The sequence below is a fragment of the Oncorhynchus keta genome, chromosome 18 (genome assembly GCF_023373465.1).
Source record: "Oncorhynchus keta strain PuntledgeMale-10-30-2019 chromosome 18, Oket_V2, whole genome shotgun sequence".
Taxonomy (NCBI): domain Eukaryota; kingdom Metazoa; phylum Chordata; class Actinopteri; order Salmoniformes; family Salmonidae; genus Oncorhynchus; species Oncorhynchus keta.
Window position 1 is genome coordinate 45,146,971 of NC_068438.1, and position 143,238 is coordinate 45,290,208.

Sequence of the window (143,238 nt, forward strand, 5' to 3'; positions counted from 1 at the left end):
GCAGTTGGCCCCGAACAAGATGGCGTCTAGGCCTCAACGGTTTTTTAGTTATGGACATTTCTCTGGGATTGAAGGTCCAAAATGAAAATAGAGAAATTATTTTTCCACTTCACGTCAAAGTCAAGGAGCCTCCGTAGTCAATAAAAAAAGAACCAGCCATTTATCTATCGTCATTTAAGAGAAATCGTACAATGACAGATTGGTGATGTTCAAAGATAGTTTTTTTTTCAACAGTTACAGATCCAGTTGCAGGGTGTTCATACAAATCTTTTTAAAGTGTGCTGCGGAGCTCTGCGAGATTTCTATGATTTTGTATGATTTTCTGAAATAACACACACTCACTAAACCCTCCGTAAATAACTCAGTTCTTAACGTAAAGACTTAAAACTCAGGATTCTGTAAAGGCATACCCCAATCAGGATTTGAGTTTATTTATAGCTTCCTGTGCCAACCGGAAGTGCCTTAAACGGTGTCACAGTGGCAGTTTCCAAGGATTAAAAAGGTCAGATCTTTTCAAAACTGCATATGTGTGATTAGGCAACCCCCATAAACTGTAAGTCAGTCATTTCTCCCAACAGATGTCAAAGAAAAGCTCTCTCTCACACACACAAACACAGACACACACACACAGCAAGGATGGAGTGACAAAGTGCGGTGCTTAAAGAAACACAGAGCCTGCAATGGCATTTCCATATTCTCTAGGCCGTGCCGAGTTCAACGAGATGCCCCGCTTGACCGTAGCTCGCTCGGTCTAAGCATAGCAACCATTAGTAAAGTAGGCCCAAAATGAAGCCTGCCCCACAACGTCATTTGCTTTTGGGTGACAGTGAGAGAACCGTTAGGGTGAGAAGCACAATTCGACCTCAGGTGCGTTCCTAAGGTCCTCCCGATCTGTGCAAGCCTAACCTTGACCGTGTAGCATTAACCCTTAACAGTAAAGCCTTACAATTACATTTCTCCCCATAGACCAACAACCTGGAAGTGGAACCTGTATGAAGTCCATCAGGCCACTAAACCTGTGTATTCTATTCCTGGAGTTTGCCCTAAAAGTGTATATCAGTTTGCCTGCAGTTTGAGACATAGTGCATTCAACCATGTGTAAATCAGTCAGTTCTTAACATAAGGACTTAAAACTCAGGATTCTGCAAAAGCATACCCCAAGGAGGATATGTGTTGACTTATAGCTTCCTGTGCCAACCGGAAGTGCCATAATTGGTGTCTCAGGGGCTGTTTCGAGGGGTTAAAAAAGTCAGATCTTTCCAAAACATCATATATGTGATTAGGCAACCCCCATGAACTGTAATTCAGTCATTTGTCCCATAAAATATCAAAGGAAAACTAAATCACACAAACACACAGCTTGGAAGTAGGGACCCATTGGGGTGCGTAGAGACATACACTGCCTGCATTACATCCATTTAGCTGCCTTTTATCCAAAGCACTTACAGTCATTACATTTACATTTAAGTCCCTGGCGTTATTTACCAACTGAGCCACAGAAGTCGCTCTTATCCAGAGCGACTTACAAATTGGTACAAATTGGTGCATTCACCTTATGACATCCAGTGGAACAGCCACTTTACAATAGTGCATCTAAATATTTTAAGGGGGGGGGGGTGAGAAGGATTACTTTATCCTATCCTAGGTATTCCTTAAAGAGGTGGGGTTTCAGGTGTCTCCGGAAGGTGGTGATTGACTCCGCTGTCCTGGCGTCGTGAGGGCGTTTGTTCCATTAGTTAACCTTCTTGGAACTTTTAAAGAACCGTCAGACCTAGAGTCCCGAAACTTTGGAATCCTGTTCCAGACCTCAGGTCGATAGTGCGTGGTGAGTTACGTGGCTCTAGAAGTTTCTCGGACCGAGAAACAGCCTAGTACATTTGCAATGACTTCAATTCACTTTTGCATCACGAAAATGACAACATTTAGAAATGTCCCAGAGTCATAAGACTAGGTGCATTGCGACCTGCTCGGCCCATAGAGACGGAACCCAACGTTTCTGTCCGATAGCTAATTCAAGGACGCCATAGCAAGTCATGGAAAAAAGTGGATTTTCAGCACCAATTAGGGTTTTGCTCGGACACCAAATGACCTATCGAGCCGAAACTTGGGATTCGGGGTCGCCTCAGCTAGGCCTACACATAACATAAGAAATGGACCCGCAGCTAGAACGTAACTATGTGTTTTATGTTTTTTTTATGGTTTGAACCGAAGGCGTTGTGAATTTTGGGCCAGCTCTGAAGTATGTGATAGTTGGCTACTAAACGAGTTGGAAAAAGTGGGTTTGGTGTCCGTTTGTATCAGTTTGGTGTCAGAATGATATCTAATTGACTGATGGACGTGACTTGCTGGTGACTCTTGTCCATTTGCAATATGTTTAAACAGTGAGGTACCATCACCAAAGTGCCATTCTGAAATCAACCCTAACGAGCGATTGAGATGAACCAGAATCACTGCCCAGCCATCCCGAGTTCATCGGGCCAGTCAATTTCGCATTCCTGCAGGATTTTTATAGCATGACAAATTCGTGATGGTAAATGCCCACAGTGACTTAACAAAAGTGAGAAAACATAAACAAATGGACATAATGAAATCAACACAACGAGCGATGGAGAAGACCCACTATCAATGCCCGGCCATCCTGTGTTCATCAGGTAAGTCAATTTTGCAATTCTGCATGATTTTTCAGCATGACAAATTCGTGATGGTAAATGCCCATTGAAACATATTGCAAATGCACGTGCACTTGCAATATGATTCTACAGTGAAAAAACATCACCAAATGGACATGATGAAATCCACACAACGAGTGATGGAAAGGAACAACTATCACTGCCCGGCCATCCCGAGTTCAGCTGGCCAGTAAATTTTGCATTTCTGCAGGATTTTTGAGCATGTCAAATTTCTTATGGCATTTGTCCCCTAAAAAAGTGACTTTTGACTTTGACTTTTGACTTCCTATGAAATCATATTGCAAATGGACAAATCATATTCCTTATGCACAAGTAAAAAAAAAATTATGATAATACAATTTTACAAAAGCATTGTACAAAAGTACAAATCTGTCGTTCTGCCCCTGAACAGGCAGTTAACCCACTGTCATTGAAAATAAGAATGTGTTCTTAACTGACTTGCCTGGTTAAATAAAGGTAAAATAAAAAAAATATAAAAAATAATTGACATAAAATCGAAACAATTTCGAAAAACGGTCCAGAAAGCACTTTTTTACGAGGGTGCTAAGTTTTTTTTTTTAAAGTTCACATTATCGACTTTTGACTTCATATGAAATCATATTGCAAATGGACAAACATATGCCTTATGCACAAGTAAAAAAAAAAATTAAAAAAAATTATGATAATAAAATACGACTAAAGTATGTTGATACAGTTCTTATATGTGTGTAATTAACACAAAATTCGAAAGAATTTCGAAAAACGGTCCAGAAAGCACTTTTTTAAGGGTGTGTGAAGTTTTTTTATTTTAATTTTGACATTTTTGACTTTTGACTTTTGACTTCCTATGAAATCATATTGCAAATGGACAAAACATATTCCTTATGCGCATGTAAAAAAAACAAAAAAACGCTGATAATAAAATTGGACAAAATTATATTCATACAGTTCTTACACATGTGTAATTGACAAAAGAAATCGAAAGAATTTCGAAAAACGGTCCAGAAAGCACTTTTTTAAGGGGTGATCAGTTTTTGACAAAAAAATAATTTTTGCAAAATGTTGCTTATGGATGTTGACTTGGGTTACATTTCCAATATGAAACACCAAGGTGGAGCGCACTCGCCACCTGTTGGATTTTTAAAGTGTTACAACTGGCATTTGCCATATGGCATTTGCAATCAACTTTGCATGAATCAACGCCGAATTGGGTGGTATTGGACATCGTGTATATGGTTTGTCCAATGCCAATGACTTCCCATTCATTTTTGTCCATTTCGGGGGGGGGATATTCCCTTACATAATTAGGGAAGTCAACAATCCAATTCATTAAGAAGTCAATAGTAATAATCCGTGAGTCATTTAGGCAAACAATGACGTTTCTCATTTCACCCTTTCCATTTTCTTCATGTGTACATGTAATCAATTTCATTACATATTAACCATATTGACTGCATAATTGTCCTATGAGGATCCGTAGGGCCGTGATCATTGACCATTCACATTACACAATATGTTTGAAGCGTGCACTCCAAGTCGCGCTCCACAGTAATAACTATAAACAATAACTGATGGAAATGCAGAGCGCCAAATTCAAATAAAACGTGTTAAAACTCAAACTTTCATTAAATCACACATGCAGGGTACTCAATTAAAGCTACACTCGTTGTGAATCCAGACAACATGTCAGATTTTAAAAATGCTTTTCGGCGAAAGCATGAGAAGCTATTATCTGATAGCATGCACCCCCCCTGAACCACCTGAACGAGTTGTAAACAAAAGAATTAGTGTAGCCGGCGCTACACAAAACGCTGAAATAAAATATAAATCATGCATTACCTTTGACGAGCTTCTTTGTTGGCACTCCAATATGTCCCATAAATATCACAATTGGTCCTTTTTTTCAATTAATTCCGTCCATGTATACCCAGAATTTCCATTTATAAAGCAGGTTTGATCCGGAAAAAAACAGCTTTCCAAAACACAACATCACTACAAAACATTTCAAAAGTTGCCTATAAACTTTGCCAAAATATTTCAAACTACTTTTGTAATAGAACTTTAGGTATTTTTAAACGTTAATAATCGATCAAATTGTAGACGGGGCAATCTGTATTCGATAGAGAAAGTAAACAAAACATGCACCATTTTCTCTCTTGCGTAACTATCAACAGTGTAACGTTGTTCCAGGATGTGCCTCTTCTTCGTTTCACCAATGATTAACTTCAACCTCATTCCAAAGACTGGAATCCCAGTTCGACAATAAATGACTGATTTGTTCCATAAAGTTCCATAAAGGCAATCATTTAGCCACTTGTTGCTAGCTTGTTCAGCCCAGCATTCAAACCTTAAAAAGCACAAGCAATTCCTCCAGACAAAAACTCAAAAAGTTCCATTACAGGTCGTAGAAACAAGTCAAATGATGTATGCAATCCATATTTAGGATGTTTTAAACATTAATCAGCAATAAGGTTCCAACCTGAGAATTTCATTGTCTGATGAAACGCATTGGAACAGAAGAACACTCTCTCGTGCCCTCGCGCAATGAGACCGAGGCTTTCTGCCAGACCACCCACTCAAAGAGCTATTATGAGCCCCTCCTTTATAGTAGAATCATACAACCAGAATCTAAAGACGATGACATCTTGTGGAAGCCCTAGGAAGTGCATGCACATCCATATCTAAGCTGAACTTCAAATGGCACTGTTTTGAAAATCGAGTTCTCACTTCCTATTTGGATTTCTTATCAGGTTTTTGTCTACCATATGAGTTCTGTTATACTCACAGACATAATTCAAACAGTTTTAGAAACCTCTGAGTGTTTTCTATCCACCAGTAATAATAATATGCATATATTCCCATCTGGGAAAGAGTAGGAGGCAGTTTACTCTGGGCAGGCCTTTCATCCAATAGTGAAAATGTTGCCCCCTAACCCCAACAGGTTTTAATGAAGAGAAAGCAGCGAGATCAGACGATGGTAATTTCCTCCTTTTATGGAGTTGAGAGCTGTCGGACATTTCCACCTGACCTAATTAAAGCGCCCCTGGCCCAGCTGAGTAAGTGGCAATGAATTAAAGGATTATTCCACCAACTCCATGAGCCTTTTCTACACAGGTAGTCATAGACGTAACCCCTTCCTGCTGCCTGGGGTTCGGCTGGGCTACCGTATCCTGGACAGCTGTAATCAGCATCCCTGAAGCCTGCGAGGGGCACTGTCCCTGGTGTCAGGGGGGAACATCAGATGTGAAACTACAGAGATTTCTAACCTCAAATGTGATTTTAACCACTAACCTCAACCTCATCTTTACCTAAAATTAAAATCTAATGAAATGTATTTGCCAAATAGCCATTAATATTGTGAAGACTCTACACGAAATTAATATCAAATATTGTAGTTCATGTACTTGGTATCATGTGGTTCTGATTAAACATCCATGTTATGGGTATTCTGTCCTCTCCAGCACGGCCATCTAGTGACTGCCCTGTTTCTCTGGTCATTGGTGATGTATCGTCCACTCAGACCATCATCCTGGCCAGGACCCTGGGGCCTCTCTCTGTGCCTGTGGTCAGTCTCTCTCCACACAACCAGAAAGTGCAATGGCTAGAACAATTGCCATAATACTTTAATTCATCATATTTCAGATAGTCTAGAATTTAATGAGATATTTTTTTAGGGTATTTGGTATTTCATAAAAACATATTGATGTGATTGTGTCCTTAGTCTCTCTCTCAACAACCAGGTTATATACTGAGTGGACAAAACTTTAGGAACACCTGCTCTTCTATGACATAGACTGACCCAGTGAATCCAAGTGAAAGCTAAGATCCCTTATTGATGTTACTAGTTAAATCCACTTCAATCAGTGTAGATGAAGGGGAGGAGACAAGTTAAAGGATTTCAAATATGTTTTTTAAGCCTTGAGAAAATTGAGACATGGATTGTGTATATTGGCCATTCAGAGGGTGAATGTGCAAGACAGAAGATTGTCAACGTGGTATGGTAGTAGGTGCCAGGCACACAGGTTTGTGTCAAGAACTGCAATGCCGTGTGTACCAAGAATGATTCACCACATCCAGCCAACTTGAAACAACTGTGGGAAGCATTGGAGTCAACATGGACCAGCATCCCTATGGAAAGCTTTCAACACCTTGTAGAGTCCATGCCCCAACGAATTGAGGCTGTTTTGAGGGCAAATGGAAGGGCAACTCAAGGTGTTCTTAATGTTTTGTACACTCAGCTAGAAAGATTGCGATAATGCTTTTATTACTTATAATTCATCTGGTCTGGTATTTAGTGAGAAATGATTGATTCAATGGCGTTGTCCTCAGATCAGTTACCAGGCCAGCTGTGGCTGTCTCAGTGACAGACAGGAGTTCCCTAACTTCTTCAGGACCATCCCCAGTGATGTCTCCCAGGCCCTCACCATGGCCCAGCTCACCTGGCTCTTTGGATGGACCTGGGTCGGGGATATTGCTGTAGACAATGACTACGGTCGTCTGTTTCCTTATTTTTGTTTCCGACTTTATAAATTCTTGTTCAGTTTTTTTTAAAATAATGTTTTTAACCTTTATTTAACCAGGCAAGTCAGTTAAGAACATATTCATATTTTCAATGACGGCCTGGGAACAGTGGGTTAACTGCCTGTTCAGGGGCAGAACGACAGATGTCAGCTCGGGGGTTTGAACTCGCAACCTTCCGGTTACTAGTCCAACGCTCTAACCACTAGGCTACGCTGCCGCCCCAGTTCACAGAAAAAGAAATGCAGAATTGAATTTACATCATGAAACAATTGTATAGAAAACTGTATTCTGTTTATTTACATTATATCTAATACTGGATACTTAAAAAAATATATTTTCATCAACTTAGTATCAGTATTGATATTGGGACGGGGGTGTGCCTGGCTCTCTTTGAGACCCTCAACCCGGGCGAACCTGGTGAGGGATGTGAAGCGAGCAGCAGACACGGTCCAGGCCTCGACAGCGCGGGTGATCCTGGTCTTCCTCTGGTACACTGACATGGGGGTGTTACTCCTGGAGCTGGGGCGGAGAAACGTGACGGACAGGCAGTTTCTGGCCAGTGAGGCATGGAGCACCAGCGGACAGCTCCTGAGAAACCCCGCCCTCTTTAACGTCGCTCAGGGCGTCGTGGGTGTGGCTATCCGCAGTGCACCTATTCCTGGCTTTGAGGCCCACCTTCGAAGTCTCAACCCCTCTCGTCGTCCCGGAGATGTCCTGTTGAAGGAACTCTGGGAAACGGTGTTTGGGTGTAGCCCTGAAGCAGCACATGGACACGGCACGTCTCTCTCCCCTTTCTCCAACCCCCTCTGTGTCACTACCACACACCCCTCCTCCCACCTCCAGTTCCCCTCATCCACGCCTGGCATCCTGCAGTGGGGCAGAGACTCTGGAGGGGATACAGAGCCCCTTCACAGACACCTCCCAGCTGAGAATAACCTATAATGTGTACCTGGCTGTGTATGCTGCAGCCCACGCCCTCCACAGCCTGCTGTCCTGCCCCCAGAGACACAGCCCTACCTGGGGCAGCAGCTTCACCTGCTCCCTTCCTTACAACATCAGCCCAGCGGAGGTACTCTCATCTATTGCCCGTGTTAATTAGACATGATTTGCAAACACAAATAAATCAGGGGGGGAATTGGTCATGCCAATGTAATCCTTTTTTGTTATTTAATATCAATTAATATTCATGTCCACTTAACAGTCACTATGGGGATATGTTTTGAGTTATTACATCATATTAACAGTGTAATGGTCATGTTTGTGTCTCCACTCCTCCAAGCTGTTGCAGCACCTGAACCAGGTTAACTTCACCACTCCACTTGGGGAGCCGTTCTACTTCCGGGGCGCGGACGTCCCTGCTGTGTACGACCTTGTGAACTGGCAGACCACGCCCCAGGGGTTGCTCAAACTAGTCACAATTGGCCGTGTAGACGGGTCCAATCTCCTTAAAATCAAATCAAATTTTATTTGTCACATACACATGGTTAGCAGATGTTAAATGCAAGTGTAGCGAAATGCTTGTGCTTCTAGTTCCGACAATGCAGTGATAACCAACAAGTAATCTAACTAACAATTCCAAAACTACTGTCTTATACACAGTGTAAGGGGATAAGGAATATGTACATAAGGATATATGAATGAGTGATGGTACAGAGCAGCATACAGTAGATGGTATCGAGTACAGTATATACATATGAGATGAGTGTGTAGACAAAGTAAACAAAGTGGCATAGTTAAAGTGGCTAGTGATACATGTGTTACATAAGGATGCAGTCGATGATGTAGAGTACAGTATATACATATGCATATGAGATGAATAATGTAGGGTAAGTAACATTATATAAGGTAGCATTGTTTAAAGTGGCTAGTGATATATTTACATAATTCCCATCAATTCCCATTATTAAAATGGCTGGAGTTGGGTCAGTGTCAATGACAGTGTGTTGGCAGCAGCCACTCACTGTTAGTGGTGGCTGTTTAACAGTCTGATGGCCTTGAGATAGAAGCTGTTTTTCAGTCTCTCGGTCCCAGCTTTGATGCACCTGTACTGACCTCGCCTTCTGGATGATAGCGGGGTGAACAGGCAGTGGTTCGGGTGGTTGATGTCCTTGATGATCTTTATGGCCTTCCTGTAACAACGGGTGGTGTAGGTGTCCTGGAGGGCAGGTAGTTTGCCCCGGTGATGCGTTGTGCAGTCCTCACTACCCTCTGGAGAGCCTTACGGTTGAGGGCGGAGCAGTTGCCGTACCAGGCGGTGATACAGCCCGCCAGGATGCTCTCGATTGTGCATCTGTAGAAGTTTGTGAGTGCTTTTGGTGACAAGCCGAATTTCTTCAGCCTCCTGAGGTTGAATAGGCGCTGCTGCGCCTTCTTCACGACGCTGTCAGTGTGAGTGGACCAATTCAGTTTGTCTGTGATGTGTATGCCGAGGAACTTAAAACTAGCTACCCTCTCCACTACTGTTCCATCGATGTGGATAGGGGTGTTCCCTCTGCTGTTTCCTGAAGTCCACAATCATCTCCTTAGTTTTGTTGACGTTGAGTGTGAGGTTATTTTCCTGACACCACACTCCGAGGGCCCTCACCTCCTCCCTGTAGGCCGTCTCGTCGTTGTTGGTAATCAAGCCTACCACTGTTGTGTCGTCCGCAAACTTGATGATTGAGTTGGAGGCGTGCGTGGCCACGCAGTCGTGGGTGAACAGGGAGTACAGGAGAGGGCTCAGAACGCACCCTTGTGGGGCCCCGTGTTGAGGATCAGCGGGAGGAGATGTTGTTGCCTACCCTCACCACCTGGGGGCGGCCCGTCAGGAAGTCCAGTACCCAGTTGCACAGGGCGGGGTCGAAACCCAGGGTCTCGAGCTTGATGACGAGCTTGGAGGGTACTATGGTGTTGAATGCCGAGCTGTAGTCGATGAACAGCATTCTCACATAGGTATTCCTCTTGTCCAGGTGGGTTAGGGCAGTGTGCAGTGTGGTTGAGATTGCATCGTCTGTGGACCTATTTGGGCGGTAAGCAAATTGGAGTGGGTCTAGGGTGTCAGGTAGGGTGGTGATATGGTCCTTGACTAGTCTCTCAAAGCACTTCATGATGACGGAAGTGAGTGCTACGGGGCGGTAGTCGTTTAGCTCAGTTACCTTAGCTTTCTTGGGAACAGGAACAATGGTGGCCCTCTTGAAGCATGTGGGAACAGCAGACTGGTATAGGGATTGATTGAATATGTCCGTAAACACACCGGCCAGCTGGTCTGCGCATGCTCTGAGGGCGCGGCTGGGGATGCCGTCTGGGCCTGCAGCCTTGCGAGGGTTAACACGTTTAAATGTCTTACTCACCTCGGCTGCAGTGAAGGAGAGACCGCATGTTTCCGTTGCAGGCCGTGTCAGTGGCACTGTATTGTCCTCAAAGCGGGCAAAAAAGTTATTTAGTCTGCCTGGGAGCAAGACATCCTGGTCCGTGACTGGGCTGGATTTCATCTTGTAGTCCGTGATTGACTGTAGACCCTGCCACATGCCTCTTGTGTCTGAGCCGTTGAATTGAGATTCCACTTTGTCTCTGTACTGACGCTTAGCTTGTTTAATAGCCTTGCGGAGGGAATAGCTGCACTGTTTGTATTCAGTCATGTTGCCAGACACCTTGCCCTGATTAAAAGCAGTGGTTCGCGCTTTCAGTTTCACTCGAATGCTGCCATCAATCCACGGTTTCTGGTTAGGGAATGTTTTTATCGTTGCTATGGGAACGACATCTTCGACGCACGTTCTAATGAACTCGCACACCGAATCAGCGTATTCGTCAATATTCCCATCTGACGCAATACGAAACATGTCCCAGTCCACGTGATGGAAGCAGTCTTGGAGTGTAGAGTCAGCTTGGTCTGACCAGCGTTGGACAGACCTCAGCGTGGGAGCCTCTTGTTTTAATTTCTGCCTGTAGGCAGGGATCAGCAAAATGGAGTCGTGGTCAGCTTTTCCGAAAGGGGGCGGGGCAGGGCCTTATATGCGTCGCGGAAGTTAGAGTAACAATGATCCAAGGTTTTACCACCCCTGGTTGCGCAATCGATATGCTGATAAAATTTAGGGAGTCTTGTTTTCAGATTGGCTTTGTTAAAATCCCCAGCTACAATGAATGCAGCCTCCGGATAAATGTTTTCCAGTTTGCAAAGAGTTAAATAAAGTTCGTTCAGAGCCATCGATGTGTCTGCTTGGGGGGGGATATATACGGCTGTGATTATAATCGAAGAGAATTCTCAACCAATCAGCCATCCAGTGGAACACAGGATCTAATACGGTAAGAAAGACCATTTTTATAACATGAAGTGAATGGTTTTGTTCAAATGAAATTATTTACATGGCATGTACCTGTGTCAGTGTGCAGTGACAGCTGTCCCCCAGGCACCCGTGTTGCCAGGAGGAAGGGGGAGCCTGTCTGCTGCTTCGACTGCATCTCCTGTTCTGAGGGAGAGGTCAGCAACACCACAGGTCAGTGAACTGAATATCATCAGTCTTCTCACATCACTGAGGTGGGTGGTTATTCCCACAGTCTGTTGTGTGTTAATGCTTTCTTAAAACTTATTAGACTGAATAATTAATGATGCTTTTCTCCCAGGCTCTTTGTAATGTGACCGGTGTCCTCTGGAGTTCTGGTCCAACAGCCATCGGACCACCTGCGTCCCTCGTCAGCTCGAGTTCCTCTCCTCTCCTTCAATGACGTGATGGGCGTCACCCTGACCACTGTTGCCGTGACCACTGTTGCAGATGATGAGGTGTTTTGGACCCGTTCAGCAGAGAGGGAGTGTCTTCCTCTTTATCAGTGTTCAGGTGAGTGCTTTAACATTAAAATAACTTCAAAGTCACCTAACTGAATTAATCAGTCATTTATAAGATATTTAAATTGTGTTTGTAAATGCAGGTGATCATCTGTGCCGTGTGGCTGTTCATAAGCCCTCCCCTGCCTTACCGTGATCGAGGCCTCAAGGGGTCAAAGGTCATCCTGGAGTGTGAAGTGGGCTCTGTGGTTGCCTTCTCTCCTGAGACCAGAGAGAAACACCAAGAAACACATGATGTCGAAATAGGAACCACCAAGAAACACATGATGTCCAATTAGAAACCAGCAAGAAACACATGATGTCCAATTACATTTACATTTACATTTAAGTCATTTAGCAGACGCTCTTATCCAGAGCGACTTACAAATTGAATTAGAAACAACCAAGAAATACATGATGTCCAATTAGAAAACACCAAGAACAATATGATGTCCAAATATAGTCTTCATTGTGTTTAGTTTATCACACCATCTCACTGTTGTTTTGTATGGTAAAACCTTAAAGAATGACATGATACATTGTATAATACTTACCAGCAAGTTACATATTTAACAGACAATACCTAAAAAGTTGATGGACACAAATGAACAGGACTTTTCTACCCTGCTGGTAGTGTATGTTTCTAATGATTCAACAGTGACTCATGGTTGAGTCAACAGTGAATCAATAGTGAGTCAATAGTGAATCAACACTGAGTAAGTCTTCCTCTGAATCACAGTATGACTCTTCTTTTCAATAGACTTTAATGATATCCATTTCTCCCCTGAATGTCAGTTCTGAAAACAAATCAGTTCAATTAGATACGGTTTATGAAAAATGTTGTTTTATCCTTTCACATTTTACGAGGTATGTAATTCTCTATTCCAATATGACACAGTTTCCTCATTTTTTTATAAAATATATAGCTTCATTTCAACTGTTCAATAAAAACACATTCTGCAACTCCTTTCAGGTCAAACTCTTTTATTAAATGAAAATGTGCATTAATGATTAATTAATTCATTGGTGAATAAGTGTGGCAGCAGAAGCTTTTCGATGCAGAAACCCACTCATCGGGGATAACCTATCCCATAGAAGATTAAAGCCACGCACACAGACAAATTAAATACATTCAAAGCCTACATAACAGGCCAAGGTAATAATATTTAGTCACAGAACATCATAATTATAATCAATAACATGCTACTACACATCACTAGAGAGCTAACAAAACAATAAATCTCTTTGATTTCATTTATTGCCATCAAACTACAAACAGAAGTAGAAACAAAAAGGAGCTACATCAAACTATTTGAGACCATCAAACTCTGTTACTATACATGTCTCCTTTCCTTTCTTTGCATGACAGATTGTGAAGCAAATCCCTAGCAGGCATAGTATCTCCACCTAGTGTTCATATTTCAGATCAGCACAGAGAACATGAAGAAGACGAGGAGAGAAAATCCACTGTAAACTGCTGTTATGGTATTGAGCCTATGGGAGAATCTCAATTACATTTCCGTGATTCCTTGTGTCCTCTCTCCTCGGTCTCCTTTTCAAAACCCAATGAACGAGAAGGTTAGATATCCCGCCCCTCCTGACCTTCTAATCTAATAGGTTTTGAGATGAAAGCGAGGAGAGAGGACGTGAGAAATCAAGGAAATATAACGAAGATTCTCCCTATGTCTTGGTTGAGGACCGGCCCATCAGAGCCTTCTTGGTGTTCCTCTCTGGCCTCAGCAGGATGATGTAACACTTTGGGCCGAACAGCGCCACCAGGATGCCAAAGCTGGAAGCTAAGATGGCAAATATCTCCACAGCATCTGCATACTTCCCAGGAGAGCTGATGTAGGCAGGGACGAAGGATATCCAGACAGCACAGAAGATCAGCATGCTGAAGGTGATGAACTTGGCCTCGTTGAAGTTGTCTGGAAGATTCCTAGCCAGGAAAGCCAAGAGGAAGCTAAGGAACGCCAGCAGGCCGATGTATCCTAACAACGCTCCGAACCCTGCTACCGACCCCACCACACACTCATATACAATCTTATCATTATGGTAGCGCATGTTTTTGTGTGGAGTTGGAGAGGCTGAAACCAGCCAGGCTGTGCAGATAGCAGCCTGGAATGAGGTGAGAACCAGGACTGTTCCTCTCTGCTGCCCAGCACCAAACCACTTCAGGCTGGCATTGCCCCCAGGCTTAGAGGTCCTGAACACAGCCAGCACCACCAGAGTCTTCACCAGTATACAGGAGACACAGAGAACAAAGCTGATACCAAATGCTGCATGCCTCAGCTGACACGTCCACAGCCGTGGCCGGCCAATGAACAGCAGCGAGCACAGGAAGCAGAGTTTGAGTGACAGAAGAAGCAGGAAGCTGAGCTCAGAGTTGTTGGCCTTGACAACAGGTGTGTTCCGGTAGTGGGTGAAGATTCCGAGGACCACTACACAGATGAGGGCTCCTAACAACGAGGCGGTCATCAAGGAGATGCCCAGGGATTCCTGGTAGGAGAGGAACTCAACCCCCTTAGGGATGCAGAGGTCACGCTCCGGGCTGGACCAGAAGTCCTCTGGACATTTCAAGCACTCGGCCGAGTCTGACAGAAAGACAGACAAAGTAAATGTGGGCAACCTTTTCTACAGCCCCAAACCACCCTCAAATACTTTAAATGGTATTAATTTCACTGACCTGTTGTGTTGCTGACCTCTCCCTCAGCACAGGAGATGCAGTCGAAGCAGCAGACAGGCTCCCCCTTCTTCCTGGCTACACGGGTGCCTGGGGGACAGCTCTCACTGCATACTGATCGTGGAGGCTATAAGGACGAAGGACGAGGGGTCATTTAACCTTTATTTAAATAGGCAAGTCAGTCAAAGAACAAATTCTTGTTTACAATGTCGTTCTAGGAGGGAGAATGTAAGACATTTATACGCCCATATTTATACTCCCATATTTACACACCCATATTTAATGCTTCTTTGCCCTCCACTGATAATGAGTTAACACTGTTTCTGTTGCAGTAGTGAAATATGCTCTGTAGCTATATAACTTTACGAATAACCTTTCTTGACTCAAAATTCCAGAAAATTCTGTCCTCGTCCAGTGTGAGCTCTTGTCCTGTGGGGGCTGATTCGTCCATCACACCCACAGTCTCCACCTCTATGCTCCCGTCCTGGAGCCACACCCAGTTCAGGATGTCATAGATGGCCAGGGCGTCCCCGTTGTCATCGAAAGAAACGCGATCGCCAAACCCTGTGGTGAAGTTAACCCTCTCCAGGTAATGGACCAGCTGGTCAGAGGAGGGGGATGGAGGGAACAGAGGGAGGAGAGGAATGAGGAGGAGATTATGTAGACAAAAGACAGTATGAAGTCAGGGGGCTTGACTTAGAAAATAGTGTTTGTGTGCTTGAGTATGAATATATCCCACCTGCCAGTGCTCCAGTCTCTGTAGGCTGGCACAGCGGTTCCCACTGAAAGGTCCTCTCCCTGGCACACACTGCAGTAGGTCATGCAGGGCATGGGCCAGGGCGTACACTGCCTTATACACGTTATACTCCGGCCTGAGCTCAGATAAATCCCCACAGTTGGTCTCCACATCCCTCAGGTCCTCCTGACCTGTACATACATCACCCCCAGCCTCCACCCAACCTGCTGGGGGCTCCAACCTGCACCCAAACACAGCCTCCCAGAACTGTCTCACCTTATCAGAACAGAGAAGGAATGTTTTAGAGGAACACTAGTTTTTTTCTTCTGTATTGTAGAATTTATAGGCAAAGTAGCCCTTTAAATGTTTTAAACATAATGTATGAAGTAATTAAATGGTTGGAGTTAAAAGACAACTACTTCACCATGTTGTTTCCAGGGTTATTGTCAGGATGGTCGTCGGGGCGGATGCTAAGCAGGAAGTCCCTGAGGCCGGGAATCTCTCCATGACGGATGGCGATACCCAGGGTACCCCCCAGGTAGGGCATGAGACGGGGGGTGTGAAACACAGAGGAAGTGCTCCAGGCTTCACTGGCGATCCACTGGAGACCCTTCACATTCTGCACCACCACCTTGTAAGACCAGCTTTATATTTAATAATCTTGGCATCAAGAACAACACAGTGGTAATATGCTGTAACACTTTTATACACTGTTGTTTGTGAGAGTAACATCCTACAGCTGTTATGGCTGTTATGGCTGTAATAATGTCTGTAGAATGCATTTGATGATAAAACATACTTACTAAAACTGTGATATGTGGTTGTCCCCCCCTAGATATCTTAGGATGGATGCACTAACTGTCCAGGGACACCGATATGTAAAATACATGCAAACATCACTGACTGTCAGTGTCTTTGGATAAAATAATCTCCTTAATGGTATTACTAATATTATTATTATGAAGTGTAAATCTCTCTGGATTAGAGCCTCTGAAGCTAAAATGTGGATGTATTGTAAGAGTTATTTTAGATCAACTGTCAAGATAAAATAATCTCTGAACCTCATCCACCAGAGGGAGCAGGTAGGCCTCGTTGGAGAACACCACCACCACACGAGCAGAGGAGCTCTTGATCTCTCCCACGATCCTCTGCAGCTCAGTGGGGCGGTTGTCTTTGGGCAGGACCTGGGAATAGGCCACACAGCCCCCTGACTCGGCCAGGCTTGAGTGGAAGGACCGGGCAGCATGAACTCCGTAGTCATCATCACTGAACAGCAGCCCTACCCAGGTCCAACCCAAGCGACGTAGGATCTGGATCATGGCTCGCACCTGAGATCACATCAACAGAGATTAGACATTACTGGTGTTATTACAGAGACTGGAGAGTATAGAGAGATCAGCATAAATTACATACATTATTTTTGTCACCTTTTATTGAACCTTATCTAAGATGTTTTATTTTTTTTTTTACTTCTAATTTAACTGTAATGCCGTTACACAGTATAAAGTGTATAGTGAGTATACATGGGAGCTGACGGTTCACTGTGTAATCATGTCATTGTAGCCTTCTTAGAGACAGACCTGGAAGGCGTCACTGGGGATGGTTCTGAAGAAGGATGGGTATTTTCCCCGGTCGCTCAGACAGGAACACGTGGCGTAATGACTCACCTGAGGGAGAGAAATATACAATGATTAATTTGTTATTCTTCAATGAATTAATATAATCTAAAGGTTTCATACCTAGATACATTTAAGACCTAAACATGCTGTTTCTCACTCAAAGTGGGGTTTTGGAATAAAAGAAGGACATTTCCAATAATGATGCCATCTTTCTATTCTTTCTGATTTACCATGGGAACCCGGAACAGCCCTAGGACACTGGAGATGGCGATGGAGTTTGTGGACCCTGGGTCTCCCACAATCCCGAGCACCGGGGGTGACCCAGAACAATTCTCATCCAATAAGAACTCTTTCTCTTTCCCACTGGCCAATGACATGGCAGCACGGAGCGATACGCCCAACTTCTGGCAGTCGTCATAGAGCTGGTATCCGAGCTTGATGTTTGGCAGAAGGTCAGGGTTTCTGTTGATTTCATCTACTGCAAACGCCATAGTCTGGGCCTGCTGGAAACCACAACTGGTAAAACTGAAAAGGAATATTCAATCAATTTGTAAATGTTTTAAATCGCTCTAGAGGTGTTGAACCCTGTGCACCTCTTAAGGAGTGTGTGAGAGTGTGTGTTGGAGTGTGGAGGAGTGTGTGTTGTCAAGGGGTTGAGAGGAGAAAACAAGTTACTTCTGTCAAGGATAGATAATAAAATAGCTTTATCTTAAAGGTAAATTTGCTTAGAAAACAGGAATAATGATAGAAAACAATTTAATACACAAAATTTATTCAGAGATATTTTGAAACCGCAATGTACTCTTCACCAATGTAACAAGAACCCAGTAGGTCTCCGGCACCAGGGTTGGTTAACACTGATCATAGTGAGGCTTCATATAGTAGGCATGTCTATCTGTCCTTTTTAGGAGAGGTGCAGACACACATCCAGTCCAGTCCAGTCCAGTAGATGAATACTCACCCCTCACAGTAGAGCTGCTGGGGTTCTGATGTGAAAGATAGCTCAGGGAACACAGTGAAGTAGTGGACCTCAAACAGACCTCCCAGAATCACATCACCCTTCTGGTACATCCCATTCAGACTGAACTGCTCCCGCAGACGACAGGACGAGGAAGTGGACGAGGCAGAGGAGTAGTTCAATAGAAGGCTCAGAGATGAGGAGTTCAGTATCATGACTATAGATAGGTAAAGGTTAATATATTGCCTGACCCTCATAGCTGTACTCTGTCTCTCCCCCTCTCTCTCTTTCTTACTCTCTTTACCTCTCTTTTATAGTGTCATTGGAGGTTGACACTATATGGCAGGGAGAGAAATGGCAGGGGGTGGCAGGGGGAGGGAGTTGGGTGAGGTGGCGGGGGAATGCGGGGTGGAGGGATTGCAGGGGTAGGGGAGGCAGGGGGAGGGTTGTTGGGGGGGGTCAGAGTCGCAGGTAGGAGATGAGACGTGGGAGTGTCAGAGAAAGACAATATATGAACTGTTGCCACACAAAAAGGGAAACCAGTGAAGAACAAATACCATTCTAAATACATATTCATGTTTATTTATTGTCCCTTTTGTACTTTAACTATTAGCACATCGTTACAACACCGTATATAGACATATTATGTATGAAATGTCTCTGTTCCTTTGAAAAGTTTGTGAGTTTAATGTCAGATTTTTTTTCTCACTTTTGTTTATAATCAATTTAATTTGCATTGGCAGTGTGGCCATATTATTCCCATGCCAGTAAAACCCTTTGAATTTAATTGAAAGATTTATTACACACCAAGTTGTTCCACCATGAGTCCTGAAGGGGAGCTGTTTTTCTCCCTCTTTCCTCTCCCTCTCCCTCTCCCTCTCCCTCTCTCTCTCTCTCTCTCTCTCTCTCTCTCTCTCTCTCTCTCTCTCTCTCTCTCTCCCTCTCCCTCTCCCTCTCCCTCTCTCCATCTTTCTCTCTCTCTAACTCCCTTTCTCTCCCTCCCTCTCCCTCTCCCTCTCTCTCCCTCTCTCCCCCTCTCTCCGTCCTTCACAGATGTACCAGTTTATTGCTTGGTGTCTGTTAAGGGTTCTCTAGCTCCAAGCTAATAATGAGGCTGTGATGAATTGAGAGACACACAAACACAAATCAAACTAAAATCTAATTTGATTGGTTGCATACAGATATTTTGTCACAGGATTTTTTGGCCTGGGGGGTCTTAACTTGGCTCATCGCGGGCCGGTTGATTGTAGGCTGACTTAGGACATCAGTTGAATGGTGTTTCATCCCGCACATTGGTGCAGCTGGCTTAAGCGGGAGAGTGAATATGCATTTCCTTGCTTCAGGCAGATAGATTTGGGTATGTCCTTTTAGGTGAAAATTGAAAAAAAGAGTACGATTCTTAAGAGGGTAAGATTCTTACCCTCTACAAGATGGGTGCCCCTAAACCGGGACTGTTGTTGCTAACGTGCGCTAATGTAACTTGAATGACGTTGTATATAACAGCCAACTTTCCGGGACATAGACATGTCTTATATGGGCAGAAAGCTTAAAATCTTGTTAATCTAACAGTAGTGTACAATTTACAGTAGCTATTACAGTGAGAAAATACCATGCCTAGAGATTTGGGAGTTAACGGGGAGTACGTCTCAAGGTCTAATCTCTGTCGGCTGGGTAGTGAGACACTATGTGCGTAGGATACCTTCTGTTAGTGTGAATGTGCGTAGGATACCTTCTGCTAGTGTGAATGTGTGTGCGTAGCAGGACATTGTGTGCTAATGTTAGTGTGAATATGTGTGCGTATGGTTGTATAACATGAATTGTTTTGTATTCTTGACTTTACAATGTTCCCGTGAATAAACCTTATTCACTATTTTAGCCTCTAGTTTGATTGAATTGGTTTATGAACATTGAGAACATAATTCTCTTAACAGAAGGGTATGACCGTTTACACCCCACAGCATCACAGTTTGCACCCAGAGGGGAGAACATCACAGTTTACACACCTCAGGGGAGAACATCACAGTTTACGCCCATAGGGAACAACATCACAGTTTACACCCCACACGGAAGAACATCACAGGGTTATACCTAATACAAACCAGATCTAACAGCTTTCATTGACACACTAAAGGGTTATGGAGGCAGGCCAACAGCAAACAAACACACACACAAGCCAAACCAACAATCTCTACAGGATGGGTGCCCCTAATCCTGGACTGTTGTTGCTAATGTGTGCTAATGTAACTAGAATGACATTGTATATAACAGACAACTTTCCAGGACAAAGACATATCTGACATGGGCAGAAAGCTTAAATTCGTGTTAATCTAACAGTAGTGTACAATTTACAGTAGCTATTACAGTGAGAAAATACCATGTTATTGTTTGAGGAGAGTGCACAACAACAAAACACTTTTATCATAGAAACTGGTTTGATACATTCACCTCTGAAGGTAAATAATGTACTTACATTCAGTAATCTTGCTCTGACTTGTCATCCTGAGGGTCCCAGAGATAAAATGTAGCATCATTTTGTTTGATAAAAATCTATTTTTATGTTCAAATGTAGGAACTGGGTTCTACAGTTTGACCCTACTTCTGTCTCTGGCTCCACACCCACCCCGCCCGGCCATCTAGATTTGTGAAAGTTAGTGTATAAGCTAATTATCCGTCATGTATGACATTTCTGGGAGTGTGTAAACTAAAAAATATATATTACCATAGCATTTTTGTATGTTATCTATAGTTAAGTACTTGAACAAATATCAATTGACCAATTCGGCAGATTTTGGCAAACACCTGGCAGATTTACTACAACATATTGTGCAGTAATGTAATTCTTCACTGGATTTGTCTGAAACTTTGTACACACACTGGTGCCATCTGGTGGCCAACATCTAAATGACACCTAGACTCCTATCTGAAAGTATGGCCTTTCTCTTGCATTTCAAAGATGCATGTTTTTCATTGTAATCTATTTTACCAGATCTAATGTGTTATATTCTCTGACATTAATTTCACATTTCCACAAACTTCAAAGTGTTTCCTTACAAATAGTAACACAAATATTAATATGCATATTTAAGAAGTGTGGTTTGGCATGTCATATTTTGGAAGTGTGTGTGTATGTGTCAGTGTGTGTATGTGTGAGTGTGTGTGTTTGTGTGAGTGTGTGTGTGTGTGTTGTTGGCCTGCCTCCATATCCCTTTAGTGTGTCAATGAAAGGTGTTTGATCTGGTCTGTATTATGTATTTCCCAGTGATGCTTTTCCCTGTGGGGTGTAAACTGTGATAATCTTCCCTGTGGGTGTAAACTGTGATGCTGTGGGGTGCAAACTGTGATGCCATTCTCTGTGGATTGTAAACTGTGATACTGTGGGGTGTAAACTGTGATGCTGTGGGGTGTAAACTGTGATTATGTGGGATGTAATCTGTGATGTTGTAGGGTGTATACTGTGACACTGTGGGGTTTAAACTGTGAGACTGTGGGGTGTAAGCTGTGATGCCCTTCCCTGTGGGTTGTAAACTGTGATGCTGTGGGGTGTACCTGTGATGCTGTGGGGTGTAAACCATGATTCTGTGGGGTGTAAACGGTGACACTGTGGAGTGTAAACTGTCACTTTTATGGACACTCCCATTTACTTCCCATGCTGTTGTCACTGTGCGTTTGTTTCTGTGCATGTGTTTCCATCCTCTTTCCCCATTCTACTCTAAGCCTCTTCCCCCATTCTACTCTCTGCCTTTTTGCCCATTCTACTCTAAGCCTCTTCCCCCATTCTACTCTATGCCTCTTCCCCCATTCTACTCTATGCCTCTTTCCCCATTCTACTCTATGCCTCTTCCCCCATTCTACTCTGCATTTTTCCCCATTCTACTCTATGCCTCTTTCCCCATTCTACCTCTCTGCCTCTTTCTTTCCCATTCTACTCTCTGCATCTTTCCCCATTCTACTCTATGCCTCTTCCCCATTCTATTCTGCATCTTTCCCCATTCTACTCTATGCCTCTCCCATTATACTATGCTCTTCCCCATTCTATTCTACTCTATGCCTCTTCCCCCATTCTACTCTTTTCCCCATTCTACTCTATGCCTCTTCCCCCATTCTATTCTCTTTCCCCATTCTACTCTGCATCTTTCCCCATTCTACTCTATGCCTATTCCCCATTCTACTCTCTGCATCTTTCCCCATTCTACTCTATGCCTCTTCCCCCATTCTACTCTATGCCTCTTTCTTTCCCCATTCTACTCTATGCCTCTTCCCCATTCTACTCTCTGCATCTTTCCCCATTCTACTCTACTCTCTGCCTCTTTCCCCATTCTACTCTATGCCTTTCCCCATTCTACTCTATGCCTCTTTCCCCACTCTATGCCTCTTCCCCCATTCTCTTTCCCCATTCCCCATTCTACTCTATGCCTCTTTCCCCATTCTACTCTATGCCTCTTTCCCCATTCTACTCTATGCCTCTTTCCCCATTCTACTCTCTGCATCTTTCCCCATTCTACTCTCTGCATCTTTCCCCATTCTACTCTATGCCTCTTTCCCCATTCTACTCTATGCCTCTTCCCCCATTCTACTCTCTGCATCTTTCCCCATTCTACTCTATGCCTCTTCCCCCATTCTACTCTCTGCATCTTTCCCCATTCTACTCTATGCCTCTTTCCCCATTCTACTCTATGCCTCTTTCCCCATTCTACTCTATGCCTCTTTCCCCATTCTACTCTATGCCTCTTCTACCCCTCTTCCCCTACTCATTCTACTCTATGCCTCTTTCCCCATTCCTCTTTCCCCATTCTCTGCATCTTTCCCCATTCTACTCTATGCCTCTTTCCCCATTCTTCCCCTTTCATTCTACTCTCTGCATCTTTCCCCATTCTACTCTATGCCTCTTTCCCCATTCTACTCTATGCCTCTTTCCCCATTCTACTCTATGCCTCTTCCCCCATCTTTCCCCATTCTACTCTATGCCTCTTTCCCCATTCTACTCTCCTCTTTCCCCATTCTACTCTATGCCTCTTTCCCCATTCTACTCTATGCCTCTTTCCCCATTCTACTCTATGCCTCTTCCCCATTCTTTCCCCATTCTACTATGCCTCTTTCCCCATTCCCCCTCTTTCCCCATTCTACTCTATGCCTCTTTCCCCATTCTACTCTATGCATCTTTCCCCATTCTACTCTATGCCTCTTCCCCCATTCTACTCTCTGCATCTTTCCCCATTCTACTCTCTGCATCTTTCCCCATTCTACTCTATGCCTCTTCCCCATTCTACTCTCTGCATCTTTCCCCATTCTACTCTATGCCTCTTTCCCCATTCTACTCTATGCCTCTTTCCCCATTCTACTCTATGCCTCTTCCCCCATTCTACTCTATGCCTCTTCCCCCATTCTACTCTATGCCTCTTTCCCCATTCTACTCTATGCCTCTTTCCCCATTCTACTCTATGCCTCTTTCCCCATTCTACTCTATGCATCTTTCCCCATTCTACTCTCTGCATCTTTCCCCATTCTACTCTATGCCTCTTCCCCCATTCTACTCTCTGCCTCTTTCCCCATTCTACTCTATGCCTCTTTCCCCATTCTACTCTATGCCTCTTTCCCCATTCTACTCTATGCCTCTTTCCCCATTCTACTCTATGCCTCTTCCCCCATTCTACTCTATGCCTCTTTCCCCATTCTACTCTATGCCTCTTTCCCCATTCTTCTCTCTATATCTTTCCCCATTCTACTCTCTGCATCTTTCCCCATTCTACTCTATGCCTCTTCCCCCATTCTACTCTATGCCTCTTTCCCCATTCTACTCTCTGCATCTTTCCCCATTCTACTCTATGCCTCTTCCCCCATTCTACTCTATGCCTCTTTCCCCATTCTATTCTATGCCTCTTTCCACCAAAGTAGCTAATTGGACATAAATAACTGACATTTTCGAACAAATCAAGCATTTATTGTGGACCTGGGATTCCTAGGACTGCATTCTGATGAAGTTCACCAAAGGTAAGCAAACATTTATCATGTATTTTCTGCTTTCTGTTGACTTCAACATGGAGGCTAATTTGGCTACTGTTCTGAGCTCCGTCTCAGATTATTGCATGGGTTGCTTTTTCCGTAAACTTTAAAAAAGATCTGACAAAGCGTTTGCATTAAGGAGAGGTATATTTATAATTCCATGTGTATAACTTGTATTATCATCTACATTTATGAAGAGTATTTCTGTTGAAATGATGTGGCTATGCAAAATCACTTGATGTTTTTGGAACTAGTGAATCTAATACACCAATGTAAACTCACTTTTTTGATATAAATATGAACTTTATCAAACAAAACATGCATGTATTGTGTAACATGAAGTCCTATGAGTGTCATCTGATGAAGATAATTCAAGGTTAGTGATTCATTTTCTCTCTATTTCTGCTTTTTGTGAATGCTATATTTCGCTGGAAAATGTCTGTGCTTATTGTGGTTTGGTGGAGACCTAACATAATTGTTTGTAATGCTTTTGCTGAAAAGCATATTTGAAATAGGACACTTTGGTGGGATTAACAATTAATTAAAAAATTCTATAAGACTCATGTATGTTTTAGGAATTGTAATTATGAGATTTCTGTGGTTTGAATTTGGCGCCCTCTATTTTCACTGGTAGTTGTCATATCGATCCCGTTAGCGGGATTGGAGCCATAACAAGTTAACTCAAAAAGCGTTGAGGCCTTGATGCCATCTTGTTTCTGGGATAAAAGCCCATTTGGCCAAACCTGTGCTCAGCGAGTTTCGTCTAAAAACTAAAACAAACTAAAACTAAATGTCCGAGAGACTTTATTGGATGAATCCCGGAAGATCCGGAACTGGGGCACAACCTGAGTCCATCGGCCTATTTTAATAACACTCGTGGACCTCTTGTATTGGACCTTAGATTTGCAAAATGGAGATCCTCATCAACCATACGGGTAATGCCATTGGTGTCCCTTATGTAGGAAATTTACAAGTCTGCTGTTTATGCTAATGCACAGGATTGACCCAACGTTGCTGTTGACGCATATCCCAAGGTCGTTATCCTCTCTGGGGTAGGGGGCAGTATTTTGACATCCGGATGAAAAGCGTGCCAAAAGTAAACTGCCTGTTACTCAGGCCCAGAAGCAAGGATATGCATTTAATTGGTCGATTTAGATAGAAAAAACTCTAGTTTCCAAAAATGTTAAAACAATGTCTGTGAGTATAACAAACCGATTTGGCAGACGAATACCTGACAAAAACCCATCCAGGAAGTGGGATTTTTTTATGTCTGTAGATTTCCATTGACTCCCTATACCGTCTCCAATGACTTAGGACTCAGATTGCACTTCCTATGGCTTCCACTAGATGTCAACAGTCTTCAGAAATGGTTTCAGGCTTGTATTCTGAAAAACAAGGGAGTAAGACCACTCTGAGTAAGTGGACCCTGGGAAGTCACAAAGAAGTTTGCTGCGCACTACCGAGAGCACGCCATTCTTGTTTTTCTTTGATATTGACGAAGCTATTGTCCGGTTGCAATATTATCGGTTATTGTGACAAAAAAAACCTGAGGATTGATTATAAACTTCGTTTGACATGTTTCTACAAAGTTTACTGATACTTTTTGGATTTTTCGTCTGCCTGTTGTGACTGCCTTTGCGCAAATGGATTACTGGATATAAAGAAGGACTTTATCGAACAAAACAAACATTTATTGTGTAACTGGGAGTCTTGTGAGTGCAACCATATGAAGATCATCAAAGGTAAGTGATACATTTTTTCGCTATTTCTGACTTTTGTTACTCCTCTACTTGGTTGGTAACTGTTTGTAATGTTTTGTGCGCTGGGCGCTGTCCTTAGATAATAACATGGTATGCTTTCGCCGTAAAGCCTTTTTGAAATCTGCACAATGGTTGGATTAACAAGAAGTTAATCTTTATGCCGTTGCACAACACTTGTATGATTTATGTATTTTTATTATGAGTATTTCTGTTTTTGAATTTGGCGCTCTGCAGTTTTACCGGATGTTGGAAAGGTGAAATGGTAGCATCCCACATACCCTAGAGAGGTTATTGGAGTCAAATTTGTCTCCACTTTTCTGGATTGGGGTGATCAGTCCTTGGTTCCAAATATTGGGTAATTTTCCCGAGCAGAGGATGAGGTTAAAGAGTTTAAGTATAACCAATTGGAATTTGTGGTTTGTATATTTTATCATTTCATTTAGGATACCATTAACCCCGCAGGCCTTTTTGGGTTGTTATTGATTGTATTTTGTCCTGTAGTTCATTTAATGTAATTTGAGAATCCAGTTGGTTCTTTAATAGCTGAATCTAAGATTTGTATTTGAGTCAAAAGTTTGGACACACCTACTCATTCAAGGGTTTTTGTTTCTTTTTGCTATTTTACTATATTGTGGAATAATGGTGAAGACATCAAAACGACATTATTATTTATCTTTATTTAACTAGGCAAGTGAGTTAAGAAGAGATTATTATTTTAAATGACAGCCTAGGAACAGTGGGTTAACTGCCTGTTCTGGAGCAGAACGACAGTACCTTGTCAGCTCGGGGATTTGAACTTGCAACCTTCCGGTTACTAGTCAAACGCTCTAACCACTAGGCTACCCTGCCACCCAAAATATTATTTATATTTGAGATTCTTCTTTGCATTTATGACAGCTTTGCATACTCCCCCAAATTAGCATACCTCCTTAGTCTCTTCCACGTTTCACACTTGGTAGTTTGGTGGTTGGGACTACCAGCTCTCTGTAACCTAGAGGGCAACCAGTGGTTCGGTCTCTTTTAAACCATGTTTCTTGTAGGATGACAATATCTGGTTCCTTCTCTTTGACCCGACCTTGTATATTCCAGGATGAGGTTAAGTGTGAGCCGAACCATCACAGTAGGTGTGAGCAAAGAATGTTGAGCATCGGATACATACTTCTTAGGTTGCAGGATGGGGCTTGGACTGGTGTAATAGTGGGGGTTGGGTCTGTCTGGTCTGTCTGGGCATATATCTCCTGTCATGTTGAGGTCCTAGCCTCAGGGGCAGGGGGCATGAGGTGGGTAGAAGGGGCATAGGTATGATATAGGGGGTCCTATATAGGGTGTGGCCAGGGTTTGCTTGGGGTGGTCTTAGCTGGTTGGGGTGTGGCTGGTGATGCTGTGGTCTGGGTGTAGGTCCTCATGGTGTGGGTTCTCTCGCTGAAGGTCCTTCAAGAGGGGGTCTTGCAGGTCTGGGAGGGTGTCTCGCTGGTCTGGGCGGGGTGTCCGTTTCTCTGTTGCTCCTGTATGAGGTGCAGGGACTACGGTTTAGGGTTATGTCCTTCAGGGTTCTGGCAAAAGTTGGGATTGCTGCCTTGTAGAGATGTACCTGGTCGTAAAGGCTGTTCAAGTCCAGGGTGGAGTGGTGGGCAATTAGTCATAAATGTAACCCCTTCCTACTAACAGGGGTCCGGCTGGGCTACCGTATCCTGGACAGCTGTAGTCAGCACCCTGGAGCCTGTGAGGGGCACTGTACCTGGTGTCAGGGGGGAACATCAGATGTGAAACTACAGAGATTTGGAAAAACAAGACAAAAAAATGGAAAATGAAAAGTGGATCGACGATGGTTAGAAGACCGGTGATGCCGACCGCCGTGGGCCGCCCGAACAAGGAGAAGGCCCGACCTCAGACTCCTGGAGCGGGCCAAACACCACCGGCCTGAGGAGAGACACATGGAATGAGGGGTTAATACGGTGATCGGGGGGAAGCTGTAACCTGTAACTCACCTCGTTCAGTCTCCTCAGGACTTTAAATGGCTCCACAAACCGTGGACCCAGCTTCCGGCAGGGCAGGCAGAGGAGCAGGTTTCGTGTCGAGAGCCAGACCCAGACCCAGTGCGAACACCGGGGCCTCACTGTGGTGACGGTCTGCGCTGGCTTTCTGGCGCAGCACGGCCTGCTGGAGGTGAACATGGGCTGCCTGAACCAGTCATCCACCGCAGGAACCTCGGTCTGACTCTGATGCCAAGGCACCAGAACCGGCTGGTACCCCAATACGCACTGGAAGGTGGAGAGGTTAGTGGAGGAGTGGCAGAGCGAGTTATGAGCCACTGCGCCCACTGACCCGGCTGATCCTAGCAATACGACCGCAGATACCTGCCCACATCCTGGTTCACTCTCTCCACCTGCCCATTACCTTCAAGAAGAACCCCAGAGGAAAGACTGATCGAGACCCCCAGAAGTTCCATGAATGCCTTCCAGACCCTGGAAGTGAACTGGGGACCTCGATCAGACAATATATCTTCAGACAGCCTGTAGTGCCGAAAGACATGCTTAAACAAGGCCTCCGCAATGGCCACGAGTATGGGAGTGGGATCCATGGGCCATGGGATCCAGTCTGCCTTCACGTTCTGGGAACCTGGTCTGTTGGAAAGGGAAAAAACAAAATGGGTGAAAAACATGACCCACCTTGCCTGATGAGGGTTCAATCTCCTCGCTGCCTGGATATACTCCAGATTGCAGTGGTACGTCCAGATGAGAAAAGTGTGTTTAGCCCCCTCAATGTCTCCACTCCTTCAGAAGGCACAGGGGCGGAGCTTCGGTGGTGTACCCGAGCGCTGAGAGAGCACAGCTCCTATCCCAGCCTCGGACGCGTCCACCTCCACTATGAATGCCAAAGAGGGATCCGTAAGGGCCAGCATGGGAGCCGAGGTAAACAGAGCCCTCAGGTAACCAAAAGCTCTGTCCGCCTCAGCCGACCACTGCACATGTACCGGACCCCCCTTCAGCAGTGAGGTAATGGGAGCCGCAACCTGACCAAAACCCTGGATAAACCACCAGTAGTAATTGGCAAACCCTTGGAACCGCTGCACTTCTTTTACCGTAGTGGGAGTCGGCCAATTACACACGGCTGAAATAAGGTCACTCTCCATTTCCACCCCCGAGGTGGAAATGTGGTACCCTAGGAAGGAGACGGACTGCTGGAAGAACAGGCATTTCTCAGCCTTCACGTACAGGTCATGCTCCAACAGTCAACCAAGCACCCTGAGCACCAGGAACACATGCTCAGCACGTGTAGCGGAGTATAGAATGTCATCAATATACACCACTACACCCTGCCCGTGCAGGTCCATGAAAATCTTTTCTACAAAGGCTTGGAAGACTGATGGAGCATTCATCAACCTGTACAGCATGACGAGGTACTCATAATGCCCTGAGGTCGTACTGAACGCGGTCTTCCACTCGTCTCCCTCCCTGATACGCACCAGGTTGTAAGCACTCCTGATATCTACTTTGGTGAAGAAACGCACCCCGTGCATTGACTCAATCGCTGTAGCGATGAGCGGTAGCGGTTAACTTCTTGCGTCGAGCCATCCCAGATCTGGTATCGTGACTACAGCCTCAAGCTCATTACCATAACGCAATGTTAACTATTCATGAAAATCGCAAATGAAATGAAATTAATCTATTTGCTCTCAAGCTTAGCCTTTTGTTAACAACACTGTCATCTCAGATTTTCAAAATATGCTTTTGAACCATAGCTAAACAAGCATTTGTGTAACAGTATTGATAGCCTAGCATAGGATTATGCCTCTCTTTCAGCATGCAACATTTTCACAAAAACCAGAAAAGGATTCAAATAAAATCATTTACCTTTGAAGAACTTCAGATGTTTTCAATGAGGAGACTCTCAGTTAGATAGCAAATGTTCCGTTTTTACAAAAAATATTATTTGTGTCAACTAATTGCTCCGTTTTGTTCATCACGTTTGGGTAAGGAAAAAAATAAAAAATAAATATTAAGTCATTAAAACGCAAACTTTTTTCCAAATGAACTCCATAATATTGACAGAAACATGGCAAACCGATGTTTAGAATCAATCCTCAAGGTGTTTTTCACATATCTATCTACGATAAAATCCTTCGTGGCAGTTGACTTTCTCTTCTGAAGAAATGGAACGGGCATGGACCTACAGATTACGCAATAATTTCGACACAGGACACCGGGCGGGACACCAGGTAAATGTAGTCTCTTATGGTCAATCTTCCAATGATATGCCTACAAACACGTCACAATGCTGCAGACACCTTGGAGACACGACACAAAGGGCAGGCTCATTCCTGACGCATTGACAGCCATATAAGGAGACATTGGAACACAGCACTTTCAGAATCTGGGGCATTTCCTGTATGAAACTTCATCTTGGTTTCGTCTGTAGCATTAGTTCTGGGGCACTCACAGATAATATCTTTGCAGTTTTGGAAACGTCAGAGATTTGTCTTTCCAAGGCTGTCAATTCCATGCATAGTCGAGCATCTTTTCGTGACAAAATATTGCGCTTAAAACTGGCACGTCTTTTTATCCAATAATGACATAGCGCCCCCATAGGTTGAAGAGGTTCACTGTACCTCATCGTGATCTGCTTTAGACCTCGATAGTCAATACACGGGCGCAGACCTCCCTCCTTCTTCTTCACAAAAAATAAACTTGAGGATGAAGTGGAGGACCGAAGTGGAGGACCGAATTTACCTGTGACGCAACGATTCGAAGACATATGTTTCCATAGCTGCCGTCTCCGCCTGTGACAGGGGATACACATGACTCCTGGGAAGTGCAGCGTCTACCAGGAGATTTATCGAACAATAGCCCCGTCGATGGGGTGGTAACTTAGTCGCCTTCTTTTTGGAGACGGCGAGAGCCTAATCGGCATATTCAGGGGGAATGTGCACGGTGGAGACCTTGTCTGGTCTTTCCACCATAGTAGCACCTACGGAAATCCCTAACACCTCCCCCAGCACTCTCGTGACCACCCCGTGAGAGGACTCTATTGCCGTAAAACAGTGGGGTCATGACAAGCTAACCAGGGTAGGCCTAGCACCATGGGAAACACAGGAGAGTCAATGAGGAAGAGACTGATTCTCTCCATGTGACCCCCCTGAGTCACCATGTCCAGAGGAGCGGTGGCCTCCCTAATCAACCCTGACCCTAATGGTTGACTGTCTAAAGCTTGAACGGGGAAGGGCACAGCCACGGGAACAATGGGGATCCCTAAACTAAGGGCGAACGATCTGTCTATAAAATTCCCAGCCACGCCTGAATCGACGAGTGTTTAATGCTGGGAATGTGGGGAAAACTCTGGAAAAGTAACGTACAAAAACATGTGAGCAACAGAGGGCTCTGGGTGAGAATGGTGCCGGCTCACCTGGGATGACGCCAGAGTGCCCTGCCTACTGCCTCGATTACCAGAGGAACCAACCCGGCACCGACCGGCAGTGTGACCTCTAAAGCCACAGATGGTTCACAAGACGGAACCTTCTCCTGTCTCCCTACTCACAGCACCTCCCAGCTCCCTGGGCACAGAAGCGGTGGTGCTGGGGGATGGAACCGACAGAACTGGACGTCGGCGGGTAGCCAGCAGGTTATCCAGCCGAATGGACAGGTCCACCAGCTGGTTGAAGGTGAGGGTGGTGTCCCTGCAGGTCAACTCCCAGTGGACGTCCTCGTGCAAACTGCAGCGATAGTGGTCGACCAGGGCCCTATCATTCCATCCCGCGCCGGGGGCCAGGGTTCGGAAATCCATGGCGAACTCCTGGGCGCTCCTCGTACCCTGCCTCAGATGGAAGAGACGTTACCCGCCGCTCTACTCTCCTAGAAATGGTCCAGCGCCGCATCTCCTGCCCCCCACATGGCGTTGGCCCAATACAAGGTTTTCCCAGAGAGGCACGAGTATAGGGCGGACACCTTCGTCTCACCCTTCCCCCGGACACCTTCGTCTCGCCCTTCCCCCTTCGTCTCACCCTTCGCCCTTCCATCTTCTCCGGCCTGAAGGAGCCGGGTGGATGGTTGCCAGGTAGAGGTCGAGCTGCAACAGGAAACCCTGGCAGCGTGCAGCCGTCCCATCATACTCCCTGTGAAGGGTGAGACGAATCCCACTGGGAATCCCACTGGGACCGGGTGAAGGGGGAGCAAGTAGTGGAGACCCCGGTTGTGCTGGTGGAGGTGCTGGAGGAACTCCCTCTCTCTCCCAGCGGTCCATGGTTTGGACAACGCGGTCCATGGCGCCGCCAAAATGGTGGAGCATCGCCGCATGCCCCCGGATGCGATCCTCCACCCCTTTTCCAGGGGCACCTGCTCCTGCTGACTCATATTTTGAGGTGTGGGATTCTGTAGCGGGGTGAGTAATTTGCGGCAGAGAAGTCAGGTGCAGGAGAGCAGAACTGGGTAATAACCTGAGATTTATTAAGCAAAATCAACTGCATCCAGAACAACAAAGATTACTGGGCACAAAATAACCTGTTGTGCGCTCCCGGGGAACGTGCACAAGCACAATAAACAATCCCACACAAAGACATGGGGGGAACAGAGGGTTAAATCCACAACAAGTAAATGAGGGAATTGAAACCAGGTGTGTGGAAAAACAAGACAAAACAAATGAAAAATGAAAAGTGGATCGACGTTGGCTAGAAGACCGGCGACGCCGACCGCCGTGTGCCGCCCGAACAAAGAGAGGACCCGAATTCAGTGGAAGTCGTGACCCCATCATTCTGGCCAGGACCCTGGGGCCAGCCACTCTGTGCCTGTGGTAAGTCTCTCTCCACACAACCTGGAAGTGCAATGGCTAGAACAATTGCTATAAAACTTTAATTGATCATATTTCAGATAGTCTAGTATTTACTGAGACAATTTTTGAGGTTATTTAGTACTTCATAAGAAACATATTGATATCATTGTGTCCTTAGTCTCTCTCTCAACAACCAGGTTATATACTGAGTGGACAAAACTTTAGGAACAGCTGCTCTTCCCATGACATAGACTGACCAAGTGAATCCAAGTGAAAGCTAAGATCTGTTCTGGATGGCACTTCAATCAGTGTAGATGAAGGGGATGAGACTGGTTAGAAGGATAAAAAAAAATCATCCTTGAGAAAATTGATAGATGGATTGTGTATATTAGCCATTCAGAGGGTGAATGTGCAAGACAAAAGATTGTGAACGTGGTATGGTAGTAGGTGCCAGGCACACCGGTTTGTGTCAAGAACTGCAGTGCTGCTGGGGTTTTCACGCTCAATAGTTATCCATGTGTATCAAGAATGATCCACCACCCAAAGGACATCCAGCCAACTTGAACAACTGCGGGAATCATTGGAGTCAACATGGACCAGCATCCCTGTGGAACGCTTTCGACACCTTGTAGAGTCCATGCCCCAACGAACTGAGTCTGTTTTGAGGGCAAAAGGGGGTCCAATTTAAAGTGTTCCTAATATTTTGTACACTCATGGACCTGTGTTGGGGCTATCGCTGTGGACAATGACTACGATCGTCTGCCCATAAAAGTATTTTTTTGTTTTACTTCGAATTTTAACTTTGACTTTATAAATTCTTGCTCAGTTTACAAAAAAATAAATGCAGAATTGAATTTACAGTCGTGTCCAAAAGTTTTGAGAATGACAGAAATATTAATTTTCACGAAGTCTGCAGCCCACCTTCGAATTCTCCACCCCTCTTGTCGTCCCGGAGATGTCCTGTTGAAGGAACTCTGGGAAACTGAGTTTGGGTGTAGCACTGGAGCAGCACATGCCCTTGCACTTCTCTGCTCCCCTCTCCCCTTCCTCCAACCCCCTCTGTGTCACTACCACACTCCCCTCCTCCCACCTCCAGTTCCCCTCGTAATAATAAATAATAATAATAATAATAATATATGCCATTTAGCAGACGCTTTTATCCAAAGCGACTTACAGTCGTGTGTGCATACATTCTACGTATGGGTGGTCCCAGGGATCGAACCCACTACCCTGGCGTTACAAGCACCATGCTCTACCAACTGAGCTACAGAAGGACCACATCCATGCCTGGCCTCCTGCAGTAAGGGCAGAGACTCTGGAGGGGATACAGAGCCCCTTCACAGACACCTCCCAGCTGAGAATAACCTATAACGTGTACCTGGCTGTGTATTCTGCATTGAATTCGTCATGCCAATGTAATCCTTTTTGTTATTTAATATCATAAAAAATGCATGTCCACTTAACAGTCACTATGGGGATATGTTTTGAGTTATTACATCATATTAACAGTGTAATGGTCATGTTTGTGTCTCCACTCCTCCAAGCTGTTGCAGCACCTGAACCAGGTTAACTTCACCACTCCACTTGGGGAGCCGTTCTACTTCCGGGGCGCGGACGTCCCTGCTGTGTACGACCATGTGAACTGGCAGACCACGCCCCAGGGGTTGTTCAAACTTGTCACAATTGGCCGTGTAGACGGGTCCAATCTCCTCATCAACCAATCAGCCATCCAGTGGAACACAGGATCTAATACGGTAAGAAAGACCATTTTTAAAACATGAAGTGAATGGTTTTGTTCAAATGAAATGAATTACATGGCATGTACAGGTGCCTGTGTCAGTGTGCAGTGACAGCTGTCCCCCAGGCACCCGTGTAGCCAGGAAGAAGGGGGAGCCTGTCTGCTGCTTCGACTGCATCTCCTGTGCTGAGGGAGAGGTCAGCAACACCACAGGCACAGGGACGGAGATTTGTCTTCCAACAAGACAATGATCCAAAACATAAAGCAAAATCTACAATGGAATGGTTCAAAAATAAACATATCCAGGTGTTAGAATGGCCAAGTCAAAGTCCAGACCTGAATCCAATCGAGAATCTGTGGAAAGAACTGAAAACTGCTGTTCACAAATGCTCTCCACCCAACCTCACTAAGCTCGAGCTGTTTTGCAAGGAGGAATGGGAAAACATTTCAGTCTCTCAATGAGCAAAACTGATAGAGACATACCCCAAGCGACTTACAGCTGTAATCGCAGCAAAAGGTGGCGCTTAATCACACCATCTCACTATTGTTCTGTATGGATAAACTTAACAAAGAATGACATGATACACTGTATAATACTTACCAGCAAGTTACATATTTAACAGACAATACCTAAAGTTGATGGACACAAATGAACAGGACTTTTCTACCCTGCTGGTAGTGTATGTTTCTAATGATTCAATAGTGAGTCAGAAGTGACTCACGGTTGAGTCATCAGTGATTCAATAGTGAGTCAACAGTGAGTCTACAGTGAATCAACAGTGAGTCAACAGAACAGAACGTCTTCCTCTGAATCACAACATGACTTTTCTTTTACCGTCATCAATAGACTTTAATGACATCCATTTCTCCCCTGAAAGTCAGTTCTGAAAACCAATCAATTAAATTAGATATGGTTAAATAAACATGTTGTTCATGTGGGTTCTGGTAGTCCTTAATAGCTGAATCTAAGATTTGTATTTTAGCCAAACGTTTGGACACACCTACTAGGGGGAGCTTCCATGAAATTAATTTCTGAAAACAAATCAATTAAATTAGATACCGTTAATGAGCATGTTGTTCATTCCTTTCACATTTTATGAGGTAATTCTCTTTTCCCATATGACAGTTTCCTGACATTTGAATAAAATGTCTTTCTAAATTTCAACGGTTCAATACAAACACATTCTGCAACTCCTTTCAAGTATGAATGTTTTATTCAATTAACATTTGCATAAATGTATAATTAATTCATTGGTGAATGAGTGTGGCAGCATATTCCTTTAGAAGGAACAGGGAAGTTAAGCTGTTCCACGCGATGTGACGATCGAAAGCCTTTTGATGCAGAAACCCACTCATCGGGGATTACCTATCCCATAGAAGATTAAAGCGACACACAGAGACAAATAAAATAAATCAAAATCCTTCTTAACTGCCCAGGGAAATAAATAATTTATTATGTGATTAATATTTACTCACAGAAGGTTCAATTATAATTAATAACATGCTACTACACATAACTAGGGTACTAACAGAATGCTAAAAACTATTTGATTTGATTTGATTTATTGCCATCAAACTACAAACAGAAGTGGAAACTAAAAGGAGCTACTTCAAACTATTTGAGACCATCAAACTATGTTACTTTTCATGTCTCCTTTCCTTTCTTTGCATGAAAGAGTGTGAAGCAAATCCCTAGCAGGCATAGTATCTCCACCTAGTGTTCATATTTCAGATCAGCGCAGAGGACGTCTTGTTATGCTATTGAGCCTATGGGAGAATCTCAATTAAATTTGTGTGATTCCTCGTGTCCTCTCTCCTCGGTCTCCAATTCAAAACCCAATGAATGAGAAGGTTAGATGTCCCGCTCCACCTAATCTTCACATCCAATGGGTTTTGAGAAGAAGGTGAGGAGAGAGGACATGAGAAATCAAGGAAATTAAATTGAGATTCTCCCTATGTCTTGGTTGTGGCACGGCCCATCAGGGCCTTCTTGGTGTTCCTCTCTGGCCTCAGCAGGATGATGTAACACTTTGGGCCGAACAGAGCCACCAGAAGGCCAAAGCTGGAAGCTAAGATGGCGAATATCTCCACAGCGTCTGCGTACATCCCAGGAGAGCTGATGTAGGCAGGGACGAAGGAGATCCACACAGCACAGAAGATGAGCATGCTGAAGGTGATGAACTTGGCCTCGTTGAAGTTGTCTGGAAGATTCCTGGCCAGGAAAGCCAAGAGGAAGCTAAGGAACGCCAGGAGGCCGATGTAGCCTAACAACGCTCCGAACCCTGCTACCGACCCCACCACACACTCATATACAATCTTATCATTATGGTAGCGTGTGTTTTTGTGTGGAGTTGGAGAGGCTGAAACCAGCCAGGCTGTGCAGATAGCAGCCTGGAATGAGGTGAGAATCAGGACTGTTCCTCTCTGCTGCCCAGCACCAAACCACTTCAGGCTGGCATTGCCCCCGGGCTTAGAGGTCCTGAACACAGCCAGCACCACCATTGTCTTCACCAGTATACAAGAGACACAGAGAACAAAGCTGATACCAAATGCTGCATGCCTCAGCTGACACGTCCAGAGCCGGGGCCGGCCAATGAACAGCAGCGAGCACAGGAAGCAGAGTTTGAGTGACAGCAGAAGCAGGAAGCTGAGCTCAGAGTTGTTGGCCTTGACAACAGGCGTGTTCCGGTAGCGGGTGAAGATTCCGAGGACCAATGCACAGATGAGGGCTCCTAACAACGAGGCGGTCATCAAGGAGAGTCCTAGGGATTCCTGGTAGGAGAGGAACTCAACCCCCTTAGGGATGCAGAGGTCACGCTCCGGGCTGGACCAGAAGTCCTCTGGACATCTCGAGCACTCGGCAGAGTCTGACAGAAAGACAGACAAAGCAAATGTGGAAAACCTTTTCTACAGCCCCAAACCACCCTCAAAATCTTTAAATTATATTAATTTCACTGACCTGTGGTGTTGCTGACCTCTCCCTCAGCACAGGAGATGCAGTTGAAGCAGCAGACAGGCTCCCCCTTCTTCCTGGCTACACGGGTGCCTGGGGGACAGCTCTCACTGCACACTGATCGTGGGGGCTATAAGGACGAAGGTGAGGGGGAATTTAAGCTTTATTTAACTAGGCAAGTCAGTTAAAAAACAAATTCTTATTTACAATGACATCCTAGGAGGGAGAACATCAGACTTTTATACGCCCATTTTTATACTCCCATATTTACACACGCATATTTAATGCTTCTTTGCCCTCCACTGATAATGAGTTTACACTGTTTCTGTTGCAGTAGTGAAATATGCTCTGTAGCTATATAACTTTACAAATAACCTTTCTTGACTCAAAATTCCAGAAAATTCTGTCCTCGTCCAGTGTGAGCTCTTGTCCTGTGGGGGCTGATTCGTCAATCACACCCACAGTCTCCACCTCTATGCTCCCGTCCTGGAGCCACACCCAGTTCAGGATGTCATAGATGGCCAGGGCGTCCCCGTTGTCATCGAAAGAAACGCGATCGCCAAACCCTGTGGTGAAGTTAACCCTCTGCAGGTAATGGACCAGCTGGTCAGAGGAGGGGGATGGAGGGAACAGAGGGAGGAGAGGAATGAGGAGGAGATTATGTAGACAAAAGACAGTATGAAGTAAGGGAACCTTGACTTAGAAAACAGTGTTTGTGTGCTTGAGTAGGAATATATCCCACCTGCCAGTGCTCAAGTCTCTGTAGGCTGGCACAGTGGTTCCCACTAAAAGGTCCTCTCCCTGGCACACACTGCAGTAGGTCATGCAGGGCATGGGCCAGGGCGTACACTGCCTTATACACGTTATACTCCGGTCTGAGCTCAGATAAATCCCCACAGTTGGTCTCCACATCCCTCAGGTCCTCCTGACCTGTACATACATCACCCCCAGCCTCCACCCAACCTGCTGGGGGCTCCAACCTGCACCCAAACACAGCCTCCCAGAACTGTCTCACCTTATCAGAACAGAGAAGGGAATGTTTTAGACTAACACTAGTTTTTATCTTCTGTAATGTAGTATTTGTAGGCAAAGTAGCCCTTTAAATGTTTTAAACATAATGTATGAAGTAATTAAATGGTTGGAGTTGAAAGACAACTACTTCACCATGTTGTTTCCAGGGTTATTGTCAGGATGGTCGTCGGGGCGGATGCTAAGCAGGAAGTCCCTGAGGCCGGGAATCTCTCCATGACGGATGGCGATGCCCAGGGTACCCCCCAGGTAGGGCATGAGACGGGGGGTGTGAAACACAGAGGAAGTGCTCCAGGCTTCACTGGCGATCCACTGGAGACCCTTCACATTCTGCACCACCACCTTGTAAAACGAGCTTTATATTTAATAATCTTGGCATCAAGAACAACACAATGGTAATATGCTGTAACACTTTTATACACTGTTGTTTGTGAGAGTAACATCCTACAGCTGTTATGGCTGTAATAATGTCTGTAGAATGCATTTGATGATAAAACATACTTACTAATACCGTGACGTGTGGTTGTCCCCCCCTAGATATCTTAATAAGATGGACGCACTAACTGTCCAGGGACACCGATATGTAAAATATATGCAAACATCACTGACTGTAAGTGTCTTTGGATAAAAGCATCTGCTAAATGGTATTACTAATATTATTATTATTAAGTGTAAATCTCTCTGGATTAGAGCCTCTGAAACTAAAATGTGAATGTATTGTAAGAGTTATTTTAGATCAACTGTCAAGATAAAATAATCTCTGAACCTCATCCACCAGAGGGAGCAGGTAGGCCTCGTTGGAGAACACCACCACCACACGAGCAGAGGAGCTCTTGATCTCTCCCACGATCCTCTGCAGCTCAGTGGGGCGGTTGTCTTTGGGCAGGACCTGGGAATAGGCCACACAGCCCCCTGACTCGGCCAGGCTTGAGTGGAAGGACCGGGCAGCATGAACTCCGTAGTCATCATCACTGAACACCAGTCCCACCCAGGTCCAACCCAACCGACGTAGGATCTGGATCATGGCTCGCACCTGAGATCACATCAACAGAGATTAGACATTACTGGTGTTATTACAGAGACTGGAGAGTATAGAGAGATCAGCATAAATTACATACATTATTTTTGTCACCTTTTATTTAGCCTTATCTAAGATGTTTTATTTAGCCTTATCTAGTCTTTATTTTATTTTATTGAACCTTTTCTAAGATGTTTTATTTTTTTTAACCTCTTATTTAACTGTAATGCCGCTACACAGTATAAAGTGGATAGTGAGTATACATGGGAGCTGACGGTTCACTGTGTAATTATGTCATTGTAGCCTTCTTAGAGACAGACCTGGAAGGCGTCACTGGGGATGGTTCTGAAGAAGGATGGGTATTTTCCCCGGTTGCTCAGACAGGAACATGTGGAGTAGTGACTCACCTGATGGAGAGAAATATAAAATGATTAATTATATTTTCTTCAATTAATTAATGAAATAGAAAGCTTTCATGCCTAGACACATTTAAGACCAATACAAGAAGGACATTTCCAATAGTGTTGTCATCTTTCTATTCTTTCTGATTTACCATGGGAACCCGGAACAGCCCTAGGACACTGGAGATGGCGATGGAGTGTGTGGACCCTGGGTCTCCCACAATCCCCAGCACCGGGGGTGACCCAGAACAAGTCTCATACAATAGGAACTCTTCCTCTGTCCCACTGGCCAATGACATGGCAGCACGGAGCGCTACTCCCAGCTTCAGGCAGTTGTCGTAGAGCTGGTATCCGAGCTTGATGTTTGGCAGAAGGTCAGGGTTTCTGTTGATTTCATCTACTGCAAACGCCATAGTCTGGGCCTGCTGGAAACCACAACTGGTAAAACTGAAAAGGAATATTCAATCAATTTGTAAATGTTTTAAATCGCTCTAGATGTGTTGAACCCTGTGCACCTCTTAAGGAGTGTGTGTGAGAGTGTTGTCAAGGGGTTGAGAGGAAAAAACAAGTTACTTTAGTCAAGGATAGATAATAAAATAGCTTTTATCTTAAAGGTAAATTTGCTTAGAAAACAGGAATAATGATAGAAAACAATGGAATACACACGATTTATTCACATATATTTTGAAACCGCAATGTACTATTCACCAATGTAACAAGAACCCAGTAGGTCTCCGGCACCAGGGTTGGTTAACACTGATCATAGTGAGGCTTCTTATAGTAGGGATGTCTATCTGTCCTTTTTAGGAGAGGTGCAGACACACATCCAGTCCAGTCCAGTCCAGTAGATGAATACTCACCCCTCACAGTAGAGCTGCTGGGGTTCTGATGTGAAAGATAGCTCAGGGAACACAGTGAAGTAGTGGACCTCAAACAGACCTCCCAGAATCACATCACCCTTCTGGTACATCCCATTCAGACTGAAATGCTCCCGCAGACGACAGGACGAGGAAGTGGACGAGGCAGAGGAGTAGTTCAATTGAAGGCTCAGAGATGAGGAGTTCAGCATCATGACTATAGATAAGTAAAGGTTAATATATTGCCTGACCCTCATAGCTGTACTCATAGCTGTACTCTCCCCCTCTCTCTCTTGCTTACTCTCTTTCCCTCTCTTTTATAGTGTCATTGGAGGTTGACACTATATGGCGTTTAGTGGAGTTGCAGGGGTATGGGAGGCAGGGGGAGGGTTGTTAGGGGGAGGGGGTCAGAGTTGCAGGTAGGAGTTGAGACGTGGGAGTGTCAGAGAAAGACGATATGTGAACTGTTGCCACACGAAAAGTGCAACCAGGGAAGAACAAATACCATTCTAAATACAACACATCGTCATGTTTATTTATTTTCCCTTTTGTGCTTTAAGTATTGGCACAACGTTACAACACTGTATAGAGACATAATATGACATTTGAAATGTCTCTGTTCCTTTGAAACTTTTGTGAGTTTAATGTCTGATTTTTTATTTAACTTTTGTTTATTATATATTTCACTTGCTTTGGCAATGTGGTCATATGATCCCAATGCCAATAAAACCCTTTGAATTTAATTGAAAGAACTATTACACAACTCCAAGTTATTCTACCATGTGTCCTGTAGGTGAGTTGTTTTCCCTCCCTCCCTCCCCCTCTCCCCCCTCTCCTCCCTCCCTCCCTCCCTCCCTCCCCCTCTCCCTCCCTCCCTCCCTCCCCCTCCCTCCCTCCCTCCCTCCCTCCCTCCCCCTCTCCCCCTCTCCCCCTCTCCCTCCCTCCCTCCCTCCCTCCCTCCCTCCCCCTCTCCCCCTCCCTCCCTCCCTCCCTCCCTCCCTCCCTCCCTCCCTCCCTCCCTCCCCCTCTCCTCCCTCCCTCCCTCCCCCTCCCCCCTCCCTCCCTCCCTCCCTCCCTCCCTCCCTCCCCCCTCTCCCTCCCTTCCTCCCTCCCTCCCTCCCTCCCTCCCTCCCTCCCTCCCTCCCTCCCTCCCTCCCTCCCTCCCTCCCTCCCTCCCCCTCCCTCCCTTCCTCCCTCCCTCCCTCCCTCCCTCCCTCCCCCTCTCCCTCCCTCCCTCCCTCCCTCCCTCCCTCCCTCCCTCCCTCCCTCCCTCCCTCCCTCCCTCCCTCCCTCCCCCTCCCCCCCTCCCTCCCTCCCCCCCTCCCTCCCTCCCTCCCTCCCCCCCTCTCCCTCCCTCCCTCCCTCCCTCCCTCCCTCCCTCCCTCCCTCCCTCCCTCCCTCCCTCCCTCCCTCCCCTCTCCCCCTCTCCCTCCCTCCCTCCCTCCCTCCCTCCCTCCCTCCCTCCCCCTCTCCCTCCCTCCCTCCCTCCCTCCCTCCCTCCCCCTCCCTCCCTCCCTCCCTCCCTCCCTCTCCCTCCCTCCCTCCCTCCCTCCCCCTCCCTCCCTCCCTCCCTCCCTCCCTCCCTCCCTCCCTCCCTCCCTCCCTCCCTCCCTCCCTCCCTCCCTCCCTCCCTCCCTCCCTCCTTCACAGATGTTCCAGTTTATTGCTTGGTGTCTGTTGAAAGGGTTCATTAGCTCCAGGTTAATAACGAGGTTGTGATGAATCAAGAGACACACACACACACACACAAATCCAAATAAAATCTCTTTTGATTGGTTGCGTACACATATTTTGGAAAATGTTATTGTAGATGTAATGAAATGCTTATGTTCCAACAGTGCAGTAATAGATAACAATACACGCAACATCAACAACATGGAAATAAGACATATACAAATATTAGAACATGCAATGTCAAAAATATTGTACGTGAAATGTGTGTTTGGATGTTACGTACAATATATTAATAAAAAAAGGTGTGTACAGGCCTCCTGAGTGGTGCAGTGGTCTAAAGCACTGGATTGCAGTGCTTGTGGCATTACTACAGTCCCGGATTTGATCCCTGGCTGTGTCAAGATGGGCCGTGACTGGGAATCCCATAGGGCAGGGAAAATCGGCCCTGCATCGCCCGTGTTAGGGGACTGTTAGGCCCGGGGGGGTCTTTACTTTGCTCATCGTGCTGGAGCGACTCGTTGTGGTTCCCCAGGTACTGCAGGCTGTCAACGACATCAGGTGAATGGTGTTTCTTCCTGCACATTGGTGCTACCGGCTTAAGCAGGCGAGTGAATATGCAGATCAATCATTTACATATCCCTGCATCAGGTCCTGAACTACAGGCAGATAGATTTGGGTATGCCATTATAGAAGACATTTTTAAAAAGCATACGATCCTTAATAAGAGTTTAAATATTCATATTCTTGTTTCCATTTGAAATGAAACACTTTTAAGTTTGTGGAAAAATGAAATGAATTTAGGAGAATATAACACATTAGATCTGGTAAAATAGATTACAAAGAAAAACATACATATTTGAAATGCAAGAGAAAGGCCATACTTTCAGATAGTTGTATAGGTGTAATTTAGATGTTGGCCACCAGATGGCACCAGTGTGTGTACAAAGTTTCAGACGAATCCAGTGAAGAATTACATTACTGCACAATATGTTGTAGTAAGTCTGCCAGGTGTTTGCCAAAATCTGCCTAATTGGTCAATTGATACTTGTTCAAGTACTTAACTATAGAGAACATACAAATTGCTATGGTAATATATATTTTTTAGTTTACACACTCTGTAAGTAAGCATTTCACAGTAAGATCTGCACCTGTTGTATTCGGCGCACGTGACAAATAAACTTGGATTTGATTTGATTGCAGGCTCTGTGTAAGCCTCATACTGTGTCACTCCCTATTGACTGTGTGTGTGTGTGTGTGTGTGTGTGTGTGTGTGTGTGTGTGTGTGTGTGTGTGTGTGTGTGTGTGTGTGTGTATGTGTGTGTGTGTGTGTGTGTGTGTGTGTGTGTGTGTGTGTGTGTGTGTGTGTGTGTGTGTGTGTGTGTGTGTGAGAGTTCATAAAATCACAGAAATCATGTTGAGCTCCAAAATCTGCCTTAACGGATTTGTCTGAACACGCTGCAGTTGTGTCTATAACTTTTTTGAAAAAAACAAACACATTTCTTTAACCATCAATCAACGGACATTGAATTATTTCATTTCATCATTACATTAGATAAATTGTTGGTTATTTTTTTCCTTACACCATAGGTTCATGACCATTAACTTCTTGTGGGCCGGTGGCAGTATTCGGTATTTCGGATGACTGACGTGCCCAAAGTAAACTGCCTGTTACTCAGCCCGGAAGCTAGGATATGCATATAATTGGATAGAAACAGTTTCCAAAACTGTTAAAATAATGTCTGTGAGTATAACAGAACTGATATAGCAAGTGAAAACCCAACGAGAATCCATCCGGGAATTTTTGTTGTTGTTGAGCTCACCACTAATTAAATTGGCTGTCTATGGGAATATCAAAGGAATACCTCCCAGATTGCAGTTCCTAGGGCTTCCAGTAGATGGCAAAAGTCTTTAGAAAGAGTTTAATGCTTATTTTTTGAAAAATGAGCTGGAATTTGTAGTTTTTCTAAGTGGTTCCTATTTTGGCTGTAATGTTGTGGCGCTCGTTGGTGAGGGCGCGAAGTTCGTTATTTATCTCCGGTAATGAACATACTATTCTCCGTCTTAAATTTGGTCGTTTATTTACATATAAGGGTACCTGAGGATTGACTAGAAATGTTGTTTGACTTGTTTGGACAAAGTTTATTGGTAACCTTTGGGATTCATTTGTATGCATTTTGAATGAGGGAAACCGGTGGATTACTGAATCAAGAGTGCGAACTATACTGACATTTTTGGGATATAAAGAAGGACTTTATCGAACAAAAGGACCATTTGTTATGTAGCTGGGTGAGTTATTTATTTGATCACTATTTCTGACTTCCATGACGCCTCCACTTGATTGGAGAATATTTGTAATGCTTTTGTATGCGGGGCGCTGTCCTCAGATAATTGCGTGGTATGCTTTCGCCGTAAAGCCTTTTTGAAATCTGACAAAGCGGCTGGATTAACGAGAAGTTAAGCTTTTAAACGATGTAAGGGGACACCCCATGAAATGTATAAAAATGAATGGGAAGTCATTGCAAATTGGCACTGGACAAACCATATACACGGTATCCAATACCACTCAATTTGGCATTGTTTCATTCAAAGTTGATTGCAAATGCCATTTGGCAAATGCCAAGTGTAACACTTAAAAATCCAACTGGTGGCGAGTGCGCTCCACTGTGGTTTTTCATATTGCAAATGTAAAACAAGTCAACATCCAATGTAAAATTTTGAAAAACTTAACATTTTTTCAAAAACGTATCACCCTCTTAAAAAAGTGCTTCTGGACCGTTTTTCGAAATTCTTTAGATTTTTTTTTGTCAATTACACATGTGTAAGAACTGTAAAAATATAGTTTTGTCCAATTTTATTATCATATGTTTAAAATATTTTTTATACTTGTGCATAAAGCATATGTTATGTCCATTTGCAATATGATTTTATAGGAAGTCAAAAGTCGAATATGTGAATATAAAAAAAAACGTATCACCCCCTTTAAAAAGTGCTTTCTGGAACATTTTTCGAAATTCTTTAGATTTTTTGTTAATTGATCATGTGTAAGAACTGTATGAATATACTTTTGTCAAATTTTATTATCATAATTATATATATTTTTTTACTTGTGCAAAAGGCATATTTTTTTGTCCATTTGCAATATGATTTCATAGGAAGTCTAAAGTGAAAGTCAAAAGACACTTTTTTTTGGCCAAATGCCACAAGAAATGTCCAAATGCAATATGAAAGATTTGAAAATGCCAAATCAGTATGTTATGTCCATTTGCCATGTACCATCACGAATTTGACATGCTCAAAAATACTGCAGGAATGCGAAATTGACTGGCCTGATGAGCACAGGATGGCCGGGCAGTGATAGTGGTTCCTCCATCGTTCGTTGTGTTGATATCATCATGTCCATTTGGTGATGTTTTTTTACGCTGTTGAATCATATTGCAAATGCACGTGCATTTAGGGGTGCAGGCAATATATTCCTATGGGGAGATAAGTCAATGCAAACTGTTTGATGTAAGCACCTTATTTTAACTGTTAAGGGTTAATGCCACACAGTCAAGGTTAGGCTCGCACAGATCGGGAGGACCTCAGAAACGTACCTGAGGTCAAATTGTGCTTCTCACCCTAACGGTTCTCTCACTGTCACCCAAAAGCAAATGACATTTAGGGCCAGGATTTATTTTGGGCCTTATTTTTTCAAGGTCGCTGCACTCAGAGTGAGCTACGGTCAAGCGGGGCATCTTGTTGAACTCGGCACAGCCTAGAGAATATGGAAATGCCATTGCAGGCTCTATGTGTCTTTAAGCAACGCACTTTGTCACTCCATCCTTGCTGTGTGTGTGTGTGTGTGTGTGTGTGCGTGTGTGTGTGTGTGAGAGAGAGCTTTTCTTTGACATCTGTTGGGAGAAATGACTGACTTACAGTTCATGGGGGTTGCCTAATCACACATATGAAGTTTTGAAAAGATCTGACCTTTTTAACCCTTCGAAACAGCACCTATGACACCATCCGCACCTATGACACTATCCGGACATTATTTCAAGACGTACAGCTATAGAATATACATCGCCTCCTGATCAATTTGATCGATTATTAACGTTTACTAATACCTAAAGTTGCATTACAAAAGTATTTTGAAGTGTTTTGTGAAAGTTTATCGTCAACTTTTTTAATTGTAAAAAATGACGTTGCGTTATAAAACGCTGTTTTTTTCCTTGATCACACAGTCTTCATAGATCGATATCTAGGCTATATATGGACCGATTTAATCGAAAAAAAGACCCAATAGTGATGTTTATGGGACATCTAGGAGTGCCAAAGATAATGAAGATGGTCAAAGGTATTGAATGTTTTATATTTTATTTCTGCATTTTGTGTAGCGCCGACTATGCTAATTATTTTGTTTACGTCCCCTGCGGGTCTTTAGGGGTGTTGCATGCTATCAGATAATAGCTTCTCATGCTTTCGCCAAAAAGCATTTTAAAAATCTGACTAGTTGGCTGGATTCACAACGAGTGTAGCTTTAATTCAGTACCCTGCATGTGTATTTTAATGAATGTTTGAGTTTTAACGAGTGCTATTAGCATTTAGCGTAGCGCATTTGCATTTCCAGATGTCTAGATGGGATGCCTGCATGTCGGGTGGAGGTAAGAGGTTAAGAACTGACTTATTTACGGAGGGTTTAGTGAGTGTGTGTTATTTCAGAAAATCACAGAAAATCACAGAAATCTCGCAGAGCTCCGAAGCACACTTTAAGGGAACATTTTGACATTTGCCATATGGTTAGTGAGTAAGACCACATTGCAAATGATCGGTCCCTTACTAGACGTCCGAAAACGTTTGTAAAATTTGCGGACGGCGTCGGGCCGTGCGGCAGGGCCGGATCTTCCAAGAAGTCATCAAACACACTCTCTCATACATTCGGTTTCCGTTTTATGAAATAATCACATTTTGGTCATTTTTCCGCTGTCCCGGTAAATCCCACGAGAGGGCGAATGGAATCATATTGCAAATGTACAAAACATCACGTATCACGACATGGCTGATGTCAAATTGGTGATGTTCAAAAATATATATATATATTTTTTTAAACAGTTACAGATCCAGTTGCAGCGTGTTCATATGAAACTTTTTAAGGTATGCTTTTTGAAATCTGACAAAGCGGCTGGATTAACGAGACGTTAAGTTTTAAACGATGTAAGAGACGTGTATTATCATAAATGTTTAATATTACGATTTTGCATCTTGATTTTGGCTAGCTCCGATTTCACCGGATGTTGTCGGATTTGATTCTGGTAATGGAATTTCTGCTGTAAGCGGTGTGAAGCGGTGAAATTAGCGCTCTATTCCAGTTTTTTACCTTTAATCCCAGAAAATTGACCTTAACTCAAAAATCGTTGAGACCTCGATGCCATCTTATTTCTGGGCTAAAAACCTATTTGGCCAAACCCGTGCTCACCGAGTTTCGTCTTCGAAGTCTTTACCATTTAGGAGAATTGGCCATGTCCGTTTGGTGATGTTTTGTCGATTTGCAATAAGCAGCCAGTCACCATCAGGTGGAATTTTCAGCAGAAAATGAAATAAAAAATGTTTAAATATAAAACGGAAAGCAAATATCCGAGAGACTTTATGTAATGACTTCCCTACATAAGGGACGCAAATGGCATTTGCTGTGTGATTGATGAGGATCTCCATATTGCAAATGTACGGCCCCTTACTGGAAGTCCGCAAATGTTTTTAAAATACGCAGACGGTCTCGGGCCATACCCCTGGGCCACATCTTCCGGGAAGTCATAAAATAAATAAAGTCTCTCGGACATTTGGTTTCCGTTTTATAACATTTTCAGATTGTGGAAAGCGGGGCGTCTCGTTGAACTCGGCACGGCCTAGAGACTATGGTGATGCCATTTATAGTGTTGATTTCAGTCTGTCATTTTGGTTATGGTTCATCACTCTTTAAACATATTGCAAATGTACAAAAGTCACACATCAAGTCAGCGTTCATCAGTCAATAAGAGATCATTCTGACACCAAACTGATACAAACTGACACCAAACCCACTTTGTCCAACTCGTTTATAATATAATAATAATATATGCCATTTAGCAGATGCTTTTATCCAAAGCGACTTACAGTCATGTGTGCATACATTCTACGTATGGGTGGTCCCGGGAATCTAACCCACTACCCTGGCGTTACAAGCGCCATGCTCTACCAACTGAGCTACAGAAGGTGGTTCCTCTCCATCACTCATTGTGTTGATTTCATTTTGTCCACTTGTTGATGGTTTTCACTGTTTAACATAGTGCTATATATCAATTGGGAAGTATAATTGCCTTTTGGACATGGTTCACAACCTTTTGGGTTTGGAAATCGACATCCTATGAACATACATGGCAAACAGACATAACATCCCGATTTTGCACTTTCAAAACTTTCATATTTTCACATTTTTTGGGACTTGATGTCCATTTGCAATATGAAAATTAACTTATTGATGCACCCATCCCGTTACCGGGAACATTTTCGTCAACATCCGCTGAATTGCAGAGCGCCAAATTCAAATTAAATAACTAAAAACATGTATTTTCATGAAAGCACAAGTGCAATATAGCAAAATACAGTTTAGCTTGTTGTTAATCCACCTGGCGTGTCAGATTTCAAAAAAGCTTTTCCGCGAAAGCATACCTTAGCGTTTATGTAAGGGACCGTACATTTGCTATATGGACTTTCTCACTAACCATACAGCAACTGCCGAAATGTTCCCTTAAGGTATGTAAGGACATCTCTCTCAGCAGACAAAACATTACAAACAGCTAGCAGCCAAGTAAATTGGTCACAAAAGTCAGAAAAGCAATAAAATGCATCGCTTACCTTTGATGATCTTCAGATTTTTGCACTCATGAGACTCCCAGTTACACAATACATGTTATTTTTGTCCCATAAAGATGATTTTTATATCCAAAATACCTCCATTTGGTTGTCACGTTATATTCAGAAATCCACAGCCTCGAGCGATCACGACCAGACAGAAGAAAATTCCAAATAGTATTCGTAAAGTTCGTAGAAACATGTCAAACGTTTTTTATAATCAATCCTCAGGTTGTTTTTACAATATATAATCAATAATATTTCAACCGGGACTGTAGCTTCTTCAACAGGAGAGAGAGAGAAAATGTCTGCTCCAAGCATGCAAAACGCTGCTGGCAACCAGCCATATAATGACGCGGTGTGATCTTTCTCGCTCATTTATCAAAATAAAAGCCTGAAACTATGTCTAAAGACTGTTCACACCATGGGGAAACCATAGGAAAGGAATCTGGTTGATATCCCTTTAAATAAAGCGAAGGCAGGCAATGGAACAGAGAGTTTTCAGGTAAAACAGCACTTCCGGGTTGGATTTTCCTCAGATTTTCGCCTGTAATAACAGAACTGTTATACTCACAGACAATATTTTGACAGTTTTGGAAACTTTAGAGTGTTTTCTTGTCACGAGTCCGACCGAGGGTGTTTCCCCTTCCCGGGCGGGTGGCGCTCGGCGGTCGTAATCACCGGCCTATTAGCTGCCACTGATTGTTTTTCCTCCCCCTCCTTGTATGTTTAGTGGTAGCACCTGTTCATGTTTAATTAGTTTGTCTTTATTAGACAGCCGGCCCGCCTGGTTGTTGTGCGGGATTATTTCAATGTAACCTTCGGCTCTGTTGGAGAGGTACGTGTTAGTGCCTGGTCGTGATCTTTTACCATTGTACTTTTTCATTCCCTGTGGTTGGGAACGTAACATTTGTGAGGACCGTGTGGTGCGTTGGTGCTATTAAAAGACGCACAGCATTGAACTCTGTCTCCTGCATTTGACTCCACACCCAAGACACCCGGAGCATTACATTTCTATCCTAATCTGACAATTATATGCATATTCTAGATTCTTCGCCTGAGAAATAGCTAGTTTCATTTGGGTAAGTTTTTCATCCAAACATCAAAATACTGCCCCTACACTCAACAGGGGACAGTATTAACAGGGGGCAGTAGTAACGGTGGAGCGCGCTCACCCTCCTTTAGATTTTTGCTGTTTGACACTTGTCATTTGCCATATGCCATTTTCAATATGGTTTGAATGAATTGGCGTCGAATTGAGTGGTATTTGCCATCGTGTATATGTTTCGTACACTGCCAAAATTGTCCCATTAATTATCCATTTCAGGGGGGTTTTGCCTTCCCGGAAGACCCAGCCCTGGGGCACGACCTGAGTCCATTAGCCTATTTTAATAACACTCGCGGGTGTCTACTAATCGACCTTACATTTGCAAAATGTAGATCCTCATTATTAACCATACGGGTAATGCCATCGGCTTCCCTTATGTAGGATATGTACGGAGTCTGCTGTTTATGATAATGCAGAGGATTTTACAAAGGTTGCTGTTGACGCATATCCCAAGGTAGTTATTGGGGTCAAATTTGTTTCCACTTTCGTGGATTGGGGTGATCAGTCCTTGGTTCCAAATATTGTGGAATAAGCCAAGCCAGAGGATGATGTTAAAGAGTTTAAGTATAGCCAATTTGTGGTTTGTATATTTTATCATTTCATTTAGGATACCACAAACCCCAAAGGCTTTTTTGGGGTGTTAGGGATTGTATTTTGTCCTGTACTTCAGTACGTGTAATTGGAGAATCCAGTGGGTTCTGGTAGTCGTTAATAGCTGAATCTAAGATTTGTATTTGAGTCAAAAGTTTGGACACACCTACTAGGGGGAGCTTCCATGAAATTAATTTCTGAAAACAAATCAATTAAATTAGATACCGTTAATGAGCATGTTGTTCATTCCTTTCACATTTTATGAGGTAATTCTCTTTCCCCATATGACAGTTTCCTGACATTTGAATAAAGTATCTTTGTAAATTTCAACGGTTTAATAAAAACACATTCTGCAAATCCTTTCAAGTATGAATGTTTTATTCAATTAACATTTGCATAAATGTATAATTAATTAATGGGTGAATGAGTGTGGCAGCAGAATCCTTTAGAAGGAACAGGTATGTTATGCTGTTCCACACGATGTGATGATTCAATCGAAAGCCTTTCGATGCAGAAACCCACTCATCGGGGATAACCTATACCTTAGAAGATTAAAGCCACACACATAGACACATTAAATAAATCAAAAGCCTACTAAACAGCCCAAGGAAATAAATAATTTATTATGTGATTAATATTTACACAACATCTTACAGAACATTAAATTATAAGCAATAACATGCTACTTACTACACATCACTAGAGTGCTAACAAAACAATAAAATCTATCTAAGTTCAAACAGAAGTGGAAACTAAAAGGAGCTACTTCAAACTAATTGAGACGATCATACTCTGTTACTATACATGTCTCCTTTCCTTTCTTTGCATGACAGATTGTGAAGCAAATCCCTAGCAGGCATAGTATCTCCACCTAGTGTTCATATTTCAGATCAGCACAGAGGACGTGAAGAAGACGAGGAGAGGAATCCACTGTAAACTGCTGTTACGGTATGGAGCCTATGGGAGAATCTCAATGGAATTTCTGTGATTCCTCGTGTCCTCTCTCCTCTGTCTCCTTTTCAAAACCCAATGAACGAGAAGGTTAGATATCACACCCCTCCAAACCTTCTCATCTAATGGGTTTTGAGAAAAAGGTGAAGAGAGAGGTCATGAAGAATCAAAGAAATTGAATGAAGACTCTCCCTATGTCTTGGTTGTGGCCCGGCCCATCAGAGCCTTCTTGGTGTTCCTCTCTGGCCTCAGCAGGATGATGTAACACTTTGGGCCGAACAGAGCCACCAGAAGGCCAAAGCTGGAAGCTAAGATGGCGAATATCTCCACAGCGTCTGCATACTTCCCAGGAGAGCTGATGTAGGCAGGGACGAAAGAGATCCACACAGCACAGAAGATGAGCATGCTGAAGGTGATGAACTTGGCCTCGTTGAAGTTGTCTGGAAGATTCCTTGCCAGGAAAGCCAAGAGGAAGCTAAGGAACGCCAGGAGGCCGATGTAGCCTAACAACGCTCCGAACCCTGCTACCGACCCCACCACACACTCATATACAATCTTATCAATATGGTAGCGTGTATTTTTGTGTGGAGTTGGAGAGGCTGAAACCAGCCAGGCTGTGCAGATAGCAGCCTGGAATGAGGTGAGAACCAGGACTGTTCCTCTCTGCTGCCCAGCACCAAACCACTTCAGGCTGGCATTGCCCCCAGGCTTAGAGGTCCTAAACACAGCCAGCACCACCATTGTCTTCACCAGTATACAGGAGACACAGAGAACAAAGCTGATACCAAATGCTGCATGCCTCAGCTGACACGTCCACAGCCGGGGCCGGCCAATGAACAGCAGCGAGCACAGGAAGCAGAGTTTGAGTGAAAGCAGAAGCAGGAAGCTCAGCTCAGAGTTGTTGGCCTTGACAACAGGTGTGTTCCGGTAGCGGGTGAAGATTCCGAGGACCACTGCACAGATGAGGGCTCCTAGCAACGAGGCGGTCATCAAGGAGATGCCCAGGGATTCCTGGTAGGAGAGGAACTCAACCCCCTTAGGGATGCAGAGGTCACGCTCCGGGCTGGACCAGAAGTCCTCTGGACATCTCGAGCACTCGGCCGAGTCTGACAGAAAGACAGACAAAGAATATTTGGAAAACCTTTTCTACAGCCCGAAACCACACTCAAATTCTTTAAATTATATTAATTTCACTGACCTGTGGTGTTGCTGACCTCTCCCTCAGCACAGGAGATGCAGTCGAAGCAGCAGACAGGCTCCCCCTTCTTCCTGGCTACACGGGTGCCTGGGGGACAGCTCTCACTGCACACTGATCGTGGAGGCTATAAGGACGAAGGTGAGGGGGAATTTAAGCTTTATTTAACTAGGCAAGTGAGTTAAATATGCAGTTTTATATGCCCATATTAATACATCCATATTTACACACTCATTTCTAATGATTCTTTGCCCTCCACTGGTATATGTTTACACTGTTTATGTTGCAGTAGTGAAATATGCTATATTACTGTATCATTTATATATAACCTTTTTTGACTCAAAGTTCCAGAAAATTCTGTCCTCGTCCAGTGTGAGCTCTTGTCCTGCGGGGGCTGATTCGTCGATCACACCCACATTCTCCACCTGTACGCTCCCATCCTGGAGCCACGCCCAGTTCATAATGTCATAGATGGCCAGGGCGTCCCCGTTGTCATCGAAAGAAACGTGATCACCTAACCCTGTGGTGAAATTAACCCTCTGCAGGTAATGGACCAGCTGGTCAGAGGAGGGGGATGGAGGGATGGAGGGAACAGAGGGAAGAGAGGAAAGAGGAGGAGTTTATGTAGACAAAAGACGGTATGAAGTAAGGGAACCTTGACTAAGAAAACAGGAAACAGAAGTAAACAGTTGGCAAAGTGTACGTCTGCATCTGTTTGTGCGTATGTGTGTGTGTGTATCGCACCTGCCAGTGCTCCAGTCTCTGTAGGCTGGCACAGCGGTTCCCACTAAAAGGTCCTCTCCCTGGCACACACTGCAGTAGGTCATGCAGGGCATGGGCCAGGGCGTACACTGCCTTATACACGTTATACTCCGGTCTGAGCTCAGACACGTCCCCATAGTTGGTCTCCACATCCCTCAGGTCCTCCTGACCTGTACATACATCACCCCCAGCCTCCACCCAACCTGCTGGGGGCTCCAACCTGCACCCAAACACAGCCTCCCAGAACTGTCTCACCTTATCAGAACAGAGAAAGGAATGTTTTAGAGGAACACTAGTTTTTTTCTTCTGTAATGTAGTATTTGTAGGCAAAGTAGCCCTTTAAATGTTTTAAACATAATGTATGAAGTAATTAAATGGTTGGAGTTGAAAGACAACTACTTCACCATGTTGTTTCCAGGGTTATTGTCAGGATGGTCGTCGGGGCGGATGCTAAGCAGGAAGTCCCTGAGGCCGGGAATCTCTCCACGACGGATGGCGATACCCAGGGTACCCCCAAGGTAGGGCATGAGACGGGGGGTGTGAAACACAGAGGAGGAGGACCAGGCTTCACTGGCAATCCACTGGAGACCCTTCACATTCTGCACCACCACCTTGTAAAACATTTTTTTATACTTTATATAATCTTGGCATCAAGAACAACACAATGATAATACGCTGTAATACTTTTATACACTTTTGTTTGTGAGCGTAACATTGGGGCGGCAGGGTAGCCTAGTGGTTAGAGCGTTGGACTATTAACTGAAAGGTTGCAAGTTCGAATCCCCGAGCTGACAAGGTCCAAATCTGTCGTTCTGCCCCTGAACAGGCAGTTAACCCACTGTTCCTAGGCCGTCATTGAAAATAAGAATTTGTTCTTAACTGACTTGCCTAGTAAAATAAAGGTATAAAAAAAAATACATCCTACAGCTGTAATTAGGGCTTTAGAATGAATTTGCTGATACTTTATTGAGGAAAAAACAGCCAGATATCTTAATAAGATGGACACACTAACTGTCCAGGGCCACCGATACGTAAAATATATGCACACATCACTGATGTGTGATGGCTTTAGATAATAGCATCTGCTAAATGGTATTACTAATATTATTATGATGTGTAAATCTCTCTGGATTAGAATCTCTGACACTAAAATAATAATATATATAATAAACTAAAATGTGGATGTATTGTAAGAGTTATTGTAAATCAACTGTCAAGATAAAATAATCTCTGAACCTCATCCACCAGAGGGAGCAGGTAGGCCTCGTTGGAGAACACCACCACCACACGAGCAGAGGAGCTCTTGATCTCTCCCACGATCCTCTGCAGCTCAGTGGGGCGGTTGTCTTTGGGCAGGACCTGGGAATAGGCCACACAGCCCCCTGACTCGGCCAGGCTTGAGTGGAAGGACCGGGCAGCATGAACTCCGTAGTCATCATCACTGAACACCAGTCCCACCCAGGTCCAACCCAACCGACGTAGGATCTGGATCATGGCTCGCACCTGAGATCACATCAACAGAGATTAGACATTACTGGTGTTATTACAGAGACTGGAGAGTATAGAGAGATCAACATAAACTACATACATTATTTTTGTCACCTTTTATTTAACCTTATCTAAGATGTTTTATTTTTTTTAACCTCTTATTTAACTGTAATGCCGCTACACAGTATAAAGTGGATAGTGAGTATACATGGGAGCTGACGGTTCACTGTGTAATCATGTCATTGTAGCCTTCTTAGAGACAGACCTGGAAGGCGTCACTGGGGATGGTTCTGAAGAATGATGGGTATTTTCCCCGGTCGCTCAGACAGGAACACGTGGCGTAATGACTCACCTGAGGGAGAGAAATATACAATGATTAATTTGTTATTCTTCAATGAATTAATATAATCTAAAGGTTTCATACCTAGACACATTTAAGACCTAAACATGCTGTTTCTCACTCAAAGTGTGCTTTTGGAATACAAGAAGGACATTTCCAATAATGATGTCATCTTTCTATTCTTTCTGATTTACCATGGGAACCCGGAACAGCCCTAGGACACTGGAGATGGCGATGGAGTGTGTGGACCCTGGGTCTCCCACAATCCCTAGCACCGGGGGTGACCCAGAACAAGTCTCATCCAATAGGAACTCTTCCTCTGTCCCACTGGCCAATGACATGGCAGCACGGAACGATACTCCCAGCTTCAGGCAGTTGTCGTAGAGCTGGTATCCGAGCTTGATGTTGGGCAGAAGGTCAGGGTTTCTGTTGATCTCATCTACAGCAAACGCCATAGTCTGGGCCTGCTGGAAACCAAAACTGTCAAAACTGACAGAGAAAAGGAACATTCAATCAATTTGTAAATGTTTTAAATCGCTCTAGAGGTGTTGAACCCTGTGCACCTCTTAAGGAGTGTGAGAGAGTGTTGTCAAGGGGTTGAGAGGAGAAAACAAGTTACTTCTGTCAAGGATAGATAATAAAATAGTTTAGTCTTTATAAAGGGAAATTTGCTTAGAAAACAATGGAATACACACAATTTATTCAGAGATATTTTGAAACCGCAATGTACTATTCACCAATGTAACAAGAACCCAGTTGGTCTCCGGCACCAGGGTTGGTTAACACTGATCATAGTGAGGCTTCTTATAGTAGGGATGTCTATCTGTCCTTTTTAGGAGAGGTGCAGACACACATCCAGTCCAGTCCAGTCCAGTAGATGAATACTCACCCCTCACAGTAGAGCTGCTGGGGTTCTGATGTGAAAGACAGCTCAGGGAACACAGTGAAGTAGTGGACCTCAAACAGACCTCCCAGAATCACATCACCCTTCTGGTACATCCCATTCAGACTGAACTGCTCCCGCAGACGACAGGACGAGGAAGTGGACGAGGCAGAGGAGTAGTTCAATAGAAGGCTCAGAGATGAGGAGTTCAGTATCATGACTATAGATAGGTAAAGGTTAATATATTGCCTGACCTTCATAGCTGTACTCTGTCTCTCCCCGTCTCTCTCTTGCTTACTCTCTCTCCCTCTCTTTTATAGTGTAGAGTTGGGGGGGGGGTTGGGAGGGGAGGCAGGGTGGAGAGATTGCAGGGGTAGGGGAGGCAGGGGTTGGCTGGTAAGGGAGGGGAGTTAGGGGGGAGGTGGACCAAGTTGCAGGTAGGAGCTGAGACGTTGGAGTGTCAGAGAAAGACGATATGTGAACTGTTGCCACACGAAAAGGGCAACCAGGGAAGAACAAACACCATTTTAAATACATATTCATGCTTATTTATTTTCCCTTTTGTTAGCACATCGTTACAACACTGTATTTAGACATAATATGACATTTGAAATGTCTCTTTTCCTTTGGAACTTTTGTCAGTTGAATGTCAGATTTTTTATTGCACTTTTGTTTATTATCTATTTCACTTGCTTTGGCAAAGTGAACATATGATTCACATGCCATTAAAACCCTTTGCATTTAATTGAAAGAACTATTACACACCTCCAAGTTATTCCACCATGTGTCCTGTAGGTGAACTGTTTTTCTCCCTCTCCCCCCTCTCTTCATCCTACATGTCAATTGCAGGTCACACACCTGGCCACTGACCCCCACACATTTTTATTGAGCTCCTCTGTGGACACACACACACACACACACACACACACACACACACACACACACACACACACACACACACACACACACACACACACACCTCCATGTGTTCAATTTAATTTTCTCTGATCTGTACTGGAATCAGCGCTGCTGAACACCCTATCCGTTGGCAACACAGTCTGTCTGCACCGTCATCATGTCACAAACTCTCTGTAACTCTCTCTCACTACAAAGAGTTTACTGTCATATCATTGCACAATGCATATGTACAAAACGTAGGAAGAGCAACAGAACTTTAAATTCTATAAATGGATTATCTTCTCATCCCTTACATTGTTAGTGGTCTTCATATTCATACAATTTGATATTATTTAACTCTGTAATTTCCTAAAGTTCAGTATTTAGTGTCATGAAAAACATCAGGCACTGCTCTACTTCTGTGTGGGTCCTAGTGATTGGCCTGTCCTGCTGTCAATCATCTGATTTTGTCACGCCCTGACCTTAGTTATTTTGTTGTCTTTATTATTTTTGGTTAGGTCAGGGTGTGAGAAGGGTGGTTGGTTTAGTTTTTGTATTGTCTAGGTGCTTTTATCCTGTCTTGGGTTTTGTATCTCTATTAGGTTTTAGCATGTCTAGGTATATGTAGGTCTATGGTGGCCGGAATTGGTTCCCAATCAGAGGCAGCTGTTTATCGTTGTCTCTGATTGGGGATCCTATTTAGGTGGCCATTTTCCATGTTAGTCTTGTGGGTTATTATTCTGTGTTTAGTTGCCTGTTTCGCACTAGTCATATTGCATCAAAGTTTGTTTTGTTATTTTGTATAGTATTGTTCAGTGTTGCATTCGTTTAATAAAATAGAATGTACACTTATCACGCTGCGCCTTGGTCTCCTCACGACGAACGTGACAGATTTATACAGTAAAGCCGGTGTGATGACCTCAATAAGGCAGCTCAACTAACTGTCTGAGAAACATCACACAAGCCTCCTCTCTAGCATAAACCACAAATATTCTCACCTTCTCACCCACTCTAAGTCTATACCCCCTTTGGCCACTTGCAGGTCACACACCTGGCAGGTCGCACACACTAGTCCTTGGCTTTGTCCACAATGCGGAAACAGTCATTGGGATTCCCCCCTCTGGTTAGAGTGTAAACTCTTCTTCTAGACTCACAATAAGCATCTCCAATCCAAAATCAAATCTAGAATCGGCTTCCTATTTCACAACAAAGCATCCTTCACTCATGTTGCCAAACATAAAGTACCCTCTTAAAACTGACTATCCTACCGATCCTTGACTTCGGCGATTTCATTTACAAAATAGCCTCCAACACTCTACTCAGCAAATTGGATGTAGTCTATCACAGTGCCATCCGTTTCATCACCAAAGCCCCATATACTACCCACCACTGCGACCTGTATGCACTCGTTGGCTGGCCCTTGTTACATAGCTGGCTCCAGGCCATCTATAAGTCTTTGCAAGGTAAAGCCCCGCCTTACCTCAGCTCACTGGTCTCTATAGCAGCACCCACCCGTAGCACGCGCTCCAGCAGGTATATTTCACTGGCCATCCCCAAAGCCAACACCTCCTTTTGGCCACCTTTCCTTCCAGTTCTCTGCTGCCAATGACTGGATCGAATTGCAAAAATCACTGAAGCTGGTTACTCATATCTCCCTCACTAACTTTAAGCATCAGCTGTCAGAGCAGCTTACCGATCACTGTATGTGTACACAGCCCATCTGTAAATAGCCCACTCAACTCATCCCCATATTGTTCTTTTTTTGTTGCTATTTTGCACCCCAGTATCCCCACTGGCACATCATCATCTGCACATCACTTCAGTGTTAATGCTAAATTTAAATGATTTCACCACTCTGGCCTATTTTTTGCCTTACCTCCCAAACCTTACTATATTTGCACACACGGTGCATCAATTTTTCTATTGTGTTATTGACTGTAAGTTTGTCTATCCCATTTGTAACTCTGTGTTGTTGTTTTTGTCGCACTGGTTTGCTTTATCTTGGCCAGATCGCTGTTGTAAATGAGAACTTGTTCTCATCTGGCCTATCAGGTTAAATAATGGTGAAATAAAAATAAATAAATACAATTCTCAGTTCCATCTCCTATTTGCATGGAGCAACAGCGGACTGGGGCTACAGCTAGGTCTGGGGCAAGGGTTGAGGCGGGGGATAGGGTTTGGGCTGAAGCTGGGGCTAGGGTTGGGGCTGGGGCTTGGGGTTAGGAATGGGGCTGGGGCTGGGTGGGGGTTTGGGGCGTGGGGCTGGGTTGGGGCTGGGGCTGGGTTGGGGCTGGGGCTGGGTTGGGGCTGGGTTGGGGCTGGGAAATGGGGCTGGGGCTGGGTGGGGTTTGGGGCTGGGACTAAGGGGGGCTCTGGGTTGGGGCTGGCTGAGGTTTGGGGCTGGGACTGGGGTTTGGGGCTCTGGGTTGGGGCTGAGGTTTGGGGCTGGGACTAAGGTTGGGGCTCGGGCTAGGGTTGGGGCAAGGGTGTGGGAGTCTGGGTGATGGTGAGCTGCCTGTGTTTCAGTCTGAGGGGGATGTAGTTATAGGTGGTCTGATCTGTCCACTACCTGGCCCTGGAGCCAGAGCACAGCTACAAGACAAAGCCTCAGCACACACAGTGCAATGGGTGAGTGAGCGTATGGTAATGTATGGTAATCATGATTTAACAACAATTATTGCGACTGACTGTTATTTTCTCTCCTAGAGCACGGAATTAATATATTTCCTTTCAGTTTTCCTTCTGTTCTCTCCACCTCCCTCTGTAGTTTTGACCACAGAGTCTTCCGTTGGATGATTACCATGGTGTTTGTGGTGGATGAGATTAACCGTAACTCAACTTTACTGCCAGGTGTGAGGCTGGGCTACAGAATCCTGGACAGCTGTGACCACATCCAAACCAGCCTGAGAGGGGTGCTATCCATGGTCACTGGGAGGAGGACTGAGGAGAACATAGAGGAGGGGGTGGAGAAGAGCATGCGTGGGTGCCTGGCCTCCTCCACTTGTACATTTCTTCAGTGAAAACATTGTACTGAGAAAATTCCAAATTGGCTTTTTACCAAATTGTCGTACGACAGAACACGTATTCACCCTGCAAACTTACACATAACATGACATCTGAAATGTCTTTATTCTTTTGGAACTTTTGTGAGAGTAATGTTTACTGTACATTGCTTTATTGTTTATCATCTATTTCACTTGCTTTGGCAATGTAAACATAGGTTTCCCATGCCAATAAAGCCCTTAAATTGAATTGTTTTGAATTGAAATTGAATTTAGTTTGAGAGAGAGAAAAAAAGAAAGAGAGAGAGATAGAAAGAAAGAAAGAAAGAGAAAGAGAAAGCGAGAGAGGTTTTTACATTGCCACCTGAACTTCTCAGTCAGACATGCCTGCCACTTTTTCCTGTAACTTATTGTCTGTGTTCCTCAAGGTGCGTTCCTCCAGGTGTGTTCCTCCAGGTGCGTTCCACCAGGTGAGTTCCTCTCGGTGCGTTCCTCCAGGTGAGTTCCTCCCGGTGCGTTCCTCCAGGTGCCTTCCTCCAGGTGAGACTACCTCCAGGTGAGTTCCTCCAGGTGAGTTCCTCCAGGTGCGTTCCTCTAGGTGAGTTCCTCTAGGTGCGTTCCTCCAGGTGAGTTCCTCCCGGTGCGTTCCTCCAGGTGCCTTCCTCCAGGTGAGACTACTCCAGGTGAGTTCCTCCAGGTGAGTTCCTCCAGGTGAGTTCCTCTAGGTGCGTTCCTCTAGGTGAGTTCCTCTAGGTGCGTTCCTCCCGGTGCGTTCCTCCAGGTGCCTTCCTCCAGGTGAGACTACTCCAGGTGAGTTCCTCCACGGTGAGTTCCTCCAGGTGAGTTCCTCCAGGTGAGTTCCTCTAGGTGCGTTCCTCTAGGTGAGTTCCTCTAGGTGCGTTCCTCCAGGTGAGTTCCTCCAGGTGAGTTCCTCCAGGTGAGTTTCTCCAGGTGAGTTTCTCCAGGTGAGTTCCTCCAGGTGAGTTACTGCAGACTGTGCCCAGCGACATGTTCCAGGTGTCAAGAAAGACGAGAAAGTTTTAGACAACATAACAGAGACTATGGGCAATATTTTCATATTGCAAAAGCAATGAGTTAAGCAATGAGTTAAGTATTTTTCAGTTTACTAAACCGTAGTTAAATAATTGCCTCCTTACAATGCAAATTGTTGAGGAACATTTTCTAATTAAATGGTGTGAGATTACAATAATGTTCGTGTTAAATTTTTCAACACATCAACACATTGCTTATTGCTGTTACTGTGGCAAGAAAAAGTATGTGAACACATTGGAATTGTCTGGATTTCTGCATAAATTGGTCAAAAAATGTCACAACAATAGACAAACACAGTGTGCTTCCACTAATAACACACACATTATTGCTGGAAAGGGTTACAAAAGTATCTCTAAAAGCCTTGATGTTCATCAGTCCATTGTAAGACAAATTGTCACACCCTGACCTTAGAGATCCTTTTAATTCTCTATTTGTTTAGGTCAGGGTGTGACTAGGGTGGGCAATCTATGTTTTCTATTTCTTTGTTGGCCTGGTATGTTTCCCAATCAGAGGCAGTTGTCTATCGTTGTCTCTGATTGGGGATCATATTTAGGCAGCCTTTTCCCACCTGTTGTTTGTGGGATCTTGTTTTTGTGTAGCTGCCTGTGAGTAGCCCATAACGTCATGTTTCATTTTCTCCTGTATTGTTTTTGGTGAGTTGCATATTTATTAAACATGTGGAACTCTAAGTACGCTGCGCTTTGGTCCATTCATTCAGACGAGTGTGACAGAAGATTCCACCACCCACGGACCAAGCAGCGTGCCCAGGAGGAGCAGGGATCCTGGGCCTGGGAGGAAAGCCAGAAGTGGAGGACATCCTGGACGTGGGACGAAATCATGGCAGGAGACAGAAGCCTGCCATGGAAGCAGGCGGAGGCAGCGAAGGAGCAACAACAACGACACCGGGGTTCGCGGCCACGACGGAAGCCCGAGAAGCAGCCTCAAAAAAAATGTTTTGGGGGGGAACACACGGATTGGTTGGCGGAGCCGAGGTGCGAATTATAGCCAGTTCACACGGGGTGGTCGGCGGAGCCGAGCGGTGAACCAGAGCCATTCTGGGAGAGGAAGGTGAACTTGGAGGGGAGTGAAGGGAGTGAATCAGAGACAGTTAAGGAGGATGGGGAAATTGGAGGAGAGAGTTATGAGAGAGCTGTTGTGTTGGTGCATGAGGCACGACATTCGGCCTAAAGAGCGTGTCCTCAGTTTAATGCCACCTGAGACAGCTCTCCGTACTGGTCCTGAGGAGCTTGCTATTTGGTGTAGACTGTTCCCGGCCCCACGCGCCAGGTCTCCAGTACGCCTCCCCAGCCCTGCACGTCCTGTGCCAGCTCTCTGCACTCGCTTTGAGGAGCGTGTTATCATTCCGGTACAATGTGTGCTGGTACTACGCACCGTGTCTCCAGTGCTACTTCCACAGCCCGGTACGTCCTGTGCCAGCTCCCTGCACTTGCTGTGCGAAGGTTGTCATCTGTCCAGGACACGTTTGCCAGCTCTACGCTCCAGACCTCCAGTGCGGCCTCCGGTACGTCCTGTGCCGGCTCCACACTCCAGGCCTCCTGTGCATCTCCCCAGCCCGGTACGTCCTGTGCCAGCTCCAAGCACCAGGCCTCCTGTGCGTCTCCCCAGTCCGGTACATCCTGTGCCAGCTTCACGACCCAGGTCTCCAGTGACGGTCGGTAGTCCAGAGCCTCCAGCCACAGTAGGCAGTCCAGAGCCTCCAGCGACGGTCGGCAGTCCAGAGCCTCCAGCGACGGTCGGCAGTCCGGAGACTCCTGCGAGGCTTCCCAGTCCGGAGCCTCCTGCGAGGGTTCCCAGTCCGGAGTCCCCGGCAACAATCCACGGTCTGGTTCCTCCGGCAACGATCCATGGTCTGGAGCCTCTGGCGACGATCCACAGTCCGGAGTCTCCGGCAACGACATACCGGGGAAAAGTGTGTTTAATTGCCTTGTTCAGGGGCAGAACGACGGATTTCTACCTTGTCAGCTCAGGGATTCATTCCAGCAACCTTTCGGTTACTGGCCCAACACTCTAACCACTAGGCTACCTGCAGTATACCATTGCTCAGGAGAAGTGTAACACCAGCACCTATTTTACACTGATAGGAACGATGTGTGTTTGGGGTTGTGTGCGTGCGTGTGTAAATACGATTATTAATCTATTTCTAGTCATATTTAATCGTCCCTCTATGTTAAGTGTTGGTACTGCATACCTCCCTCTCTTTTCCCATCAGATGTAACACCAACGGAGGAGGCTGAATCTCAGCAATCAGTTTTCCATCAGCTCTTACACCACCTCAAGAGGCTAAATCTCACCAATAATTTTGATGACAACGGGAAGCCCCTTCCTTTGTTATTAACTGGCAGAAGGTCAGCAGTGGATATATAAAGTTCCAGAAGGTAGGAATCTATGATGGCTCTGCCCTCCCTCAGCCAACAGCTGCAGATAGAAGACAGCGCTATCGTGTGGACAGGAGGGCCATCACAGGTGGGTTGTAGTAGAAGAAGTGGTGGTGGGTGATGTTTCCATTTAAGCAACATTTATGATTCTGTTTTCCTTATCTGAATTAAACTTTCCGCAAATAAGACTTAAGTAGCCCTATTTTGAGATGTGAGGTATCACGATCTCTTTCAATAATGGCAGGAATGGAGGAGGTCTTTATTCCAGTGAGATTGCTAAAGCGAACACAGCCATGTTTAGTTTTGCCCAACCGAGGTCGAGGCACAGACACGGTCTCAATGGGGATAGCTGAGCTGACTACACTGACTGTGCTAGTGGCAGACTCCACTATGCTGGCAGGCTGGCTAACAGCCTGCTGCCTGGCCTGCACCCTATGTCATTGTGGAGCTAGGGGAGTTAGAGCCCTGTCTATGTTCGTAGATAAGATGAGAGCACCCCTCCAGCTAGGATGGAGTCTGTCACTCCTCAACAGGCCAGGCCTGGTCCTGTTTGTGGGTGCGTCCCAGAATCTACAAATTCCCAATTATCTACAAATGCTATCTTTTGGGAGGGGCAGAAAACAGTTTTCAACCAGCGATTGAGTTGTGAGACTCTGCTGTGGAGCTCATCACTTCCCCTGACTGGGAGGGGGCCAGAGACAATTACTCGATGCGACACATCTTTCTAGCTGATTTACACGCGGATGACTGTTTCATGACTGTTTCATCCTAACGTCGTTGGTGCCGACGTGGATAACAATATCTCTATACTCTCTACACTCGCCAGTTTTATCCTTAAGCCAGCACCATCTTCAGATTAGCCTTAACGTTGATAGCCCTGCCCCCTGGTAAACAGTGTATGATCGCTGGATGATTCGTTTTACGTCTAATACTGCGGGTAATGGAGTCACCAATGTCTAGGATTTTCAATTTGTCAGAGCTAATGGTGGGAGCCTTTGGCGTCTCAGACCCCGTAACGGGAGGTAGAGACCAGAGAATACTCGGGCTCTGACTCCGACTAGCTGCTTCATGGGGACAACCGCATTTCCCTCCAGAAGCCATGAGAAAGTTGTCTGGCTGTGGGGACCGTGCGAGGGGATTTATACTAACGTTACTCTTTGTACTTTCTGGTGGCACAGACTCTGTTTCATCCTTTCCTACACTGAAATTACCCTTGCCTAACGATTGCGTCTGAAGCTGGGCTTGGAGCACAGCTATCCCCACCGTAAGGCGATCGTTCTCCTGTATATAATGAGTACAGCGACTGCAATTAGAATGCATCATGTTAATGTTACTACATAGCATCGGCTGTTAGAAGTCCTGACAAACCATGTCCAGATAAAACGTCCGGATTGAAAAAGTTTAATTTAAAAAAGTTTAGTGAGGGAAAAACTAAAAATATAAATGGTAAAAAAAAATTAAAACCATAAAGTTGTCAGGTAGCAAAGTAAGGTTGGCAACAAAACGCACAGCAGCATGTAAACAAGTCTGCAAGTTGGGACCGGAAATGACAAACCTAGTACTGCCCTGAGGACATGTGTAGATGGGTTCTAACTGGCACTGGGCTACGTCAGCCTGCTGGTCTCGCTCTGTCTCCTCCTAGCCTTCCTGGGACGCAAACACCTCCCTGAGGCCGAGCTCACCCCCCTTCAACATGCTGTTCTTCTGTGCAGTATGAGTCTCCTTTGTCCCTGCCTACGTCAGCTCTCCTGGGAAATAAGTACACTGTAGCTGTGGAGATATTCACCATCTTATCCTCTAGTTTTATCCTTTAGTCCTCTAGTCTGCTGCTGTGCATCTTTGCCCCTAAATGTTACATCATCTTAGTGAGACCAGAGAGGAACACTAGATGACGTAGTAACACCAGGCTGAGACCAGAGAGGAACACTAAGAAAGGGTTGATGTGGTAACACCAGGCCTAATAGTCCTCTTGGCACTTGCAGTCTAGTCCTCTTGGCCTGCTGGCTCTAAACAGTACTTCTCTTACAATCTAGTACTCTTGGCCTGGTGGCTCTAAACAGTACGTCTCTTACATTCTAGTACTCTTGGCCTGGTGGCTCTAAACAGTACGTATCTTACATTCTAGTACTCTTGGCCTGGTGGCTCTAAACAGTACGTATCTTACATTCTAGTACTCTTGGCCTGGTGGCTCTAAACAGTACGTCTCTTACATTCTAGTACTCTTGGCCTGGTGGCTCTATACAGTACGTCTCTTACATTCTAGTACTCTTGACCTGCTGGCTCTATACAGTATTTCCCCCAAAGTAAAATAAAATAAAATCCATTAATAGAATGTGAATACTCTGTGCCCTAATTTTTATATTTTTGATGAGGTTTTGATATTTTTGTATCCCAAGTGCATCAATTAATTAGAGTAACAACAATAAATCCAGATGAATAAATATACATTTAATGTTTTTTGTAACTCCTTATTTGCAAGCATCAAGTTTCTACTCAAAGGTTGCAGAGGTGGAAGATACACATTATTAAACAACATTTTCAATATAGTGCATACACGGAGTTTACTAAACACTTGGAACAAATTCCTGATATTGAGTTGCCCCCCTCATCTTCCCTTCAGAACAGCCTCAATTTGTCGGGGCATGGACTCTACAAGCTATCGAAAGAATTCCACAGGGATGCTGGCCCATGTTGACTCCAATGCTTCTCACAGATGTGTCAAGTTGGTTGGATGTCCTTTGGGTGGTGGACCATTCTTGATACACACGGGAAACAGTTGAGTGTGAAAAAAACAGCAGCTTTGCAGTTCTTGACACAAACCTAGCACCTACTACCATAATCCTTTCAAAGGCACTTAAATCTTTTGTCTTGCCCATTCACCCTCTGAATGACACACATACGCTGTAGAAAAGGCCCATGGAGTTGGTGGAAGAATCCTTTAATTCACAGCCACTTACTCAGCTGGGCCAGGGGCGCTTCAATTAGGTCAGGTGGAAATGTCAGACAGGTCATAAAAATAATTGAAAGTAGGAAATCGCCATTGCCCGATCTCGCTGCTTTCTCTTCTGCTTTCTAATCCAGAATTTACGTGAGTTTAATCCACGGAATCTTTTACCACCGAATCTGTTACCTTTTCATCTGAACTATTGGAGGAGCGGGCTATCAATTATTGATTAGAGTTATTACCGCGGAGAGCGCGGCTTGGAGCGCAAGCTTCAAGCCTATTGTGTAATGTAAATGGTCAATGATTAGGGCCCTGCAGATCATCACAGGCCAATTACGCCATTGATATATGGTTAACATGTAATGAAATGACATGTACATATGAAGGCAAACTTGAAAGGGTGAAATATGAAACGTCATTGTTTGCTGAACTGATCAATTCTGATATTAAACTGATGGGGATTATAGATTGAATAACCGATCACTGATTGAATTATTTGTGTTAGTCTTCTCATGATTATAATGAATAGTTACGAGCTTAAATGACTCAAGGATGATTTCTGTTGATTTCTTATTGAAATTAATTACCTAATTATGTTAAGAATGAATGATTGTTATGATTGGATCTTTGTGATATATGAATTTGATTGGATACATGTTATTCTGTTTCCTTTGTTATGAAGCACAGACTAGTAAATATACCACTTTATGGTTAAAGGAATTCCTGCCTCAGTCTCATCCATTCTTCTGTCACCTGACCCAGGACCACCTGTTCACCTTCACTGTCAGTCATCCTACCTGTCCTGCTACCCACACAGATTCCACTAATCTTTCATACACAATCCATGTTTCAAGGCTTAAAAATCATTATTTAACCCGTCTCCTCTCCTTCATCTACACTGATTGAAGTAGATGTATCAAGTGACATCAATACGGGATCATAGCTTTTACCTGGATTCAGATAGTTTGTCTATATCATGGAAAGATCAGGTGTTGTTAATGTTTTGTATACTCAGTGCAGATTGTAGCCCATATATGATAAACTGTACATTTTAAGTAACAAAAGCACATAAGGAAAAATACATTTTGTATTACTTATTATTAACTACTTTTTATTCCCCATGAGATGTTGTTTAGTGTTCTTCTCTGGCTTCAGGAGGATGATGTAACATTTTGGAGCAAACAGACAGAACAGCAGCCCAAAGCTGGAGGCCAGGATGGCAAAGATCTCTACAGCTACTGTGTACTTCCCAGGAGAACTGACGTAGGCAGGGATGAAGGAGATCCACACGGCACAGAAGATCAGCATGCTGAAGGTGATGAACTTGGCCTCGTTGAAGTTGCCTGGCAGTTTCCGGGCCAGAAAAGCTAGGATGAAGCAAAGACAGGCCAAGAGGCCGATGTATCCCAGAACGCACCAGAAGGCCAGTTGGGAGCCCACACTGCACTCCAGAATGATCTTAGAGCGTTGGTCCTGGATATTTTTGGAGGGGTAGGGAGGGGCAGCCATGAGCCAGGCAGCACAGATCAGCACCTGAACCAGGGTGCAGGAGAATATGATGACCCTCTGCTGTTTGGGCCCCAGCCACTTCATAATGTTGTTCCCAGGCCTGGCGGCAGTGAAGGCTGCCAGGACCACCAGAGTCTTGCCCAGGATGCAGGAGATGCAGAGGGAGAAGGTGATGCTGAAGGCGGTGTGGCGCAGCATGCAGGACCAGGAGGTGGGCTCCCCGATGAACATCAGCGCACACAGGAAGCACAGAGTCAGGGAGAGAAGGATAAAGAAACTCAGCTCAGAGTTGTTGACGCGGACGATGGGAGTGGTCCTGTGATGGAGGAAGACTGCCAGGATGGACACGGTCAGACAGGCGCCCACTACAGCGATCACTGTCAGGGCTATCCCCATTGCATCATGGGAAAGGAACTCCACCACTTTGGGGATGCACATTGTTCCATCAGTGTTTGACCAGTAGTCCTCGGGACATTCTGTGCAGTCTATAGAATCTATACAGAAAAACAGAGAGAAAGAGAATATGAATTCATCATTGATGGGTATGTGATGCAGTCAGGCGATATCCTACAGGTAAGTGACATTTGGTAGCAGATGTGGAACTGGTGTACAGATCATAAGTCTTAAAACACCAACAAGAGTAAATTGTCATAATTTCAAAACTCTTTTTTTTTTATACAGAGAAACGTTAATACAGGGAAATGAAAAATATTATATTTTGTATACTATTGGTGCACAGTGGCTAAGCTGAAAATGTTGACTCAATTTTCAACTTTGTGCCAGAGCATTTGTCACAGAGAAGTAGATGTGTGTACCCTGAAAAGATATACCGTGTATTCGGAAAGTATTCAGATCCCTTGACTTTTTTCACATTTTGTTAGATTACAGCCTTATTCTAAAATGTATTAAATTGTTTTTTTCCCCACTCATTAATCTATAGACAATACCCTATAATGAGAAAGCAAAAACAGATTTGACAGTTTTGCAAGTGCATTAATAAAAAAAATGCAAGAATCACATTTACACACGTATTCACTATTCCCTTTACTCAGTACTTTGCTGAAGCACCGTTGGCAGGGATTACAGCTTCATGTTTTTTGGGGCATGGCGCTACAACCTTGGCACACCTGTTTTTGGGGAGTTTCTCCAATTTTTCTCTGCAGATCATCACAAGCTCTGTCAGGTTGGATGGGGAGCGTAGCTGCACAGCTATTTTCAGGTCTTTCAAGAGATGTTCGATGGCGTTCAAGTCCGGGCTCTGGCAGGGCCACTCAAGGACATTCAGAGACTTGCGCCGAAGCCACTACCTGACTTGGCTGTGTGCTTAGGGTCGTTGTCCTGTTGGAAGGTGAACCTTCATCCCAGTCTGAGGTCCTGAGAAAATCCTTTTAATGAGGAGTGGCTTCAGTCTGGCCACATAAAGGTCTGATTGGTGGATTGCTGGAGAGATGGTTGTCCTTCTGGCAGGTTCTCCAATCTCCACAGAGGAACTCTGGAGCTCTGTCAGAGAGACCATCGGGTTCTTGTTCACCACCCTGACCAAGGCCCTTCTTCGACAATTGCTCAGTTTGGCCGAGCGGCCAGCTCTAGTAAGATTGTTGCTGGTTTCGAACTTCTTCCATTTAAGAATGATGGAGACCACTGTGTTCTTGCGGACCAGAAATATTTTGGTACCCTTCGACCGATCTGTACCTCGACACGATCCTATCTCGGAGTTCTACGGGCAATTCCTTCGAACTCATGGCTAGTATTTTGCTTTGAAGTGCACTGTCAACTGTGGGACCTTATATAGACAGGTGTGTGCCTTTCGAAATCATGTCCAATCAATTGAATTTACCACAGGGACTCCAGTCAAGTTGTATAAACATCTCAAGGATGATGAATGGAAACATGATGCACCTGAGCTAAATTTCGAGTCTCATAGCACAGGGTCTGAATACTTATGTAAATAAGGTATTTCTGTTTTAATTTGTCATTATGCGGTATTGTGTGTACATTGATGTGGAAACATTTGATATTTAATCCATTTTAGTATTAGGCTGTAACATAACAAAATGAAGTGACCCATAACAAGGGAAGTGACCTGAATACTTTCCAAATGCATTGCAGATATGGAGCCACTCTAGACTTGGCCCTTGGGCGAGGGGTGTGTGGCAGCCACGAGAACTAAAGAATAACTCAAATGTAACTTCTTATTTAGCTTCCAGTTAATATCTCTATACAAAGTCCAGAGTCGATATTTCATATGCAATTGGAACTGAGTTGATAGAATGTTAGATAAAATGTTAGAGCAAAAAGTCAAATGTTAGAGCCATTTTAGGTCGTACCGGTATCAGGTTAGCTCAACCGCCATTTTCTCAGCCTCTGAGTATTACAGAACAGTTTGATTGAATAACAAATCAAGTTCATAACAAGTTAATGAAATTAATCACATTTATCAACACACACTAGTGCCTATGGATGAAATTGATCCAAAAATCCGATAAAAACATACATCTGTTGTTTTTTTTTATTTGACGATTAACGCGTGGCAATTACCGTGTGGAATGTTTTCCATATATGCTTATTTTGGAGAATTTAAACAATGTTCTTGTGTTACTAAGTGATAAATAAATAAAAAAGTGTTACTGCTTGACAGACAGTGTCTCTTTGAAATCATTACCAATTTGGGGTAAATTGGGCCATTACCCGTTGGTACTAATAAACAAAAAGTAACTTTTAGGCTACAGGAATAAGACGACTGGAGGAGGACGTGCTGCTGGACAACATCAGGCCCTTTCTGCCAGCATCAACACAACACACGGACAGGATGTGCATAGTTGCTAGATCGAATCCCCAAGCTGACAAGGTACAAATCTGTCATTCGGCCCCTGATCAAGACAGTTAACCCACCGTTCCTAGGCTGTAATTGTAAATAATAATTTATTCTTAACCGACTTGCCTAGTTAAAAAAAGGTTCAATTAAATTTAAAAAAAATAATGCACTCAACTGGATCTAGAGAGACCATATAAAATCTACCAAAAGGAAGTTGTTCTATTGATTAACATAAATCAGAGTCCTCACCTGTCTGATTACTAATCTACAGGTAAGTCATTATATTGATTAACATAAATCAGAGTCCTCGCCTGTCTGATTACTAATCTACAGGTCAGTCATTATATTGATTAGGGTATATAAATCCTCACCTGTCTGATTACTAATCTACAGGTAAGTCATTATATTGATTAGGGTAAATCAGTCCTAACCTGTCTGATTACTAATCTACAGGTAGGTTATTATATTGATTAGGGTAAATCAGAGTCCTCACCTGTCTGATTACTAATCTTGCCGCTGTCACATGGTACACAGTCAAAGCAGCACAGAGGTTCCCCACGACGGACAGCCTTCCTGGATCCTGGAGCACAGGTGGCACTGCACACGGAGACCACCAGCTGAACACCACAGAGAGAACACTGATTAAGCTGGTTCACTGTGAACCTGTTGTATACATTTAGCATAAAATGTATTGTCTTCATTACTATTATTTTAACTTGACACTATGTGACAGGGAGACATTGCAAGACCAACATGCATCTTACATTGGAATCACAGTATTTCATCAAATCCCAACCTATCCCATTCCACCTACTTACCTCAACCTCACCCTACAGAACGTCAATAGTTGGCATCTGATGTGGTTAAATACACAGTGTGAGCAGCTTGCCTTGCTCTGATGCCCCGCCCACACGATCTTCTCCTCCTGGATCACCAACTCCTTCCCAGAGGCCTTTGCTCCGTCGAACAGACCGACGTTGATGAACTCCATGTTCCCACCCGAGCCCCTCTGCCAGTTGATGATGTCATAGTACGGGATGGAATCCCCTTTCAGGTCAAAGTTCACCTCCTCTCCAGAAATGTAAAAGGCAAGTTCTTGCAGATAGTGCTGCAGCTTCGAAGAAACATTGCAAAATCAGGAAAAAATATATTACGTGATATTTTTTGCAGAGTGGTATGAAGCCCTATAGCTGTCAATTAGCATATGGATGTGCTAGAGAAGACAGATATTGAACAGGAACAGCAGATGATCTGTTGAATCATTTTTTCAAACGGTCCAGATAGTTACAATACCTATACCTGCCAGGGGTGAACGTTGGTGCTGTGAGCGCAGGAGCGGTTGTGGAAGGGTCCTGCCCCAGCCTGGCAGTGGAGGAGGTTGTGCAGTGAGTGAGCGATGGCGTACACAGCCTTGTACACATTATAGGCCACTCTGGGGCTGGAGGTGTTCATGTAGGCTGAGTGCTGCTCCAGAAGAGTCTCCTGCCCTGAGCAGGGGGGCATCAGGGTGCTGGAGGGGGACAGAGAGGGAGAGCAGCCGTACAGAGCCTCCCACAGCTGCTGCACCAGGGGGTTAGAGGGGTACCTGTGGGGGTTCACCGTCTGCAGGTAGTCCCGGAGCCCTGGGATTTGTCCCTGCCTGATCCCAAAGCCGATGGTGCCCCCCAGGTAGGGGAAGTACTCGCTGGTGGTGAAGAGCGAGGCAGTGACCCAGGCCTCGCTGGCCACCCACTGGATCCCTGTGATGTTCTGTGCCATGTAATCCTTCAGGAAGGGGGTCATTTCCCCCTCGGCAGAGAACACCACCACTACCCGCGCTGTGGAGCTACGCATGACCTAGAGAGATGAGAGCGAGAGGGGAGAGATGAGAAAATAATGGAGGGTAAAGGTGGGAGAGATGGAGGCAGAAGAGGAGAGAGGAAGGAGAGAGAAGGAGACAAGGTGGGGAGAGAGAGACGACAGGGAGAGATATACCTTTTAATTTTGTATAGTACTAGTTATTTTTTTTTTAAATATGCAAGACACATTTGCGTCAGGGACAAAACAGTCTCTCTCCCTCTCTTCATACCTCTATGATCTCCAGGGCCCTTTGCTGATTGTAGAGCAGAGGGATCATCTCCTGGTAGGCCACACACACCCCCGTCCCCTTTAGCTCCCTCAGCAGCCCTTGTAGGGCAAAGTGCCCATATTCATGGTCCCCACGCACCACCCCCACCCAGCGCCAGTCATACCGTACCAGCAGCTGAGCCATAGCCTTCACCTGGGATAGAAGAAAGGGAAGATTAGACAGAAACTATGTTGTAACAGACCAAGAGGTGAACATACTCTGCTTCACTCCATTTAAGTTGACTGCAGGGAGATCCACTTCAGAAATACTTCCTGAAGAATCCTGAGATTCATGAGATCATTGCTTAATCCTTTTTAAAAATTTAATTGCAGGCCTTCACCTGGTAGTCATCGTTGGGGATTACTCTGAAGAAGGTGGGGTACTTCCTCCTGTCACCGAGGCACGCGCACGACGAGAAGTAGCTGATCTGAGGAAAGATGTTGTTCGTAAAACACTCATTCTTTCTACAACACAGACACAAGAATACTCATTCTTTCTACAACACAGACACAAGAACACTCATTCTTTTTACAACACAGACACAAGAACACTCATTCTTTCTAGAACACAGACACAAGAACACTCATTCTTTCTACAACACAGACACAAGAACACTCATTTGAAGAGTTTCTTGCCAAAACGCTATGTATACATTTTCAGAAATGTTGGTTAATTAGCTTTTATTGCTAATGAGCTTTTATTGCTGAAATGGTTAAAGAGATTGCTGTGTTTTTTCACTATCTAATCATGGCATGGGATTGTTTAATGATACATGTATTTGTTTAAAATCTATCACTTGATGGTTCCATTTCAGAGAGACAAATAATCATGTTTTTTTGCTAAATTATATACATCTGCCTCATTTTCAGAGAAATAGGTAGGACTGCTAGGTTTTACGTAAGTAATATATATATATATAATCATAATCATAATAATTAAATACAGTAATATGAGTTCTGTAAGTAAAACATTTACATTTTACAATTTAGTCATACAGCAGATGCTCTTATCCAGAGTGACTTACAGTAAGTGCATTTATATATAGCTCAGTGAGACAATCACATATCACAGTCATATCACAGTCATATCACAGTCATATCACAGTCATATCACAGTCAAATAGGATATGTACATTCCATCCAAACAATGGCTATATAGTGTTTTTCGGATAAACACATTTTCTAAAATCTATCAATAAAAAATTCTGAGAACAGTAATATGTTACACACACATGAATGTACCCATAAGCAATCACTTCTGTTTAACAAAAACACAAATCAGTTTACATTGCATTTTTGGAAATGACCTCTTCATATACATATTTAAACACAGAGAACCAGAAATGTTGTACAGAAAGTATCATGATTGCAGTTGATCAATAGGTGAAATAATTCAAAGGTAAATACTCTTAGTGGAGCCCTACCATGGGTATTTTAAAGGGCTGCAGGATTCTGGATACGACAATAGACTGAGCAGAACCGGATTCTCCGATAACAGCCAGGAGAGGAGAGGCACCAGAACACATGTGAGTGTGAGCCTGGCCCAGTCCATTCAACATTGCCAGAGCAGCCCTCTGCCCTGTCAGAGGATAGGCACACGAGTCAAAGATCTTGTAGCCAAGCATGTGGTTGGGCAGCAGCTGCTCACTCTGGTTGATCTCCTCCACCGCCAGCCTCATGGTCTGAGCCCAGCGGAAAGCCCTCGGATCAAACCTGAATACACAGAGAAAGAGAGAGAGAGAGAGAGAGAGAGAGAATGAGAGAGAGAGAGATGATGAGGGGGAGGAAGAATTAGGAGAGAAAGATGAGGAGGAGAGTAAGGATAAGGAGAGAGAGTGAGAGAGATGAGGAGGAGGAGGAGGGGAGGGGAGTGGAGGAAAAAAACAGAGGAGAAAGTGACGATAAAAGGAGTTAAATAGAACTGGAAACTACACGAAGGAAAGAGGTTACAGATCAAATAGAGTATTACTGGTTAACACTAAAACTCACCCATTGCACCTGACGGCTGTTGGTTGGTAGGTGTAGTTGACGTCTGGCATCTCCTGGTTGTAGTGCAGGGGGAAAATACCCCCAATGACAAAGTCACCATCAGCCACGAACCCAGGATCAAAGCCACTCAGCAGAACACACTCTGAGTCTGTGGCTAGGGTGGAGGATGGGCTGAGTGTGAGGGAGGAAGATAGAGACCACAAGAATAGCAGAGACATCCTCACTCACACCTATCCCCTCTAACAGTCAGAGAGAGGGCAGGAGAGCAGTTATATATATGACCTGTCGTCTCTCTGCATCTCATCACTGACAAGACAAGCCCTGGATTGGACATCTGTTTAGAAGGCATATGACATCATCACATCATTACACGTTTATACTGTACTATAAAAGGTTGTCTAGGTTGGGGATGAGGGTATGATTACAGTTTGTTTACCAAGCAACAGTGCCTTGCAAAATTATTAATCCCCTTGGCATTTATCCTATTTTGTGGCATTACAACCTGTAATTAAAATGGATTTTTATTTGGATTTCATGTAATGAACATACACAAAATAGTCCAAATTGGTGAAGTGAAATTAATTTAAATTAAATTAAAAACTGAAAAGTGGGTGCATATGTTTTCACCCCCTTTGCTTTGAAACCCCTAAATAAGATCTGGTGCAATCAACTATCTTTATAAGTCACATAATTAGTTCAATAAAAGTCCACCTGTGTGCAATCTAAGTGTCACATGATCTGTCACATTATCTCAGTATATATACACCTGTTCTGAAAGGCCCCAGAGTCTGCAACATCGCTAAGCAAGGGGTACCACCAAGCAAGCGGCACTATGAAGACCAAGGAGCTGTCCAAACAGGTCAGGGACAAAGTTGTGGAGAAGTACAGATCAGGGTTAGGTTGTAAAAAAAATCAGAAACTTTGAACATCCCACAGAGCACCATTAAATCCATTATAAAAAATGGAAAGAATATGGCACCACAACAAACCTGCCAACAGAGGGCCGCCCACCCAAACCTACAGACCAGGCAAGGAGGGCATTGATCAGAGACAACAAAGAGACCGAAGATAACCCTGAAGGAGCTACAATGCTCTTCAGCGGAGATTGGAGTATCTGTCCACAGGACCACTTTAAGCCATACACTCCACAGAGTGGGGCTGTACAGAAGACAGGCCAGAAAAAAAGCCATTGCTTAACCTCTTGAAGCTAGGGATCACTATTTTTATGTTTGGAAAACAACATTTACGGAAGAATGGCAAGGAAAAAGCCATTTCTTAAAACTTCTTCAGGATTGGTGGGTCTCCTGTGGGACGGTTGAGCTAACGTAGGCTTATGCGATTAGCATGAGGTTGTAAGTAACAAGAACATTTTCCAGTACATAGACATATCTGATATTGGCAGAAAGCTTAAATTCTTGTTAATCTAACTGCACTGTCCAATTTACTGTAGCTATTACAGTGAAATAATACCATGCTATTGTTTGAGGAGAGTGCACAATTTTGAACATGAAAAGTAATTAATAAACTAATTAGGCACATTTGGGCAGTCTTAATACAACATTTTGAACAGTTCATTGGATCATTCTAAAACTTTGCACATACAAAATCTGAATTGCACCTTTGCGGGAATAAACAATTATGGTCTTTCTCTTGCATTTCAAGATGATTGTACCAAATATATACAAACAAACGATTGTTTTCTCCTTTTCTATTATCTTTTACCAGATATATCGTGTTATATTCTCCCACATTTCTTTCACATTTCCAAAAACGTCAAAGTGTTTCCTTTCAAATGGTACCAAGAATATGCATATCCTTGCTTCAGTGCCTGAACTACAGGCAATTAGATTTGGGTATGTCATCCGATCATTAATTAAAGAGAAACATAGGGAAACACCTTCGGTGTCCGCCAAAAGGCATGTGGGAGACTCCGCAAACATATGGAAGAAGGTACTCTGGTCAGATGAGACTAAAATTGAGCTTTTTGGCCATCAAGGAAGTCGCTATGTCTGGCGCAAACCCAGCCCCTCCCATCACCGCGAGAACACCACGATGTTTGTCATCGGTAGGGAAACTGGTCAGAATTGAAGGAATGATGGATGGCGCTAAATACAGCAAAATTCCTGTTTCAGTCTTCCAGAGATTTGAGACTGGGACGGAGGTTCACCTTCCAGCAGGACAATAACCCTAAGCATACTGCTAAAGCAACACTTCTGTGGTTTAAGGGGAAACATTTAAATGTCTTGGAATGGCCTAGTCACAGCCCAGACCTCAATCCAATTGAGAATCTGTGGTATGACTTAAAGATTGCTGTACACCAGTGGAACCCATCCAACTTGAAGGGGCTGGATCAGTTTGCCTCGAAGAATGGGCAAAAATCCCAGTGCCTAGATGTGCCACGTTTTCATAGAGACATACCCCTAGAGACTTGCAGCTGTAATTGCTGCAAAAGGTGGCTCTACAAAGTATTGACTTTGGGGGGTTTATAGTTATGCATGCTCAAGTGTTGTGTATTTTTTTGTAATATTTCTTGTTTGTTTCACAATAAAAAATATATTTTGCATCTTCAAAGCGGTAGGTAGGTATGTTGTATAAATCGAATTAAACAAACCCCACCACAATCCATATTAATTCCAGGTTGTAAGGCAACAAAACAGGAAAAATGCCAAGGGGGGTGAATGCTTACACAAGCCACTGTACCACATAGCATTATAGTGTGTAAAACCTCTGGTAGCACAATTCAAATGCTGTAGCGTTTAATTCTTTATTTTTTTGAGTTTTCAGGATGAAATCTCTTGAGATGCACCATTTTGTTTTCAAAGGACAAAAAATTGACAAAAAGCAATGCTTAGTAACCAGAATAATATGAAAAAAGGAAGATAACACAGTAAAATTGCTAAGTTCAAACAATAAAAAAATAAAATATCTTTAAAACTACTGTCTAATAATAATGAAACAATAATTGTTACAACAAATACGTAGCATAACTATAGCATAACTAAACCTCTCTCTAGATCTGGGGTAGGCAAACTTTTTGGCAAGAGGGTCACATCGGGATTTTGAAATTCAACGGAGTGACGTGTGTCTTTGGGGACCAATTGTTTGTTTAAATCTATTTGCAGAGGCCTCCTGAGTGGTGCTGCAGTCAAAGGCACTTCTTCGCAGTGCTTGAGGCATCACTACAGACCCGGGTTCGATCCCAGGCTGTGTCACAGCTGGCCATGACTGGGAGACCTATGAGGCGGCGCACACCTGGCCCAGCGTCGCCCGGGTTAGGAGAGGTTTTTGGCAGGCCAATATTTCCTTGGCGAATCGCGCTCTAGCAACTCCTGTGGCAGGCCGTGCGCATACATGGTTGCCAAGTGTACAGTGTTTCCTCTGACACATTGGTATGGCTGGCTTCCGGGTTAAGTGGGCAATGTGTCAAGAAGCAGTGCGGCTTGGCTGGGTTGTGTTTCTGAGGACGCACGGCTTAAGACCTTCGACTCTCCCGAGTCCGTACGGGAGTTGCAGCAATGGGACATTGGGGAGAAAAAAAGTGTACAAAAAAGTTTTTATGTTTCACAGGCCGGATTGAAGTGCCCCGCGGGCCATAATTTGTCCCCCCCCCTGCTCCAGATACAGTAACCATAAAATTAGCTAACTTGGCGGAGCTATATCTTTGATCAGGAAAATGGTAATTCAACTAAAAAAGTACAATTTCTAGCTCTCCACATGTCCCAAAGACACTATAAACACTATAAAGACACTATAAAGACGCATCTATTTCATTTCTGGGTTTACAGTAGGTCAAAAGTAAACTGAGAACTATGACAAATAAATGTGTCTTCATTAATCTATGCATTTTATTTCTTCCCCATGATATGTTGTTTAGTGTTCTTCTCTGGCTTCAGGAGGATGATGTAACATTTTGGAGCAAACAGACAGAACAGCAGCCCAAAGCTGGAGGCCAGGATGGCAAAGATCTCTACAGCTACTGTGTACTTCCCAGGAGAGCTGACGTAGGCAGGGATGAAGGAGATCCACACGGCACAGAAGATCAGCATGCTGAAGGTGATGAACTTGGCCTCATTAAAGTTGCCTGGCAGTTTCCGGGCCAGAAAAGCCAGGATGAAGCACAGACAGGCCAAGAGGCCGATGTATCCCAGAACGCACCAGAAGGCCAATGGGGAGCCCACACTGCACTCCAGAATGATCTTAGAGCGTTGGTCCTGGATATTTTTGGAGGGGTAGGGAGGGGCAGCCATGAGCCAGGCAGCACAGATCAGCACCTGAACCAGGGTGCAGGAGAATATGATGACCCTCTGCTGTTTTGGCCCCAGCCACTTCATAATGTTGTTCCCAGGCCTGGCGGCAGTGAAGGCTGCCAGGACCACCAGAGTCTTGCCCAGGATGCAGGAGATGCAGAGGGAGAAGGTGATGCTGAAGGCGGTGTGGCGCAGCATGCAGGACCAGGAGGTGGGCTCCCCGATGAACATCAGCGCACACAGGAAGCACAGAGTCAGGGAGAGAAGGATAAAGAAACTCAGCTCAGAGTTGTTGACGCGGACGATGGGAGTGGTCCTGTGATGGAGGAAGACTGCCAGGATGGACACGGTCAGACAGGCGCCCACTACAGCGATCACTGTCAGGGCTATCCCCATTGCATCATGGGAAAGGAACTCCACCACTTTGGGGATGCACATTGTTCCATCAGTGTTTGACCAGTAGTCCTCGGGACATTCATGGCAGTCTATAGAATCTACACAGAAAAACAGAGAGAAAGAGCTTAGGAATTGTGTGTGTGTGAGGCAGTCATGCGATATTCTACAGGTAAGTGACATTTGGTGGCAGAAATGGGACTGGTGTACATAGGTTAACCCTTAAAGTAACAACAAGGATAAATTGTCATAATTTCAAACTCTTTTATTTTTTATCCTTCTGAAATTTCTTTGTATACTAGATGTGCATAATGGCTCAAATGAAAATGTTGACTCAAAAGTTAAACTTTGTGACCAAATTTGGCACAGAGAGGTAGATGAATGTATCCTTAAATATATAGATATGGAGCCACCCCAGATTTGGCCCATAGGGAGGCACTATAAATACGTGTTTAGTTTCCAGTCAGTGTATCTATACCAAGTCCAGAGTCCCATTTTTCAGATGCAATTGGATCTGAGTTGATAGCACATAGCGTTCCAAAGTTTGAGTTAAAATTCTGATGCCACCGGTGCTTTATCGCCTATATTGCCCATATCGGTGTCCATCTTTATCGCCTATATCGCCCATATCGGTGTCCATCTTTATCGCCTATATCGCCCATATCGGTGTCCATCTTTATCGCATATATTGCCCATATCGGTGTCCATCTTTATCGCCTATATCGGCCATATCGGTGTCCATCTTTATCGCATATATTGCCCATATCGGTGTCCATCTTTATCGCCTATATCGCCCATATCGGTGTCCATCTTTATCGGCTATATCGCCCATATCGGTGTCCATCTTTATCGCCTATATTGCCCATATCGGTGTCCATCTTTATCGCCTATATCGCCCATATCGGTGTCCATCTTTATCGGCTATATCGCCCATATCGGTGTCCATCTTTATCGCCTATATCGCCCATATTGGTGTCAATCTTTATCGCCTATATCAGCCATATCGGTGTCCATCTTTATCGCCTATATTGCCCATATCGGTGTCCATCTTTATCGCCTATATCGCCCATATCGGTGTCCATCTTTATCGCCTATATTGCCCATATCGGTGTCCATCTTTATCGCCTATATTGCCCATATCGGTGTCCATCTTTATCGCCTATATTGCCCATATCGGTGTCCATCTTTATCGCCTATATTGCCCATATTGGTGTCCATCTTTATCGCCTATATCGCCCATATCGGTGTCCATCTTTATCGCCTATATTGCCCATATTGGTGTCCATCTTTATCGCCTATATCGGCCATATCGGTGTCCATCTTTATCGCCTATATTGCCCATATCGGTGTCCATCTTTATCGCCTATATCGCCCATATCGGTGTCCATCTTTATCGCCTATATTGCCCATATCGGTGTCCATCTTTATCGCCTATATTGCCCATATCGGTGTCCATCTTTATCGCCTATATTGCCCATATCGGTGTCCATCTTTATCGCCTATATTGCCCATATCGGTGTCCATCTTTATCGCCTATATCGCCCATATCGGTGTCCATCTTTATCGCCTATATTGCCCATATCGGTGTCCATCTTTATCGCATATATTGCCCATATCGGTGTCCATCTTTATCGCCTATATTGCCCATATCGGTGTCCATATTTATCACATATATTGCCCATATCGGTGTCCATCTTTATCGCATATATTGCCCATATCGGTGTCCATCTTTATCGCCTATATTGCCCATATCGGTGTCCATCTTTATCGCCTATATTGCCCAAATCGGTGTCCATCTTTATCGCCTATATTGCCCATATCGGTGTCCATCTTTATCGCCTATATCGCCCATATCGGTGTCCATCTTTATCACCTATATTGCCCATATTGGTGTCCATCTTTATCACCTATATCGCCCATATCGGTGTCCATCTTTATCACCTATATTGCCCATATTGGTGTCCATCTTTATCACCTATATTGCCCATATCGGTGTCCATCTTCAGTCGAACCAGTATGACAGATTAGCTCAATTGCCAATTTCTCAGCCTCTGAATATTACAGAACACTTTGAATGAATAACAAACAAATCTTCATAACAAGTGGATGAAATGTATCACATTTATCAACACATACACTGCATGTATGTAAATGTTTGTAAATTGTAACGTCTTTTGTCTGTAATGTATTTGTTGTTATATATCCAACCCCGAGTAAGGCTAATTGTCGCCAATGGCGTCGGCTAATGGGGATCATAATAAATCAAAGCAAATCAAAAAACATGAAAAATACAACTTTTTTTTTTTATGTAAAAAATATATGCTTAATTTGGGGAATTTAAACCATTTTCTTGTGTTACTAAATGGTTAATAAAATAAAAAGTGTTACTGCTTGACAGACAGTGTCTCTTTGCAATCATTACCAATTTGAGGTAAATTGGGCCATTACCCGTTGGTACTATTAAACAAAAAATACCTTTTAGGGTTAAAGGAGGCTACAGGAATAAGACGACTGGAGGAGGACGTGCTGCTGGCCCTTTCTAACACAACACACGGACAGGATGTACATAGTGCACTCAACTGCATCGAGAGAGACCAAATCAAATCTACCAAAAGGAAGTTGTTCTATTGATTAACATAAATCAGAGTCCTCACCTGTCTGATTACTAATCTACAGGTAAGTCATTGTATTGATTAGGGTGTATAAATCCTCACCTGTCTGATTACTAATCTACAGGTAAATCATTATATTGATTAACATAAATCAGAGTCCTCACCTGTCTGATTACTAATCTACAGGTAAATCATTATATTGATGAACATAAATCAGAGTCCTCGCCTGTCTGATTACTAAATCTACAGGTAAGTCATTATATTGATTAGGGTGTATAAATCCTCAGCTGTCTGATTACTAATCTACAGGTAAGTCATTATATTGATTAACATAAATCAGAGTCCTCACCTGTCTGATTACTAATCTACAGGTAAGTCATTATATTGATTAACATAAATCAGAGTCCTCACCTGTCTGATTACTAATCTACAGGTAAGTCATTGTATTGATTAGGGTGTATAAATCCTCACCTGTCTGATTACTAATCTACAGGTAAGTCACTATATTGATTAACATAAATCAGAGTCCTCACCTGTCTGATTACTAATCTACAGGTAAGTCACTATATTGATTAACATAAATCAGAGTCCTCACCTGTCTGATTACTAATCTACAGGTAAGTCAATATATTGATTAACATAAATCAGAGTCCTCACCTGTCTGATTCCTAATCTACAGGTCGGTTATTATATTGATTAGGGTAAATCAGTCCTAACCTGTCTGATTACTAATCTACAGGTAAGTCATTATATTGATTAGGGTAAATCAGAGTCCTCACCTGTCTGATTACTAATCTTGCCGCTGTCACATGGTACACAGTCAAAGCAGCACAGAGGTTCCCCACGACGGACAGCCTTCCTGGATCCTGGAGCACAGCTGGCACTGCACACGGAGACCACCAGCTAAACAAATCAAAGATAAATACCTTCAGACTATTTTATGCTACCTGAATACTCATATTATTCCAGCCACTAGAGGTCACTCAATATGAGATAATTGGAGAAATCTCACTGACAGTTCTAGTAGGATGGTTAGAGAATAAGAACGAGACATCAAGCATTGGAACTCATCAACCTGCAATCCTGTTTAAAAATAACTATAATAATATGTGTACATTCACCATGCAGAGGAACTTACATCCAGGACTCTCTACACAACGTCAACAGTTGGCATCTGATGTGGTTAAATACACATTGTGAGCAGCTTGCCTTGCTCTGATGCCTCGCCCACACTATCTTCTCTTCCTGGATTGCCAGCTCCTTCCCAGAGTCCTTTGAGCCATCATACAGCCCTACTGTGACAAAGCGGGGACCTCCGTTTGGCCCCCTCTGCCAGTTGATGAGGTCATAGGACGGGATGGCGTCCCCTTTCTGGTCAAAGTTCATATTTTCTCCAGATACGTTGAAGGACACGTCCTGGAGATATTGCTGGAGCTGTGATAAGAGGAAAATAATTGTCTAATTCTTTAACTACATCTAATTGCATTTGTTGATGCACCAAAATCTTTTCAACATTCATCTGTTTAGTTATTTACATAATGATATGCTTCCCCCCCTTTAGTAAGTAATTGACACATACCTGCCAGGGGTGAACGTTGGTGCTGTGAGCGCAGGAGCGGTTGTGGAAGGGTCCTGCCCCAGCCTGGCAGTGGAGGAGGTTGTGCAGTGAGTGAGCGATGGCGTACACAGCCTTGTACACATTATAGGCCACTCTGGGGCTGGAGGTGTTCATGTAGGCTGAGTGCTGCTCCAGAAGAGTCTCCTGCCCTGAGCAGGGGGGCATCAGGGTGCTGGAGGGGGACAGAGAGGGAGAGCAGCCGTACAGAGCCTCCCACAGCTGCTGCACCAGGGGGTTAGAGGGGTACCTGTTGGGGTTCACCGTCTGCAGGTAGTCCCTGAGCCCTGGGACTTTCCCTGAGCGGATGGCGAAGCCAATAGTCCCATCCAGGAATGGATAAGTCTCTGCCAGCACATTGGCAGTGACCCAGGCCTCACTGGCCACCCACTGGGTACCAGTGATGTTCTGCTTGACAAACTCCTTGAGGAAAGGGTATAACTCTCCCTCCCCAGAGAAGACTATCACCACCCGCGCTGTGGAATGCCTCATCACCTCCAGGATCTGCAGGACCCTCTCTCTGCTGTAGTCTTTAGGGATCATCTCATCATAGGCCAGACAGACATCTGTGTTCTGGATCTCCTTCTTCAGGCCCTGCAGGGCGAAGTGGCCGTAGTCGTGGTCCTCGCGGATCACACCGATCCACTTCCAGCCGAAACGCTGAAGCAGACTGGCGATGGCCTTCACCTGGTAGTCGTCATTTGGAACCACTCTGAAGAACGTTGGGTATTCTTTCCTGTCACTCAGGCACGAGCAGGTGGAGAAATAGCTGATCTGAAAGAACATAGAACACCTATTTTAACCAAACGTTAATTTCAAGGTGTGCATGTAATACCATTATTACAAAGCATAAAATACATTCATATATATACAAATCATGTGTTATTTATGAGAGCGCTAATTGTATTTACAATAGTCATAAACAAAAGACACCATACTTAATTCAATTGTTAACAAACTATGTAATTCTAGCCACAGGTTGTTGATAAGCGCTTTTAAATGTGTTTTCAGAGTCACAGACAAACCTCCCTTTTGAATAGTAGATTAGCTATTTACACTAAAATAATTCTACATCTTTGAATTTGAATACTGATCCACAGAATCTGAATTGTATTCTAATTCCCCCTAGTTCAACAGTGGATCTTAACTTAAAAACAAGAAATAGCTTTTCATCTGCACCAGTGGTGTAGTGCCACTTTCTGAGGTACTAAAACAATAATGTCATCATTTCTCAATCAAAGTCTGTACTGACTGACACAGCTTTTTAGAATTCGCATAATAGGCATCCTCCAAATGCAATGTCTGGCCACACCCACACATATTGTCTCAAAAATAGTTCTGTTTTTAATTCTGTCAAACACCAAATTAGACGTACCTAATTTTAAAATAGGCCATCTGTCAATCGTGAATGATAATTATTCTTGTTTTACCGGTGAACCATCCAATCATTTGATCTTAACCAGTGTCGTGGGAATATTCATTCAGATCTTATTGAGTGATGTAGGGCCTAACTATGGTTTCGTGAGCGAATGGTGGTGACAGACAGCATAGGCTCACTGTACCTGGACTATATTTCAAACGCTGTGGCACAATGTTGAGTTTAGGCCGGATGAGAAAAGAAATGTGACCACATATCATCCTAAAATCTCATAAGAAATTAAGTGGTGTTTTAGATCTAACAGTCACTTTACTCTATTCAGTTCTGTAGACTAATAGAAAATGATGTGAATTCGCAGATATTGAATCAGCTTGGATTTAACTGTAGTAAACAGGCCCCACTGTAAGAAGTGGTGGAGCAAGGTTCCGGTGAGCTCTGGCAGCACTACAACCCTGATCTGAACCCTGCAATATAAACACATCATCACTCACCATGGGGATTCTGAAGGGCTGCAGAGTTCTGGACAAAACAATGGACTGTGAGGAGCCAGACTCCCCTACCATGGCTATTAACGGGCTGGCACCAGAACACATAGGGCTCTGTTCTTCACCATGTCCGTTCAGCACCGCCAAGACTGCTCTCAGAGCTGTGACTGGTGTGGCACACGAGTCAAAGATCTTGTAGCCCAGCGTGTGGTTGGGCAGCAGCTGCTCACTCTGGTTGATTTCCTCCACTGCCAGCCTCATGGTCTGAGCCCAGCGGAAAGCCCTCGGGTCAAACCTGAGAGAGAGAGAGGGAGAGAGAGAGAGAGAGAGAGAGAGAGAGAGAGAGAGAGAGAGAGAGAGAGAGAGAGAGAGAGAGAAGAGAGAGAGAGAGAGAGAGAGAGAGAGAGAGAGAGAGAGAGAGAGAGAGAGAGAGAGAGAGAGAGAGAGAGAGAGAGAGAGAGAGAGAGAGAGAGAGAGAGAGAGAGAGAGAGAGAGAGAGAGAGAGAGAGAGAGAGAGAGAGAGAGAGAGAATTAATGAGAATGTGTTCCACTTCCACTGATGGTCAGTCTTGTCTGAACAACACAACAAGACCGAGAAATCCGATCTCAATGAACGTGGCAGCAATCCCACCACAGAACACGGTGTTAAGGGATTAGGAGGAAAACACAGAAAAGGAGAGGAGGTGAAATTTTAGTAGATAAGAGTTCACAGTAGAGGTCAAAGGTCCTCAATGGGACCTGGCAATCAGAGCCTATTCTCCTCAAACTCTTGTTTACAGTAGTCCTTGAGCCACACATCTGGGCCCCCAGTCTCTCTCTCTCTCTCTCTCTCTCTCTCTCTCTCTCTCTCTCTCTCTCTCTCTCTCTCTCTCTCTCTCTCTCTCTCTCTCTCTCTCTCTCTCTATGTCAGCTAAGAGAAAGAGTGAGAGAGAGAGAAAGAGAGAGACAGAGAAAGAGAGAAAACTGTAGGACTTGAGCCACACATCCAGGCCCCCAGGAAACTCAGCTCACATAGAGAGAGAGAGAGAGAGAGAGAGAGAGAGAGAGAGAGAGAGAGAGAGAGAGAGAGAGAGAGAGAGAGAGAGAGAGAGAGAGAACTGTAGGACTTGAGCCACACATCCAGAACCCTTTGACTCAGCTCACCCTTGACACAGTGCTGCCAGGGGCTGGTGGGTGTAGTCCGTGCCAGGCAGCTCCACCCGGTAGTGAAGGGGAAAGATCCCCCCCATCAGGAAGTCACCCTGGGCTGAGAACCCAGGTAGCTCAAAGGCCCCCTGCGGGGAGCAGGCTGGCTGGGTAGAGGTGGCTTCTGTCAGAGGGGAAATAGAGACAGGGTAGTATAGAGACCACCACAGAAGAAGAGACATCCTCAGACTGGTCCGATAGATGCAGAGAGATCCTCCTGCTCATAGACAAGCTGATATCCTCCCACAGAGACTGTTCATGTTGTTCTGTTTTATACTCCTTGGTCTCGTCATCATTTCATCTGATTTAATTTGGTATCTCCGTGGATTTCACGTGATCCTCACCCCTCCCTCCCAAACACTCACAGTGGCTTGGAGAGACAGACTGGGCCTTTATGGCAGACAATATGTATGATAGGTAATAAGAAACCCACGCAATATAATACACTTCACACTGTGTTTTAAGTGATTGTAATTTGTTTCATGATATTTTATTAGGAGGCCTATACAAAGGTGTTGAGGCACTTTCCTGTAGTCAAATGACCAAATCTCCCTCTAGTGGCCTCATGAGTGGAATATTCCCCATCATTTCATAATTAAACAACATTATACACTTTGAAATAATCCTGTGGTGTTTCTATGTCAATTGATCTTGTTATACTGCAGTCTTCTGTGATGTGTATATAAAGGGTAATATTGGGACGTAAACTCAAAATGTAATACATTTCAACTCTATATCTGACCTGGTACAGGTGTCTTCTTTTCTTTAAGCCTATAACCATGTGTGTGAGGTGTAGACTGGTGTTTCAAAGTAGATTTGTTTAAGTCTACCAAGAAACATCTGTGACCCTGATTTAGCCCACTACACTAAAAGATCAATATATTACTACCCTCCCCCGGTATAAATTGTGGTGACGTCACACACAGACAATACCACACAGCTATGTTCTAATGCAATGCATACACTGCCACCTACTGTTGAGTGAGAAATCTGGTACGAAAATGTCTGACATCCACTTTGATTATTGGGTGAATGATCCCATTAAAGCTAGACTCATTTGTTGCTACATCCATTTTTGGACTTAAATGAATGATATATACCCATTGATTTGATAAGAATATAATTTATAAAAGCTTATTTTAACTGTCATACCTCATCAGAACCCAAAATGTAAACTCATTCTAGTCCAATGTTTGTAAACAGTGTAAATGTAAACAAACACTGTATGGTTACACAACATGGTTAAAACTATAATGTTAATTTAATTGTAACATCATGGATGGTCAGTCCTTGCGTTCATCTCTCTGTCTATTCATTTGAGAGTTACATTTTTACAGACACATCCTTTTTTTAACCAAAACAGTGGCGGGGTAAGTGCTTTGCTATTGTTCCAACTCAGATCTACTCATTAGAGAATGCACAGCAATAAAAAAAGGGAAAAGTAGGACCTTGTCTGCAGTGATGTCATGACAACCTGGGCCTATATAGGGACCAAACCTCGTACCCACAGCCACACAAGTGAGAATTGGGGGTTAGACAAGGACTGGAAGCCCTAACTGATCTCACATCATACATCCACTCTCTGCCTGCCATGGCGCACCTCTCTGCCAGACTCCTGCTGCTGGGGCTTCTCCTGTGGGCCAGTTGGGTTTGCTCTGCCACACCCCAGGACGGGTGCACTTTCCTGGGGGAAGAAGAGACGAGCAGCTTCTATCAAGAGGGAGACGTGGTTCTTGGGGGCTTGTTCCCGCTCCACTATAGTCCTGTGTCCTCTGTGACATCATTTCAATGGGAACCGCAACAGACTACATATGAGTAGTAAGTGATGGGAAATGAAGAATGTTTTCTGTCTGTCTTGTTTGTCTCTTTCTCTCTTACGTGCATTGCTTCTAAGCCACTTGCTATCCTCTTCCCTGTAGTTTCAGTGCCAGGGCCCTGCGTTGGATGGAGACCATGATGTTTGCAGTGAAAGAGATCAACCAACGAAGGGACCTGCTCCCACACCTGACACTGGGGTTCCATATCCGCGACAGCTGTGACCATGTGCCTGTGTCGCTGAGAGGCTCCCTGCTGCTGGTCAACGGGCAGCCAGAATGGGGGGCAGACTACAGGGGAGCAGGTCAGGGTCCAGGTTCGGGCTGCACCGCTGTACGCAGGGCTGTATCCCCTGTTATCATAGGAGATGCCGCCTCTGGGGTGTCTATGGCTGTGCTCAGAACTCTGGGCTCCTTTCAAATACCCCTGGTGAGACTAGTGTTACGTATATTGCACTTTTATCATTGTGTAACAATCTTCTTATAGTTGATTAATTGCTTTTGATGGAGATAGATCCTTGGTAAAAGTATGGCTCATAACAATAGCCGAAATGGAATTACCCTAAAATATAGATGTCTTGAAGCTATTACAATTACATGTCTGATTGTTATGGAAATACTGTTACTTTGGCAGGAGCCATCCTATTTCATGACTTGAAAGCTACTTTCAAAATTCTATACATTTTATTATGAAATTGCATTCCTTGACTGCTAAATGAAAATTAAGGGCTATATGCAATGCTTGAGTACAACTTACAGAGTGCACATTTACCCTGTTGTTCTCTCTGCTTTGGACTGGCTTGTAGATCATAATATACAGGTATGGGATCATAATTTGATCACTCTTTTGTTGCTGAGAATTTTCCTGCACTGCAAGAAATGCAGATGAGTTTGGTGATTTACATAAGTGCACTGGAAAACCACGCTAAGATACGTTATATTAACATATTATATTAACAGTGTGGCACTTTCATGTAGGCTAATTTGGGCCAACTAATAGCCTGACAACCAATCAAGCTGCACAATGGACTAAATGTTCATATTCTGTTGCTGCAGGATTATTTTGCTGTGACAATACTGGACAAATGTAGATCGTTGATCTGTAATGTATTTTTACTTTGGCAGGAGACATGTCAATTCATATCTTCAAATGTTTTTGTTTTTTTAATCATGAAATTGAGTTCACATATATTGTATATATTAAAATCTATATGTAATGCTTTAGTACATTTTACAGAGTGCACTTTTAACCTGCTGTTCCCTCTTCTTTCAGGTGAGCTACTTTGCGTCCTGCAGCTGCCTGAGTGACCAGAAGCAGTTCCCTACGTTCATGCGCACCATGCCCAGTGATGCCTTTCAGATAAGAGCCCTGGCTCGCCTGGTACGCTACTTCCACTGGACCTGGGTGGGCGTCATCGGGGTGGAGTCTGACTATGCACGTTTTGCCATCCAGTTGTTTCTACAGGAGTCCGTTCACTTTGGGATGTGTGCTGCCTACGTCCACTTCTACCCAGTGGTCCTTACCCAGCATGCTGTGGGACAGCTAGTGGACACTATCCAGGTTAGCAAAGAAATAAACGTACAATGTCTTCAAAGCACATGATTATACATGTTGTTATTCTTGTAATTGTTACCCAGGGGTCGTCCTCCCGAGTCCTCCTGAATTTCTCCGGCGAGTCGGAGCTTCGGAGTATCCTCAGGGAGTGTCTCCATCGGAATGTCACAGGGCTGCAACTGATCGCCAGCGAGGCCTGGGCCACCTCCAAGTCCCTGTGGAGAGAGTTTGGGGATCTCCTGACAGGAACGCTGGGATTTGGAATACGGAAGGTTGATGTTATTCCAGGGCTCAAAGACTTCCTGACCAGACTAGGACCATCCCACGGACGTCAGTCGGCTTTCCTGGCAGAGTTCTGGGAAGAGACATTCAACTGTAGAGTGAACGATTCCTTAAACACACACACTCACTCTGTCAGTTACCTGGACAGAAAGCCCTGTAGTGGAAGAGAGGTTCTGGGGGATGTGTACACACCCTTTGCCGATGTGAGCCAACTCAGAGTATCCTATAATGTGTATAAGGCTGTGTATCTCATCGCCCATGCCCTGCAGGATATGACCAACTGTGTGGCTGGGCAGGGGCCTTTTATCAATGGCACCTGTGGGGACCCAAAGCATGTTAAACCATGGCAGGTGAGTCTATGGTTGAAGATACTCTGCTCATTATTGCTGAATAGATATCATTGCCTGTTTCTCATTTTCACGCATGCAGACACACACACACACCAGTAGGGGGAGTAGAGTGTATAGTTTCTCGTGTCTCCCTCTCCACTCCTCTTTCCCCAGCTACTACATTACATGAAGCAGGTGAAGTTTTCCACACTCGGGGAGGAGGTCAGCTTTGACCACAACGGTGACCCCATCGCTTCCTATGACCTCATGAACTGGCAGAGGGGGCAGGATGGCTCCCTGCGATTAGTTAAAGTGGGGTTCTATGACGCCTCATTGGCCGATGGCAGAGACCTGGTCATAAATGAGTCAGTGATTCAGTGGCCTGTGGGAAAGCAGGTGCGCCCTATATCACAGTCTAGGTGCTTGGTTCTACGTTTTCTTCTCAGTCTGTTCTTTGTTGTATTCTTAACGTCATTGAAGAATATCAAGTTGGCATTTTATAAACTACATTTGGCTAGTTTGAAAAGCGTTCTGAGACACTTTCCCTGTACACCGCTTAATACACGCGAGATGTATCAGTATATCTGAGTGGTGCCCCTCTGCCCCCCAGGCAGCTCGATCAGTGTGCAGTGACAGCTGTCCCCCAGGCACCCGTGTAGCCAGGAAGAAGGGGGAGCCTGTCTGCTGCTTCGACTGCATCCCGTGTGCTGAGGGGGAGGTCAGCAATCAAACTGGTGTGTTGTCCCTTATTTCCAAGCCTTTCTCACCAGTCATTGGTCAGAACTAAAAAAACAGTGTTGCTATTGCAATCTCTGTTTTCTTTTTCCTCTCTGTCAGATTCTTTAAACTGCATACGCTGCTCTGACGTCACGTGGCCAAACGAGGCCAGAGACCACTGTGTTCCAAAGACCATAGAGTTCCTGTCCTATCAGGAGTCCATGGGTGTCGTCCTGTGTGTGGTATCCATTCTTGGGGCCTGTGCCTCACTCTCTGTCTTGGCGGTGTTTGTTGCCAACCGACACACTCCCATCGTCCGCGGCAACAACATGGAGCTGAGCTTCCTTCTCCTCCTCTTCCTTTCCATCTGCTTCCTGATTGGACTGTTGTTCATCGGGGAGCCCTCAGATTGGCTGTGCCGGATCCGGTACCCAGCGTTCGGGGTGAGCTTTGCCCTCTGCATCTCCTGCCTCCTTGCCAAGACCATGGTGGTCCTCATGGCCTTCAGCGCCACCCTGCCAGGACGTGATGTCATGAGGTGGTTTGGTCCTGCCCATCAGAGAGCCAGTGTTGTGTTGTGCACTGCCGTCCAGGTACTATTCTGATCTTGTTGCTTTTCTTTTCATTGACCTCTACCTCTAAGGCTGCGTTAACACAGTCAGCCAGCCTTGTGACCAATTAGATCTGATCGTTTGCCAATAACTGGGCAAAAGCCTAGATTTGGGCTGCCTGACTAAATGCAGCCTAAGTGAAAGACATTAAAATGAATCAGACAATTGAATCACTTGATCAATATTAACACCAATATGGTTCCCTCTGGCCGACAGGGACTGATCTGTCTCATCTGGCTGCTGACCAGACCTCCCTACACCAACCTCAACACCGGCCACATCAGCTCTGTCATCATCATCGACTGTGCCATGGGGTCAGAAGTTGCCTTCTGGTGCGTTCTGGGATACATCGGCCTCTTGGCCTGCATGTGCTTCATCCTGGCCTTTCTGGCCCGGAAACTGCCGGACAACTTCAACGAGGCCAAGTTCATCACCTTCAGCATGCTGATCTTCTTTGCTGTATGGATAACCTTTATCCCTGTGTATGTGAGCACAGCAGGAAAGTACACAGTGGCCGTCCATGTCTTTGCCATTCTAGCCTCAGCCTTTGGCCTCCTGGTCTGTATATTTGCCCCTAAGTGCTACATTGTAGTGCTCAGACCAGAGAAAAACAACAGGAAACACATGATGCTCAAAGGATAATAGATTTACATGTGATGATTCCTGATCAGTATGTGGAATCAATATATTTTATTAATAAAAAGTCGTACCAGTTCATAATGCATTCACCACTGAGTTAATGTGCAACATTGACCATGTTTAATATGTTAAATATTTTTCATAGGTTAGGAAGAAGTTGCATAACGTTATATGATATTGAATAAAATGTAGAAATGTGCTCTTTATTCTGAAATAAAATATTTTATGTTGCATTATTAATTAGCATTTGACTAATTAATCTTCGTAAAACAAGTATATACTGGAATAAAACAAGTAGTACATAGCAGGCTGATTATTAGTCATTAATGGTCATGTGATAAAACACCTTCCACAGATATGTGATAAAACACCTTCCACAGATTTGTGATAAAACACCTTCCACAGATTTGTGATAAAACACCTTCCACAGATATGTGATAAAACACCTTCCACAGATTTGTGATAAAACACCTTCCACAGATTTGTGATAAAACACCTTCCATAGAAATATGATAAAACACCTTCCATAGATTTGTGATAAAACACCTTCCACAGATTTGTGATAAAACACCTTCCACAGATTTGTGATAAAACACCTTCCACAGATTTGTGATAAAACACCTTCCACAGATTTGTGATAAAACACCTTCCACAGATTTGCTTAGCAGTAGCAGGAGGAAGTAGCATATTACAGAAATGTGATTACTTAGCACTCAGTGATCTGAGAAGACATTTATTTACACTGCTAGCTACATAAAAGCAATGCTAATAATAAAAAACAAAGATAATCAAGGCATACATACTTGGTATTTTAATAACCATAGCTGAGTGCATCACTGGCATTTGTTCAAATGTTTCCATCTGACATTTACGTGTGTGTTTGTTTTAAATATTAGGCTTAATCGGCTTTTGGGAGGAAAGAAGCAGGCTTGCTCTTGATAATTGCTGAATGTTATAAACAGGCCTAAAGTAGCATAGGGAATGCATGTCGGGGAATGTTGAGGAGAGAAAGTGCATTGGTGTGATCACTTTTGGCAGGTTATGACATTGTTGCACTGTTGCAAATAGTTCCACAGGACATACAGAGAGAGCACAGTGAAAGAAAAGACCGAAAGTAATTGACAACCATTAGAAAATTGGAAATCACTTTCAAACCACTTGAGCAACAAGGCAGTGAAATACGTGCTGTAAAATATGTTCAGGCGAAATGGCGTTCGATTGCTGCGTTTAAATACAATTCAGTATATTATTTTTCATTGGGCCACATGTACATTGAAGTATCATTTGCAGTTGTCACTATGACAATGAGCACACCCTGAAAACAATGAATGGTCACACGGTAGCAGTGCATTAGAGACCTTATGAAAGGTCAGTCTTGTGTTGGCACCTTATTAAATAGGCAGGGTTCAGTAGGATGCGTTGATCAGTTGCTTGACAGGTGTAGGACTGTGGAACGATCAATTTTTTGCTCACCAATGTTTTATAGTTCCAGTGTAGCCTATAGTTTATCATTATAGTTATCGGCTTGGTAGATGGCCATGACGGAATGTACTCTACCACAACACAACTAACGTTATTATCACAACAGAACTAGCCTTCTAGTAGAAAACACTGTGTCAAGGAGAAGAGTCAAGGAGAAGAGCAGCAGGAAGCTCAGCTTGCTGTTGGCTCTGACGATGGGGGTGTCCTTATGAATTGAAAACACAGAGTCAAGGAGAAGAGCAGCAGAAAGCTCAGCTTGCTGTTGGCTCTGACAATGGGGGTGTCCTTATGAATTGAAAACACAGAGTCAAGGAGAAGAGCAGCAGAAAGCTCAGCTTGCTGTTGGCTCTGACGATGGGGGTGTCCTTATGAATTGAAAACACAGAGTCTGTAGACAGGCATGTCTCTGTAAGACCTGGACGCTGGTCTAGATCCCAAGAACAGAGCTGTTAGCAGTAGTCTTTCCTCCACCCAGCCATAAGAGACACACTGATGTCTACTCTCATCAATCTTGCAGTGCAGGATATGTGGGATATATTCACTAGCATCTGCCAAAGAAACACAGGATATAGAAGAATGTGAGGATTTTACATGGTCAATAAGGAAAACCAAAAAAAAAAATCTGCCACTTTATCCAGAGGGGTGTGAAGGAAAGCAGTTAATTGGTTATCATTAATATGGTTTATGGTATTCAGGTCCAGATTACACTGAGGGTGTTTCAGCAGTCTCAGGGTCAGGTATCAAAGGTTTAGTTTTTAGGTACGGCAGGTATTTTTAGGGTGTGAAGGGTCCAGAACGGAAAGCAGTCTCAGGGTCAGGTACAAAAGAGGGTGTAAGCAGTCTCAGGGTCAGGTATTCATTCAACAGAGGGTTATTCCAGAACGGCAATCAGGTACGGCAGGGGTCAGTTCATGATTTGTTAGCAGGCATAAAAACCAGTATTTTGGAGGACTAGAAAACAGGAGAGGGAAAACAGGCTGGAGCAGGGAAAAACAAACGCTCTGTAGGATTTATACAACAGACAAACAGAGAAGGGTATAAAGATGGTTGAAGGGGTCAACAGGTGAAATATATCAGGGTTGCATTACCACAATCATGCACTCAAAAGCTCACACTTTCTACTATTAAACAACTAAGTGTTTGTTTATTAAGAAAAAATGTGGAGAAATCACCTAACTTTGGATTTTCTTTTTACAGTGTTTCTCGGTCAAGGAGTACTTCAGCACCTCAGGCAAATTTCCTTTCATGTCTAAAACTCCTGAAAAGACAGTGTCATCCATTTGGAAAGCAGTCTCATTCAAAAGGCAGGGTCACAATGGGGCACAGGGGTCAATCTGGAGGCCCTCCAGAGGAGGGTCCAGTCTGCTCCAGACCTGGGAGATCTCTCTTCATGAAAGCAGTCTAGGGGTCAGTATTCCTTCAGAGAGGGTGTCTCAGGGTCCAGAACTGAGAGCAGTCTCAGGGTAGCCTAGTAGTTACTAACCAGAGCCTTTAGGGTCCAGAACCAAAGCAGTCTAGGGTCAGGTACAGTGTCTCTGCCTGCTAGCTTGTAGGTCAATGTATCCAGAGAGTTTATGAAGGGTCCACAGTAGTCCTGTCAGCTAGGAAACAACAGTCTCAAGGCAGGCAGGGGTCAATTATCCAGAGAGGGTGTGAAGGGTCCAGAACGGCAGGCAGTCTCAGGGTCAGGTACGGCAGGGGTCAATAATCCAGAATGGTGGGTTAAGGTACAAACCGGCAGGAAGTCTCAGGGTCGGGGCAGGCATAAAAACCAGGGAGGACTAGAAAACAGGAGCAGGAAAACAGGCTGGAGCAGGGAAAAACAAACGCTGGTAGGATTTACAAACGAAACGAACTGGCAACAGACAAACAGAGAACACGGGTATAAATACACAGGGGATAATGGGGAAGATGGTTGACTCCTGGAGGGGGGTGGAGACAATCACAAAGACAGGTGAAATATATCAGGGTGTGGCAAGTTACCACAATATGGACACACAATGCACTCAAAAGCTCTACATACTTTCTACTATTAAACAACTAAGATGTTTGTTTATTAAGAAAAAATGTGGAGAAATCACTATAACCTTTCCTTTTCATTTGGCTCTCATTGCATTGAATAGGAAATAGTACAGTAATCACAACATTACCAGTGAGCAAGTACCTTTAGACAGGCATATTTAGTATGAAAGTCTCTGCGTTCCTTCCACAAGAGCATGTCAGATAGCGTTGTCAATACACACATGGCCCCATGGACATTGGATTGGTCCTTCAGTAAAGGGGAGCACAGTCGCTCCTGAGCAGCCAGGCTCCTTTCACAGACAAAGGTAGTCCATGCTCCATCTGAGGCCATCAAACTCAGTAGGAACTCAGCCAGACCTGGGAGACCAAATCACCTCCTGTAAGAGACTGACTCTCAGCTGTACCTTCCAGTCTGTATGTCCCACAGACAATATCCACTATGCTCCAGCATGTCAGTGGCAGCAGCAGGGCTAGGATCTGGGTATAGTGACTGGACTCTGCTCTGAGGAGAATGGCTCCAGGGTCACAATGTGCACTGCTGATTATCACACTTCCTGACAGTCTCACCTGTAGCCAGTGAGAGGGGCTGCTGGGTCCAGAGGAGGAGTGTCCAACCAGTGTCAGCAGTCTGCTGTGGCTGCAACTCCGCAGTCCAGTGAGCTCTCTCTGCAGTCCTGTCAGCTCTCTGCTGTAGTCCTGGCAGCTCTCTCTGTAGTCCTGTCAGCTCTCTCTGCAGTCCTGTCAGCTCTCTCTGTATTCCTGTCAGCTCTCTTTGTAGTCCTGTCAGCTCTCTCTGCAGCCCTGTCAGCTCTCTGCTGTAGCCCTGTCAGCTCTCTCTGCAGCCCTGTCAGGTCTCTCTGTAGTCCTGTCAGCGCTCTCTGTATTCCTGTCAGCTCCCTCTGCAGTCCTGTCAGGTCTCTCTGTATTCCTGTCAGCTCTCTGCTGTAGTCCTGTCAGCTCTCTGCTGTAGTCCTGTCAGCTCTCTCTGTAGTCCTGTCAGCTCTCTCTGTAGTCCTGTCAGCTCTCTCTGTATTCCTGTCAGCTCTCTGCTGTAGTCCTGTCAGCTCTCTCTGTAGTCCTGTCAGCTCTCTGCTGTAGTCCTGTCAGCTCTCTCTGTAGTCTTGCCAGCTCTCTCTGTAGTCCTGTCAGCTCTCTCTGTATTCCTGTCAGCTCTCTGCTGTAGTCCTGTCAGTTCTCTCTGTAGTCCTGTCAGCTCTCTCTGTAGTCCTGTCAGCTCTCTCTGTAGTCCTGTCAGCTCTCTCTGCAGTCCTGTCAGCTCTCTCTGTATTCCTGTCAGCTCTCTCTGTAGTCCTGTCAGCTCTCTCTGTAGTCCTGTCAGCTCTCTCTGCAGTCCTGTCAGCTCTCTCTGTATTCCTGTCAGCTCTCTCTGTAGTCCTGTCAGCTCTCTCTGTAGTCCTGTCAGCTCTCCCTGTATTCCTGTCAGCTCTCTCTGTAGTCCTGTCAGCTCTCTCTGCAGTCCTGTCAGCTCTCTCTGTATTCCTGTCAGCTCCTCTGCAGTCCTGTCAGCTCTCTCTGTATTCCTGTCAGCTCTCTGCTGTAGCCCTGTTAGCTCTCTCTGTAGTCCTGTCAGCTCTCTCTGTAGTCCTGTCAGCTCTCTCTGCAGTCCTGTCAGCTCTCTCTGTAGTCCTGTCAGCTCTCTCTGTAGTCCTGTCAGCTCTCTCTGTATTCCTGTCAGCTCTCTCTGTAGTCCTGTCAGCTCTCTCTGCAGTCCTGTCAGCTCTCTCTGTATTCCTGTAAACTCTCTCTGTATTCCTATCAACTCTCTCTGCAGTCCTGTCAGCTCTCTCTTCAGTCCTGTCAGCTCTCTCTGTATTCCTGTCAACTCTATCTTCAGTCCTTTCAGCTATCTGTGCAGTCCTGTCAGCTCTCTCTTCAGTCCTGTCAGCTCTCTCTGTAGTCCTGTCAACTCTCTCTTCAGTCCTTTCAGCTATCTGTGCAGTCCTGTCAACTCTCTCTTCAGTCCTGTCAGCTCTCTGTGCAGTCCTGTCAACTCTCTCTTCAGTCCTGTCAGCTCTCTGTGCAGTCCTTTCAGCTATCTGTGCAGTCCTCTCAGCTCTCTCTGCAGTCCTGTCAACTCTCTCTGTAGTCCTGTCAACTCTCTCTTCAGTCCTGTCAGCTATCTGTGCAGTCCTGTCAACTCTCTCTGCAGTCCTGTTAGCTCTCTCTTCAGTCCTGTCAGCTCTCTCTGTAGTCCTGTCAACTCTCTCTTCAGTCCTGTCAGCTCTCTGTGCAGTCCTGTCAACTCTCTCTTCAGTCCTATCAGCTCTCTGTGCAGTCCTGTCAACTCTCTCTTCAGTCCTGTCAGCTCTCTGTGCAGTCCTTTCAGCTATCTGTGCAGTCCTGTCAACTCTCTCTTCAGTCCTGTCAGCTATCTGTGCAGTCCTGTCAGCTATCTGTGCAGTCCTGTCAGCTCTCTCTGCAGTCCTGTCAGCTCTCTCTGTAGTCCTGTCAGCTCTCTCTGTAGTCCTGTCAGCTCTCTCTGTAGTCCTGTCAGCTCTCTCTGTATTCCTGTCAGCTCTCTCTGTAGTCCTGTCAGCTCTCTCTGCAGTCCTGTCAGCTCTCTCTGTATTCCTGTCAACTCTCGCTGTATTCCTGTCAGCTCTCTGCTGTAGTCCTATCAACTCTCTCTGCAGTCCTGTCAGCTCTCTCTTCAGTCCTGTCAGCTCTCTCTGTATTCCTGTCAACTCTCTCTTCAGTCCTTTCAGCTCTCTGTGCAGTCCTTTCAGCTATCTGTGCAGTCCTCTCAGCTCTCTCTGCAGTCCTGTCAACTCTCTCTGTAGTCCTGTCAACTCTCTCTTCAGTCCTTTCAGCTATCTGTGCAGTCCTGTCAACTCTCTCTTCAGTCCTGTCAGCTATCTGTGCAGTCCTGTCAGCTATCTCTGCAGTCCTGTTAGCTCTCTCTTCAGTCTTGTCAGCTCTCTCTCTGTAGTCCTGTCAACTCTCTCTTCAGTCCTGTCAGTTATCTGTGCAGTCCTGTCAACTCTCTCTTCAGTCCTATCAGCTCTCTGTGCAGTCCTGTCAACTCTCTCTTCAGTCCTGTCAGCTCTCTGTGCAGTCCTTTCAGCTATCTGTGCAGTCCTGTCAGCTCTCTCTGCAGTCCTGTCAACTCTCTCTGTAGTCCTGTCAACTCTCTCTTCAGTCCTTTCAGCTATCTGTGCAGTCCTGTCAACTCTCTCTTCAGTCCTGTCAGCTATCTGTGCAGTCCTGTCAGCTATCTGTGCAGTCCTGTCAGCTCTCTCTTCAGTCCTGTCAGCTCTCTCTTCAGTCCTGTCAACTCTCTCTGTAGTCCTGTCAACTCTCTCTTCAGTCCTTTCAGCTATCTGTGCAGTCCTGTCAACTCTCTCTTCAGTCCTGTCAGCTCTCTGTGCAGTCCTGTCAGCTATCTGTGCAGTCCTGTCAGCTCTCTCTTCAGTCCTGTCAGCTCTCTGTGCAGTCCTGTCAACTCTCTCTTCAGTCCTGTCAGCTATCTGTGCAGTCCTGTCAGCTCTCTCTGCAGTCCTGTCAGCTCTCTCTGTAGTCCTGTCAGCTCTCTCTGTAGTCCTGTCAGCTCTCTCTGTAGTCCTGTCAACTCTCTCTTCAGTCCTGTCAGCTCTCTGTGCAGTCCTGTCAGCTATCTGTGCAGTCCTGTCAGCTATCTGTGCAGTACTGTCAGCTCTCTCTTCAGTCCTGTCAGCTATCTGTGCAGTCCTGTCAACTCTCTCTCTTCAGTCCTGTCAGCTATCTGTGCAGTCCTGTCAGCTCTCTCTTCAGTCCTGTCAACTCTCTCTGCAGTCCTGTCAGCTCTCCCTGCTCCCCTCCATTCAAAGCCTCCAGAACGGCTTGCAGTCACACCTGGTAGAATATCAGGGTTTCTGTTGATCTCCTCCACAGTGACTATCACTATCGAGTCCTCTTGAATTGTGCTGGAGAAATACATGGCATAACATATCTTCACATGGCTGCACATACACCCCACCTTAAAATCTTTTGATCAATTTGAAAGGCACCATGTTGAAGACAGTTTTACCCTAAGAAACGGATCCATATGTTGTGGTGTGGAATGGATTTAAATACATTTAATACAGATGTATCCTGCTAATAAGAATTCAAGCTGAGTGCAATATATTTGCATGTACAGTGCCTTGCGAAAGTATTCGGCCCCCTTGAACTTTGCGACCTTTTGCCACATTTCAGGCTTCAAACATAAAGATATAAAACTATTTTTTTGTGAAGAATCAACAACAAGTGGGACACAATCATGAAGTGGAACGACATTTATTGGATATTTCAAACTTTTTTAACAAATCAAAAACTGAAAAATTGGGCGTGCAAAATTATTCAGCCCCTTTACTTTCAGTGCAGCAAACTCTCTCCAGAAGTTCAGTGAGGATCTCTGAATGATACAGTGTTGACCTAAATGACTAATGATGATAAATACAATCCACCTGTGTGTAAGCAAGTCTCCGTATAAATGCACCTGCACTGTGATAGTCTCAGAGGTCCGTTAAAAGTGCAGAAAGCATCATGAAGAACAAGGAACACACCAGGCAGGTCCGAGATACTGTTGTGAAGAAGTTTAAAGCTGGATTTGGATACAAAAAGATTTCCCAAGCTTTCCCAAGCTTTAAACATCCCAAGGAGCACTGTGCAAGTGATAATATTGAAATGGAAGGAGTATCAACTTTCAGCTCATACAAGGAGAAGACTGATCAGATATGCAGCCAAGAGGCCCATGATCACTCTGCAGAGATCTACAGCTGAGGTGGGAGACTCTGTCCATAGGACAACAATCAGTCGTATATTTCACAAATCTGGCCTTTATGGAAGAGTGGCAAGTAGAAAGCCATTTCTTAAAGATATCTATAAAAAGTGTTGTTTAAAGTTTGCCACAAGCCACCTGGGAGACACACCAAACATGTGGAAGAAGGTGCTCTGGTCAGATGAAACCAAAATTGAACTTTTTGGCAACAATGCAAAACGTTATGTTTGGCGTAAAAGCAACACAGCTCATCACCCTGAATACACCATCCCCACTGTCAAACATGGTGGTGGCAGCATCATGGTTTGGGCCTGCTTTTCTTCAGCAGGGACTGGGAAGATGGTTAAAATTGATGGGAAGATGGATGGAGCCAAATACAGGACCATTCTGGAAGAAAACCTGATGGAGTCTGCAAAAGACCTGAGACTGGGACGGAGATGTGTCTTCCAACAAGACAATGATCCAAAACATAAAGCAAAATCTACAATGGAATGGTTCAAAAATAAACATATCCAGGTGTTAGAATGGCCAAGTCAAAGTCCAGACCTGAATCCAATCGAGAATCTGTGGAAAGAACTGAAAACTGCTGTTCACAAATGCTTTCCATCCAACCTCACTGAGCTCGAGCTGTTTTGCAAGGAGGAATGGGAAAAGAATTCAGTCTCTCGATGTGCAAAACAGATAGACACATACCCCAAGAGACTTACAGCTGTAATCGCAGCAAAAGGTGGCGCTACAAAGTATTAACTTAAGGGGGCTGAATAATTTTGCACGCCCAATTTTTCAGTTTTTGATTTGTTAAAAAAGTTTGAAATATCCAATAAATGTCGTTCCACTTCATGATTGTGTCCCACTTGTTGTTGATTCTTCACAAAAAAATACAGTTTTATATCTTTATGTTTGAAGCCTGAAATGTTGCACAAGGTCGCAAAGTTCAAGGGGGCCGAATACTTTCGCAAGGCACTGTATGCATTTAGTCATCAATGCAGTGAGAGATAAATATCTGGAGTGACTTCAGTAGAAACTAGTACATTTCTCTGGCATCCTCTGGAGTTTCTCATCAGGTTGTTTAATTGCCTTTTTAGATGTCCCATGATATGTCATTTAGAGTAGAATCATTTGATCTCAGTTTTTTACTGAGAGAATGAAAAAAATTACAGATGCAGTGCTGATTAAACAAACAAGAGTAACACTTATATCCTCCAAATCCTCCAATATAATATGTTTAAGCAATAAGACACGAGGTGGTGTGGTATATGGCCAACATACCAAAGGCTAAAGGCTGTTCTTAGGCACAACGCATCATGGAGTGCCAGGACACAGCCCTTAGCCGTGGTATATTAGCCATATACCACAAACCCCTGAGGTACCTTATTGCTATTATAAACTGGTTACCAATGTAATTAGAGCAGTACAAATAAATGTATAGTCATAACCGTGGTATACGGTCTAATATACCGCAGCTTTCAGCCAATCAGAATTCAGGGCTCAAACCACCCAGTTTATAATATAATAAGAAGTTGTGTTATACAGACTAAAAATAAACTAAATAATTGCATCAATGATTCCTAAATATAATGTTTCTAAAGAGAGAAATTGTTAGTGCTGAAAGTAGATGATCGGATCTGTAAAAATGTACAGTACCAAAAAGAAATGGAATTGAACACACCTACTCATTACAGAAACAATTAAAAGATTGGACACACCTAGTCATTACAGTACCAATTAAAAGATTGGACACACCTACTCATTACAGTACCAATTAAAAGATTGGACACACCTACTCATTACAGTACCAATTAAAAGATTGGACACACCTACTCATTACAGTACCAATTAAAAGATTGGACACACCTACTCATTACAGTACCAATTAAAAGATTGGACACACCTACTCATTACAGTACCAATTAAAAGATTGGACACACCTACTCATTACAGTACCAATTAAAAGATTGGACACACCTAGTCATTACAGTACCAATTAAAAGATTGGACACACCTACTCATTACAGTACCAATTAAAAGATTGGACACACCTACTCATTAGAATACCAATTAAAAGATTGGACAAACCTACTCATTCTGTAAGGGTGCGTGCAGGTGGCAGAGAAGTCAGGCGCAGGAGATCGAAATTGGTATAAAACGGAGAAGTTTAATAAGTGCTCAAAAACTCAGAAAACCAAAATATACAAAATAATACAAGTGGATACAAAACCCATCGCACACCAGAACATATCTAGCACAAAGTTTACAAACAAACAATCACCGACTGTCACGCTCGCTATCCTCAAACTCCCTGTCATAAGTCAACCAAAGCGCAGCGTGCATCTAGTTCCACATCTTTTAATGAAAGTGAAACTGAAACAACCAAAAAACAAACAGGTAAACAGCAAAGACCGTGATGCAACCGAGGTGCACACACACACACACACACACACACACACACACACACACACACACACACACACACACACACACACACACACACACACACACACACACACACGGAATATTAATTACCCACGAAACACAGGTGGGAAAAGGCTACCTAAGTAGGGTTCTCAATCAGAGACAACGACAGACAGCTGTCCCTGATTGAGGACCAAAACCAAAGGAAAATGAAAAGAGGATCAGCGATGGCTAGAAGGTCGGTGACTTCGACCACCGAATGCCACCCGAACAAGGAGAGGGACCAACTTTGGCGGAAGTCGTGACACATTTTTTAAATTTTTACTATTTTTACTATTTTCTACATTGTAGAATAATAGTGAAAACATCAAAACTATAAAATAACATATACTGTATGGAATCATGTAGTAACCAAAAAAAGTACTAAACAAATCAGAGTATATTTGATATTTGATATTCTTCAAAGTAACCACCCTTTGCCTTAATGACAGCTTTGCACACTGTCGGCATTCTCTCAACCAGCTTCATAAGGTAGTCACCTGGAATGCATTTCAATTAACAGGTGTGCCTTGTTAAAAGTGAATTTGTTTAATTAATGCGTTTGAGCCGATCAGTTGTGTTGTGATACAAAGGTATGAGTCCAAATCTCACATTTGGACTCATCAGACCAAAGGACAAATGTGAGATTTGGACTCATACCTTTGTGAGCTGCAGAGTAGGTGAACGGATGATCTCTGCATGTGTGGTTCCCACCGTGAAGCATGGAGGAGGAGGTGTGATGGTGTGGAGTGCTTTGCTAGTGACACTGTATGTGATATATTTAGAATTCAAAGCACGCTTCACTTTAACATTCTGCAGCAATGCACCATCCCACCTGGTTTGCGGCTTTTGGGACTCATTTTTTTCCAACCGGACTATGACCCAAAGCACACCTCCAGGCTGGGACCAGCATCCTGGAGTCGCCTCTTCACAGGTGATGTTGAGACTGGTGTTTTGTGTTTACTATTTAATGAAGCTGCCAGTTGAGGACTTGTGAGGCGTCTGTTTCTCAAACTAGACACTCTAATGGACTTGTCATTTTGCTCAGTTGTGCACCGGCGCCTCCCACTCCTCTTTATATTCTGGTTAGGGACAGTTTGCGCTGTTCAGTGAAGGGAGTAGTACCTAGTGTTGTACGTGACTTTCAGTTTCTTGGCAATTTCTCTAATGGAAGCTAGCTTTCATTTTTCAGAACAAGAATAGAATGACGAGTTTCAGAAGAAAGTTATTTATTTCCTGCCATTTTGAGCCTGTAATCGTACCCACAAATGCTGATGCTCCAGATACTCAACTAGTCTAAAGAAGGACAGTTTTATTCCATGCTTTTGTCACTTCTAGGTTAGACTACTGCAATGCTCTATTTTCCGGCTACCCGGATAAAGCACTAAATAAACTTCAGTTAGTGCTAAATACGGCTGCTAGAATCCTGACTAGAACCAAAAAATTTGATCATATTACTCCAGTGCTAGCCTCTCTACACTGGCTTCCTGTCAAAGCAAGGGCTGATTTCAAGGTTTTACTGCTAACCTACAAAGCATTACATGGGCTTGCTCCTACCTACCTCTCTGATTTGGTCCTGCCGTACATACCTACACGTACGCTACGGTCACAAGACGCAGGCCTCCTAATTGTCCCTAGAATTTCTAAGCAAACAGCTGGAGGCAGGGCTTTCTCCTATAGAGCTCCATTTTTATGGAACGGTCTGCCTACCCATGTCAGAGACGCAAACTCGGTCTCAACCTTTAAGTCTTTACTGAAGACTCATCTCTTCAGTGGGTCATATGATTGAGTGTAGTCTGGCCCAGGAGTGGGAGGGTGAACGGAAAGGCTCTGGAGCAACGAACCGCCCTTGCTGTCTCTGCCTGGCCGGTTCCCCTCTTTTCACTGGGATTCTCTGCCTCTAACCCTGTTACGGGGCTGAGTCACTGGCTTGCTGGGGCTCTCTCGTGCCGTCCCTGGGGGGGTGCGTCACCTGGGTGGGTTGATTCACTGTTGTGGTCGGCCTGTCTGGGTTGCCCCCCTTGGGTTGTACCGTGGCGGAGATCTTTGTGGGCTATACTCGGCCTTGTCTCAGGATGGTAAGTTGGTGGTTGAAGATATCCCTCTAGTGGTGTGGGGGATGTGCTTTGGCAAAGTGGGTGGGGTTATATCCTTCCTGTTTGGCCCTGTCCGGGGTGTCCTCGGATGGGGCCACAGTGTCTCCTGACCCCTCCTGTCTCAGCCTCCAGTATTTATGCTGCAGTAGTTTATGTGTCGGGGGCTAGGGTCAGTTTGTTATATCTGGAGTACTTCTCCTGTCCTATTCGGTGTCCTGTGTGAATCTAAGTGTGCGTTCTCTAATTCTCTCCTTCTCTCTTTCTTTCTCTCTCTCGGAGGACCTGAGCCCTAGGACCATGTCCCAGGACTACCTGACATGAGGACTCCTTGCTGTCCCCAGTCCACCTGGCCATGCTCCTGCTCCAGTTTCAACTGACCTGAGCCCTAGGACCGTGCCCCAGGACTACCTGACATGAAGGCTCCTTGCTGTCCCCAGTCCACCTGACTGTGCTGCTGCTCCAGTTTCAACTGTTCTGCCTTATTATTATTCGACCATGCTGGTCATTTATGAACATTTGAACATCTTGGTCATGTTCTGTTATAATCTGTACCCGGCACAGCCAGAAGAGGACTGGCCACCCCACATAGCCTGGTTCCTCTCTAGGTTTCTTCCTAGGTTTTGGCCTTTCTAGGGAGTTTTTCCTAGCCACCGTGCTTTTACACCTGCATTGTTTGCTGTTTGGGGTTTTAGGCTGGGTTTCTGTACAGCACTTTGAGATATCAGCTGATGTACGAAGGGCTATATAAATAAATTTGATTTGATTTGATTTGATTTGATATTGATTCTTTATTCAGAACAACAGTTTTCAGCTGTGCTAACATAATTGCAAAAGATAAACTTGGATTAGCTAACACAACGTGCCATTGGAACACAGGAGTGATGGTTGCTGATAATGTGCCTCTTTAAGCCTATGTAGACATTCCAGCTAGAGTAGTCATTTACAACATTAACAATGTCTATACTGATTGTCTGATCAATTTGATGTTATTTTAATGGACAAAAAAATATGCTTTTCTTTCAAAAAACAAGGACATTTCTAAGTGACCCCAAACCTTTGAACGGTAGTGTATAATAACACTTCCTGTACACTGGAGGGAAAAGGCTGTTATATTAGGCCACAGTTACAATTACTGTGTATCTCTTTACAAGTCATTTGGTATTACCTGACCTTTCATTTATTGCAACATCTACTTGAAATGGGTTACACTGGTTTACAATTACAGATAGATATCATTCACAAAGCCGAGCGCATCAGCTGCAAAAATAGGCCTTGATTCTAGCTACCATGTTATGCCATGTGCATTACAACTAGAGTATATGACATCGTATAACTGGCCGAGCTTGCTTCCTCTTTGTTATCACTGTTCTGTCTGGAGGTATCTGGTGTTGGAGGTCTCAGGTCCAGTTTGGTTGTCCTCTGTGGTCCTGGAAGGGGAGGGCCTAGGCGCCAGGCCTTGAGGCCTAAACTTAAATAACACTTTAGGCCTGTGGTGGGAGATAGCAAAGCCTACTGCCTGGCTCAGTGACACATCCTCCAGAGTGTGACATCACACTGGCACCTTCCATGAGCCCAGGGGATACTGCTGCTGTTGCTGCAATGTGGAGGCAACTCATCATAATGAGGATGACACATCAGTTGTTTGTTACAGAAAGCTCACAGCTGTGCCAGTGAGAGGCTGGACATTAAAATGCTCTTGACACCAATGGTCCTTATACAGAAGTCTGAATACTTAAAGCTAGAATCCTTAATTTAAACAGTGACAAAGCAGAATCCCCAGCTCTGTTTTGGTCAAAAACAAAAAAGCTGAGGGAGGGGCCTTGAGAAATGTAACCACTCACAAATTAATGGACAGAGCTGTGGATGCCAGTACTGACCATCCATTATATGAAAAGTATAGTTATAACCATGTTTTGAGGCTATAGAGTGCTAGTTTGCGTTGTTTACAAACATTGGAGTAAAACAAGCTTATATTTTTGGTTCTGATGGGGTACGCCAGTTGAACTATGCTCATGAGGCATTTATAAGCTATAATATTCTAGAATCAATGGGTTTAATATATCCTTCATTTATAAGCTATATTTTCCAAGAATCAATGGGTATATATCATTAATTTATAAGATATATTTTCCAAGAATCAATGGGTATATATCATTATTTTATAAGTAATAATCAATGGGTATATATCATTCATTTATAAGTAATAATCAATGGGTATATATCATTCATTTTAAGTAATAATCAATGGGTATATATCATTCATTTATAAGTAATAATCAATGGGTATATATCATTCATTTATAAGTAATAATCAATGGGTATATATCATTCATTTATAAGTAATAATCAATGGGTATATATCATTCATTTATAAGTAATAATCAATGGGTATATATCATTCATTTATAAGTAATAATCAATGGGTATATATCATTCATTTATAAGTTATATTTTCCAAGAATCAATGGGTACTGTATATGATTTTATCATTTTGAATTTTAAGTCCGAACGGATGTAGCAATTAACATTTACATTACATTTAAGTCATTTAGCAGACGCTCTTATCCAGAGCGACTTACAAATTGGTGCATTCACCTTATGACATCCAGTAGAACAGTCACTTTACAATAGTGCATCTAAATCTTAAAGGGGGGTGAGAAGGATTACTTATCCTATCCTAGGTATTCCTTAAAGAGGTGGGGTTTCAGGTGTCTCCGGAAGGTGGTGATTGACTCCGCTGTCCTGGCGTCGTGAGGGAGTTTGTTCCACCATTCTAGTTTTATTGTGAATTAGAATAATGTTTTTAGAAATGCGTTTCAAAATCTATATTTTTGAATGAATGTCTTTGAATACGTCTCTTTGCACATTTGCTGAATATGTGAGACCTGTATCAGATGGATGCATCAGATCTGGACACAGAGAGAAACATCTAATTCAGCCAAGGCTTGTCTGTAGACTGTGTAGATGTCAATACATGAGATGCGCTGGTACTTTAGTTTATATCCACTCGAGGGTGGATTGTTTTCTTTGTCAACTCTTCATGATTGTCAGTGTATAGTACACTGTCTTCGGTGAGCTGAGCTGTTGCTATTTTTGTTTTCTGAAGAAAAAAAATACACTATTAGATATGCAAAGATGCGATTACACAGTTGGAGATTTACTTAACAGTATATGGGGCAGATGGGTACAGTTGAATGAATCCTAATAAAACTTCAAATGTAGAGAACACACAGAATAGTTTTTAACTAACTTTATTTAATAAGATTGAGGGACAATTTCCAGTTTTAAATCAACATGTCAATAAATAACACATTGACATTTTACATGTAATAGTTTTTGTATTTAAGTTAGTAAAGTATATCATTGGTCTTCCCCATCATATGTTGTTTGGTGTTTTCCTTTGGTCTCAGCAATATAATGAAACATTTAGGAAGAAAGATACAAAATAGCATTCCATAACTAGAGGCCAGAATAGCAAATATCTCTACAGCTACAGTGAACTTCCCAGGAGAGCTGACATAAGCTGGTATAAAGGTGATCCAGACTGCACAGAATATGAGCATGCTGAAGGTGATGAATTTGGCCTCATTGAAGTTATCAGGCAGCTTTCGAGCCAGAAAAGCCAGCACAAAGCACAAGAGAGCCAGCAGTCCTATATACCCCAACACAGCCCAGAAACCAATAGCTGAACCCACATCACACTCTAGAATGACCTTTTCCTTATAGGTCTTCATGTTCTTGTAGGGGAAAGGAGGGGAGACTGTTAACCAAAGTACACAGATCAGGACCTGTATGAGAGTGAAAGCCAGAACACTGAGTCTCTGCTGTGGAGGACCAAACCATTTCATGATATTACTGGCTGGAAGTGTAGCCCTGAAGGCCATCAACACCACTATTGTTTTCCCCAGAACACAAGACATGCAGAGGACGAAGGTGATCCCAAACGCTGTGTGGCGCAGCATACAGGACCACTCAGAGGGCCGGCCAATGAAAGTAAGAGAACACAGAAAACACAGAGTCAAGGAGAAGAGCAGCAGGAAGCTCAGCTCTGAGTTGTTGGCCCTGACGATGGGGGTGTCTCGGAATTGGAAGAAAATTGTTGCTATAATAATAGTTAAACAAACACCAATCAAACAAAACAGAAGTAAAATTACCCCCATGAGCTCAGTGTAGGACAGAAATTCAATCTCTTTTATGACACATCTATCCCCTCTCCCATTGGACCAGTATTGGAACGGGCACTTCATGCACTTGGCTGAATCTGTTTAGAGAAAGAAAACCCCCCCAGAAAAAAGCCACAGTGTTAATGATTCAGGAAAGCATGCAGAACATTTGACAAAGTATATACTGTGTTGGTTCTATGCATTTTCAGTTAAGGTTTAAGGGATTTGTGAAGGCCAGCAGACGTTAGAATAGAACGTGATGTCCAGTATTTAATCCAAGCATGTATTCACCTCACCAACTGTTGTTTTTGATGGCCGAGTGTAATTTACCTGTAGTGTTGCTGATCTCGCCGCCTGAACATGGGACACAGTCATAACAGCATACAGGTTTTCCTTTCTGTACAGCCTTACGAGTGCCTGGGGGACAGCTCTCACTGCACACTGACACAGGTACCTGGAACACACACAAACAGACTCACATAGGGGACCAAGGAGAGTTTGAGTATTCATGTTCACTCAACATATCTATGCTGTTAATTATAAATCACCAATGTTTGTGCACTGTAGAGTGTGTGATTTGACTTGTCTCAATACTGTACCTACCAACAGGGGCTGAGTGGTTAAGGTTAAGTGTAATTGTTGTGTTAAAGAATACCATGCAGGATAGCATACTGACTTCCCAGCCAGAGATATGAGAACAGGACAATATGTAAATGTACCGTCTCACTATTTCCTCCCCATACAATGCTAACGTTGTTCATAGTGAACTGGTGGTCTCCAGTCAAAGACGAGCCATAGAAACCGACTGTGGCCACTTCCATGGTTCCCGATGTGGCACTTTGTAAATTAACAAGTTCATATCTGGCTGGGGAATCTCCATTGCTGTCAAAAAAGACTCTCTCGTCCTCTCCCGTTGTGAAATTGACAGACTGTAGATAGTGCAACAGCTAGAGAGGAGAAATGGTCAAGAAAGAAAATGTGTTTTCTATGTAGCTTTGCATCATCATTCTGTTATTATCAGTCTACAGTGAAATCATTTATTTTACTTGAACTGATTTGAAATAGACAAAGGTCACTTTTTTAGAGGTATATTCTTGCTCACCTGCCATGGCTGGATGCGTGTCGGTTGAGCACAGCTCCCATTATAGAAGGGGCCCTGGCTCTCCTCACATGTCAAGAGGTTGTGGAGGGCGTGAGCTACAGCGTACACAGACTTATACACGCTATTAGTGAATGTCAGCTTGGACACATCTGTGAATGTGTTCTGCACACCTCTTAAACTCTCCGAGCCGTTGCATGGCTTCCTCTTAGGTGCTGTAGTCACATTGAGAGAGCAGTCAAACACAATCTCCCAGAAATCCCTGAGAAACATGCTGTTGGGGAAGTGAGAGGGGTGGACATCCCTCAGATGCTTTCCAAGCCCAGGGATGTGAGCCCTGGTCACCGTGAAGCCTATGGCGCCCACAAGGGCGCTGTGACCCTCGATGGCAGTGAGAGAAGGGTCTGTGATCCAGGCATCACTGCCGATCCACTGCAGTCCTGTGATATTGTGCCTGTAGAGCTCACTCGCCAGAACCTTGATCTCCCTGTGGGTCATGAAGGCCATGATGACCTTTGAACTGGACTGTTTAATAATCTCCACTATCCTGAGAAGCTCATGGCGCGGACCTGTCTGCTCAAATGCCTCAGAGTATTCTATACACACTCCCTCCTCCTGTGCAGATATCATAAAGGTGGCTAGGCCTCTATTCCCGTAGTCATTATCACTGCTTATAGCCCCCACCCAGCTCCAGCCAAAGTGTTTGACCAGCTTTGCCAGGGCTCTGCTCTGGTAGAAGTCACTGGGGATGGTTCTGAAGAAGGAGGGGAACTCCTTTCTGTTACTCAGACAAGCACAGGTGGCAAAGTGGCTGATCTGTGTGTGAAATAACAGCATTTTATTGGAAACTTTACATAACATACTGTAGAGTAGTTTTGACACCATGAGCTAAGTTTTGTTATCTTAAAAGACATTGATCCACAAAAATAAGACCTTTTGTATAGTGGCAGTATAAAATAATATATTATATTGTATGAGTGCATAGAAAAGTGAATAGAACATCTTACTACTGGTATACGAAACCTTCCGATGATTCGGGCCAATCCAATTGTTGGTGTCGAGGCAGAGTGGCCTATGACAGCCTGAGCCATGTCTGTCTTGGTGCAGTTCCCTTCATCGATAAATCTCTCCTGGCCACTGGCTAAAGCCAAACCAGACTTCAGGATGTTGTCGTATCCACACGCATTGTAGATATTGTAGCCCAGAGTATGGTTTGGGAGAATTGCCGGATTTCGATTGATTTCTTCAATTGCAAATATAAGTGTTTGTGCAAATTGGAATTCTCTGAAATTCATACTGAAGAGAGATAAATATATATATATGTAAAAGACCTGCCATTAAAGAAGGCTAAATATATCTCACCAGTCTTACACACAACCCAAAACCCTACGAGGTGAACCTCAGATGGACATGAGATTAAAAGCCTAGGATATGAACCGTAGATGGACAGTGGATTAAAACCCTAAGAGATAAACATCAGATGGACAGTAAATTAAAATCCTAAGAGATAAACCTCAGATCGACAGTAGATTAAAAAATAACTGATAACATTGAAAACAGTGAAAGTCTCATATTTGAAAAAACTGAGAGAGGATACTCACTTCTTACACCTTGGTGGGTCTGGTAAACTCTGGAAGTTGGGTACCCTGCCGTCGTACTCCGTCTGGAAGGTGAAGATGCCTCCGATGACAAGGTCCCCGTCCTTGGCCAGCTCTGGCAGCTCTGCCCTGCCCTGCAGCCTACACACAGGTTCTCCCTCCCCTATCAGCAACAGCAGCACCAACAGGACAAGCTCCAGCAGTGGCATGGCTCCTGGCTCCATAGTGCAGTCTAGAGCTAGGTCTGGCTCTGTAGTGCAGTCTAGAGCTAGGGCTAGCTCTGTGGCTCTGAGGCCCCTCACAACTCCTCTCTTTATACTCTCAGAACCCTGTGTCTGTCTCAGAGCCTTTACCACAGAGGCCCTGTCTGTCGGTGCTCCAGTCCCTGCTCCTGTCCCCGTCCACATGCTGCCCACACCCCCTTCAACCTGGCATGTAGGAGGTGTGACAGGTCTCTGAGGTATCGAGAGGATGACGTAGGGGTCTTAAGAGAGCATAGGAGAGCACGCCTGGTGCAGGCAACCCAAGTCCTTACAGTGAGGACGCATGCGCCCAGCATGATTTAGCCTGTAGGTAGTGCCCTGCTGTTCAGAGTGTAACGTAACACTTTCAACATGTGGCACATTATGTACTGTATCAGGGCACGTGGCTGCTCTTTGACTGCTTAAACTCTGTGGCGGCTTCGTGTACAGAAATATATCAGTGGTTTAACTATTGACCTTACAACATAACTATTGACCTTACTACAGAACTATTGACCTTATTACAGAACTATTGACCTTACAACATAACTATTGACCTTACAACATAACTATTGACCTTACTACAGAACTATTGACCTTACTACAGAACGAGTGACCTTACAACCAAACAATTGACCTTACAACTGAACTATTGACCTTGGTACCAAACTATTGATCTTACTACAGAACTATTGACCTTACCTACCAAACTATTGACCTTACTACAGGACTAGTGACCTTACAACCAAACTATTGACCTTACTACCAAACTATTGACCTTGCTACCAAACTATTGACCTTATTACAGAACTATTGACCTTATTACCAAACTATTGACCTTACTACAGAACTATTGACCTTATTACCAAACTATTGACCTTACTACAGAACTATTGACCTTATTACCAAACTATTGACCTTACTACAGAACTATTGACCTTATTACCAAACTATTGACCTTACTACAGAACTATTGACCTTATTACCAAACTATTGAACTATTGACCTTATTTACTACAGACCTATTGACCTTACTACAGAACTAGTGACATTACAACCAAACTATTGACCTTACAACTGAACTATTGACCTTATTACAAACTATTGACTTATTATTGACCTTACTACAGAACTATTGACCTTATTACCAAACTATTGACCTTACTACAGAACTATTGACCTTATTACCAAACTATTGACCTTACTACAGAACTATTGACCTTACTACAGAACTATTGACCTTATTACCAAACTATTGACCTTACTACAGAACTATTGACCTTATTACCAAACTATTGACCTTACTACAGAACTATTGACCTTATTACCAAACTATTGATCTTACTACCAAACTACTGACCTTACTACAGAACTATTGAACTTAATACAGCACTATTGACCTTACTACAGACCTATTGACCTTACTACAGAACTAGTGACATTACAACCAAACTATTGACCTTACAACTGAACTATTGACCTTATTACCAAACTATTGATCTTATTACCAAACTATTGATCTTACTACCAAACTACTGACCTTACTACAGAACTATTGACCTTAATACAGAACTATTGACCTTACTACAGACCTATTGACCTTACTACAGAACTAGTGACCTTACAACCAAACTATTTACCTTACAACTGAACTATTGACCTTATTACCAAACTATTGACCTTACTACAGAACTATTGACCTCATTACCAAACTATTGACCTTGGTACCGAACTATTGACCTTACTACAGAACTATTGACCTTACAACCAAACTATTGATCTTACTACAGAACTATTGACCTTACTACAGAACTAGTGACCTTACAACCAAACTATTGACCTTGGTACCGAACTATTGACCTTACTACAGAACTATTGACCTTACTACAGAACTATTGACTTTTTTACAGAACTATTGACCTTACAACCAAACTATTGACCTTACTACCAAACTATTGACCTTACTACCAAACTATTGATCTTATTACAGTACTATTGACATTATTACCAAACTATTGACCTTACTACAGAACTAATGACCTTACTACAGAACTATTGACCTTTTTACAGAACTATTGACCTTACCTACCAAACTATTGACCTTACTACAGAACTATTAACCTTACTACAGAACTAGTGACCTTACAAACAAACTATTGACCTTAGTACTAAACTATTGACCTTGGTTCCAAACTATTGACCTTGGTACCGAACTATTGACCTTGTTACCGAACTATTGACCTTGCTACCGAACTATTGACCTTACTCCCGAACTATTGACCTTACTCGCCAACCTATTGACCTTACTCGCCAACCTATTGACCTTGGTACCGAACTATTGACCGTACCTGTCGAACTGTTGCAAAACATGAAACTGGACTCATTGAGAATATAAATGTGTACCCATAACTAGAACCCTCTTTTTCACCAGCTGGGGTTGTTGAGGCTTTCAGTCTTTAAGATCAACTATCCTTTTAGAAGAGCTTTATCAGCAAACAGTTTAGGATGAGGCACAACCATGGGCTTTATAGACACATGTCCAAACCAAGTTATCCAGTAGGTACCTTTGTATTACAATGGGTGGGATAAAGGCTGACATCTGAGCTCATGGTTTATTTGATAGTATATGTCAGCGATTGGGTGCAGAGATGTAGTGGAGTCAGGCGCAGGGCACAGGTTTGAACAACACAAAGGAGTTTACTCACAAAAGTCAAGCAAGATACCACATAGGAAAATACATACACACTAACACCTACAACAACCACTAAGACACAAACAATCAAGGACAAGGGTTAAATAAGGAACATGATATGGGAATTGAAACCAGGTGTGATTAATACAGACAAAACAAAACGAAACGGATCGGTGGTGACTAGAAAGCTGGTGACGTCGACCGACGAACACCACCCGAACAAGCAGAGGGGCTGACATCGGCGGAAGTTGCTAAATGACTTAAATGTAATGTAAATGTAAGTTGTGACAGTACCCCCCCCCCTGACACCGGCCTCGGGGACGACCCGGAGGACGGGAAGCAGGGTGATCCGGGTGGAGACGGTGAAATACATGTAGCAATGCATGAAGGATCTAGGATGTCCTCCACCGGTACCCAGAATCTCTCCTCCGGGCAGTACCCCTCTCCACAAGGTACTGAAGGCCCCTCGCCCGACACCTTGAGTCCATGATGGCTCGTACGGTGTACGCCGGGACCCCCTCGATGTCCAGAGGCTGCGGAGGAACCTCCCGCACCTCAGACTGCTGGAGTGGGCCAGCCACCACCGGCCTGAGGAGAGACACATGGAACGAGGGGTTAATACGATAATCAGGGGTGAGTCGTAACCTATAACAAACCTCTTTCAGTCTCCTCAGAACTTTAAATGGCCCCACAAACTGCAGACCCAGCTTCCGGCAGGGCAGGAGAAGGAGCAGGTTTTGGGTCGAGAGCCAGACCCAATCCCCCGGTGCATACACCGGGGCCTCACTGCGGTGGCGGTCGGCACTCGCCTTTTGCCTCCTGATGGTCCGTTGTAGCCGCACATGGGCAGCGTTCCATGTCTCCTCCGAGTGCCGAAACCATTCATCCACCACAGGAGCCTTGATCTGGCTCTGATGCCATGGTGCCAGGACCGGCTGATAACCTAGCACACACTGAAACGGTGATAGGTTGGTAGAGGAGTGGCGGAGGGAGTTTTGTGTCATCTCCGCCCAGGGGATGTAAACCGCCCACTCCCCAGGCCGGTCCTGGCAATAGGACCACAGAAACATACCCACATCCCGGTTGACTCTTTCGACTTGCCCGTTACTCTCAGGGTGGAAACCTGAGGTAAGGTTGACCGAGACCCCCAGGCTTTCCATAAACGCCCTCCAGACTCTAGACGTGAATTGGGGACCCCGATCAGAAACTATATCCTCAGGCACCCCGTAGTGCCAGAATACGTGGGTGAACAGGGCCTCCGCAGTTTGTAGAGCCGTAGGGAGACCGGGCAAAGGAAGGAGACGGCAGGACATAGACAACCAATCCACAACGACCAGGATCGTGGGAAGGGGTTGTAATTTCTCTCTGGGCAGGTGCCTGGCACAGTGTGCATACCGAACAGGAGGAAACATAAACCCTCACGTCCTTAGCTAAAGTGGGCCACCAGTACTTCGCAGCGAGGCAGCGCACCGTCCGACCGATGCCAGGATGAGAGGAGGGTGACGTGTGAGCCCAACAGATCAAACGATCGCGGACATCAAACGGAACGTACAGACGCCCAGCTGGACACTCAGGGGGATTGGGCTCTGCACGTGACGCCCGCTCGATGTCCACGTCCACCTCCCATACCACCGGTGCCACCAGGTGAGAAGCTGGAATTATGGGAGTGGGATCCGTGGACCGCTCCTCTGTATCATACAGCCGGGACAGTGCATCTGTCTTAACGTTCTGGGAACCTGGTTTGTAGGAAAGGGTGAAAACAAAACGGGTGAAAAACATGGCCCACCTTGCCTGGCGAGGGTTCATTCTCCTCGCCGCCCGGATGTACTCCAGATTGCGGTGGTCAGTCCAAATGAGGAAAGGGTGCTTAGCTCCCTCAAGCCAATGCATCCACGCCTTCAGAGCCTTGACCACAGCCAACAGTTCCCGGTCCCCCACATCATAGTCTGAGCTATTTCAAAAAGAAAGAACAGGGGCGGAGCTTCGGTGGCGTACCCGAGCGCTGAGTCAGCACAGCTCCTATTCCAGCCTCAGACGAGGTAAACAGAGCCTTCAGGTGACCAAAAGCCCTGTCCGCCCCAGCTGACCACTGCGGTCGCACCGGTCCCTCCTTCAGCAAGGAGGTAAATGGGAGCCGCTACCTGACCAAAACCCCAGATAAACCTCTGGTAGCAGTTGGCAAACCCTAAGAACCGCTGCACTTCCTTTACCGTGGTTGGAGTCGGCCAATTACGCACGGCTGAAATACCGTCATTTTTCATCTCCACACCTGACGCATAAAAGTGGTACCCTAGGAAGGAGACGGACTGTAGGAGGAACAGACATTTTTCCACCTTGACGTATAGGTCATGTTCCAACAGTCGACCAAGCACCCTGTGCACAAGGGACACATGCTCGGCGCGAGTAGTGGAGTATATTAGAATGTACACCACTACACCCTGTCCGTGCACGTCCCTGAAAATTCTAGCTGTGGGTCCAGTTCTGACATTATGTGTAGGCCTATGTGAGGCGACCCTGAATCCCCAGTTTCGGCTCGATAGGTCATTCGGTGCCCGAGCAAGACCTTAACTGGTGCTGAAAATCCATGGTCCTGAGGTCAAATTGTGCTTTTCACCCTAAAGGTTCTCCCACTGTCACCCAAAAGCAAATTAAATTTAGGGCCAGGCTTCATTTTGGGCCTACTTTCTTCACGGTCGCTGCACTCAGAGCGAGCTACGGTCAAGCGGGGCATCTTGTTGAACTCGGCACGGCCTTGAGAATATGGAAATGCCATTGCAGGCTCTGTGTGTCTTTAATTGTTATTTTTTTTACCTTTATTTAACTAGGCAAGTCAATTAAGAACAAATTCTTATTTTCAATGACGGCCTAGGAACAGTTTAACTGCCTGTTCAGGGGCAGAACGACAGATTTGTACCTTGTCAGCTCGGGGATTTGAACTTGCAACCTTGCGGTTACTAGTCCAACGCTCTAACCACTAGGCTACCATGCCACCCCAAATGAATGACTTACAGTTCATGGGGGTTGCCTAATCACACATATGAAGTTTTGAAAAGATCTGACCTTTTTAACCCTTCGAAACAGCACCTATGACACCATTTAAAGGCACTTTCGGTTTACACAGGAAGCTGGAAGTGAACACATATCCTCCTTGGGGAAGGCTCTTGTAGAATATTGAGTTTTAAGTCTTTACGTTATGAACTGACTTATTTATGGAGGGTTTAGTGAGTGTGTGTTATTTCAGAAAATCACAGAAAGTCACAGAAATCTCGCTGAGCTCTGACACACTTTAAAAAGATGTATGAACACGCTGCAACTGGATCTGTAACTTTTTTAAAAAACTATTTTTTGAAAATCACCAATTTGACATTGTACGATTTCTCTTAAATGACGATAGATAAATGGCTGGTTCTTTTTTTATTGACACCGTAGGTTCATTTACTTTGATGTGAAGCGGAAAAATGATTGCTCTATTTTCATTTTTGACCTTTAAAAAAACTCAGACGCCATCTTGTTCGGGGCCAACTGCCCATTATGCCAAACCTATGCTCACCAAGTTTCGTCTTCAAAATCTTTTACGTTTAGGAGATAAGGTCACGTCGTGATTGGTGACGTATGATTGGTGACGTATGATTGGTGACGTATGATTGGTCACGTCGTGATTGGTGACGTATGATTGGTGACGTATGATTGGTGACGTATGATTGGTGACGTATGATTGGTGACGTATGATTGGTGACGTATGATTGGTGATGTATGATTGGTCACGTCGTGATTGGTGACGTATGATTGGTGACGTATGATTGGTGACGTATGGTTGGTCACGTCGTGATTGGTGACGTATGATTGGTGACGTATGATTGGTGATGTATGATTGGTGAAGTATGATTGGTCACGTTGTGATTGGTGACGTATGATTGGTGACGTATGATTGGTGACGTATGATTGGTCACGTCGTGATTGGTGACGTATGATTGGTGACGTATGATTGGTGACGTATGATTGGTGACGTATGATTGGTGACGTATGGTTGGTCACGTAGTGATTGGTGACGTATGATTGGTGACGTATGATTGGTGACGTATGATTGGTGACGTATGATTGGTGACGTATGATTGGTGACGTATGATTGGTGACGTATGATTGGTGACGTATGATTGGTGACGTATGATTGGTCACGTCGTGATTGGTGACGTATGATTGGTGACGTATGATTGGTGACGTATGATTGGTGACGTATGCAATATGATTCCAGTCGCCCTCTTGTGGGATTTACCGGGAGAGCGGAAAAATGACCAAAATTTGAAAATGTTATAAAACGGGAACCGAATGTCCGAGAGAGTTCGTTTGATGACTTCCTGGAAGATCCGGCCCTACTGCACGGCCCGACGGCGTCCACAAATTTCAAAATGTTCCATTAAGGTATGTAAACTTCCGACTTCAACTGTACTTGGTATCCTTGCACTATACAATGGAGTGCGATGGAGCAGAATGTTCTGTTTCTCTTTTCAAAACATGTTGAAGACTATTTTTACCCTGTACGCACGTGCAACTAACCCCAGGTAAGTTAAATTACACAGTAAACGAGAAACATTGCTTCAACCAACTGATTTTGGACTTTTTAATTTGTATTTGCCCTGTGTAGTTTTAAATCAAATGTAAACACCAAATGTTTCCATTTAAACTTCAACATACTTTAGAATAAATAGTGAATCATGCAAAGATGGCCAATATTTGACGGTATCTGTATATGATACTGTGTCCCTGGAAGGTAAGCTGCTACTGTTATTGTTGTGTTAGAGGATGAGATGGGGGCCTTGAGGTGTTTCCTCCCCTGGGGCTGAACTCTGTGGTATTAGCAGCAGCTCCTCTGTACCTGTAGAGAGTCATCCTACTGTCTGTCTGTGTGTGTGTTTGTCTGTGTGTGTGTGTCTGTCTGTCTGTCTGTCTGTCTGTCTGTCTGTCTGTCTGTCTGTCTGTCTGTCTGTCTGTCTGTCTGTCTGTTTGTCTTCCTGCACTGTGATTTTGTTTACATATTAACATCTGAGAAAGCCTGTCCATCTTCCACAATGTCCTCATGTTCATGTTTGAAAATCTATTATTTGACCAAAGGTAATAATCAATGCTCGTGTTGAATGTGATGTATTTAAATGCACACGACACTAAAAACACACAACACTAAAAACACTGTTCATTACAGAACATTTGAGATTTACTGTTAACTTTACATTACATTTAAGACATTTAGCAGACGCTCTTATCCAGAGCGACTTACAAATTGGTGCATTCACCTTATGACATCCAGTGGAACAGCCACTTTACAATAGTGCATCTAAATCTTTTAAGGGGGGGGGGGTGAGAAGGATTACTTTATCCTATCCTAGGTATTCCTTAAAGAGGTGGGGTTTCAGGTGTCTCCGGAAGGTGGTGATTGACTCCGCTGTCCTGGCGTCGTGAGGGAGTTTGTTCCACCATTGGGGAGCCAGAGCAGCGAACAGTTTTGACTGGGCTGAGCGGGAACTGTACTTCCTCAGTGGTAGGGAGGCGAGCAGGCCAGAGGTGGATGAACGCAGTGCCCTTGTTTGGGTGTAGGGCCTGATCAGAGCCTGGAGGTACTGAGGTGCCGTTCCCCTCACAGCTCCGTAGGCAAGCACCATGGTCTTGTAGCGGATGCGAGCTTCAACTGGAAGCCAGTGGAGAGAGCGGAGGAGCGGGGTGACGTGAGAGAACTTGGGAAGGTTGAACACCAGACGGGCTGCGGCGTTCTGGATGAGTTGTAGGGGTTTAATGGCACAGGCAGGGAGCCCAGCCAACAGCGAGTTGCAGTAATCCAGACGGGAGATGACAAGTGCCTGGATTAGGACCTGCGCCGCTTCCTGTGTGAGGCAGGGTCGTACTCTGCGGATGTTGTAGAGCATGAACCTACAGGAACGGGCCACCGCCTTGATGTTAGTTGAGAACGACAGGGTGTTGTCCAGGATCACGCCAAGGTTCTTAGCGCTCTGGGAGGAGGACACAATGGAGTTGTCAACCGTGATGGCGAGATCATGGAACGGGCAGTCCTTCCCCGGGAGGAAGAGCAGCTCCGTCTTGCCGAGGTTCAGCTTGAGGTGGTGATCCGTCATCCACACTGATATGTCTGCCAGACATGCAGAGATGCGATTCACCACCTGGTCATCAGAAGGAGAAAAGGAGAAGATTAATTGTGTGTCGTCTGCATAGCAATGATAGGAGAGACCATGTGAGGTTATGACAGAGCCAAGTGACTTGGTGTATAGTGAGAATTGGAGAGGGCCTAGAACAGAGCCCTGGGGGACACCAGTGGTGAGAGCGCGTGGTGAGGAGACAGATTCTCGCCACGCCACCTGGTAGGAGCGACCTGTCAGGTAGGACGCAATCCAAGCGTGGGCCGCGCCGGAGATGCCCAACTCGGAGAGGGTGGAGAGGAGGATCTGATGGTTCACAGTATCGAAGGCAGCCGATAGGTCTAGAAGGATGAGAGCAGAGGAGAGAGAGTTAGCTTTAGCAGTGCGGAGCGCCTCCGTGATACAGAGAAGAGCAGTCTCAGTTGAATGACTAGTCTTGAAACCTGACTGATTTGGATCAAGAAGGTCATTCTGAGAGAGATAGCGGTAGAGCTGGCCAAGGACGGCACGCTCAAGAGTTTTGGAGAGAAAAGAGAGAAGGGATACTGGTCTGTAGTTGTTGACATCGGAGGGATCGAGTGTAGGTTTTTTCAGAAGGGGTCGAACTCTCGCTCTCTTGAAGACGGGAGGGACGTAGCCAGCGGTCAGGGATGAGTTGATGAGCGAGGTGAGGTAAGGGAGAAGGTCTCCGGAAATGGTCTGGAGAAGAGAGGAGGGGATAGGGTCAAGCGGGCAGGTTGTTGGGCGGCCGGCCGTCACAAGACGCGAGATTTCATCTGGAGAGAGAGGGGAGAGAGAGGTCAGAGCATAGGGTAGGGCAGTGTGAGCAGAACCAGCGGTGTCGTTTGACTTAGCAAACGAGGATCGGATGTCGTCGACCTTCTTTTCAAAATGGTTGACGAAGTCATCTGCAGAGAGGGAGGAGGAGGGGGGAGGATTCAGGAGGGAGGAGAAGGTGGCAAAGAGCTTCCTAGGGTTAGAGGCAGATGCTTGGAATTTAGAATGGTAGAAAGTGGCTTTAGCAGCAGAGACAGAGGAGGAAAATGTAGAGAGGAGGGAGTGAAAGGATGCCAGGTCCGCAGGGAGGCGAGTTTTCCTCCATTTCCGCTCGACTGCCCGGAGCCCTGTTCTGTGAGCTCTCAATGAGTCGTCGAGCCACGGAGCGGGAGGGGAGGACCGAGCCGGCCTGGAGGATAGGGGACATAGAGAGTCAAAGGATGCAGAAAGGGAGGAGAGGAGGGTTGAGGAGGCAGAATCAGGAGATAGGTTGGAGAAAGTTTGAGCAGAGGGAAGAGATAATATGATGGAAGAGGAGTGAGTAGCGGGGGAGAGAGAGCGAAGGTTGGGACGGCGCGATACCATCCGAGTAGGGGCAGTGTGAGAAGTGTTGGATGAGAGCGAGAGGGAAAAGGATACAAGGTAGTGGTCGGAGACTTGGAGGGGAGTTGCAATGAGGTTAGTAGAAGAGCAGCATCTAGTAAAGATGAGGTCAAGCATATTGCCTGCCTTGTGAGTAGGGGGGGAAGGTGAGAGGGTGAGGTCAAAAGAGGAGAGGAGTGGAAAGAAGGAGGCAGAGAGGAATGAGTCAAAGGTAGACGTGGGGAGGTTAAAGTCGCCCAGAACTGTGAGAGGTGAGCCGTCCTCAGGAAAGGAGCTTATCAAGGCATCAAGCTCATTGATGAACTCTCCAAGGGAACCTGGAGGGCGATAAATGATAAGGATGTTAAGCTTGAAAGGGCTGGTAACTGTGACAGCATGGAATTCAAAGGAGGCGATAGACAGATGGGTAAGGGGAGAAAGAGAGAAAGACCACTTGGGAGAGATGAGGATCCCGGTGCCACCACCCCGCTGACCAGAAGCTCTCGGGTGTGCGAGAACACGTGGGCGGACGAGGAGAGAGCAGTAGGAGTAGCAGTGTTATCTGTGGTGATCCATGTTTCCGTCAGTGCCAAGAAGTCGAGGGACTGGAGGGAGGCATAGGCTGAGATGAACTCTGCCTTGTTGGCCGCAGATCGGCAGTTCCAGAGGCTACCGGAGACCTGGAACTCCACGTGGGTCGTACGCGCTGGGACCACCAGATTAGGGTGGCAGCGGCCACGCGGTGTGGAGCGTTTGTATGATCTGTGCAGAGAGGAGAGAACAGGGATAGACAGACACATAGTTGACAGGCTACAGAAAAGGCTACGCTAATGCAAGGAGATTGGAATGACAAGTGGACTACACGTCTCGAATGTTCAGAAAGTTAAGCTTACATAGCAAGAATCTTATTGACTAAAATTATTAAAATGATACAGTACTGCTGAAGTAGGCTAGCTGGCAGTAGCTGCGTTGTTGACACTACACTAATCAAGTCGTTCCGTTGAGTGTAATAGTTACTACAGTGCTACTATTCGGGGGCTAGCTGGCTAGCTAGCAGTGTTGTTTACGTTACGTTGCGTTAAAAGAACGACAATAGCTGGCTAGCTAACCTAGGAAATCGCTCTAGACTACACAATTATCTTTGAAACAAAGACGGCTATGTAACTAGCTATGTAGCTAGCTACGATCAAACAAATCAAACCGTTGTACTGTAATGAAATGAAATGAAAATGTGATACTACCTGACCGGGTTGTTGAATTCGATTCAGTAACGTGTGTGTGGTGACGTTGGCTAGCTGTTAGCTGTTGGCTAGCTAGCAGAGTCTCCTACGTTAAGGACGACAAATAGCTGGCTAGCGAACCTCAGTGAATTAAGATAATCACTCCAAGACTACACACTCTAAACTACACAATTATCTTGGAAACAAAGACAGCTGTGTAGCTAGCTAACACTAAACTAAACAAGTCGTTCAGTTGAGTGAATAGCACTACAGTGATTCTAATCTGTGGGCGTTAACTAGCGTTAGCTAGCTCCTGGGCGAATAGCAGTGAAGGCTACGTTAGGGCGACGAAATACGATAATTATGCAATTATCTCTGATACAAGGACGGCTATGTAGCTAGCTAAGAAGAATTGCTAAGATTAGACAAATCAAACCGTTGTACTATAATGAAATGTAATGAAAAAGTTATACAACCTGCAGAGCGAAGTGCGAATGCGACCGCTCGCTCCAACCCGGAAGTGCAAGATAATACTACTACCACTACTACTACTACTACCACTACTACTACTTCTACCACTAGGCCTACTACCACTACTACTACTACTACCACTACTACTACCACTACTACTACTTCTACCACTAGGCCTACTACCACTACTACTACCACTACCACTACTACTACTACCACTACTACTACTACTACCACTACTACTACTTCTACCACTAGGCCTACTACCACTACTACTACTACTACTACTACCACTACTAATACTACTACCACTACTAGCATTAGTTCTACTACCAATACTATTACTACTACTACCACTACTACTACTACCACTAGGGCTTTTAACACTACTACTACTACCACTACTACTACCACTACTACCACTACTACCACTACTACCACTAGGCCTACTACCACTACTACTACTACTACTACTACTACCACTACTAATACTACTACCACTACTAGCATTAGTTCTACTACCAATACTATTACCACTACTACCACTACTACCACCATTTCTACTACCACTACTACCACTAGTTCTACTACCACTACCTATACTACTACCACTACCACTACTGCTACTAGGTATACTACCACTACTACTACCACTATGACCACTAGGTCTACTACCACTACTACTACTACTACTACTACTACCACTAGGCCTACTACCATTACTACTACCACTACTACCACTACTACCACTAGGCCTACTACCATTACTACTACCACTACTACCACTAGGCCTACTACCACTACCACTTCTACTACTACTTCTACTACCACTAGGCCTACTACCACTACTACCACTACTACCACTAGGCCTACTACCACTACTACTACTACTACTTCTACGACTACTATTACCACTACCACTAGGACTACTACTGCTAGTAATATTACCACTACCACTACTACCACTACTACTACTACCACTAGGCCTACTATCACTACTACTACTACTACTACTACCACTACTACTACTTCTACGACCACTAGGCCTACTACCACTACTACTACCACTATAACTACTACTACTACCACTACTACTACTTCTACGACTACTACTACTACTACCACTAGGACTACTACTGCTAGTACTATTACCACTACCACTACTACCACTACTACTACTACCACTAGGCCTACTATCACTACTACTACTACTACTACCACTACTACTACTTCTACTACCACTACTACTACCACTAGAACTACTACTACTACCACTACTACTACTTCTTCTACCACTACTACCACTAGGCCTACTACAACTACTACTACTACCACTATTACCACTACTACCACTAGGGCTTTTAACACTACTACTACTACCACTACTACTACCACTACTACCACTACTACCACTAGGCCTACTACCACTACTACTACTACCACTACTACCACTACTACCACTAGGCCTACCACCACTACTACTACTACCACTACGACAATTAGGCCTACTACTACCACTACTACTACTACTACTACTACCACTACTACCACTACTACTACTACCACTACTACCACTACTACTACTACCACTACTACTACTACCACTACTACTACTACCACTACTACTACTACCACTACTACCACTACTACTACTACCACTACTACTACTACCACTACTACCACTGCTAATCCTCCTCCCGTGAACATTTTTCTTTGACTGTCTCCATAAGAGAACCCTATTTTACACCACTGCTACTCTCTGTTATCATCTATGCATAGTCACTTTAATAACTCTACCTATATGTACATATTACCTCACACATTGAGGCAATATAATACACATTGACATTGACTCTGTACCTGTACCCCCCTGTATATAGTCTCACTATGTAGTCTCACTATTGTCATTGTACTGCTGCTCTTTAAATACTTGTTCATTTTATTTCTTATTTGTATCTGTATTTCTTTAAACTGAATTGCTGGTTAGGGGCTTGTAGTTAGCATTTCACTGTAAGGTCCAGACCAGTTGAATTCAGCACAAGTGACTAATAAAATTTGATTTGATTTGATTTACTATTACCATTGTTTCTACTACAACTACTACTAGATACATTTGGCCAGCTGAAGCGAGTCACACAATTCATGGAAAATTACCACTCTAGTGTTTTCATTTATTTGTGTCTTTCTCTAGCATTGTGATAATTCAAGTAAGACTGGAGATCTAGAGATGTTAGACAGCTGAGTTGTTTATGACAACCACTGTAATATTACATGAAGGGTAGCCAATACATTACACCATACATGGAAAATACACATATATTCATTATAACACATTTCATTGAGTCCTTGCTATGTGTTGATGGGGGTATGAATGCCACATGCCCATTAGTGTATTGACACCCATTGGGTTGTGGCCCACAGGCCTATGAGGAGAGGTTTAAGAAGTCAATGTTGTTTTTGATGAGATAGTAGACCATGCTTGTCCAGAACAGGCCTTTGAGACAGAGGCTCAGTAAGGGGCTTGTGTGTGGGCTCCTGACCTGGACCTGGACTGGACAGCAGCAGTCACTGAGGGGGTCACTGAGGGGGTCACTGAGGGGCCTGTGGAAGCACAGCAGGCTGTCAGTGGCCGCTGGGGTAGAGCAGTGAGAAACATAGTCAAAATAATACATTTGCTTTCTGCTTCATTATTGTCTTGACTTTCATAATGTGCGACCACACCCATGTAGATATGGCTGCTTGGCATAATGTGCTGTTGGATGTTTGTTCAGGACTTTTTGTACTTATTGAACATCCATGTACCCATGACAGATCTTGTCCACCAGCCGGCTCTTTCTCTGTCGAACCATCTCTCACAATGTCTAATGAAGAGACCGGAATGGAGCCCATGGCAGGAGCAGATTTACATTGGCTGATATCTCAGTCCATCACCATCCAACATAACCCTGAGAACCTTCCCTCTACAAACGAATTAGGCTAAACAAGGAAGTGAGTTCGGGAAATCAGGAAGAATGCATGTAGTTCTCACATGTAAACTTCATATTTTGCTCCTTTGCACATTCATCTTCCGTACATCTTATCACGCCAGTGTTTAAATTCTATATTGTAATTATGTATCTACTATGGCCTATTTATTGTCTTACCTCCCTCATCCTACCTCATTTGCACACACTGTATTGTGTTATTGACTCCATGTTTGTTTGTTCCATGTGTAACTCTGTGTTGTTGTTTGTGTCGCACTGCTTTGCTTTATCTTGGCCAGGTTGCATTTGTAAATGAGCACTTCATCTCAACTAGCCTACCTGGTTAAATAAAGGTGAAATAAATGAAATAAGAAATATGCCCAAACTCAGAATCAGTTTGTGCTTCCTAAAAGTCATATGATCATTGTGAGGTTTTCTGCAGTTTTCATAGTCAAACTGTAGCAGGCTCTCTCTCTCCTCCCTTGATTTGAACCCTTCCCCTTTCAAGTAACACTTCATTGCACAGTGTTTCCAGGCTCTATTTTTTGGTATCAATTGAGTCTGTGGATGAGTTTAACCCATTACTGACTTAGATATGATGTGTCTGTGGATGAGTTTAACCCATTACTGACTTAGATATGATGTGTCTGTGGATGAGTTTAACCCATTACTGACTTAGATATGATGTGTCTGGGGATGAATTTAACCCATGATTGACTTAGATATGATGTGTCTGTGGATGAGGTTAACCCATGACTGACTGATATGATGTGTCTTAGATAACCCATGATGACTTAGATCTGGGGATATGATGTGTCTGTGGATTTTTAACCCATGACTGACTTAGATACGATGTGTCTGTGTTTATTATAGAAAGACGTTGAATAGGCCAATGGTCAGTATTCATCCTGAAGGGCTTTGGTTGACGCCTTTCCCAAAATAATATCGTCATTGGATGTCTTCCCCATAATATCTTTCTTTAATATCGTATATCATTGGATGTCTTCCCCATCATATGTTTCTTGGTGTTTTGCTCTGGCCTCAGCAATATAATGAAACATTTAGGAGCAAAAATGCAGAAAAGTAAACCAAAACTGGAGGCCAGAATAGCAAAGATCTCCACAGCTACAGTGAACTTCCCAGGAGAGCTGACATAAGCTGGGATAAAGGTGATCCAGACTGCACAGAATATGAGCATGCTAAAGGTGATGAATTTGGCCTCATTGAAGTTATCAGGCAGCTTTCGAGCCAGAAAAGCCAGCACAAAGCACAAGAGAGCCAGGAGTCCTATATACCCCAACACAGCCCAGAAACCAATAGCTGAACCCACATTACACTCTAGAATGACCTTTTCCTTATACGTCTTCATGTTCTTGTAGGGGAAAGGAGGGGAGAATGTTAACCAAAGTACACAGATCAGGACCTGTATGAGAGTGAAAGCCAGAACACTGAGTCTCTGCTGTGGAGGACCAAACCATTTCATGATATTACTGGCTGGAAGTGTAGCCCTGAAGGCCATCAACACCACTATTGTTTTCCCCAGAACACAAGAGATGCAGAGGACGAAGGTGATCCCAAACGCTGTGTGGCGCAGCATACAGGACCACTCAGAGGGCCGGCCAATGAAAGTAAGAGAACACAGAAAACACAGAGTCAAGGAGAAGAGCAGCAGGAAGCTCAGCTCAGAGTTGTTGGCCCTGACGATGGGAGTGTCCTTATGAATTGAAAACACAACAGCTACCAGAGTAGTAACACCGGACCCCAGTAAGGAGAAAAACACCAGAACTATGCCCATCATTTCTTCATAGGAGAGGAATTCAACTGGTTTCAACACACAGCGGTCCCTTTTTTCATTTGACCAATACTCCAAGTCACATCGATAGCAGCCGTTAGAATCTGTAAAAGGATTAGAACGTCATTCATTCCATGAATCAGTGTGTCACTGTGTCATGTGTTTTTTGATATCTATTAGTCTTGTTGGGCAGTGACAGAGCTTGAAAGTATTGAAGGTAGCCCTAAATGCATTATATATTACCTGTGATATTACTGATCTCTCCCTCCGCACATGGTACACAGTCATAACAGCATACAGGTTTTCCTTTCTGTACAGCCTTACGAGTGCCTGTGGGACAGCTCTCACTGCACACTGCTGCAGGTGCCTGTAGAGAAATACAACATGCCTGAATATTGGTGTATTTTATCTAAATAAACGTGCAGAAATGGTTTAATGTCACTACTTATGGAAGATATATTACCAATGCAAAAGAAGAAAATTGAGATAGACTATGTGGATTATATATACATTATAGAATGCATGTTTTACATTTGCAGTGGTTTGAGGTATGCATGTGCTATGCTTTTGCAACATAGTCAACATGTATTTAGTCCTACCTCTGCCTTGCCCCCTGCCCAGACCAGTTTTCCCTTGTTGAAGGTAATGCGCTGTTCAGGGGGCATCGAGGAATCATACAGCCCCACAACATGGAACTGCAGGGTCCCATCCTCCTCCTGCTGCCAGTTCACTAGGTCGTAGCACGCCACCACATCTCCGTTATCATCAAACCAGATCTCCTCTCCTGTCTTTACTCTAAACCTCACCTCCTTCAGGTACTGTAGCACCTGCTCAACAACATGGGGAGAGGGAGAGAGAGAGGGAGAGGGAGAGAGAGAGAGAGAGAGAGAGAGAGAGAGAGAGAGAGAGAGAGAGAGAGAGAGAGAGAGAGAGAGAGGGAGAGGGAGCGAGAGACACACGGAGAGAGAGAGAGAGACAGAGAGGGAAACACGCAGGGAGATACACAGAGACAGACAGACAGACAGACAGACAGACAGACAGACAGACAGACAGACAGACAGACAGACAGACAGACAGACAGACAGACAGACAGACAGACAGACAGACAGACAGACAGAGAGGGAAACACGCAGGGAGAGACACAGAGAGTGGGATGATTCATATGATATGTTATTTATGTTTTGTTGTATCTGGAGCTTGCTCACCTGCTGTGGTGTGTAGACTGGTCTTTTGCCACTGTCTGTGTCATTCTTTAAGTCTGTCAGTAGGTTGTGCAGAGCGTGTGCAATGGCATATACAGCTGTGTACACTTTACTGGATATTCTCAGCTCTGACATGTCAGTGTATTGGTTCTTCAGCTTTGCTAAGCTCTCTGTTCCTGTGCACAGTGTGCTGCTGCCCCCCTCGAATGAGCACTTGAACACAGTCTCCCAGAACTCCCTGAGCAGGGTGTTGTCTGGCGCCTGGGAGGGGTGCACCTTGTCTAGGAATCCCTCCAGACCATCCAGCCTGGCATTCCTGATGGCAAAGCCCACCGCCCCCCTCAGGAAGCTGTAGGCCTTGTTCTCCGTCAGCATTCTGGCTGTGATCCAGGCCTCGCTGCCCACCCACTGCAGCCCTGGGTCTCCCTCCAGGGCCATCTCATTCATCAGGGGGATGAGTTCCCCCAAGGTCAAGAACAGTACCACCACCCTAGCTGTGGCCCTCCGGATGACCTTGACGACTTCCAGGAGCTTCTCTCTGTGGTCTGTGCGGTGGATGGACTCTTGGTACTCTACACAGACCCCTTCATGCCACGCTGCCTCCATGAATGTGGCCATGCCGTTGTTTCCATAGTCATTGTTGCTGTTCACCACTCCCACCCAGTTCCATCCAAAGTGTTTGACCAGCTTTGCCAGGGCTCTGCTCTGGTAGAAGTCACTGGGGATGGTTCTGAAGAAGGAGGGGAACTTTTTTTTGTTACTCAGACAAGCACAGGTGGCAAAGTGGCTGATCTGTGTGGAAGAAACGGGAAGATTTGAATTGATCTTTCATACATAGCTGACATTGATGAAACTACCTCTAAAGAGCCACAACCAGAAGGTGTCTCACCACAGGGATGTTGAATGGTCCGACCAGGGATGATATTCCGATGGTGGATGTGGAGCTTGACTCCCCTACAATACCCAACACGGCTGGAGATCTGGAACAGGAGGAAGGGTCTCCCAGGCTGTCCTCAGGCCCAGGGCTGTTCATCAGCGCCAGGGCTGAGTGGATGGCAAGGGGGGCATAGCTACAGGAGTCATAGACCTGGTAACCCAGAGATAGCCCTGGGAGCAGATCACTGCTGTTGTTGATCTCCTCCAGGGCAAAGATCAGGGTCTGTGCAAACTGGAACTCACGTTGGTTGATACTAGACAGCGGTAACAAACCAAAAATAAGTTAGTTGAAGCTAGGAATCGCAAATGCCATAAATCAGATATGCCAGCAAAACTAATATAACGTTCGAGATTAGTTGAGTATTGTGTTTAGTATCACATAAACAATGTGTATACTTGTTATGTCCAAAAAATAAATGCACAGATCATTTACAATAGTGTTTTTAAGCACTGTGCCTAATTTCAGTGAGACACAAAAAAATCTATCTTGATGAGAAATATTCCCTAACAGCTAAAAGTAAATGCTAAAAGTTCCCGCAGACAGTTTTTTTCAACACATACCTGATACAGGGTGTTTTCTCTGGTCTGGAGGTGAACGAATGGACCTTGAAGAGGGCATTCCTATGTAGAGGGAACACTGCCCCAATGTTGATGTCCCCCTCGGCAGACAGGAGAGGCAAAGCGGGTTGGCCCAGCAGAGAGCAGATTGGTGCAGGAGCAGCTATACCCCTGATCACCACCACCAGCAGCCGGAGAACCACTCCTGTACTCAGTGCCATGCCAGCCTTCAGCAGGGCACCTGTGTCTGGGAGGGCAGACAGAAGGGTTCCTCTTTTATAGAGGTGAAAGTGCCCCGTAAAAGACGCTGGAACTGCCCATACACTCCCTCTCAACGAGTGGGATGTGGTTCTAGTGTTTATTGTGTCCCCGGGGTACAGGATGAGAGAGGGAGGTGGGATAGTGACAGAGGCTGGGTTACGCTGCTAATTTGAGCAAGCAGTGGATAGATAAGTGCAGCCTCTGTCAGTATCCCAACTCCCTCTCTCATCATAGACAAGGTTTTTGTCTCGCTCATGGTTTGTCCCGGGTACGTAACCCGATGGTCGCAAAGAAGGCCCTGATTGGTGAACCACTGATCCAGCTCTTTGTCTTTTGGTAATCCTAGGGACAAGCCCAACCAGTTCTTTTAACATAGTGTTTTCAAACATATTTGACACACTTCAACAGACTGTACCATTAAAATGTTTGGACACAACTACATTCAAGGCTTTTTGTTTATTTTTAATATTTTCTACGTTTCTGAATAATATTGAAGACATCAAAACTATGAAATTACACATACGGTATCATGTAGTAACCAAAAAAGTGTTAAACAATATATTTTATATTTCAGGTTCTTCAAAGTAGCCAACCTTTGCCAGTTGTTTCTTTGGCTCCTGAGTGGCGCAGCGGTTTAAGGCCCTGCATTACAGAGCAGGAGGTGTCACTACAGTCCCTGGTTCGATTCCAGCCTATATCACATCTGGCTGTGATTGGGAGTCCCATTGGGCAATGAGTCCCATTGGGAGTCCCATTGGGCAATGCAAGAAGCTTGGATATGCATATAGATAGAAAGCACTCTAAAGTTTCCAAAACTGATAAAATAATGTCTGTGAGTATAACAGACCTAATATGGCAAGCGAAAGCCTGAGGACAATCCATCCAGAATTTTATTTTTGGAGCTCACCACTGAATACAATGGCTGGGAATGTGAATATAAAAGGAAGACCTCTCAGATTGCAGTTCCCAGGGCTTCCAATAGATGTCAACCGTCTTTAGAAAGAGTTTCAGTTGACAAATTAGCTAGAATTTGAAGTATTAGTAATTGGCTCCCATTTTGGCTGTAGTGTTTGTTGCTGTCACGTTCTGACCATAGTTCTTGTGTGTTTTCCTTGTTTTAGTGTTGGTCAGGACGTGAGCTGCGTGGGCATTCTATGTTGTGTGTCTGGTTTGTCTATTTCTATGTCTGGCCTGATATGGTTCTCCATCAGAGGCAGGTGTTAGTCATTGTCTCTGATTGGGAACCATATTTAGGTAGCCTGTTTTGTGTTGGGATTTGTGGGTGGTTGTTTCCTGTCTTTGTGTTTTATGCACCAGTTAGGACTGTTTCGGTTTTCAGGTTTATGGTTTTGTATCCTGTTCATGTTTGAGTTACCTTATTAAATTAACATGAACTCTAACCACGCTGCGTTTTGGTCCGCCTCTCCTTCCCAGGAAGAAAGCCGTTACAGAACCACCTGCCACAACAGGACCAAGCAGCGTGGTAACAGGCACGGGCAGCATCAGAAGCAGCCAGCATCAGAAGACTCATGGACATGGGAGGACTTGTTGGATGGAAAAGGACCCTGAGCAGAGCCAGGGGAATATCGCCGCCCCAAAGCAGAGCTGGAGGCAGCGAAAGCAGAGAGGCGGCATTACGAGGAGCAGTAGAGGCAGCGATGTCAGGATTTCGGGACATGGGAGCAGAATCTGGACTATACAACTTGGGAACTGATAGACAGGTGGGCGGTCTACCCTGGGAGAGTGCCGGAGCCCACCTGGGATTCGATGGAACAGTGCGAGGAAGGTTACAGGAGAATGGGGTTGGCGAAGCGAGCACGGAGGTGCGGTAGGAAGCCAGAGAGTCAGCCCCAAAAATGTATTGGGGGAGGGCACACAGGGAATATGGCAAAGCCAGGTAGGAGACCTGCGCCAACTTCCTGTGCTTACCGGAGAGCGAGAGAGACGGGGCAGGTATCGTGTTATGCTGTGGAGCGCACGGTGTCTCCAGTGCGGGTGCATAGCCCGGTGCGGTACATACCAGCTTCTCTTATCGGCCAGGCTAGAGTGGGCATTGAGCCAGGTAAGGTTGGGCAGGCTCGGTGCTCAAGAGCTCCAGTGCACCTGCACAGTCCGGTCTATCCAGTGCCACCTACACGCACCAGCCCTCCGGTGACAGCCCCCGCACCAGGCTTCCCGTGCGTGTCCAGAGCCAAGTACTCCCTGTTTCTCCTCCCCGCACTTCGCCCCAGGTGCGTGTCCTCGGCCCAGTACTACCAGTGCCGGCACCACGAATCAGGCCTATAGTGCGTCCCGCCTGTCCGGCGCTGCCAGAGTTTCCACCCCTCAGTCCAGAGGCGCCAGAGCCCCTCTGTCCAGCACTGCCAGAGCCTTCCTCCTCTCCAGCGCAGCCGGAGTCTCCCACCTGTCTGGCGCTGCCAGAGCTTCCGCCCCTCAGTCCAGAGGCGCCAGAGCCCCTCAGTCCAGAGGCGCCAGAGCTCCTCTGCTCAGCGCTGCCAGAGCCTTCCTCCTCTCCAATGTTGCCGGAGCTGCCCGTCTGCCCAGCGCTGCCTGGGCTGCCCATCTGTCCAGAGCTGCTAGAGACTCCCGTTTGTCCAGAGCTGCTGGAGTCTCCCGTCTGTCCAGAGCAGCTGGAGTCTCCCGTCTGTCCAGAGCCGCTAGAGTGTCCCGTCTGTCCAGAGCCGCTAGAGTCTCTCGTCTGTCCAGAGCCGCTAGACTCTTCCATCTGCCCAGAGCCGCTAGAGTCTCCCGTCTGTCCAGAGCCGCTAGAGTCTCCCGTCTGTCCAGAGCCGCTAGAGCCGCCAGTCAGCATGGAGCCGCCAGAGCCACCAGTCAGCATGGAGCCTCCAGAGCCGCCAGTCAGCCAGGGTCTGCCAGAGCCGCCAGTCAGCCAGGATCTGCCAGAGCCGCCAGTCCGCCTGAGCTACCTCTCGGCCCTGAGCTACCCCCGGTCCTGATCTACCCCTCGGACCTGATCTACCCCTCGGTCCTGAGCTAACCCTCGGTCCTGAGCTACCCCTCGGTCCTGAGCTACCCTTCGGTCCTGAGCTGCCCCTCGGTCCTGAGCTACCCCTCGGTCCTGAGCTACCTCAATCCCGAGCTGCCCCTCAGTCTGGAGCCCTTAGTTAGTGGAGCCCTTTGTTAGGGTTCCTAGGCCAAAGTCGGCGGCGAGGGTCGCCACTCAAAGGACGCTAAGGAGATGGACAAAGACAATGGTGGAGTGGGGTCCACGTCCAGCGCCAGAGCCGTCACCGCGGATAGATGCCCACCCAGACTCTTCCCTATAGGTTTAGGTTGTGCGGTCGGAGTCCACACCTTGGTGGGGGGGTACTGTCACGGTCTGACCATAGTTCTTTTGTGTTTTCCTTGTTTTAGAGTTGGTCAGGACGTGAGCTGGGTGGGCATTCTATGTTGTGTGTCTAGTTTGTCCGTTTCTATGTATGGCCTGATAATGTTCTCAATCAGAGGCAGGTGTTAGTCATTGTCTCTGATTGGGAACCATATTTAGGTAGCCTGTTTTGTGTTGGGATTTGTGGTTGGTTGTTTCCTGTCTTTGTGTTTTATGCACCAGTTAGGACTGTTTCGGTTTTCACGTTTATTGTTTTGTATCCTGTTCATGTTTGAGTTACCTTATTAAATTAACATGGACTCTAACCACGCTGCGTTTTGGTCTGCCTCTCCTTCCCAGGAAGAAAGCTGTTACAGTTGCGTGTTCCGGTGAGGGCGTGCACTTCGTTTTTTATCTCCAGTAATGGTCTCCGGTATTCTCTGTCTTAAATTGTATTGTTTATTTACATATTAGGGTACCTGATGATTGATTAGGAACATTGTTTGATATGTGTGGAAGAAGTTTATTGGTAATTTACGGGTTTCATTTGTATTTTTAAAATGTTTATTTCACCTTTATTTAACCAGGTAGGCTAGTTGAGAATAAGTTCTCATTTGCAACTGCGACCTGGCCAAGATAAAGCATAGCAGTGTGAACAGACAACACAGAGTTACACATGGAGTAAACAATTAACAAGTCAATAACACAGTGGAAAAAAAAGGAGTCTATATACATTGTGTGCAAAAGGCATGAGGAGGTAGGCGAATAATTACAATATTGCAGATTAACACTGGAGTGATAAATGATCAGATGGTCATGTACAGGTTGGTGTGCAAAAGAGCAGAAAAGTAAATAAATAAAAACAGTATGGGGATGAGGTAGGTAAAAATGGGTGGGCTATTTACCGATAGACTATGTAAAGCTGCAGCGATCGGTTAGCTGCTCAGATAGCAGATGTTTGAAGTTGGTGAGGGAGATAAAAGTCTCCAACTTCAGCGATTTTTGCAATTCGTTCCAGTCACAGGCAGCAGAGAACTGGAACGAAAGGCGGCCAAATGAGGTGTTGGCTTTAGGGATGATCAGTGAGATACACCTGCTGGAGCGCGTGCTACGGGTGGGTGTTGCCATCGTGACCAGTGAACTGAGATAAGAAGGAGCTTTACCTAGCATGGACTTGTAGATGACCTGGAGCCAGTGGGTCTGGCGACGAATATGTAGCGAGGGCCAGCCGACTAGAGCATACGGGTCGCAGTGGTGGGTGGTATAAGGTGCTTTAGTGACAAAACGGATGGCACTGTGATAAACTGCATCCAGTTTGCTGAGTAGAGTGTTGGAAGCAATTTTGTAGATGACAGGATCGGTAGGATAGTCAGTTTTACTATGGTAAGTTTGGCGGCGTGAGTGAAGGAGGCTTTGTTGCGGAATAGAAAGCCGACTCTAGATTTGATTTTCGATTGGAGATGTTTGATATGAGTCTGGAAGGAGAGTTTACAGTCTAGCCAGACACCTAGGTACTTATAGATGTCCACATATTCAAGGTCGGAACCATCCAGAGCGTCTGCTAAATGACTTAAATGTAAATGTAAATGTGATGCTAGTCAGGCGTGCGGGTGCAGGCAGCGAACGGTTGAAAAGCATGCATTTGGTTTTTACTAGCGTTTAAGAGCAGTTGGAGGCCACGGAAGGAGTGTTGTATGGCATTGAAGCTTGTTTGGAGGTTAGATAGCACAGTGTCCAAGGACGGGCCGGAAGTATATAGAATGATGTCGTCTGCGTAGAGGTGGATCAGGGAATCGCCCGCAGCAAGAGCAACATCATTGATATATACAGAGAAAAGAGTCGGCCCGAGAATTGAACCCTGTGGCACCCCCATAGAGACTGCCAGCGGACCAGACAGCATGCCCTCTGATTTGACACACTGAACTCTGTCTGCAAAGTAGTTGGTGAACCAGGCAAGGCAGTCATCAGAAAAACCGTGGCTACTGAGTCTGCCGATAAGAATATGGTGATTAACAGAGTTGAAAGCCTGGGCAAGGTCGATGAAGACTTCTGCACAGTACTGTCTTTTATCAATGGCGGTTATGATATCGTTTAGTACCTTGAGCGTGGCTGAGGTGCACCCAGATTGCACAGCGGAGAAGGTAAGGTGGGATTCGAGATGGTCAGTGACCTGTTTGTTGACTTGGCTTTCGAAGACCTTAGATAGGCAGGGCAGGATGGATATTGCTCTGTAACAGTTTGGGTCCAGGGTGTCTCCCCCTTTGAAGAGGGGATGACTGCGGCAGCTTTCAATCCTTGGGGATCTCAGACGATATGAAAGAGAGGTTGAACAGGCTGGTAATAGGGGTTGCGACAATGGCGGCGGATAGTTTCAGAAATAGAGGGTCCATATTGTCAAGCCCAGCTGATTTGTACGGGTCCAGGTTTTGCAGCTCTTTCAGAACATCTGCTATCTGGATTTGGGTAAAGGAGAACCTGGAGAGGCTTGGGCGAGGAGCTGCGGGGGAGCTGTTGGCCGAGGTTGGAGTAGCCAGGCGGAAGGCATGGCCAGCCGTTGAGAAATGCTTGTTGAAGTTTTCGATAATCATGGATTTATTGGTGGTGACCGTGTTACCGAGCCTCAGTGCAGTGGGCAGCTGGGAGGAGGTGCTCTTGTTCTCCATGGACTTCACAGTGTCCCAGAACTTTTTGGAGTTGGAGCTACAGGATGCAAATTTCTGCCTGAAAAAGCTGGCCTTAGCTTTCCTGACTGACTGCGTGTATTGGTTCCTGACTTCCTGAACAGTTGCACATCACGAGGACTGTTCGATGCTATTGCAGTCCGCCACAGGATGTTTTTGTGCTGGTCGAGGGCAGTCAGGTCTGGAGTGAACCAAGGGCTATATCTGTTCTTAGTTCTGCATTTTTGAACGGCGCACGCTTATCTAAAATGGTGAGGAAGTTACTTTTAAAGAATGACCAGGCATCCTCAACTGACGGGATGAGGTCAATGTCCTTCCAGGATACCCGGGCCAGGTCGATTAGAAAGGCCTGCTCACAGAAGTGTTTTAGGGAGCGTTTGACAGGGATGAGGGGTGGTCGTTTGACTGCGGCTCCGTAGCGGATACAGGCAATGAGGCAGTGATCGCTGAGATCCTGGTTGAAGACAGCGGAGGTGTATTTGGAGGGCCAGTTGTTCAGGATGACGTCTATGAGGGTGCCCTTGTTTACAGATTTAGGGTTGTACCTGGTGGGTTCCTTGATGATTTGTGTGAGATTGAGGGCTGAGGGGGTCGGTAGCAGGCAGCAACAGTGAGAGACTTATTTCTGGAGAGAGTAATTTTCAAAATTAGTAGTTCGAACTGTTTGGGTATGGACCTGGAAAGTATGACATTACTTTGCAGGCTATCTCTGCAGTAGACTGCAACTCCTCCCCTTTGGCAGTTCTATCTTGATGGAAGATGTTATAGTTGGGTATGGAAATCTCTGAATTTTTGGTGGCCTTCCTGAGCCAGGATTCAGACACGGCAAGGACATCAGGGTTAGCAGAGTGTGCTAAAGCAGTGAGTAAAACAAACTTAGGGAGGAGGCATCTGATGTTGACATGCATGAAACCAAGGCATGCATTTTGAATGATGGAAACCGGTGGATTACTGAGTCAAGCGCACCAATGAAACATACTTTTTGAGATATATAAAGAAGGACTTTATCAAACAAAAGGACCATTTGTTATGTACCTGGGTGTCACGCACTGGCCATAGAGAGACTTTTTATTTTCTATTTTGGTTAGGCCAGGGTGTGACTAGGGTGGGCATTCTATGTCCTTTTTTCAATGTTTTGTATTTCTATGTCTTGGCCTGGTATGGTTCTCAATCTGGGACAGCTGTCTATCGTTGTCTCTAATTGAGAACAATACTTAGGTACCCTTTTCCCCCACATGTTTTGTGGGAAATTAACTTTGACTTTTTCAGGGCACATACCCCAAAGCTTCACGGTTTGGTTTTTCATAAAAAGGAAATGTACGCTTTCCATGCTGCACCTTTTTCCAGTCCTTCAGCCAGCTGTGACACTGGGACCCTTGTGATTGCAACCAGATGAAGATCGTCAAAGATAAGTGATTTATTTTATCTATATTTCTGACTTTCATGACGCCTCTGCTTGGTTGGAAAATATATGTAATGGTTTTGTGTGCGGGCGCAGTTCTCAGATAATCGCATGGTGTGCTTTCGCCATAAATTCTTTTTGAAATCTGATGAAATGAGGCTGGATTAACAAGAAGATAAGCTTTTAAATGATGTATGACACTTCAGTTTTCATGAATGTTTAATATTCCGATTTCAGTCATTTGAATTTCGTGCTCTGCAATTTCACTGGATGTTGTCGAGGTGGAACGCTAGGTTCCCAATGATCCCTAAGGAATTAACTGACTTGCTTAGAGTTAATTAGGGCTAGCTGTCCCGCTAGATGAACACAAGCCGGTGAAATTGGAGGGCTCGCAATTCAAATAAATATGCGTAATATTAAATATTAACAAACATACAAGTGTCTTACATATTTTAAAAGCGTAACTTCTTGTTAATCTAACTGCGTTGTCAGATTTCAATGAGGCTTTACGGCGAAAGTATCCATGCGATTGTCTGAAGACAGTGCCCCACATCAACATATTTTTCAACCAGCACAGGCTTCACAAAATCACAAATAGCAATTAAATAAATCACGTACATTTGAAGATCGTCCTCTGTTTGCAATCCCAAGGGTCCCAGCTACAACATGAATGGTTGTTTTGTTCGATAAAATGCTTCTTTATATCCCAAAAGGTCAGTTTAGTTGGCGCCACTGATTTCAGTAATCCACACGTTCAACATGCAGACAAAGGAGTCCAAAAAGGTAAAGCTAAACTTCGTCCAAACAAGTCAAAAGACATTTCTATTCAATTCTCAGGTACTTAAAACATAAATAAAATATTTCCTACGGAAAGCAGTATGTTCAAAAGGAAAGGAAATCCTTAAGCGCACTCCCTCTCCCTCACTAGCCGAATTTACTTAAGGTGGTATCCTAAGAAAAACTCAAAATACTTGTTTGTTTTTCAGAAAAGGAGCCTGAAACCTTGAATAAAGACTGTTGACATCTAGTGGAAGCTATAGGAATTGCAATCTGGGAGACGGATACACATAGAAACTATAGGTTTCCATAATAAGAGCCTGGGAGCTCAAAAAAAAAAAAAATTATGTTCTGATTTTCTTCAGATTTTTGCCTGCCATACCTTAAGGGAAGATTTCGGCAGTACCTGTATGGTTAGTGAGAAAGTCCATATTGCAAATGTACGGTCCCTTACTAGACGTCCGAAATCGTTTGTAAAATTCGCGGACGGCGTCGGGCCGAGCGGCAGGGCCGGACCTACCAGGAAGTCATCAAATGAACGTTGTCGGACATTCGGTTTCCGTTTACAAAAATAATAAGATTTATGTCATTTTTCCCATGTCCCGGAAATTCCCACAAGAGGGCATAAGCAATCATATGGCTATTGCTACAAAACATCACGATTCACGACGGGCCTTATCTCGAAAACTGAAAATATTTAGAAGCCGAAACTCGGTGAGCGTAGGGGCGGCATAATGGGCAGTTGGCCCCGAACAAGATGGCGTCTAGGCCTCAACGGTTTTTGAGTTATGGCCATTTATCTGGGATTAAAGGTCCAAAATGAAAATAGAGAAATTATTTTTCCACTTCACGTCAAAGTCAAGGAGCCTCCGGTGTCAATAAAAAAGAACCAGCCATTTATCTATCGTCATTTAAGAGAAATCGTACAACGACACCTTGGTGATGTTCACAGATAGGTGTTTTTTTTTTTTTCAACGGTTACAGATCCAGTTGCAGGTTGTTCTTACGAATCTTTTAAAGTGTGCTGCGGAGCTCTGCGAGATTTCTGTGATTTTCTATGATTTTCTGAAATAACACACACTCACTAAACCCTCCGTAAATAAATCAGTTCTTAACGTAAAGACTTAAAACTCAGGATTCTGTAAAGGCATACCCCAATCATGATATGAGTTTATTTATAGCTGCCTGTGCCAACCGGAAGTGCCTTTAATGGTGTCACAGTGGCAGTTTCCATGGGTTAAAAAGGTCAGATCTTTTCAAAACTTCATATGTGTGACTAGGTAACCCTCATGAACTGTAAATCAGTCATTTCTCCCAACAGATGTAAAAGAAAATCTCTCACACGCACACACAGCAAGGATGGAGTGAAAAGTGCGGTTCTCAAAGACACAGAGAGCAGGCAATGGCATAAACATAATAATCTCTAGGCCGTGCCGAGTTCAACGAGATATCCCGCTTGACCGTAGCTCGCTCGGTCTAAGCGCAGCGACCATTAGAAAATTAGGCCCAAAATGAAGCCTGCCCCACAACGTCATTTGCTTTTGGGTGACAGTGAGAGAATCGTTAGGGTGAGAAGCACAATTCGACCTCAGATATGTTCCTAAGGTCCTTCCGATCCGTGCAAGCCTAACGTTGACCGTGTGGCATTAACCCTTAATAGTTAAAAGAAGGTGTTTACTTCAAAGAGTTTGCATTGACTTCTCTCCCCATAGGAATACATTGCCTTTACCCCTAAATTCAACCTGAGGCCTATGTGGGTTATGAATGCCTTATGAACCTGTCTTCTATGACAGTCCATCAGCTCACTATGAGGTCTACCTGTGTTGATTCTAAACTTCCTGGACCAACCGGAAGTGGTTAAAATCACCCTAAAAGTGTTTTTCCATTACCTGCCTGCAGTTTGATAGACATAGTGCATTCAACCCTGTGTAAATCAGTCAATTCTTAACGTAAGGACTTAAAACTCAGGATTCTGTAAAAGCATAGCCCAGTGAGGATATGTGTTGACTTATAGCTTCCTGTGACAACCGGAAGTGCCTTAATTGGTGTCTCAGGGGCTGTTTCGAGGGGTTAAAAAAGTCAGATCTGTCCAAAACTTCATATGTGTGATTAGGCAACCCCCATGAACTGTAAATCAGTCATTTTTCCCATAAAATTTCAAAGGAAAACTAAATCACACAGACACACAACTTGGAAGGAGGGACGTATTGGGGTTTGTAGAGACAGACAGTGCCTCCAATAGTTAGCTTTGTTCGAGCTAAAAAGAACCGTCAGACCTAGAGTTCCGAAACTTTAGAAACCTGTTCTAGACCTCGGGTCGATAGTGCGTGGTGAGTTAGGTGGCTCTAGAAGGTTCTCGGACCGAGAAATAGCCTCGTACATTTGCAATGACTTCAATTCATTTTGACCATTACGAAAATGGCGACATTTAGAAAAGTCTCAGAGACACAAGACTAGGTGCATTGAAACCGGCTCGGGCCATAGAGACGGACCCCAACGTTTCGGTCCGATAGCTCATTCAAGGACCCCATAGCAAGGCATTGAAAAAATGGATTTTCAGCACCAATTAGGGTTTTACTCGGGCACCGAAGGACCTATCGAGCCGAAACT

At 44.6% G+C, this 143,238-nt stretch overlaps 7 protein-coding genes and 1 pseudogene across 13 annotated transcripts; 2 read left to right on the top strand and 6 right to left on the bottom strand.

The window, feature by feature from the left end:
• Window positions 1-2,605: 2,605 nt before the first annotated feature.
• On the top strand, window positions 2,606-65,731 carry LOC127909040 (extracellular calcium-sensing receptor-like; annotated as a pseudogene).
• On the bottom strand, window positions 12,956-18,250 carry LOC118377332 (extracellular calcium-sensing receptor-like). Of its 4 annotated transcripts, none has more exons than XM_052468522.1 (9): window positions 17,988-18,250; window positions 17,257-17,551; window positions 16,988-17,074; window positions 16,469-16,735; window positions 15,832-16,038; window positions 15,411-15,674; window positions 15,045-15,272; window positions 14,675-14,798; window positions 12,956-14,582 (listed from the first exon to the last, which is right to left on the bottom strand). In XM_052468522.1, the coding sequence occupies exons 1-9, from the start codon at window positions 18,239-18,241 to the stop codon at window positions 13,669-13,671; spliced, it is 2,640 nt and encodes an 879-aa protein (XP_052324482.1). In that variant the 5' UTR covers window positions 18,242-18,250; the 3' UTR covers window positions 12,956-13,668. The 4 variants fall into 4 exon arrangements, with proteins under 4 accessions (XP_052324482.1, XP_052324481.1, XP_052324483.1 ...); XM_052468521.1 differs by having other exon boundaries at window positions 15,411-15,683; XM_052468523.1 differs by having other exon boundaries at window positions 15,411-15,683; window positions 17,257-17,526; window positions 17,988-18,024.
• LOC118377334 (extracellular calcium-sensing receptor-like) lies at window positions 35,440-40,778 on the bottom strand. Of its 4 annotated transcripts, none has more exons than XM_052468518.1 (9): window positions 40,506-40,778; window positions 39,798-40,092; window positions 39,565-39,651; window positions 38,993-39,259; window positions 38,362-38,568; window positions 37,940-38,203; window positions 37,573-37,800; window positions 37,204-37,327; window positions 35,440-37,111 (listed from the first exon to the last, which is right to left on the bottom strand). In XM_052468518.1, exons 1-9 carry the CDS (start codon window positions 40,769-40,771, stop codon window positions 36,198-36,200), a joined length of 2,652 nt encoding a protein of 883 aa, XP_052324478.1. In that variant the 5' UTR covers window positions 40,772-40,778; the 3' UTR covers window positions 35,440-36,197. The 4 variants fall into 4 exon arrangements, with proteins under 4 accessions (XP_052324478.1, XP_052324477.1, XP_052324479.1 ...); XM_052468517.1 differs by having other exon boundaries at window positions 37,940-38,212; XM_052468519.1 differs by having other exon boundaries at window positions 37,940-38,212; window positions 39,798-40,067; window positions 40,506-40,544.
• On the bottom strand, window positions 51,097-56,626 carry LOC127908838 (extracellular calcium-sensing receptor-like). The gene is made up of 9 exons (XM_052468530.1): window positions 56,365-56,626; window positions 55,670-55,964; window positions 55,401-55,487; window positions 54,884-55,150; window positions 54,052-54,258; window positions 53,630-53,902; window positions 53,215-53,442; window positions 52,889-53,012; window positions 51,097-52,796 (listed from the first exon to the last, which is right to left on the bottom strand). Exons 1-9 carry the CDS (start codon window positions 56,616-56,618, stop codon window positions 51,883-51,885), a joined length of 2,649 nt encoding a protein of 882 aa, XP_052324490.1. The 5' UTR covers window positions 56,619-56,626; the 3' UTR covers window positions 51,097-51,882.
• Window positions 65,732-66,133: 402 nt separating the features above from the next.
• LOC118377337 (vomeronasal type-2 receptor 1-like) lies at window positions 66,134-86,088 on the bottom strand. The gene is made up of 13 exons (XM_052468901.1): window positions 85,806-86,088; window positions 83,901-84,710; window positions 83,531-83,755; window positions 83,101-83,224; window positions 78,916-79,810; window positions 75,070-75,240; window positions 74,605-74,793; window positions 73,422-73,545; window positions 73,043-73,234; window positions 72,274-72,810; window positions 71,864-72,088; window positions 71,468-71,591; window positions 66,134-68,653 (listed from the first exon to the last, which is right to left on the bottom strand). Exons 1-13 carry the CDS (start codon window positions 86,058-86,060, stop codon window positions 67,755-67,757), a joined length of 4,770 nt encoding a protein of 1,589 aa, XP_052324861.1. The 5' UTR covers window positions 86,061-86,088; the 3' UTR covers window positions 66,134-67,754.
• A 2,442-nt stretch (window positions 86,089-88,530) lies between these two features.
• Window positions 88,531-93,181, top strand: LOC118377336 (extracellular calcium-sensing receptor-like). Its single transcript, XM_035764223.2, has 8 exons — window positions 88,531-88,802; window positions 88,904-89,228; window positions 90,072-90,359; window positions 90,437-90,985; window positions 91,139-91,360; window positions 91,575-91,698; window positions 91,802-92,274; window positions 92,509-93,181. The coding sequence occupies exons 1-8, from the start codon at window positions 88,576-88,578 to the stop codon at window positions 92,932-92,934; spliced, it is 2,634 nt and encodes an 877-aa protein (XP_035620116.1). The 5' UTR covers window positions 88,531-88,575; the 3' UTR covers window positions 92,935-93,181.
• Window positions 93,182-108,976: 15,795 nt separating this feature from the next.
• Window positions 108,977-112,866, bottom strand: LOC118379701 (extracellular calcium-sensing receptor-like). The gene is made up of 6 exons (XM_035766726.2): window positions 112,605-112,866; window positions 112,011-112,299; window positions 111,007-111,819; window positions 110,624-110,851; window positions 110,235-110,358; window positions 108,977-110,002 (listed from the first exon to the last, which is right to left on the bottom strand). The coding sequence occupies exons 1-6, from the start codon at window positions 112,823-112,825 to the stop codon at window positions 109,089-109,091; spliced, it is 2,589 nt and encodes an 862-aa protein (XP_035622619.2). The 5' UTR covers window positions 112,826-112,866; the 3' UTR covers window positions 108,977-109,088.
• A 15,658-nt stretch (window positions 112,867-128,524) lies between these two features.
• On the bottom strand, window positions 128,525-132,400 carry LOC127908836 (extracellular calcium-sensing receptor-like). Its single transcript, XM_052468526.1, has 6 exons — window positions 132,183-132,400; window positions 131,575-131,875; window positions 130,689-131,477; window positions 130,083-130,310; window positions 129,727-129,850; window positions 128,525-129,587 (listed from the first exon to the last, which is right to left on the bottom strand). Exons 1-6 carry the CDS (start codon window positions 132,398-132,400, stop codon window positions 128,671-128,673), a joined length of 2,577 nt encoding a protein of 858 aa, XP_052324486.1. The 3' UTR covers window positions 128,525-128,670.
• Between the last annotated feature and the right edge of the window lie 10,838 nt (window positions 132,401-143,238).

Excerpts from the sequence above, each read along its gene's own strand:
- LOC118377334 (XM_052468517.1), bottom strand. The coding sequence starts at position 40,771 with ATGAGTACAGCTATGAGGGTCAGGCAATATATTAACCTTTACTTATCT. Across the intron at positions 40,093-40,505 it reads CAGCAGCTCTACTGTGAGGG|TTTTACCAGTTGTGGTTTCC; the intron begins GTGAGTATTCAT and ends ATTCCTTTTCAG. Across the intron at positions 38,569-38,992 it reads TGCTCCCTCTGGTGGATGAG|GTGGTGGTGCAGAATGTGAA; the intron begins GTTCAGAGATTA and ends TCGTTTTACAAG.
- LOC118377336 (XM_035764223.2), top strand. The coding sequence starts at position 88,576 with ATGGCGCACCTCTCTGCCAGACTCCTGCTGCTGGGGCTTCTCCTGTGG. Across the intron at positions 90,986-91,138 it reads AGCATGTTAAACCATGGCAG|CTACTACATTACATGAAGCA; the intron begins GTGAGTCTATGG and ends CTCTTTCCCCAG. Across the intron at positions 92,275-92,508 it reads TGTTGTGCACTGCCGTCCAG|GGACTGATCTGTCTCATCTG; the intron begins GTACTATTCTGA and ends TCTGGCCGACAG.
- LOC118379701 (XM_035766726.2), bottom strand. The coding sequence starts at position 112,825 with ATGGAGCCAGGAGCCATGCCACTGCTGGAGCTTGTCCTGTTGGTGCTG. Across the intron at positions 112,300-112,604 it reads GACCCACCAAGGTGTAAGAA|TATGAATTTCAGAGAATTCC; the intron begins GTGAGTATCCTC and ends ATCTCTCTTCAG. Across the intron at positions 111,820-112,010 it reads GAAGGTTTCGTATACCAGTA|ATCAGCCACTTTGCCACCTG; the intron begins GTAAGATGTTCT and ends TTTCACACACAG.
- LOC118377337 (XM_052468901.1), bottom strand. The coding sequence starts at position 86,060 with ATGAGGCTGGCAGTGGAGGAAATCAACCAGAGTGAGCAGCTGCTGCCC. Across the intron at positions 83,225-83,530 it reads GGGCGAGGCATCAGAGCAAG|CTGGTGGTCTCCGTGTGCAG; the intron begins GCAAGCTGCTCA and ends TGATTTGTTTAG. Across the intron at positions 73,546-74,604 it reads GGCCAGGCTCACACTCACAT|AAAGAATGAGTGTTTTACGA; the intron begins GTGTTCTGGTGC and ends TCTGTGTTGTAG.
- LOC127908836 (XM_052468526.1), bottom strand. The coding sequence starts at position 132,400 with ATGGCACTGAGTACAGGAGTGGTTCTCCGGCTGCTGGTGGTGGTGATC. Across the intron at positions 130,311-130,688 it reads CAGTCTACACACCACAGCAG|GTGCTACAGTACCTGAAGGA; the intron begins GTGAGCAAGCTC and ends GTTGTTGAGCAG. Across the intron at positions 129,588-129,726 it reads AGAGATCAGTAATATCACAG|ATTCTAACGGCTGCTATCGA; the intron begins GTAATATATAAT and ends ATCCTTTTACAG.
- LOC118377332 (XM_052468521.1), bottom strand. The coding sequence starts at position 18,241 with ATGAGGGTCAGGCAATATATTAACCTTTACCTATCTATAGTCATGATA. Across the intron at positions 16,039-16,468 it reads TGCTCCCTCTGGTGGATGAG|GTGGTGGTGCAGAATGTGAA; the intron begins GTTCAGAGATTA and ends TGGTCTTACAAG. Across the intron at positions 14,799-15,044 it reads GGAATTTTGAGTCAAGAAAG|CCTCCACGATCAGTATGCAG; the intron begins GTTATTCGTAAA and ends TCGTCCTTATAG.
- LOC127908838 (XM_052468530.1), bottom strand. The coding sequence starts at position 56,618 with ATGAAGGTCAGGCAATATATTAACCTTTACCTATCTATAGTCATGATA. Across the intron at positions 55,151-55,400 it reads TCCCCAGTGACGCCTTCCAG|GTGCGAGCCATGATCCAGAT; the intron begins GTCTGTCTCTAA and ends ATGTGATCTCAG. Across the intron at positions 52,797-52,888 it reads AGAGGTCAGCAACACCACAG|ACTCGGCCGAGTGCTCGAGA; the intron begins GTCAGTGAAATT and ends TCTTTCTGTCAG.